The following is a 141,409-nucleotide window of genomic DNA, read 5'->3' on the forward strand; positions in this document are numbered from 1 at the left end:
AGAGAGCCCCCGGAGAGGCTACTGGTAAGAGTACAGCCCAGTTGCAGTAGAAAACATCAACATTTGGAGATGCTAGTACCATGGGACAACTGACCACCAAGAACAGCAACAGCAGTGGAAAAGAGTCTGCCCAAGCTTAGAAGACAAGCTGTGTGTGCTGCAGAGAGCAGAGCCAGAAAAGTGAGCCAAGCCCTTTGGAGGAGCCCAGATTGTGAGTGGCTCTCAGACACTGGATACTGAGTTATTTATAGCTGGAACTTGGTTTTGCTTTGATTGTGACTGTGCCCTGGTTCTTCCCTCCTAAGGTAAGGAAGCATTTAACTTAATTTTAATTTTGCAGAAGCTACAGCTGAAAGACTTTTAAAAGAAATTTTGGATTTATAAAGAGATTGAATTTTCATGTAAAGACTGTGGGACTCTTAAAGTTAAATTGTGGTTTTAATATTAACATGCATGCCATCTTGGAGATAAATAAGAAAGCAAAGGTTCAAATTGAAAACTGAAGTGTGGCCTCAAGCCCGCTCAGTGGAGTGTGAGCTAAGTAGAAATGTAGCCAGGGTCTCTGTGGCATTTCCCTAGGTCGTGCAGAGTTCTGGGTATGGCAGCCTCAGGGCAGGACCTGGTGTTGGAGCTCTAGAGCTTCGCTAACGGGTCCTCAGCGCTTTACGAGAAAATTGGCGCAAACCCCGCGGAGAATCATCTAGAAAGAATTTATTTATTGTATATGAGCACACCACTGCTTTCTTCAGACACACCAGAAGAGGACATCGGATTCCATTACAGATGGTTTTGAGCTACAATGTGGTTGCTGGGAATTGAACACGGGACCTCCCAGTCGGTGCTCTTAACCGCTGAGCCATCTCTCCAGCCCTGAAGAGTTTGAGTATTATCTACGGGCCAGGTTCAAAGCCAGATCTAGCCAGCTGGTAACCATGAGCAAATGGATGAAGAAAAGCCCCTTAGAATGGGAAGATTACGTTTATAAAGAAGTGATGGTGATAGCCTGTGAGAAGGAGTATAAAGGATGGCTTCTAACCACAGACCCAGTCTCTGCCAACATTGTCCTCGTAAACTTCCTTGAAGATGGCAGATTGTCTGTGACTGGAATCATGGGCCACTCTGTGCAGACTGTGGAAACCATAAGTGAAGGGAACCACAGAGTACACGAGACGCTGATGCATGTATTTGCATCTGGAGACTGTAAAGGATACAGCCCTGAGGATCTGGAAGAGAAGAGGACCAGCGTCAAGAAATGGCTGGAGAAGAACCACATCCCTGTCACCAAGCAGGGGGATGCACAAAGGACTCTCTGTGTGGCTGGGGTTCTGACTATAGACCCACCATATGCTCCAGAAAACTGCAGCAGCTCCAATGAGATCATTCTGTCCCGAATTCAGGATCTTATTCAAGGACATCTTTCAGCTTCCCAGTGAGAGGCCAAGCACTGTGAACATGCTGGCTTCACTGTTTGGTTTTGTATTCAATTCTTCCAATGTAAGTTGATTATATTACAAGACATCAGAAGCACATGAGGGTTATAGGTGTGTGTGTGTGTATTTTAAGGTTTTGTTCAGGTCAGATCAGATGAGTAGATCATGAGTGCTGGGTTCCTTAGGAATTGAAGGTACAAGAGCAGTGCCCCTGTGAAAATAACACAGGGAAGTCAGATTTGAAAGGAGCTTTTCTTGTGTGTGATTTAAGATAAAATGCCCTTTTTTGTGAGACAAGAATACATTTTGAATAGGTATAACAATGAAATAAATTTATAAATTTCGATATAAGATATTAAAGTAAAAATCCATTTCAGGTTAAAAAAAAAAGAAAGAAAAGAAAAGTGAAGTGAAGTGTATGTATGTCAAGGTGACAAGGGGTCAGTTGTGCTGGATAGTTTTTTGTCAACTTGACACAAGCTAAAGTCATCTGAGAGGAGAAAACTCCAACTAAGAAAATGCCTTCTAAGACTGGGCTGGAGGCAGGCCTGCAGGGCATTTTCATTATTAGTGATTAATGGGGAAAGGCCCAGTCCACTGTGGGTGTTAGCATCAGATGCATCTGTATACAGCCAAAAGCTCTTTATAGCCAGCTCCTGGACCCAGCTATGAGGCATGTCATCTCTAGGTGACAGCAGGGCTCCTATGTCCATTGCCATGGCACCCACCCCACATCCCTTTGCACATGTATCACGGCCAGGATAAAAGATGAGTACCCTGACCCACAGCCCCCTTCTTTTCTTCTTTGTCCCTCTCACCCACCTCAGAGGTCCCACGTGAGACCTGTCGCTGGAGTGCGTCACGTATTCCAACAGTGGACCATGCCATCTCTGACCTTGGAGTCCTAGTTTTATAAGAAAGCTGACTGAGCAGGGCAGTGGTGGTGCACGCCTTTAATCCCAGATGAGGCAGGCAGATCTCTGAGTTCAAGGCCAAGCTGATTGACAAAGTGAGTTCCAGGACAGCCAAGGTTACACAGAAAAACCCTGTCTCAGGAAGAAAAAGAAAAGGAAAGAAAGAAAAAAGAAAACAAGGAAAGAAGCAAGCAAGCAGAATGAGCAAGCCATGAGAAGCAATCCAGTAAGCAGCATGCTCTGCATCAGCTCCTGCCTCCAGGCCCGTTCCATTCGAGTTCCAGTCCTGACTTCCTTCAGGGATGGGCCCTTTCCTCCCCAACTTGTTTTCAATCATGGTGTTTCGTCATTACAATAGTAACCCTAACTAGGACCATTCTAATGGTCCAGTCATCTCTTAAGTGTCCTCTCTCCCGGCACCATGACAATGGCAATTACCTGTCAGGTGAGTCTTAAAAGAATCCTGTATTTCAAACAGCAAAGGACCTGAGGGGAAAACCCTCTGGTGCCCGTGCCCCTCAGCAGCCTTCCACTAATCCCCATGGAAGCCAGGGACTTGAACAGCAGTGAGTCCTACCATGTCCCCAAAGGCATGAGGACACAGCAGCACAGAACGATGGGGACTTGGGGGAGTCCCAGGCCAAGTCTCACCACCAGTGCCTCTCGTTCCCAAGCTCCTAAGCGGGACTCCAGCCAGAGCCTCTCCAAGGTTCAGTTTTCAGCAATTAAAACATTTGTCAAAGATGATTTAACCCAGCATTGCGAAGGGCTCTGTCAAACAGATTTGGCTCAGTGCTTTTTAAAGTTCTGCAAATTGGCTACTCCCAAAAGTAATTCAATTATGTTACCATGGCTTTAAACAAAAACAGTAACTAAAAAGATGTTGATGGACCAGGAAAAATCATTTTGAACCACAGTCATTACTTTTAAAAGAAAAAAAAAAATTTATGTCTAACCTGAAGGATAGATCTCTAACATGGAGAGCCCAAAAACCCAAAAGTCAAGGGGACAAAAGCAAAAAAAAATTAAAGGCATGGTGGCGCACGCCTTTAATCCCAGCACTCGGGAAGCAGAGGCAGGCGGATTTCTGAGTTCGAGGCCAGCCTCGAAAGCCTCACAGAGTGAGTTCCAGGACAGCCAGGGTTACACAGAGAAACCATGTCTCGAAAAACCAAAAAAAAAAAAAAAAAAAAGAAGCAACACCAAACTGAGGAAGGCACCCAGGGTTTTGAGCCAACCCCCATAATCAGCATCTGCAGTCCAGCTCAGCACACCTTGCCCCTGGAATCAGGGTCTGAAAGTGCTTATGTAAATCCAAACAGGATAAGTCCTGTGTAAGCCGGATGCTCTCGCTGCTCTGCAGCTGACTGACCTTGGCTGAAAGCTGCTGAACAGCAAAAACAACTGCACACATATTGTACATACGTGTGAAAGTGCACACATATTGCACATATGTGTGAAAGTGCCGTAATGAAACCCTTATGTATGTATATATGCAGATGTCATTGTTGTTTATGGTGGCCTGAGGAAAAGGGGAGGCAGAGGGGGACAGGAGGCTGAGAAGGTCTGGGGTTGGCATGCACCCTGAGGATGTGAGGGTAGCCAGGAGGAGTACAGAGCAGGGAAGCCTGTCAGGGTTGGGAGGGAGGGAGGGAGGGAGGGAGGGAGGGAGGGAGGGAGGGAGGGAGGGAGGGAGGGAGGGAGGGAGGGATGCAGAGAGGACAGAGAGGCCAAAGGTGAAGAACTAGCAGGAGTCCAGAAAGCATAGTCCAGTCCAGCACAGCACAGCAGGTAGAGAGCTTGGCAGAGTAACCAGGACCAGGACAGGTCGGGGAAGGAGCAGGAGGAAGGCAGAGAGGACACTGAGATGCAGAGAGGTGAGTAAGTTCGCTAAGGGTGGTGAACCATGAGACCCAGCCTAAACTGGGACCCACTGGAGGCAGATGCGGCAGCTGTGGAAACTGACAGGTAAGGAGGAGTTTGCAGTGGAATGACAGGCTCAGCCCAGACTGGGCCCACAGAGACCAAGACTGAGACTGTTAGAGAACCTGGCATCTCTGATGAACTGGTAACTGAAGACCACAGCTTGGGACCTCACAAGGCAGCCCTCCCTTGAAGGCCCTGTCTCCTAGACATTACCTCATGCCTCTCACCAGCACCCAAAATGGATCCTTCCACCTTAAGTTTCCCTGAGGCCACTCTGCTCTCCTGTCCCTGGGGAGGCATCAATATTACCTCAGCCTCTGGGCTGAGGCCCTGGGCTCTCTCATTGCTGACTGACTAATAAAGAATTAACTTAAACACTCTTTTAAAGGATATTTTAGTGAAGCTTAGTTGTGCCTTTTGTTCTTTATCCTAAGTTGTCTCAGGAAGATCTTTCCATTTGGAAGAAGGAATTAAGAATTCTCAGTAGAAGCTGGGCAGTGGTGGCGCACGCCTTTAATCACTCGGAGGCAGCACTCGGGAGGCAGAGGCAAGCAGATCTCTGAGTTTGAGACCAGCCTGGTCTACAAAGTGAGTTCCAGGACAGCCAGGGCTACACAGAGAAACCCTGTCTTGAAAAAACAAACAAACAAACAAAAAGAATTCTCAGTAGCTTGCCGGGGGTGGGGAGGAGGAGAAGTTAAGAACACTTGCAGCTCGTCCAGAGTACCAGAGTTCAACTCTCAGCACCTACATCTGGCAGCACAGAACTGCCTGGAACTCTACCTCTAAAAGATCTGATGGACTCTTCTGGCCCTGGTGGACACCCACATGCATGTGAACACACTCCAATATAGAGACAAAGACATATACATAAATTACAAGAAAAAAACCTTCTTTAAAGAATCTTCGGCCTGAGCATCTGTGGGAGACATCTTGGATCCCAGACTCCACCGAGACTACTCTGCATAGGTCAAATCTAAGTGGATTAAGGAACTCCACATAAAACCAGAGACACTGAAACTTATAGAGGAGAAAGTAGGAAAAAGCCTCAAAGATATGGGTACAGGGGAAAAATTCCTGAATAGAACAGCAATGGCTTGTGCTGTAAGATCAAGAATCGACAAATGGGACCTCATAAAATTGCAAAGCATCTGCAAGGCAAAAAACACCGTCAATAAGACAAAAAGGCCACCAACAGATTGGGAAAGGATCTTTACCCTAAATCAGATAGGGGACTAATATCCAATATATATAAAGAACTAAAGAAGGTGGACTCCAGAAAATCAAATAACCCCATTAAAAATGGGGCTCAGAGCTAAACAAAGAATTCTCACCTGAGGAATACCGAATGGCTGAGAAGCACCTGAAAAAATGTTCAACATCCTTAATCATCAGGGAAATGCAAATCAAAACAACCCTGAGATTCCACCTCACACCAGTTAGAATGGCTAAGATCAAAAATTCAGGTGACAGCAGATGCTGGCGAGGATGTGGAGAAAGAGGAACACTCCTCCATTGTTGGTGGGATTGCAAGCTTGTACAACCACTCTGGAAATCAGTCTGGCGGTTCCTCAGAAAATTGGACATAGTACTACCAGAGGATCCAGCAATACCTCTCCTGGGCATATATCCAGAAGATGTTCCAATCGGTAAGAAGGACACATGCTCCACTATGTTCATAGCAACCTTATTTATAATAGCCAGAAGCTGGAAAGAACTCAGATGCCCCTCAACAGAGGAATGGATACAGAAAATGTGGTACATTTACATAATGGAGTACTACTCAGCTATTAAAAAAAATGAATTTATGAAATTCCTAGGCAAATGGATGGACCTGGAGGGCATCATCCTGAATGAGGTAACCCAATCACAAAAGAACTCACACAATATGAACTCACTGATAAGTGGATATTAGCCCAGAAACTTAGAATACCCAAGATATAAGATACAATTTGCTAAACACATGAAACTCAAGAAGAACGAAGACCAAAGTGTGGACACTTTGCCCCTTCTTAGAATTGGGAACAAAACACCCATGGAAGGAGTTACAGAGACACAGTTTGGAGCTGAGACGAAAGGATGGACCATCTAGAGACTGCCATATCCGGGGATCCATCCCATAATCAGCTTCCAAACGCTGACACCATTGCATCCACTAGCAAGATTTTGCTGAAAGGACCCAGATAGAGCTGTCTCTTGTGAGGGAGGCTATGCTGGGGCCTAGCAAACACAGAAGTGGATGCTCACAGTCAGCTATTGGATGGATCACAGGGCCCCCAATGGAGGAGCTAGAGAAAGTACCCAAGGAGCTAAAGGATTCTGCAACCCTATAGGTGGAACAACAATATAAACTACCCAGTACTCCCCAGAGCTCGTGTCTCTAGCTGCATATGTATCAGAAGATGGCCTAGTTGGCCATCATTGGGAAGAGAGGCCCATTAGTCTTGCAAACTTTATCTGCCTCAGTACAGGGGAACGCCAGGGCCAAGAAGTGGGAGTGAGTGGGTGGGGAGTGGATGGGGGAGCGTGTGAGGGACTTTTTTGGATAGCATTGGAAATTTAAATGAAATAAATACCTAATAAATATATATATATGTGTGTATATATATATATATATATATATATATATATATATATATATATATATATATAAGAATCTTCAGTAGACTGCAAGTGGTATGTGCACATGGTGTAAAATTCCTGAATAGGACAAAAACACACAAAGATACTGTGATGATTTGAATGAGAATGGCCTCTTATAAGTTGCCTTGTTCATGGTGTTTATCACAACAATAGAAAAGAATCCAAGACAGAGTGTGACTGAAGAGACCAGGAAAGGAACACCCATGCCACCCTCACTGCTGTCTCAGGCTCCCACAGAATCAATGGCCAACACACAAGTCCCACAAGAACTAGAGTGAAGAAAAGAACTAGTGCCCTGAGATGTCCTCACATGTGTAGCAATAAATAGTACAAAATACTCTTTTTTTGAAGTAACAGTCCTCAGTTCAGACTATTTCAGAATCAGACAAATCATGGGTGCAATCACGGAGGAACGGTCATTCTACATTCTCCCCACAACACTCAATTCTGCTCGGTCTAGAGACCATACAGGGAGCCTCTGAGGTGTACAGGCCTGAGACCAAACTGAGGCTGCCTGCATGCTGTCTGGTCATCTGTGCCTACCTTCTTCAACACGGCAAATACCCATTCTGACCATGGAACATTCCAATTAATTACAATTAAGAGATACACGTGGTCAAGAGAGTGCCCAGCAGGCAGGAGAATTGCCATACATAGCTGTTACTATTGCTACTAAGGTATGGTCTTAGATTTAAATAGGATTGAGGGTTGGAGAGATGGCTCAGCAGTCAAGAGCACTTATAGCTCTTGCATAGAACCCCACCATTTGATTCTCAACACCCACATGGAAAGCTCATATCTATAACTCTAGCTGCAAGAATCTGACCCTCTCTTCTGACCTCTGTAGGCACTGTACACACAAGGTGCACATACATATATGTGGGCAAGGCACCATGCACATAAAATAAACAAGTTCATCTAAAGAAATTGTTTAAATTAAAAACAGGATTGGAAAGGAAAGGAAAGAATATATTCAAGTGGTAAACACATGATTAGCATATACAAGATCCAGAGGTCTAGCACCAACGTGAGAGAGAGAGAGAGAGAGAGAGAGAGAGAGAGAGAGTGTGTGTGTGTGCAAAAGGAAGCAATTAAAAGAGAGAGACAGATATGTATATTCCAGGATGTAAGTGAGAGAGCTTCCATGAAAACTGAAGTAGAAAAAATACTCTGTTTTGTTTTGGTTTTGAGGTAGGGTTCTGTTAAGTATCCTGAAACTTCTGACCCTACTATCTTGACCACTCCAGTAGCAGGGATTACAGGTGTGCCACACCAGGCCCAAATAGAAAAAATATTAACTTAGAAAATTACAGAGGGATGGTGAGATGGCTCAGTGGGTAAGAGCACTGACTGCACTTCCGAAGGTCCTAAGTTCAAATCCCAGAAACCACATAGTGGCTCACAACCACCTGTAATGAGATCTGATACCCTCTTCTGGTGCATCTGAACTCAGCTACAGTGTACTTACGTATAATAATAAATAGATCTTTGGGCCGGAGCAAGCAGGGACTGAGCGAGCAGAGTTGACTGGAGGGAGCGGGACCAACCGAGAGAACAGAGTTCCTAAAATTCAATTCCCAACAACCACCTGAAGGCTCACATCCATCTGTACAGCTACCGTGTACTCACATACATAAAAATAAATCTTTTAAAAAAAAAGAGGAAAGAAAGAAAATTACAGAAACTGTGTCTCACTATACACTACTCAGGATCTTTCACAGTACACAGAAAGGGAAGTCCAGACCAACCCGGCCTAAAATCAAGAGGAATACGTAGCTAGGATTTCAAGAGTCAAGAGAAATTTAGATGTGGCTGACCCAGGAGCTTCCCTATATCATGAAGTTAGAAATTTCCTCCTCCGTGCCCCAACAGTAGCTCCAGCTCTTCCACTAAAATCCAGTTGTCTGGGAGAACCAGACTCTGGTTTCTGTACCCTTGCCTCCAAGGAGACCCCACTTTTCCGATATTTTGCACCCCTGCCTATGAATCACAGTCAGGGAGGGGCTGCATGCACTCTGGTAAACCGAGGAGCTCCCACTAAAAGAACTGAGATGGTCCTCGGTTCCATCCCGAACAGTAACCAGCAGAGGAGTGGAGAGATTCAAGAGAACACGTTGGCAAGAATAGCCGCTGAAGGGCTGGCCACTGTGGTCGCTGACTCCCAGAGTGTGGCGTTATGAACAGCCACAGCCATGTTAAGTGTGTTGACCACGGCATACTTGCCATGTGCGTGACGGTGCTCAGTGCAAAGTGTGTGCTGATCTAATTAAACGTCTGTTGACTAGCTGGCTTCTCGTGAGATCACTTTTGAGCCAAATGCTTGGATGCCAAGTGTGAAGGAGAACCGGGCTGATTGCTCCAGGGGACTCAAGATGAAGATGGGACTCAAAAGGCCACGTCCTCTCTGAGACTAAGCGGGGGGGGGGGGGGGGGGGGGGTTGTCAGGAGGCCACACGCTAGGCTCCCTGAGCACGACTTCCTCATCTCAGCCATCCACATCCCGATTTCACAAGCTACCCAGATGACTAAATTCTTCCAAAGTTCTGACAAAACATTTTTTTTAAATCCAAGTCTGGTTTATTTCCAGAGGTGAAAAAGCCAAAATTATAAAATATTGCAGTGTCTCAATGAAAGTAAACATGGGAGAATTAGGTGAAGTATCATGAATGTTTGCAAAAACTCCTTCATGGAATGAAGGATTCCCAGGAGCACTTTGTCTGGTTTAAATTAATAACTTATGCTATGATTAAAACCCCGTTGTGTGATTCCTCTAGTTCCTCTGTATTGTGAGAGAGACTGGAGTGTGGCTGTGTGTGCTGACAGCTTGGTCAGCTGCTACCCTTTCCCATTTGGAAGGAGAGCTTCCTGCCCTCACCTGAGGCTCTGAGCCATCAGTGCAGGCCTCTTGGAATCTTGAGAAACCACAACTCTGCCCTAGACTGAAAGTCAATATGGATTTGTGCTTGTGTCCCTGTGCACAAAGTGGGAGGAAGCATTGAAAGGTAAGGGTGGAAAGATGGGGGTGTTAAACAGGGTGTAGCTCAGAGGACAGCTGGTGAGGGTCAGCTCTTTCTTTTAACTATGAGGGCTCAGGGGACCTAACTCAGGTCATGAGGCTACGCATGGAGCACTGAGTAAACTCACTGGCTACAGCACGTGTTCTTATGTTTTGTTTTCCTTTTCGATGGGACTGGAGAATAAACCTCAGGTCTTGGACATGCTAGGCGAATACTCTACCACTGAGCTATACACCCAGCCCATTCCTAGCCCTCTGCTTTTATCTTTAAAATACCCAAGTCAAAGGAGCCAATGATTCATAACTGACTTGGGCAGAATCTCTCGGAATTCGCCTTCTGGGTCATTGAAGGGCTATTGTCACAGTGTTTAGTGGGGTTGGTGGCTTTGTCAAGCACCTCCTTCTGTGACGGCTCTAAAGGAAGGGTTTTGTAATGTCTCAATTTTCCTTTTTTATTTATTCTTTGATAATGTCCTTTCCTTCCATGTCCTCATCCTCATCCTCCCTTCTTCTCTTCTACTTTTCCAATTAGTGCTGCCAGCTAGAATGTTCAGCCAACATTGTTCTTATGCACCTAACCACAGCTACAGTGAGTTCCCAAGTGTATCAGCGGTGTCATGTCCAGAAGACAGCATTCCACAAAGCTCCCCCAGAAGACAGCATTTCACATCACTCTTCATCATCACAACAGTCCTCCCCATCCAGTGCTCCTCCCCACCACAGTGCTCTTCCCATCACAGCGCTCCTCCCCATCACAAGAGTCCTCCATCACAGCGCTCCTCCCCATCACAATCCTCCACCCCATCACAACAGTCCTCCCCATCACCCTGCTCTCTCATTCTTCCCACTCTTTCTTCCTAAATGTTCACTGAGTCTTGGGTGGGATGTGTTGATATAGTTGTCCCATTCAGGTCTGAACACTCAATATTTACTTCCTTTCTGTGCTTTGATCACTAACTGCTACCCACTGCAGGGAGAAGCTCTCCTACCTTGAAAGCAGCACTAGGGGCTGGCAAGATGGCTCAGCAGGTAAGAGCACTGACTGCTCTTCTGCAGGTCCTGAGTTCAAATCCCAGCAACCACATGGTGGCTCACAATCACCTGTAATGAGATCTGATACCCTCTTCTGGTGCATCTGAAGACAGCTACAGTGTACTTATGTAGAATAATAAATAAATCTAAGAAAGAAAGAAAGAAAGAAAGGAAGGAAGGAAGGAAGGAAGGAAGGAAGGAAGGAAGGAAGAAAGAAAGAAAGAAAGAAAGAAAGAAAGAAAGAAAGAAAGAAAGAAAGAAAGAGAGAGAGAGAAAGCAAGCACTAATCTGTGTGTATAAGCATCAATATTTAGAAGGTAGTTTGACAACATGTCCATTTAGCAAGACAACAGAACCTGTGACCTCAGCCATGGTCAGGCCTGTGGGACAGGCCTAAAACCTGGTTGGTCAACCCCGCTCACCTTCACACCTCTCACTGCACCAGCCTCTCCACATTCTCTCACCTTCGTTCAGAAGATTGCTTCTTTCCACTTCAGGCCACACTAACAGCTCTCTTTGCTTCGCTGTAGTCACATCGCTCAGTTTTCTATCAAGCAGTAGCTCTTCAAAGAGCTGCTTATTTGATTTGCTCGGTATTCACTGAGCTCCTCGGATCTTTGTTTTTTTAATCCAATTAACCTGTATAATTTTCTTTTCACGGTGCTCTTTTTTCTGACATGAACCGGGGATGTCTACATCAATAGGAAATATGCAGACTCTTTTCTTTCTCTTTGAGGGGGTTTCTGTTTGGATTTGTTTGTTTCGGGTTTGATTTTTTTGTTTGTTTGTTCTGATGTTTCTGGAACAGTTTAAATGACAGAAATTAACAATTATCCTTAAAGGCAACAGCTTTTTAGTAGCCATGTTAGTGTCCTACGATTATGACAAGCCACCCTAAATGATCAGCTTAAAGGCACAAAAGCTAATTTGGACGCACAAATTCTTTGGTTTCTGCCCATAGACATTTGGCCCATTACCTCTGGGGCTGGACAGCACAGTATCTCGTGAAGGGTGCATGCCACAGAGGAAGCTGTTCACTTTGTGACAGGCAGAAAGAGAGAGGGGTGAAGCGGGGCCAGGGTCCCAATGTCCTCTTTGGGCATGCTCCCCAAAGGCCTGTCTTTTTTTTTTTTTTTCCTAGAAGAATCCACTTCCTAGTAGTATAGTACTACAATGGTCTGGGGAACCAAACCTTTGACACTTGGCCTTTGAGGATATTTGAGACCCCAACCAACTACAGCAGAGTCTTTTGGGAGAACTTTGGGACTCTGTTAACTGCAGGAGTGACTCTCCTATGAGAACATATGAAAGAGCCCACACGAGGTTCCTCTAACACTGACGAGGGATCATCCACGTAGAGGCCCTGCTGTTTGTTGAGTGTTGCCCCACTTGAGACTCTGATCTCAGCTGTGTGCAAGGCTCACACTAGTTTAGTAGCATTGGCCAGCCCTTCCTGATCATCACCACTTCAACTGAGTGGGAGAAGATACAAAACGTAGAACCCTTGAACACCAAGGATAAGGCAGTTTCCCAAGATGCACCTGACCCTGCAACTCCGGAACCGCAGAACACAGTGGTCTCACGGTGCGGAAAGCCGCGCTCATACCGGGACCAAGACTGGAACAAAGGATAAATGAAGGGAAGAAACAGCCTCAGGGATGCTGGTGCCAGGGCATCGTGGGCTTCTTGGAGTTGATCCGGAAGGAAATGGGAAGCCTACTGAAGATGAAGCCGTGGGGGGAGGGGCAAATTAACAGCAGGCTGGCAGGAAGGACAGCATGATCGAATTTAATTGAAAGCGACTGACAGGCCTGCTAGCTTTCTGAAGCTTGTGCCAAATGGGATGATTTAGCAAGACAGGAGACTACTATACACTGCCAGGAAGGGTCTCCGCTGTGTTGGCGGCTGTGTCCTTCCTCTGGACAAACTTGACAATAGACTCATCTCGAACATCCTCACCATCTTGAAAATCCGCTGATCCCGCCATAATGTCACTTCACAGTTGACTCTGTTTCATCTTCCCATGTGTTTCTAAGGAGACGCTAATAGGCACTGCGGCTCCCACGCACATATCTACCATGGATATCTGTTACTTGCAAGGGGGAGGATATTTACTAGCCACGTGTAAGCCATAGACTTTAGACATGATTTGAGTGTGTACTATTAAAGCAAGCATTCAAATTCACAGTGAATTCTTCTATTCCAACCATCCAAGCTATGTGTGCATATACTCGGTCACATAGAAAATAATATTACTTCCATTTGGTGTGCCAAATTAAATGAAATAGGCCAAAATATTATACTTGTCATGGTTGTCATGCTGAAGTTGGCTGGTTTTAATGAAATAAACCAATGCAGAGTACTGCAGTCTTTAACCCAGTTCTTGAAGCCATCCACATCACCTTGCCAACAGTTACCCAGGCTTGAAGATCAGAGTCTTCACCATGATTTCATTACAGCTACACTCAAGACAGGTGGCACTCACAGAGTTCCCAGGTTCGTTTCATAAGTGACTTTCAAACACAACCCTGCCAAGTGGTTCTTAGCTTGCTATACTGAGAAAAAAGCAAAACAAAAACCAAAACATATTAAATGAGCCCACTTAAATATCCCAACTTAAGGATGCTGGCCAGGAATTAAAATAAAACCCAGCCTGAAAAAATGTTATTTTATGTTTACTTAAAATATATACATATAAGCTGGGCGTGGTGGCGGACGCCTTTAATCCCAGCACTCGGGAGGCAGAGGCAGGTGGATTTCTGAGTTCGAGGCCAGCCTGGTCTACAGAGTGAATTCCAGGACAGCCAGGGCTATACAGAGAAACCCTGTCTCGGGAAAAAAAAAAAAAATATATATATATATATACACACACACATATATAAATATATATATGTATATATATATACACACATATATATAATGTGTATGTGAACACACACAGACATATAGTATGTGTATTGTTTGAATGAAGTTATTCCACTTGGGGTGATAATGGTGCCCCCAAGAGCCATAGACTATCTAGCCCAAGTCCCAGTGCCAGGCATGGGAAACCTCCCTTCAAGTTGTTGGCCAGTGGAGTCAAAGAGACGCTCAAAATAGCACAGGTTTTTGCCATTGCTCTTAATTTGACATTCAGACGCTATTTCAGAGAACGCCTCAAACTTCCAACTCAGGACTTAGAGGACTCAAGCTGGAACTAATCTGCAAGCCTCCTCCATAAGGACTAGATCTTATAGTACCAGAAGGTTATACAGAAGCTGCCAAAGGAGAAAAGCAATGGCTAGTCCTACCCAACTGCAAAATCTACAAACTACAGCAGTGACCAGCATAGCAAGAGGTCCCCAAGAAGCCAGGCGTGGTGGCGCACGCCTTTAATCCCAGCACTTGGGAGGCAGAGGCAGACAGATCTCTGAGTTCGAGGCCAGCCTGGTCTACAGAGTGAGTTCCAGAACAGCCAGGGCTAAACGAGAAACCCTGTCTTGAAAAAAAAAAAAACAACAACAACAAAAAGAGGTCCCCAAAGGTAGGACTTACATTCTGGGGACAACCAACAACCACCTAATTGGACATAAGACCCACTCAATAGGAGGGAATTCGTGCATGGTACTGTAAGCTCAGCCAGCTACATGTTTGTGGCTGGTGAGTTCGTGGATCTTAGAGGAGAATCTGTACTGATGCTCTCCTAAACCAATATAATTCCTAACTGCACCCAAAATCCTTCTCCTTATACCCACATATAAGCATAGCCCTGACCCCTCCCCCCCCCCATCACAGAAGCTTCTTGTTGGAGCACACAGACATCATTCCAGAAAGCCACAGTGGTCAAAACACAGAGCACAGCTGACTGGAGTGCACAGCCCATACACCTAAGGCTCAGGGAACATCAGGAAAGACGGGGAATGGGTGTTATAACAGCCAGAGGGCTGGAACATCGGCTGTAAGATAGTGTCTTCCATACATGATTGGGAATCTGTACCTGCGAAATCTCCAAACTATGATCACCTAAACAGACCTACACGAGACAACACAAGCTGACATGTCGATAGGGACTGGGAAATTTCACAAAGCCCTTTAGATGAATTAATGGCTGAGGAGGCAGGGAGAATCAGTCTTTTCTACGAATGAGCTCCTGATAGATTGTCCAGTCCCAAGTGGTCAGCCCTAAACACAGACACATACCGGTGACACTATGCACTTGGAAGACTGTATTTTGGAGGGGGAAGTGAGAGGAGGGTGAATAAGATGTCCTGAATTTGAAGAAAGTGGGGGAAACTCAGGAAGAGTTGGAGAAGTAGAAGGAAAATAAATAATGTAAATACAACACCCATTTATAAAATCCTCAAAAAATGCATTTAAAAATTAAGCATAAGTAAATGAAAATACATTTTAATTTAAAAAGAAAACCTATGGCCAGCCTTTTGGAGATAACTTGCTAATTTGTGTCTTGCCTCTTAAGAAGTCACTTGATCATTCACTCAATAAATATGTTCTAAGCACCTGGTTCATGAAAGACATTGCTCTAAGCCCCTTGGGATAGATGATTTGTGAACTGAACAGCCCTGACAGTGGGGATAAATGTCACAGTACAAGAAACAGAGCAGCCCAGGGCAGCGGTGGGGAGAGTAAAGGACAAATTGTAATTTTATTGTGGTGGAGATTGGCCCCTAGACGAAAACTACACCTGAGCGAAGGAATGAAGGAGAAAAACTGAAGAGTGGCGTCCCCGACCGGCAGCCATCAGTGTGGTGTTCTCAGTGGCGCGCCTGGCGCTCCAGCAGGCCACTGGGATCATACAGGAATAAGGCGGGTATACATCAGAGGTCAGAGAGAGGTGAATGGAGTGTGGATAACTGAAAGGTCTCCAGCCTCTGCTTTCAGCGGGTCTAAGACCTTGCAGGATCCCAAGCATAGGAGAAGCATACGCTCATGGGCACGGGCAGCTTAGAAGCGCTTCAGTAACCCTCAGGAGCAAAGTGGTGGGGCCTTAAATAGACAACGGCAGAAGGGGGGAAGGAGGTTGGGTTCTGGACATCTTTTCTAAAGAAGGGCTCTCAAAGTTCCTAATAAATGAAAATGTTATCAGTTGTTATGGCTGTACCACAGAACATAGTTCAGGTAATGAACCATTCTCCTATGGAAACACCTTCCACTGACTTGGTCTGTGAGGGATGCTTCTATGGGGAACTCAGGAGCACTGCCCAGGGGTTGCAAGCACAGGTTTTCAGAATACAGTGAACCCTTGTGATGTGTTTATAAAAAGATAAAGAGGTATGAGATATGTTCTATGGGGGTGTGGAGGTATAGGGGAAGGGGGTGTCTCAGTGGGCCCATGCCAAGGCATCCCTTCCCCCTGAGGGACCAGACACACACTGGTATAGTATAGAATAGAGTTTATTCGGAGCATGGGGAGGGGAGTTAAGAGGGTAGTAGAGGCAGAGAAAGGCAGAGAGAGGGAGAGAGTAGAGAAGTAGAGGCTGGCCATGACCATTTGGAGAGAGGGGGGTGAAGGAGCTGGGGAGAGAGGGGGAGCAAGAGGGAGAGGCAAGAGAGGGAGGAGGAGGCAAGCAGCCCCTTTTATAGTGGGCCAGGCAGACCTGGCTGTTGCCAGGTAACTGTAGGGTGGAGTTTAGACCGAATGCTAACACCTTGTCTAAGTTTATTACCTGTTATTCAGAATACCATAAAGTATTTCCCTTACAAAAATTTTAAATCATCTGGGATTTTTTTTAAATCAACATATAAAAAAATTGCATGTTTGTGAAATACCATGTGACATTTCTATACGCAAATATGTTATGTAATGTTCACATGGATGTCAGCTCAGCAGGAATTCTAGACAGAGCTAAGACATTAAGAGATACTCAACTTGTCGCTAGAGGAGTTTGAAAGGTCAAAAGCATTCTTTTAATTCCAGGGTCAAAGTTAGTGCGTGAACCAAGACTCTTGGGGTACTTGAGCAAGAACAGCACATCCTTGGAAACACCCACAAGTCCTGGAGCCAGACCCGGGCCTGACAGGACCTAGCATCCCCAAGGATGCTCTCTGAATAGAACTGGAAGAGGAGAATCCATCACTGCCACCCCTGGGGTTCTCAGGGACCCACAGCACACCAGCAACCCATAGTACTCTCCAAAACTATCCTAACAGTTGGGAGTCCACTGAACTCCTTGGCAATTGATGCAGCGATCTGCAACATATTTCTGTAAAGAGGAGGAGAGAAAATGCTTTTCACTCATACATCTGCTGCGATTTCTCAACTTTGCCGTTGTAGGTTAGACACAGGAAAGGTAACTGGAAAATAAGTGAGCTCCAATGTGTTGAAGTAAAACTTTCTTTATACACACGGAAACTTGATTTTTGTCTCGTTTTCAGCTATTTTCAATCACACGAAAGTATAGAGAGTAAGTCATTAACAGCAGTTACTGCTTTTGCAGGAGGCTCCAGTGGCTCCCAGCACCCACGTCAATCTGTTTGAAACTGTCTGTAACTCTAGTTCCAGGGGATCGAATGCCCTCTTTTGACCTCTGAGAGAACACATATGCATAAATTAAAAATAAATAGATGGTTTTCTAAATTAATTTTTATCTAAAAATCATTTCTGGTCTGGCTACCAAACATAAACTGAATCTGGTTTTCCAGCAGTAGTTTGAGGACCCCTGGGTTGGAAAGGAGAATCCTGCACCCTGCTTCCTTGCTCTTTGGGGTCAGACTAGAAGGCACAAAGAAATGTGAGGCTGAGTGTACCCTGGTAATGACTGTTGTAAATCATTTGTGCTAAGGGCAGGCCACCCATGACTCCGCGGTTCAGCCCAGTAAGCACAGGCAACTCTGTTTCGTGGCTCTTTGCTGCCATCTGCTGGAACATCATTATAATATTATTCAGCTCAGCACCCACCAAAGTTGAAGCCCATCATTTGGAGTTAGTTTTGAGATGCTTCGATTGTTCAATTTAAACTCTGACCCTGGGTCCAGAAAACACAGAAGGAAAATAAGTCAATTCACATGAGTCACAAAATTCACTGAATCAATGGCAGAAACGCCTTCATTCCATGGCTTACAGCAGTCCTCAACCTGTGATCACAACCCTTTTGGCAAACCTCTACCTCCAAAAAAAAAAAATTGTTTTCATTACAATGCATATGGTTGGGGTCATCACAGCATGAGAAACTGTGTTAAATGGTGGCAGTGTTAGGGAGGTTGAGAATGCTGTGCTAGTTTTGGGGTGAGGGGGTCCAAAAGGGCAGGGGAAGAAGGAAGGGAGCAAGGAGTCAATCTGTCCTCAGAGTTATGTGAGCTGTGCTGGAACCAGAGGTGTTCTGCACACGGGTAGTGTTCCCTGCTGCTGAGAAACCCACAATCGTGCTTTAAGCAGATGCTAGCAAGGCAGGGTGATAGGCGCAGCAGCATGTGGAGTAGAGAGGGCAAGTTCGTGGTCACGGTGGTGTCCGAGTCTGCTAACTCTGCAAACATGGCTAGAAAAGTCAAAAGCAAACACTGCGACTCAACTGCACTCACACCTAAATGTAAGCCAGCGCCTGACATCCTCCAGCTTCGGCTCCTCCCGCCCTTAGTGGGAAGTGTGTAGCCAGACGCTGCTGCCTTGTAGGGGCTACATCATAACAGTAGCATAATTCAGATCAGCAGTCCTGTAGCAAGAATGCTGGAGATAAAACAGGAGGTGAAGGGCTGTCAGAGGGAGTTACATGTAACAAGAGCTCCCCAGAGGGTCAGTAGGATCAGACTTCCTGGACCCCACATCAAATGGCCACTGTCAGGAAGAAAGGTCGGGGCTGAGACCAAACAGTATTTACAATGCTATAAAAAGCTGTAGGGCTACTGTCCTTTAAAACCTAACCACTCACTAGGAAATCTGGGAATATGGAAATAGAGGTGCCCTGCCTCCTCTCTGGACATTTCTAGCACTCACAGGCATGAAAGGAGCAGGTCAAGGTCCCACAGCAATGTAGGTGTGACCCCCAGAAGGTCAGAAAGCCTTGGGACTCAGACTCAGACAACCCTGTGTCGGGCCTGGGGTCTGGATAGGGAAGGACAACAAGTGCAAATATCTGACAGCTCTAACACAAAGCTGTCCCAAAGAGGAGCAAGCAGATCCAAGTGCCATGTCACAAGACAGGAGTTGTGGCGCTCAGTAAAGTGACATCATTCATAGCCTCTCATTTCCAAACCATGCTCTCTAGGTGTGAGGCCAGAGACTTGAAAGATAATGACAGAAAGATCAAAAGATTGGTCTGTTCATTATCCCGTGCATAGATGTGACATGAGAAGCCAAGGGTGTCTTTATCTTTCTAACTTTGTATGTATGTCTATGTTTGTGTCTCATAGAAATGTCTGTCTATGTATCTGTGCAAGCCTCCATCTGTAAATAAATGCCTGTGTGCCATGTGTCCCTATGTCTCTGTGTGTCTCTGCACATCTCTATTTCTGTGTGCATCTCTGTCTCTTAAAGGTCACCTGCACGTACCGCCATCTCTTTATGGGCATCTGCGTACACCTCTCTGTGTGCCCATCTGCAGTGGTTTGAATAGGTTTGGTCCCCATAGGTTCGTGTGTTGAATGTGCTTGGCCATAGGGAGTGGCACTATTAGGAAGTGTGGCCTTATTGCGGGAGGTGTGGCCTTGTTGGAGGGAGTATGTCTCCATCTATGTGTTTGTATCTTGTGTATGCCCATGTGCTTCTGTCTGTGTGCATCTATGTTTCTCTGCTTGTATGAGTACAGCTCAGCCCGTTTGTATGCATCACCAATTTCACATCTGTCTCTCTGTGTATCTTTGTCTCTGGAAGTGTCTCCATTTCTGAGTTTCTGTGGGCGAGAGTGTCTCTGCGTCTCCATCTCTAATGTCTCTGTGGGAGCCCCTGTAGATGAGGAAGGAAGGAAGGACTGACAGGGAAGCCTGAGATAGGGGTCACACTATGGCCCAGCCTCTTCCCACAATTCCTTTGGACAGAGTATGGCAGGTCTGCTGCACACTCCCCAGCCCCATCATAAAGGTATAAAGACTGTCTAGGAGTGAGACACGGCAGACAGTTCCCAGAGGGATGTGCCATCAGTATCGCGGCAGATGTGCCATCACATGTCTCAGGATGGGGGTAGGGGGAAGCAGAGAAACCAGAGGACCCCTAGAGCAGTCCTCCCGCCATCAGCAAAGCATGCGGGCACAGCCCTAAGTTCAGCGTGACTGGGAAGCTGGGCACCCCAGAGGGTCTAGACAGTGCTGGAACTGGGGTGCATGCTATTCATCATGGGAGCCCTCAAGACCATCTTCCATGGAGGGTTAGAGGTGCCCATGCTGTCCTTGCCACAGAACATCTCTGCCCACGTCACCCCAGGGAGTCCCAGGGCCATTGACACCATTCTAGAACCTTTCCCAGCCCTCTGTGAAAGCCCAGAGGCTGCAAAACATGAGAAAAATAGGCAGAGCAACAGAAGCCTGAAAACACCAAGGCCCAGGAAGGAAGCAATCATCCCCGGGCACCAGGCAGGCGCTCTGTGGAACCTGGAAGTCCCCTGGCAGAATCCACCCAAAGAAGGGAATGGAAGACGTAGCCCTATGTCGGTTGACTACCACTCTCAGGCACTAAGAAAATGCTAATCTAGCTTTATAGTCTTTGCTCCAGGATGGAGTTAAAATCCAAACTCGAGGGCCTGGGATCCCACTCTTTTGCCTCATGAACACTGCAGGGGTAGGGCTGGTCTTGGGCGTGCCCGCAGCGCCCCCTGCTGCTGTAAGGGAGAAAGGCTTCTGGACTTGGGGAAAGATTTCAGCCTCCTGAACAGTTGCTAGGGAAGCCCCTAAGTGAAGCAAGAAAATCTCTAAGACACCTGGAAATTACACGCAGACTCGGACCTGAGCGCACAGAGAAGCCCAAGTACAGATCAGCCAGGTCAACTGTGGACACCAAGAGCGACCTGCGTCTCAGTCAGGAGATTACCTACACACAGTGTCAGAAGTTGGCTTTCTTGGGAGTTCCGGGAAGAGGCAAGCTTGTGAAGGGAGACCCAAAATGTTCTACTTGGGGTAGAACTACCTCTGAAGAGCGGAAGCAGGAGCAGCGGCTGAACCACACAACAGGAGACAAAGGGCATAATCGCCACCCAGCCTCAGTCTCGCCCAGCTACTTCAAAAAGCCACACCCTTTGTTAAATTTCAAATTATATATTTATTAACCATAAAATCAGCTGTGTGATAATTATGGTTATGGTCTTCACATCCCAAGAAATGCATTAGCTATTCCAAAACACAGATGAGGCTGCTATAAAACCTTTGGAATGACAGTCTAGGTTTTTTGCCTATTTCAGAAATAAAAACCATTGCTTGTTCTTACTTCAGTAAAAACAAATGAAGATAAAGCTAATTTAAGTCTTATTTAGGGATAAGGGAAGGGATAAGGGGTAAGGGGAAAAAATAAGGACAAAGAGAAGAGAAAGCAAGAGGGTCATTAGTATGCCCTTATAGAGTGACCGTATATTCCAGCATTATTACTACCATCACCATCAAATGTCAAATGCAAATTGGAAGAAATTTAGGGGACACAAGAACTGTATGAAATGTGAGACTCTAAGTTGAATCTCGGAACATAAAATCAACCACATTTTTAAAAAAAATAAAAACTAGTTAAACTTAAATAGCCAGAAACTTATGCTTAAATATTAGTCTGGTATGTTGTAACAATATCCTTTTTTTTTTTTTTTTTTTTTTTTTTTTAGGTTTTTCGAGACAGGGTTTCTTTGTATAGCCCTGGCTGTCCTAGAACTCACTCTGTAGACCAGGCTGGCCTCGAACTCAGAAATCCGTCTGCCTCTGCCTCCCAAGTGCTGGGATTAAAGGCATGTGCCACCACACCCAGCAACAATATCTTTTATGTTACAGTTCTTTAAGTGTTTACTATTAGAAGTTAAAGGCAGTGGGTATGGGGGACTTTTGGTATAGCATTGGAAATGTAAATGAGCTAAATACCTAATAAAAAATGGAAAAAAAAAGAAGAAGTTAAAGGCATAAATTCTGTATTGCTTTGCAAGCCTTTGGTAAGTCTAGAATTTTTGTGTTTTATAAAAAAGGAAAGGGGCTGGAAAGATGGCTTAGCAGTTAAGAGCACTGACTGCTCTTCCAGAGGTCTTGAGTTCAATTCGCTGCAACCACCTGGTGACTCACGACCATCTGTAATGGGATCTGACGCTCTCTTCTGGTGTGTCTGACAGCTACAATGTACTCATATAAATAAAATAAATTAAAAATTTTTTTTAAAAAAAGGAAATTAAAAAAAAAAAAAAAAAAGCCGGGCATGGTGGTGCACGCCTTTAATCCCAGCACTCGGGAGGCAGAGGCAGGCGGATTTCTGGGTTCGAGGCCAGCCTGGTCTACAAAGTGAGTTCCAGGACAGCCAGGGCTATACAGAGAAACCTTGTCTCGAAAAACCAAAAAAAAGAAAAAAGAAAGGAAAAGAAAAGAAAGGAAAGGAAAGGAAAGGAAAGGAAAGGAAAGGAAAGGAAAGGAAAGGAAAGGAAAGGAAAGGAAAGGAAAGAAGGAAAGGAAAGGAAAGAAAGCCAGGATGTTTGGTAGAGGTGTGGAATGGTGAGGTGGAAGGGGGTGCCACTGCAGGCCCATGCTGAGGAATCCCTTCCCCCTGGGGTACCAGCCACATGACAAATATAGTATAAAATAGAGTTAATTTAGAACATGGGAAGGGGAGTGGGGAAGAAAGTAGAGACTAAGAGAAGTGGGGAAGAAGAAGAGGAGAAGGAGAGGAGAGGAGGCTGACCATGAACACGTAGAGGAGGGGAATGTAGAGAGAAGGGGCAGAGAGGGAAGGGGGTAAGAGCAGAGAGCAAGAGAGCAAGGAGGGGGCAAACAGCCCCTTTTATACTGAGGCAGGCATACCTGGCTGTTGCCAGGTAACTGTGGGGTGGAGCCTAGAAGAAATGCTAACAAGAATCATTTCAAAAAAAATTTTTTAAGTAAAACAACTATGTTATAAATAATCTATCCTTACCACAGGATTCTCTGAGAAAGCTGTGGTCTCTCTTATTCCCTGTTGTTAGAATAAGAACAAGTGACCTGTAAAGTACAGAGATGGATTTGCCCTGTGTTTTCTGGAGGCAGGAAAGTTAAAAGGCACAGAACTAACACCTGGTGATTAGCTTCTTAAACGGCACCATAACATGGCAGAGGACATCACATGGTTCAAGCTGACTGGGATCTCTCTTCCTCTTATGAATATCCCACCCTCTTGACCTCATTTAATCTCATTTACCTCATCTGCCAGCCAGTTTTTATGGCAACTTAACATGGTGGGAGAGTTATTTTGGAAAACAGACATTTAGTTGAGAACATGTCCCCACCAAACTGGCCTGTGGACAAGCCTGTGGTGCATTTTCTCAATGATGATTGGTGTGGGTGGGCCTATCCCACTGGGGGTGGTGCCACCCCTGAGTGGAGGGTCCTGGATGGTATTAGAAAACAGGCTAAGCAAGCCAGTAACCAGCATTCCTCCATGGGCTCTGTATCCAGAGTTCCTCCCGCCCACCAGGTTCCTGCCTTAAGTTCCTGCCAATTTGTCAGATGATGAACTACAACTAATAAGAGAAAATAAACCCTTACTTTCCTAAGATGCTTTTGGTCGGAGTGGGTTTTTGGTTGGTTGGTGGGTTGGTTGGCTGGCTGGCTGGCTGGCTGGTTGATTGGTTGATTGATTGATTGATTGATTGATTGATTGATTGATTTTTTGAGACAGGGTTTCTCTGTGAAGTTCTGGCTGTCCTGAGACTTGCTTTATAAACCAAGCCGGCCTAAAACTCAGAGATCAGCCTGCTTCTGCCTCTGAGTGTCAAGATTAAAGTCATGTACCACCACAGCCTGGCTGGTCCTGGTATTTTATCATAAAAATAAAAAAGTAACTAAGCTACCTCCCAAAGGCCTCAATTTCAAATACCACTAAATTTGACTTTGGAGGATAACTTTCCAATATATGAACTTTGGGGAACATATTCAAATAGTAGCAACTGTGCTAATCATTTTGAGGCTCAGCCAGATCTTTGTATAACAAAAAGTATACAGACACCTAGTCAAAGGTCCTCCAACCCTGCTTCTACAATCCATGAATCCATAGACCCACACAGAGCTATCGTGTGATCCTCGGAGAAAATCCTGGATGCCCTTGCACCTGAACTGAGGTGTCAGGTATGGGAGAAACTGGCAATTTACAGAATATGAATTATACAGAAGAGCTACATTGGCTACATCCAAATTTCAGTCACACTATGTCTTTACTTCTGACCATTCATAAGAGGCCTTCCTACAAAACGGGTGACAGAAGTACAGAGCTCTGGGTTCCACCCTGACCAGTCCCCATAAGGTTCATTTTTAAGAGCAGGATCCTAACAAAGGGCACTTCCCAGCATAAGCCAAGCAACACCCAAGTACATCCTGAAAGGGTCCTAACTGCAGCCCAGCTTAGTGAAACCAAGCTGGATAGTCAGGCCTGGATGACAACGCCTTAGCAAGAAATGGCAGTCTGTCCCATAGCCCTGGGAAGATATACAAATATGGACAACAGCCAATCACTACCACTACCTACATTTCCACTACCACATATACAGCTCCAGCAGGAGGCTGGAGAAGAGTGTGGCTAGTTAAAAGGCAGAAACACATAGCAAGAATGAAGATAGGGGGCTGGTGAGATGGCTCAGTGGGTAAGAGCACCTGACTGCTCTTCCAAAGGTCTGGAGTTCAAATCCCAGCACCCACATGATGGCTCACAACCATCTCTACCAAGATCTGACTCCCTCTTCTGGTGTGTCTGAAGACAGCTACAGTGTACTTACATATAACAAATAAATAAGTCTTAAAAAAAAAATGAAGATAAAGATAGGCCTAGAGCCTACACAATAGCTTTTGATTCAAATAGTCTGGAGGGTTCTAGAGGGACGATCAGTGATGGACACCTAAGGCCCAGGAAGGAAAACTATCCTGAGTTACCAAAGCAGGTACGAGTGAACTCAAACACAATACGCTTGTGTGTGAAGGAACAGAGCAGTGACTTCAGAGGACCAGACTGTTTTATGACAGGATTGCTAGCCCCAAGAAATAGGTAATAGGTCAAACGACACTGGCATGATCTGGGCAGTGGTGGCACATGCTTTAATGCCAGCACAAGACCCTGGCACAGCCCTAGCCCAGGGTTCCTGACCCTTTCCAGAGACTTTAAGCAAAATAAAGGTTCTCCTTTCCAGGAGAGCCCAGCGTAGGTGGTCGCTGAGCATGGACGGTCTGAGAAACCAACTCTCTCCTGAGCCCTGGCCTCTGTGATGCAAGGAAGTTTGGAAAGCTGGAAGTTGATCTATGGAATGTGCAGTCATTGTTGGGGGGGGGGGGGTATCACCCAGGCTATGAGCCTGCACTTCTGACAGTGATGAAATAAACGCAACCCTGAGGCAGGATGGAAGCTGTTCTTATAAAAGCTTCCAGGAGAAGAAAGGTGGCGAGAAGCAGAGGCTCCTCTTTCCCTAAGCGGCCACGCCGCAGAAGCTTCTAGAGCAGGCACTCCATTCACAGGGACTGAGAGTCCTCTCCCAGCCAACGGCTCGCTTCACAACAACTGTCCTTTCAGTAGCATACTTTTGTCTAAGTTTCCTCCCTGAAGAAAAGAAAAGAATTCTGAATAAGATAGATATAGATACAGATATATATATGTATATATATATATACATATATACATATATACATACATATATACTGAAATAATTCTGAGTGTGTATATATATATACATATGTACATATATACATATATACATATATGTGTGTGTGTGTGTGTATATATATCATGCATTTTGAGGGCCTTTGACACATATTTCAGAACATCAAATCAGAATTGTAGAGACCAAGGCCAAAAATAAAGGCAATTTCCCAATACTTTAATGTAGATGGCTATGTGAGCCTGGTCTTTAGTGACTCATGATATATGACACAGACATCTGATGCTGGAACAAATGGCCAGACCATATTTTAGTCTCTACCCAGATGTAGACGTTCATGGCTCACAAGGTAAGACCCAACCACTGTCCTTCCAACTACTTCAATAGGACCCACCCTCTCTCAGCTAAGCAGCCTCTCTGAAGACTGGCCCGGCCCCCTACTGTGTATTTCAGTACATTTTCTTTGTTTTTCATGCTCTGGGTAAATTATTTTAACTTTCTGCATCCCTATGGTACTTTAAACAGCATGTAATGGCCCATATGGGAAATAAAAGGAGACATCCTCAAGGAAAAAGACAAGCGACCATATCCTACAGCTCAGATATGCTTCATCTCTTATTTTTGCTTGTATTTTATCTGTTATTTCTGCCTCTCTTTTCTGGTAACTGAATCCAAAAATGCCATCCCCCAAAGTTGTTAAAAGCTCCCATTGGCTTAAATTTCAGTGTCTACCCTTTAGTTAATGTTCCTTTAGGAGGGAGTTGACATCCAGACTTTTATCTCTCTGCCCTGCCTCCCCCCTATAATTAATTCCCTTGTTTTCTGCTCATCTCCTTGAGAGAAGAAAAGGGTCTCCATTCCCCCCTCTCTAGTGTCCTCTCCCAAGCTCCGGCTCACAGGTGGATAAGTGGGAGGCATGAAATGCACACCAAAGACCACTCTCCCTTGGGTCCTTGTATTGTGTGCCTCTGTGGTCGATGGTCATCATGGTGCCAATGGAAAGAAACAGTTTAGCTCCCTCTGCCTCCCTGGTGCCAGGACTCCCTCTCCTTCCCTTCACTACCATTCCATCAGAGCCAAAGAAAGACCCTTCCTCAAACCGAGAGGAGACTGAGACACAGAGGTAAAGTCAGGTGCAAATGACTTTCAATCATAGGAAGGCTCACGCTGGAATCCAACAACTGAAATAGGACCTCCCCTTGATTTGTATAAGCCTCCTCCAACCAAAATAGATAACAAATAACTAAATAACCACAATTGAAAAGTAAAACCCAGGGCTGGAGAGATGGCTCAGCACGTAAGAGCGCACTGACTGCTCTTCCAAAGGTCCTGAGTTCAGTTCCCAGCAACCACATAATATACAGCTTCAGTGTACTCATATACACAAGATAATAAATCTTAAAAAAAAAAAAAAAAAAAGTAAAACCCAGTACAGAGTACCCTAGCATATTGAAAAAGATACATGGAAAAAAAAAAAAAAAAAGACTATCCCAAGGTAACCTCTGGGAGATTACAAACCACTAGGCGTATACAGACTACATCTCATTCATATAATAGACGATGCCCATGCATGACCTGGAGAGATCCATCACCGACGTCATCACCTACTCGAGAAAGGTCTGTAAATTCAGAGGATCCCTTCCTGCTTTTCTGTGAAATGTGCCCGGACTGGGAAACAGGGGACTCTTGAGCTGCAGGCTTGCTCTGCCCACTCCCTGCCTTTACTTTCACTGTTAACAAAACTACACTTTTGCTACAGCGTTTCTGCGTTCCTCTCAATGCTTTGACCCAAAGGATCTGGATATCACATCATACAAGGTCCCTAAGACCACATCCAATAAAAGAGACCAGACTGTTGAACAACGATAGGCGTGGAGGTGGCCTGGGTGTAGTGTGACCAGACCCTCGCTCACACCCTGCCACTGCCTCTGTGGGATTCCTCTAAGGTCCCTAAACAAAATGGGAGAGCTTGGGCCATGTGACCTGACTGTTCTGAAGGATGGGCCCAAGGTCATAACAGTCCCAGCCTTGAGCTTTTCTAGTTCGGGCCGAGGCGATGCAAGATGGCTAAGGCTTTTAAAACAGGGTTTTCTGGTCTGGGCAAGTTATTTTCTGAGGGACCTGACTGGCCCTTTCATCACAAATAAGGGTACCATTTGCTGTCTGTTCTCAATATGTGACCTCCTTGCATGAGATGGTGGGGCAACGTTCCCGTGTCTCTGTGAGACATCTTCACCTTCCCTTCCTCTTCATTCTCACCTGTAAGACACACAGGAGACCCTCCTCACCTCTCCCACTTCACCGGTGCACCACCCCATCGGAGCTTAACTGCTAAAAGCCAACCAGGATGCTGGTAATGGCCTCCCTTTTGCCCCTGAACCCCTCCCAGGGTTAAAATCCACTGAACCTGAATGTAGTGAGTAGGTGGAGCAAAAAAAGGGGTTCTCTCCCAAACCCTGTTGCAGAAAGGGAAAAAACTCACACCACATGCCGGCAGGGTCACACCACACAGTCACTGCCAGTAGCGGCTGCCCACAGGAAAGGCAATGGTGGCCAATGATGGTTACCAGCAATCCTTTGTCTGCTACACCTTGCAATCCAGGGCCCTTAACATCTCCTCTTCCTTGTCTCCCCACTCAGGACCCTCAGTAAGCGGCATGTGGGACCTCTCTCCTAGTCTCCCTTGGCTTCTATTCCCTGGACTGCTTTCTTCCTCTCTCCTCTGTCTTCATTTCTCTCTCCAGCCCTTGTGGCAACTTCTGAGTGAAGTATCCTAATATGGCCTGTGTTTGTGTGGCCCCCTGTGCTGGCTGGTTTTGTGTATCCATTTGGAACAAGCTGGAGTTATCACAGAGAAAGGAGTCTCCCTTGAGGAAATGCCTCCATGAGATCCAGCTGTAAGGCATTTTCTCAGTTAGTGATAAACTGGGGGGGGGGGGGGGGGGGGGGAGGCCCAGACCATTGTGGGTGGTGCCATCCCTGGGCTGGTAGTCCTGGGTTATATAAGAAAGCAAACTGAGTAAGCCGGGAGAAGCAATCCCTTAAGCAGCATCCCTCCATGGCCTCTGCATCAGTTTTTGCCCCTCAAGCTCCTGGCCTGTGTGAGTTCCTGTCCTGACTTCCTTTGGTGATGAACAGCAATGCGGAAGTGTAAGCTGGATAAGCCCTTCCCTCCCCAACTTGCTTCTTGGTCACGATGTTTTTAAGGATCTGTTTTTGAGATTACATCCCAGGAGCAAGTTGGAATAGAGGGTGAGTCTACAAAAAGGTGTGACCCCCAAAAGAAGGCTCCTGCTATTAGTGATATATCCCTGTCCACTTGAAAGGAGCCTGAGGCATTACCATAAGTGAGGTGCCGGAAGTCTCTTGGATCACATTTGCCTGGGAGAGAAGTGATATGGAGGGTGTCACTACCACTGCTTAAATAAAAACTTTTTTTAAGAAAATAAGGGCCAGCTGGGTGTGGTGGCGCACGCCTTTAATCCCAGCACTTGGGAGGCAGAAGCAGGCAGATTTCTGAGTTCGAGGCCAGCCTGGTCTACAAAGTGAACTCCAGGACAGCCAGGGCTACACAGAGAAACCCTGTCTCAAAAAAAAAACAAAAAAAAACAAAAAAACAAAAAGAAAGAAAGAGGGAAAGAAAGAAAGAGGGAGGGAGGGAGGAAGGGAGGGAAGGGGAGAGAGAGAGAGAGAGAGAGAGAGAGAGAGAGAGAGAGAAAGAGAGGAAGAGAGAGAAAGAGAGGAAGAGAGAGAAAGAGAGAGAGAGAAAGAAAGAAAGAAAGAAAGAAAGAAAGAAAGAAAGAAAGAAAGAAAGAAAGAAAAGAAGGACTTGTTAGCTGACAATTTCAGGGAACAGTGCATCACAGCAGGGAAATTATGGCAAAAGGAGCTTGAGGTAGCTAGTCACAGTGCATCCAGAGTCAGGAAGCAGATCTGATAAATGATATGCTCAATATGCTCAACAACACTTTTTTTTTTTTTTTTTTTTTTTTTTTTTTTGGTTTCCAGTCCACCAGTATCCAAGCCAAAGAAGAATGGTGTCACCCACTTCTTTCAGGGTCTGTCCTCCTGCCTCAGCAAACCTAATAAAGATGCTTCCCTCCTCACAGGCATGCTGAGGCTCACCCAATCTAAAAGCTCCCTCAAACGGTATGTCTGCAGAGTTTTCTCCTAGGTCATCACACAGAAAATCTTAAGTTTGTTTCATTATGTCATAAACATAATTTGGATTCAATTGTATTAAAATGTTTATAAACGTTTACTCTGTTAATTCTGCCACTTATTAAAGAAAAAAAATGTGGAAAGGTTGTTAAAATTCCAAAGATGAAAAACCAATACACTGCAATAAAACTAAAATCCAGTCCTCTATTTAAAATAACGTGCTTCCCTTAAGCTTTGATCTACATTGAGCAACATTGCAAAGTGGGACTTAATGGACAGAAAGTTTATCAAGTTTATCAAGATGTGTACTTGTAGTTTTGCTGTTTATCGGGGTTTTAATTACTTGTAATAAGCCTTAACAACATTGGGACTTATTTTTATTATTTTCTTACTCTTAGTCTTCTGACTATGTAAGCACCAAGCATAGATGCAGTGCACAGATAGGCAGGCAGAACACACATACACATACGTCTTTTGTTTTTTGTTTTTTTGTATTTTGGGGTTTTTTTTTTTAATAAAAACGAAGGAGCCAGGGGACTCCTGAAAAGTCCCTAAGACTAAGAGAAAACCTCCTAAAGAACATCAGTTTATCTTGACAGAAAAAAAAAAAAAGAAAAGAAAATAGGGGCTGGAGAGCTGGCTCCGTGTTTAAGAGCATTGGCTACTCTTCCAGAGGTCCTGAGTTCAAATCCCAGGAACCACATGGTGGCTCATGAGCATCTATACTGAGATCACATACATATATATACATACATCTTTTATAAAAAGAAAAACTTACTGTGAGACTACCACCTATATGGTTGTAAACACACCCAGCATGAACACATAACTGAAAATAAAAGAACTGAGAGAAATATTTTAAGACCAAAAACCCCTCCCCCAACTTATCAAGGACCCCCTCTCAGCTGTGTCCTCTCCCTAGAAACATGTCACAGTCTCCTTGCACTGTATCTCTACAGATTCATTTTTGTGACTGGGAAAATCCCCTTCAACACCCATGTCACCAATCCTCTCTAGGGCATGTCACACCAAGAGTGATTGTCTCAATTTACACATGGATAAAAAGGTAAGTCTCCTTTTACAGACACTATTTAGTAATTGGGAGAATTTTTTTCTGTGTTTCAGTCAGCTCTTTCTTTAATACATAGTTGTCTTATTTGTTTACTTTTGGTGTGTGCTGCTGCTGTTAGCCATATTTCTTTTTTTTTTAAAGATTTATTATTATATGTAAATACACTGTATCTGTCTTCAGACACCCCACAAGAGGGCGTCAGATCTCATTATAGATGGTTGGTTGTGAGCCACCATGTGGTTTCTGGGATTTGAACTCAGGACCTTCGGAAGAGCAGTCAGTGCTCTTAACCACTGAGCCATCTCTCCAGACCCTGTTGGCCATATTTCTATCAGAATATTGTTTCTTTGCCTTGTTGACTTACATGATGTCTGTCACTAGGGTTTCCCCCTTAACTCTGTCATGTGTTGTCTTCCTTTAGTGGTATTGGCCACAGTGTTAAATTTTAACCTTTTTCTTTTTTGGTTTTTTTTGGTTTTTTTTTGGGGGGGAGAGGGTGGTTTGTTTGTTTGGTTGGTTGGTTGGTTGGTTTTTGGTTTTTCGAGACAGGGTTTCTCTGTATAGCCCTGGCTGTCCTGGAACTCACTTTGTAGACCAGGCCGGCCTCGAACTCAGAAATCTGCCTGCCTCTGCCTCCCAAGTGCTGGGAATAAAGGCGTGCGCCACCACACCCGGCTAACCTTTTTCTTATTTTTGTCCATTTTATCGTGGTTGCAAACGTCCTTTCCTACACTGAGATCATGATCACATTAATTCAGTTTTTCTTCTGGGTCTTTTGTGGATCTGTGCTTTATCACACATTTGATCCACGTAGAGGGTCTCCGCATAGGAGGTCATTTGAGCAGTTTCTTTATCCAAGTAGTGAGACTGTCATAACTAATGTCACTGTCTGAATTATCATTCCTTCCCCTAGTGATGTAAGGTACCAGGGATGGAGATGTCTGTAACAAGCATTTAAATACGCACTGGCAGAACTCACCCCTAGCCCTCACTCGGCACCCTCCCCCCTTCCTGATGCAAGTGTTAAGATGCAGGTGGTGGCTGAGGACTATGCCCCATTTAAGATCTTGGCAAGAACCATGTGTCTAGGGACTCTGATCTTTCAACCCCAATCGTAACCACTCTATCAAATGGATCTGGGCCAGTAAGATGGTGTGTAGGTAATAGTGCCTGCTGCCAAGTCTGATGACCTGAGTTCGATTCCCTGTAGGAAAGGGTGAGCCCACTCATACTAATGATTCTCTGACCTCCACAGGCACAGCAAGACACCCCTCACATCCACACACTAAACAAAATGGGATCTTTTTTTCCCAAAAAATACGTGTACCCAAGTCCTCAAGGCTGTTAAGAGAATCTTTGCAGATTTATGAAGGAAACATGAGTTCTTGTCTCCCCTGATGGCCCCCTTTTCCTACCGATGCTTTGTCAACTAAAACTTGTCCTAATCCCACATCTGGTCTCACAGAACAGAGATGTCCTGTGAAGTCAAATATTTCATCCAGTCTGACACATGTAATTCTGGGAAAGGAACAAGGGCACTGCAAGAGGAACATTTCTTATGGTCTCTTTCATTCAATAGGATAGCTAAATCTACCAAGGGAAGACTCTGGGGGAGGCTCACTACGAAAGAAGTCAAGTCAGGGCTCCAGGGTGAGACTAATGTCCTTTAGAAAAGCTATTAGAGGCAGGCAGTGGTGGTGCACGCCTTTAATCCCAGCACTTGGGAGGCAGAGGCAGGCGGATTTCTGAGTTCGAGGCCAGCCTGGTCTACAGAGTGAGTTCCAGGATGGCCAGGGCTATATAGAGAAACCCTGTCTCGAAAAACCAAAAAAAAAAAAAAAAAAAAAAAAAGGCTATTAGAAATGCATATAAATAAATGCAGTCGATGGACGTTTAAGGCATCTTAAAAGAGATTTTATTGAATGGATGCTCAATTTCATCCACGCCCCTCTCAGGACCAAAAGGGCTACTCTCCCATCTCTAATAACTAATTTTAGAGTGTTCAAATCTCAACCCTTGTGTCATTAACTTCTTCAGTTAGGAAGACAATGTTAGTGTCCACTCAGGGAATACTGTTCCCTCGAGTTCCCTTGGCTCAGAAAGTCTCCCGGGCCCCGCGTAGGTGCCCTATGGGGTCCTGGAGCCGTCGGACCTGGGCTCCCCACAAGTGAGCGCCCTGGGTCGTACAACTAGTCGGGGTAGTACCTAAACTCCGAAGTCCTGCAGTGCCTCGTCCATCTTTTGGGTGAAAAAAAACTTATTACACGGACCAGAGAGTATTCCTGATTCTTTGTCCGAAATACTTGGTCCCGGCTCCTATAGGGAACCCTGAGTCTTCTGCAGTTTTAACGTCATAAGCATTCCCAAGCTTCAACCACCGCTCCTCCACAGGACGGCGCTCCCCAACAACCAGAAGCAGCCACCGCGTTTCTGCCGCAGCTCGGTCGCGGCGCTTCCCACAGTGCCTCGGGGCGCGCGCGGGCTCCTGGGAGTTGTGGTCCGGCGACGCGCAGCGTTGCAGCGGCTGCTACGGGCTCGGCGCCGGCTTTGTCTGTCTGCGGGCGCGCGCCGCTGCGGTGAGTGTTGCTGAGGCCGGGGCTGTGCGCCCGAGAGAGGGGGCTGTGTCTTGAGCCTGCTGCTCCGGCCAGGGCGCGTGAGCAGGCCAGGCTGGCCGTCCGGGCCAAAATCGCCAACCGCAGACAAGGGTGCGCTGGTCGGAGAGCGGGTGGGCCGCGGTGTGCTGCGGAAGGGTCCTGCTGCAATGTCGGGGTCCCTGGGAGGCTGGGGCCCCGCGAGCGTGGGAGGGGCCACAGGAAGGTCCAGCTAGGCCAGGAGAGCAGAGTTCACGCCTAGGGAGAGAGCCTAGCAGGGAGTGGCGTCCAGCGTGGGGGGAATTCATCCTCACCCAAAGCTCCTAATCGCACGTTAAATTGCCTCATTAGATTTTTCCCAAACCCTACAGATCACCCTGTCTGTCCTCCAGCCCTCTCTCCTGAAAAAGCACCATTTTAGGTCTTGGATTTGTAGGGCGTGTCTCAAATGTAAGAGATCCCTCACTTTCTGGTCCTCAGTTCTTCCGAGAGCTAGCTAATTGAGATAGTGTTAACTTGTTTACTAAGAGAAGAAACTGGAGTCGGGGCTGTTAGGTTGTTCTGCTACAGGGCATACACCGAGGGAAACAAGGCAAAAAATTCAAGTCTCTCGGGGCCTAATTCTGAGCTGTGGTAACATTTCTGATAGGAAAAGCAGCGTTTTGTGTTACGAAATCACTCTCTTTCAATATCTTCAAGAATTTGATTGCTCTGACTTGAACAGGTTCTTCCTTGACAATTTCCTGTTGTCAGTTGTCCTGCTATTAATCAGGGAGTCTGGAGACACAGCTGAGGCATGTTGGCTACTTCTTAGCAGGTAGAGGAGTTCAGGTATCTACCGTGTTCACTCATTTTGACTTAACCATGTTCTCTAGACACTCCAGAGACAAAAAAGTCCAGCCCCAGGGAGTAGCTACCATGTGCTTTTCTTTGTGAATCACAGGGGAGTTTTGTTGGCTTTATTTTTAATCAATAATATCTCTAAGTGAATGCATTTGCAGCATGACAGGGGACCCCTTTATAGCTTGTGTTCCAAGTTGGAAGTGAATCCTTCAAAGATTTCTTGACATCAGGCTATATAACTGAATGGATAGAAGGGTTAGCTATTTGGTTAATAAAATAGAAAATCGTACCATCAGATTGCTAATTCATTAAGCTAGGAATCCAGCATTTTGACCAGACATACTGAAACAAAGATTATACTGTACCACTATGTAAACAAAGTGTACAGATTCAGGAATTTGATCCTTAAATAAGCATTCCATGGGGGGTGGGGGGAGGGAGTGGTGGTTTGGGTTAAGAGCCTACTAAGAATTACCAGAAGGTAACAAGACCTTCTTTGTTAGGTCCTTGTAACTTGAGGGGAGCTGAAAAGGAAAGCTGGAGCTATTTCTTCCTAACACCAGTCAGGAAGGCTGGTGTGCTGACTTCTTGCCTGGAAAGTAGAGAACCCCAATTTTTTATCAAGACCAAATGCAAGCAGAGCGGCCCTTACCTGGGGACTAACAGTACAGTAGGCACTCCTACTTCTCTGCTATCTGTTTCCCTCTGCCTCCTTGCTCCTAGATTCATTTCTGTTTGGTCAGTCCTGCTATCTTCCCCACCCCCACCCCAGCCCACCCTGCCCAAACATTTATTTATGATTATATGTAAGTACACTGTAGCTGTCTTCAGATACACCAGAAGAGGGCATCAGATCCCATTACAGATGGTTGTGAGCCACCATGTGGTTGCTGGGAATGGAACTCAGGACATCTGGAAGAGCAGCCAGTGCTCTTAACCATTGAGCCATCTCTCCAGCCCTCCAGTCCTGCTATCTTTAGCCCACTTTGCAGTGACATTACCTCAGAAAGTCTGGATTTCCTGTGTTTACACTCCAAACTGATCTCAACTCTCAGGTCTGCCCTTTATTGTTTGTTTTTTTTTTTTTTTTTTTTGGTTTGGTTTATTTATTTTTTCTGTCCCTCAGGTTCTCCAGACCAGCCCATGGAAGAATCATATGAAGAGGCGGTGATCAAAGTCAGCGAGCAGGAGTGGACATGTTTGGGTTCCCAACAGCTACCCTGCTGGACTGTCATGGAAGATACGCCCAGAATGTAGCCTTTTTCAGTGAGTGAGTCAGCTGGTTGCTGGGATGACGTCAGAGCCCCTATAAGAAGATGCATTCATTTGGTGAAGCTCACTGCTCTACAGGTTGCAGGGAAAGCCTGCAAGCTGGGATTGGAAATGATAATCAAAACAAAGCAAGAAAACAGTTTGAAGCCGGACAGTGGTGGTGCATGTCTTTAATCCCCGCACTTAGGAGGACGAGGCAGGCGGATCTGTGAGTTAGAGGCTAGCCTGGTCTGTAGAATGAGTTCTAGCACAGCCAAGGCTATATAGAGAAACCCTGTCTTAAGGGAGAAAGAAAGAAAAAAGGAAAAGCAATTTGATATAGAGGTGATGTTGGGGTTGTCTCAGGCTGAATGAACCTTGAACTCTGAGCTCTAACCCCGAGTATGAGACACATAGGGAAACAGGGAAGAGCTAGAGTGCACGGCCTTGTCCATTTCCAATGTAGCTTAATAGGCCAGAATAACGTGGACTTTAAAAGAAAGAATTCCAATCCTGTTTGCAGTATTAAAGAAGTTCCTTAAGCTTCAGGCTTTTCATCTGTACACTGGAACAGACAGTAAGCTGCATCTTGTAAGAATTCGAGGCCTAGACAGAAAATATCTGAAATTATACCCTCATTTTCTGAGATCATGAACGACTGTTAGAGAACAGACTGAGATAGGGCCACTGTGATGAAGCCATTGCAGTGTTAGCCTAAGGGCTTCCCACTGGGAGTGTTCTCGCCTTTGCTTGGCTTTGCTTGTTTTAAAGGGGTGCTTTTAAGGTTTTAAAGCTTTGCTCCCTCCGTATCCTGACTCCACACCTGTTTGGGAGTCACTTAAAACTTAGATAAAAGGCTCTGTGTGATTCTCTATAATTTCCTTAATTTTATGAGCCCTTTGTTTTATTTTGTCTTTTTGGACCAGGCTTTCTCTGAACCCCTGGCTATTCTGGAACTCACTTTGTAGACCAGGCTGACCTTGAACTCACAGAGATCCTCCTGCCTCTGACTCCTGAGCACTGAAATCAAAGGTGTACACCACCACTGCCTGGCCTTATGCACCCTTTTTTGGCTTATAGCTTGGGGGGTAGCACTGGCTGTTCTTCCAGAGGTCCCAGGTTCAATCCCAAGCACCCCCTCCAAAAAAAAAAAACAAAAAACTAATAATAATAATACTGTCTACTCCCCAAGAATGTGAGAGGCTCCATTAATTTTAAAGGTGAGCTATGGAGCATGCTCATAAATGAACCCCAGAGTAACGGTTATGTGATCGCCCCATGCTCCCAGTTCCTTATCTATAGCAGTCTCGGGGTGGGTTTCAGGACTCAGTTATGTACACGGAGCCCAGTTCCTTATCTATAGCAGTCTCGGGGTGGGTTTCAGGACTCAGTTATGTACACGGAGCCTAGTTCCTTATCTATAGCAGTCTTGGGGTGGTTTTCAGGACTCAGTTATGTACACAGAGCCTAGTTCCTTATCTATAGCAGTCTCGGGGTGGTTTTCAGGACTCAGTTATGTACACAGAGTTCGTAGGATCATGCCCGGCACATCAGAAGCCCTCTAAGGATTATGTTTCTCTTCTCCCTGTTCTTCTCCCTGTTCAGCATATTGGTGCATCTTACATGACTTCCCTCTCGTTTTACCAGATGTGATGACAGAAGCCCACAAGTATGATCCTTCAGAGGCCACAGGATCCTCAAGCTGGGATTTCCAGAGCTCTTTCAGAAGAGAGAAGCTGGAACAAAAGTCCCCGGAGTCTAAGGCCCTCCAGGAAGACTCACCTGGAGTGAGGCAGAAGGTCTATGATTGCCAGGAATGTGGGAAGTCTTTCCGGCAGAAAGGGAGCCTAACGCTGCACGAGAGAATCCACACTGGTCAGAAGCCCTTTGAGTGCACCCAGTGTGGGAAAAGCTTCAGGGCCAAGGGCAACCTGGTTACACATCAGCGGATCCACACAGGAGAGAAGCCCTATCAGTGCAAAGAGTGTGGGAAAAGCTTCAGTCAGCGAGGCAGCCTGGCTGTCCACGAGAGACTCCACACTGGACAGAAACCCTACGAGTGTGCCATTTGCCAGAGGAGCTTCCGAAATCAAAGTAACCTCGCCGTGCACCGAAGAGTTCACAGCGGTGAGAAGCCCTATAGATGCGACCAGTGTGGAAAAGCTTTCAGCCAGAAAGGAAGCTTAATTGTGCACATCCGCGTCCACACGGGTCTGAAGCCCTACGCGTGTTCCCACTGCAGGAAGAGCTTCCATACCAGGGGCAACTGTCTCCTGCATGGAAAAGTCCACACGGGAGAGACACCCTATCTCTGTGGCCAGTGTGGGAAAAGTTTCACTCAGAGAGGGAGCCTGGCTGTGCACCAGCGAAGCTGCTCACAACGGCTCACTCTGTAAACACCCCTCAAAGGAAGTTCTTCTTACCCATTGAGAGTACAAAGCCCTCAGTAATCAAGAGTTTTACCCAGTGTCATAGGGTAAGTGGAAGTTCTTTCAGAAGGACCAGCCTTTGGTAGGGCAAACTGACTTTTTCCCTCTCCCCCAAATGAATATGAGAAATAAATGTCCTGTTTATCATTATCAGGTATTTTTCATAATTTCTTTATTTGGATATAATCTCCCGAGGCATACTCACTTCCCTCTCCTGTCACCACTGACCTCTTTCTTAGTATAGCAGATACAGATTTTAGATTTATATGCAATACCATAAGCCTTTAAAAAAATTGTCTCCTGGGCTAGAGAGATGGCTCAAGCTCTAAAGAACAAGCTCACAATGAGAAAAAGAAACTAGTTCTTGAATCTCAAAGTCCTTTCCTTCTATACATATTCAACTTAATCTGCATTCAAGACCACTGGGTGGAATCCAAGGGATAAACCTGTTTTGGTAATCTTTTTATTGACCCTGAATAATGACTATGCCAGTAATGTAGCAAAACCCCAGTATCCATAGCATAGGCCCCAGCCTTACAAAGCACGTTTCCCTTGCAAGCTTGCAAAGGTTTGGCGTATACACATAGAGATTTGCTCAGTCCTAGACTTCACCATCTGGTTTTCTAAGAATCCTGTACTTGTGTGTTACTTTCCCTTAAGGAAAGTCCAAACTCCCTGAGAAACACAGTGGCCTTCTCATAAAGTAACTCCTTTGGAGACAGTAGCAAAGGCTTGAGATTGGGAAACCTGGAAAGAAAGGACTAGATTGTCATTGTAACTGAGCCTCTACTAACTTAGAATCAGTAAAGAAGTTCCCTGGGGCTGGAGTGATGGCTCAGCAGTTAAGAGCACTGACTGCTCTTCCAGAGGTCCTAAGTTCAAATCCCAGCAACCACATGGTGGCTCACAACCATCTGTAATGGGATTGGATGCCCTCTTCTGGTGTGTCTGAAGACAGCTACAGTGTACTCACATATAATAAATCTTTAAAAAGAAGTTCCCCTACCAGCAGTGCTGTGCTCCTCCTACGCACTGACAATTTGGAAACCTAACTCGATCTGAATTCTATTTTAACCTCCGGGGAATGAGATTTGGAGAAAATGTAGAGAGGAGAGGTTGGTTTTGTAGAGAGATTTTTGTTTTTTTAATCTGAAGCCACTATAATTCTTCCTGCGAGCATTTTGTAACTAACTGATGAGGTAGAAAAGTTTTCACATTAATGCACTGTCTTAGGGTTACTATGGCTACCATGAATCACCATGACCAAAAGCAAGTTGGGGAGGAGAGGGTTTATTACCAAAGGAAGTCTGGGCTCAAGCAGGATAAGAACCTGGAGGCAGGAGCTGATGGGGAAGCAATGGAGGGGTGCTGCTTACTGGCATATTCATGGCTTGCTCATTCTGCTTTCTTATAGACCCCCAGGACCACCAGCCCAGGGATGGCCTCACCGCAATGGGCTGGGCTCTCCCCATCAATTACTAATGGCAATGCTCTACGGGCTTGCCTACAACCCAGCCTTCTGGAGGCATTTATTTCTTGATTGAGGTTCCCTCTTCTCAGATGCCTTTAGCCTGTATTAAGCTGAGATACCATCATCCAGCACGGGTACCACTCTGTTCTTTGTAGAAGATCTTATAAACTGTAGCCTCCTTAATCTCAAAAAACTCAGGATAGCAAGTTATCATCTACAGGGGGAAATTATGTCAAAGGTCTTTGACAATCACTCAATGGATTTGTTTAGTGATAAAGAGTACTCCCAGGAATACTTAGATAACATTTGAAGATATATACAAGACTAACATTCCCATTCTTTTTTTTTTTAATTTTATTTATATGTTATATGTACAGCATTCTGCCTGCATGTGTGCCTGAAGGCCAGAAGAGGGCAGATATCATTACAAATGGTTATGAGTTACCATGTGGTTGCTGAGAATTGAACTCAGGACCTCTGGAAGAACAGACAGTGCTCTAAACCTCTGAACCATCTCTCCAGCCCAACATTCCCATTCTTAATGACACACACTAGAAATAAATTAGAAATTTTAAAACTGGAATACAGGGCTAAAGAGATAGCTCAGAGGTTAAGAGTATTGTCTGCTCTCTTTAGAGGTCCTGAGTTCAATACCCAGCAACCCCATGGTGGCTCATAACCATCTTTAATGAGATCTGGTGCCCTCTTCTGGTCTTCAGGCATACATGCAGGAGCCTGCTATATAAATAATAAATATTAAAAAAAAAAAAAAGTACACCACAGTAACAATCAGACAGTTTTAACATTGCACACAAGTTCTTGTCATTCAGCCAGGTGTGGTGGCGCACACCTTTAATCCCAGCACTTGGGAGGCAGAGGCAGGCGGATTTCTGAGTTCGAGGCCAGCTTGGTCGTGAGTTCCAGGCTAGCCAGGGCTACACAGAGAAACCCTGTCTCAAAAAAAAAAAAAAACCAAAAAAAAAGTTCTTGTCATTCATTCTTGAAAAGGTAGTGTCTGTGTCCCCTCTACACAGGCTGATAAGTTAATAGAAAACAGAAATGATGCCACATTACTTCCAGTGATAGGCATGAAAAGCCCTTAGAAGGTCTGCAAAGTGTACCTGATCCTTGGGACTACTTGCTCTATGGGAAATCAATTACCACATAAAAAAGAAGCCACTGTCATGTACAAGCTCCGTGTATTCTCCAGCCGATAGGCTCAACTCCACAGACAGCATCATCGCTCTTAATTTTGTTTCTCTTGCTATGATAGAATACCCTGAAGAAAGCAAGCTAGGGAAGAAAGCATATGTTGGTCTACAGTTGCATACTGAGGAAGATACAGCCATGGCCCATGAAACCAACTCAGCTCACTGCATCAGCTGTCCAGAAGGAAAGACAGGGCTGAGCTAAAAAACCTCAAAGCCTGCCCCAGGGGATATATGTCCTCCAGCAATGTTCCACCTCGTAATGGTTTCCTAACCTTCCCAGACATACCACCTGCAGGAGCCCAAGCGTTCAAACACATGAGCCTGTGACCATTTCACAGTCAAACTGACCTCCAGCCACAGTCATGAGTCGCTGCTTATGTCCAGCCCAGGGAAATACCCAGTGCCTACAGTCTCAGCTGACATCCGACAATTAGGCAGAAGATCCCGTAGTGCCAGCCAAGCCCTGTTCTTATCTGGATCCCCTCCTAAGTGCACTCAGGTCCTGACAGAATGTGCTTCCTTAGAGCTGAGAGCTCCAGCCTCCTACTGGCTGTTGGATTAAGTCTAAGGAGCCAGCAGAAGTTTTCTGACATCAGGTAGCCATTTTCTTGAACAAAGAAGCCATCTTTGCAGTTGTTAAATGAATATCCTATAACTCAGCTGCATTACCCCAGTGACAACCCATCACATTTGCCATAGTCTATCAGCTGGAAACAGGCTTCATGCTCTACCCACACTCAAGGGCAGGGGGATGACTGCCTTGCAGCAACCTTACAGTACTCATTTTCTTTGTTTCAAGACTCACTACCTAGCCCTGGCTGTCTTGGAACATACTATGTAGACCTGGCTGGCCTCAAACTCACAGAGATCTGCCTCCTTGCTCCTGTGTATTGGGATTAAAGGTGTGTGCCACTATGTCCAATTAGAATATTCAGTTTCTGATTTGGGGTGGGAGGGGAGAGTGTTGTCTTTGTTTTGGGGGGAGTTTTGCCCCCTTTTTTTCAATTTCTCAAGACAGGGTTTCTCCGTGTAGCCCTGGCTGTCGTGGAACTCACTCTGTAGACCAGGCTGGCCTCGAACTCAGAGATTCTCCTGCCTCTGTCTGCCATGTACTGAGATTAAAGGCAGGTACCACCACCTTATAGCAAATATTCATTTTTCTATCTGCTGAAACAATACTACAAACCAAGTGACTTGAGACAACAGTAGTGTGTTAACTGAGAGTTCAACAATACTACAAACCAAGTGACTTGAGACAACAGTAGTGTGTTAACTGAGAGTTCCGGAGGCTAGAAATCTGAAGATAAAGTATCTGCAGGGTGACAGTCCCACTGAAGCACACAGAGTATAGAAATCTTCAACTCCTGTGCATTACTAGTAATCTTTGGTGTTCCTTAACCAGCCACAGGATTTCATTTCTACTTGTATAGTCTCATGGCCTGTTGTCCCTCTGTCTCTTTGTCTCTTTTTACATAGCATCAGTTATGTTGGCTTAAGGGCCCACCTCTCTTACGCCAGTCAAGTCTCATCTTAGCTGATTACATCAACAAAGACCATTAGTAAGCAGCTCACTGCGCCCATTACACTTACGGCATGTCTGCCATAGTGTCAGAGACATCCTTTGGACAAAAGTATATACATCTAACATGGTGGATTTGCAAATATAGTTCACGGACATCAGCAGCATCAGGAAATTTTCAGCCCCTGCTGATACTTACTAAAAATGCTTGGTCAGGAAAGAGGAAGGGAAGGGACAGCAATCTGTTTAAATATGCCTACTTTACCAGCTGTGTATTGGACTCCCAATCCTACAGGCCTCTCTATGCAAATATAAACCTCCTTTTAGGGGGTGAGGGGGGACAAGCAGCAGGCAGCTTAGAATTCCCTGCCTATTACACAGGGTATCAGGAGAAGGCAATCTTTTTCCATGATAGGTTCCTGATTATTGGACTTTCTCTTCAAGGTGCAATGCCACAGTTCAACATTAGTAGTAAAAGTGTGATTTCTGACCTAATATTTTATGATTTGAGTTTTGGTTTTGGTTTTTGATTAGCTTGTTGGTTGGGATTTTTTTTTTGGTTTGGTTTGTTTTGTTTGTTTGTTTGTTTGTTTTTTGAGACAGGGTTTCTCTGTGTAGCCCTGGCTGTCCTGGAACTCACTCTGTAGACCAGGCTGGTGGCAAACTCAGAAATCCGCCTGCCTCTGCCTACCAAGTGCTGGGATTAAAGGCGTGCGTCAGCTTAGTGCTCCCAGCTTAAGATTCGGAGATTTTTTAATTTTCTTTGGAGTGCATGTCTAGCACTCTCAAAGGGTGTTTTAAAAAGTGCTTGTTCTTCCCTTGGCTTGTTAGTCCTGGCTAAGTGCTGTTGTTGAAGTGGAGACAGTTGGTGCTGGTTTGTGGTCAGCGGAAGCTGGGGTACTCAGCTACTATCTTATGGTCTCTGACTCCACAGACGTGATCAGAGGGCCAAAGGCTCAACGGGAGCCTGTCTATTTTTCTAGTTGTTGGAAAATGTCATTGGAATTTCTTATGATGATTGTATTGTATTTCTAGATAGTGATGGTAATGTAGCTCTTTTTACAGTATTAATTCTGCCAATGCATGGCAGCATGCTAGATCTCATGTTTTCTTCAGGATCTTAAAGTTCTTATTGTTGGGATCTCTTCTCCTCAGCTAGGTTTTTCTCCTGGGTATTCTTTGAAGCTGTTATGAATTTGGCTTTTCCCTTCTCTGTTCCCCAGCACATTGTTGGTATATAGAAAAGCTACTGGTATTCTATGGTGATTCTGCATCCTATTACTGGATGAAAGTGTTTTATCGATCCCAGGAATTTTCTGATGGGATATTTAGGGTCCTGTCATTTCCAAGCAGTGACTTCAACTTCTTCCTCATGTGTACCTTCTTTATCCTTCTGCCATGTTGCTTTATCTAAACTTTGAGCACTCTATGGAAAGCGGGGACTGGGCACCCCTGTGTCCTCCCTGGTTTTAGCAGGCATGCTTTCCCTTCTGGTGAGTGATCCCGACAGGAATGCTGTAGTCAATTTTTGACTGGATTGTTTGCTTTCTTGGTATTTAGTTTCCTCGTTCTCTGTGTAGTCTACATATTCGTCCTCTGTAATATGTATAGCTGGCAAAGGTTTTCTCCCCCACCATAGGGTGCATTGTTATTCAGTTCACTGTTAGTTGTATAAAACCTTTTTTAAAAAGACTTATTTACTTATTATTTTATGTATATGAGTACACTATATCTGTCTTCAGACACACCAGAAGAGGGCATCAGATCCCATTACAGATGGTTGTGAGCCACCATATGGTTGGTGGGAATTGAATACAGGATCTCTGGAAGAGCAGTCAGTGTTATTAACCGCAGAGCCATCTCTCCAGCCCCAATTGTATTTTAAGTATGTTAGTGCTCTATCAGCATGTACACCTTCATGCCAGAAGAGGGCATCAGATTCCAATATAGACAGATGAGAGCCACCATGTGGTTGCTAGAATTGAACTCACGACCTTTGGGAGAGCAGGCAGTGCTCTTAACCACTAAGTCATGTCTCCAGCTGTATAAAACCTTTTTTAATACCATATTATCTGTTGACTGTTAGGCTTATCTTCTGAGTGAATGGAGTTCTATTCAAAAAGCCCTTACCTATACCTGTACCTGTACCAATACCTTACCTACACCTAAATCTTGAAGTATTTGTCCTCTAGCAGTTTTAGCATGTCATTTTTTTGGGGGGGGGGTGGTTTCGAGACAGAGTTTCTCTGTATAGACCTGGCTGTCCTGGAACTCACTTTGTAGACCAGGCTGGCCTCGAACTCAGAAATCCACCTGCCTCTGCCTCCCAAGTGCTGGGATTAAAGGCGTGCGCCACCACCGCCCGACTGTATCAATTTTTTTTAAGATTTATTTATTATTATATCTAAGTACACTGTAGCTCTCTTCAGATGCACCAGAAGAGGGCATCAGATCTCATTACAGATGGTTGTGAGCCACCATGTGGTTGCTGGGACTTGAACTCTGGACCTTCTTCGGAGGAGCAGTTGGTGCTCTTAACCACTGAGCCATCTCTCCAGCCCTAGCGTGTCAATTTTTACATTAACTTTGTATTAACTAACTTTTGTGTAAGTGGAATCTAAGCACCAAACTTTCACTCTCTTACCTGTAGATACCCAGTTTTCAGTGCAGTATTTCTTAAGGGGCTGTCCTTTCTCCGGTGTGTTTTTTGGCATCTTTGTCAAAACCGGGAGGCTATAGCTGCATGGATCTATAACAGGCTGTCTGGTCTGTTCATTACATCTCCATTTTAGTCAGGTTGATGTGATCTCTATGACTGAGTAATAGCGCTTTTAAAAATGTGTGTGGTAATGCTTCCTTGCCTTATTGTTGTTTGCCTAAGGATTGCTTTGTCTGCCCAAGGTCTTCTGTGCCCCTGTACTTTTAAGGTTGCTTTTCTATTTCTGTGAAGATTGTGCTGGGATTTTGATGAATGTTTAGACTGGTTTTGCTAAAATATCTATTTTTACAAAGTAAATCATAAGCATGGAACTCTTCCCATCTTCTAGTATCTTCATTTCTGCTAGGGTTTCAAAGTTTTCATTATAGCTCTCTCTCTCCCTCTCTCTCTCCCTCTCTCTCTCCCTCTCTCTCTCCCTCTCTCTCTTTCAGTTATTGCGTGTGTGTGTGTGTGTGTGTGTGTGTGTGTGTGTGTGTGTGTGTGCATGCGTGCAGGAGGAGGGGTCTCAAAGGGTATAGATCACATGGAGTTACAGGCAGTTGTGAGCTGTCTGATGTGGGTGCTGCAAATCTAACTCAGGCTCTTTGCAGGAGGAGCACATGCTCTTAACCACTGAGCCATGCCTGCAGCTCACAAAGGATTACTCTCAATCAACACTTCCACTCAGGGAGTTCCCCCGGGTTGGGAAGGATAGGATTTGTGAACACTTCCCTGATCAGTTCAGAAATCCAAAATTTAAAAGAGAGTTAAGGGCTGTTGAGATGGCTCAGCAGATAAGAGCACTGAAAGGTCCTCGATTCAAATCCCAGAAATCACATGGTGGCTCACAACCACCTGTAAGGAGATCTGATGCCCTGGTCTGTTGCGTCTGAAGTTAGCTACAGTGAACGTACGTATAATAATAAATAAATCTTTGGGCCTGAGCAAGCAGAGTTGAGCCGACCGGAGCAAGTGGGGCCCACTGGAGTGAGCAGAGGTCCTAAAATTCAATTCCCAACAACCACATGAAGGTTCACAACTGTACAGCTACAGTGTACTCACATACATAAAATAAATAACTCTTTAAAAGAGAGTTGAAGTGGGCTGGAGAGATGGCTCAACGGTTAAGAGCACTGACTAGTCGTTCTTCCTAAGGTTCTGAGTTCCAATCTCAGCAACCACATGGTGGCTTATAACCATCCATAATGAGATCTGATGCCCTTTTCTGGTGTGTCTGAAGACAGCTACAGTGTCTTACATATAACAATAAATAAATCTTAAAAAAAAAAAGAGAGAGAGAGAGAGAGTTGAAGTATCACAAAGAACTCTACCTGACCTTCTCTGTTGAAGATGGTGGGCAGAGTAAGAAGGACTGCTGTGGCTGCTTGGGAAAGAGACCATGCACCTTCATGGGGTGTAATGACAGCAGATGAAAATTCCCCAACTAACAACCTGCATAGGATAGGATAACAATGAGGTCTACCAAGGCCATAGGCAGGGTCTTTGAAGCTTGATCACAAAGATTAGATTATCAGGGATAAATCAGTGCCTGTTCCAGGAGAGAATGGGGATCAGAAGACAAAGGACCTGGGGGTCGGAGCAGTGGTTCTTTCTCTCTCTCTCTCTCTCTCTCCCTCTCTCTCTCTCCTGGTTTTTCAAGACAGGGTTTCTCTGTATAGCCCTGGCTATCCTGGAACTAACTTTGTAGACCAGGCTGGCCTCGAACTCAGAAATCCGCCTGCCTCTGCCTCCTGAGTGCTGGGATTAAAGGCGTGAGCCACCACTGCCCCGCTGAAGTGGTGGTTCTCAACCCTCCTGTGACCCTTTAATACAGTTCCTCATGTGGTGATCCCCAACCATGAAATTCTTTCATTGCTACTTCATAACTATAATGTTGCTATTGCTATGAACTGTGATGCAAATATCTTATATGCAGAGTATCTGTTATGCAGAGTATCTGATATGCAGTGTATCTGATATGCAGAGTATCTGATAAGCAGAGTATCTGATATGCAACCTCCAAAGGGGTTACAACCCATAGGTTGAGAACCTCTAGGTTAGACATAAAGAGTCCTTGGGACCAAGGATGCAAAAGGTACTCTGTAACTTACAGACAGTAAATCATAATGAGCATAATGAGAAAGTGCAGAAGATCTGAAGATGAATCTGGAAGAAAAAAGAAATTACTTTCCTAACAGACCTTAGGGCTGCATGCTCTTCTCCACCCTAGCCTGAATAAGGAAAATAAATGTCCCCTGTCCTCTTACACTGCAATTACATGTTAAACATGAAAACATCTTTGGTTCTGTGGGTATTTTCTTCCTGCCTTTTTTTGCATACAAAGAGTAGTGTCCTACTCAGGTTCAATGGCAATATGCCAAAATTCTGACTAAAGTGTAAACCTTAAGTCCAAATGGACAGATTTTTCTGGAGACGTGCAATAGGAGAAAGCTTGGACATTACAAATATGTATACAGGCAATCATTTTTGCTATGATGTGCCAGGAATATAATTTGGCTTAAACTCTCGCCTGGGAAGATGAAATAAGTGGTAACTAGGAGAGGGAGAGAGAGAGAAAATAGAAAAAGAGAGAGAGTTGTTGAGAAGGATTAGTATGAAGTCTTCTTTATGGTTTTATTATAGAAAGGCAGAGAGAAAGAGAGAAGGTAAAAGAAAGAGAGGGAAGTATGACGTCTTTTTATTTTTGGTAGAAAGGATTAAAAAGAGAATGTTTTAGATAATGGTGGGATTTTTATCCTAGGAATTTAAAACAGAAGATGAAGACAAAGGCATGAAAGTCCTTCACAGAAGGTCTGAGCAAGTTGCACCACCAGGCTTATTTCGGAAATGGGACTGTTGCTGTCTTCAGACACACCAGAAGAGGGCATCAGATCCCATTACTGATGGTTGTGAGCCACCATGTGGTTGCTGGGAAGCCACTGAGCCAACTCTCCAGCCCTGAAAATGAGGTTAAGGGTGATATATGTTAGATGATTAAAGTTTATTAAAAATCCCTAAGGTGCTGGCCTGTGGTGGCACACGCCTTTGATCCCAGCACTCAAGGAGCAGAAGTAGGTGGATCTCTCAATTGGGAGCCAGCCTTGTCTACAGAGTGAGTTCCAGGACAGCCAAGGCCACACAAGGAACCTCAGTCTCAGGAAAACCAAAAGGGAAAAAAAATCCCTAAGGTTAGACAGGTGTGGTGGCCACACCTTTAATCACAGCACTCTAGGCAGAAGCCAGCAGATCTCTGCGATTTTGAGGATACCCTGGTCTACAAAGTGAGTTCTGGGACTATGTAGAGAGAACTTGTCTCAAAACATTTAAAGAAAGAAAATCTCCAAGATTATAGTGCTCTACAGACACAAGAACTAGTTTATAGGCTGGCGAAATGGTTCAGTGGATAAGGGCGCTGACTGCTCTTCTGAAGGTCCTGAGTTCAAATCCCAGCAACCACATGGTGGCTCACAACCACCCGCAATGAGATTTGATGCACTCTTCTGGTGCGGCTGAAGACAGCTACAGTGTACTTATGTATAATAGTAAATAAATCTTTTTTAAAAAAAGAACTAGTTTATATGTGTTAAAATGTAACATACAATACATACATACTGTGTGTTACTATGGTAACACAAGAACTGGTTAAAAAGAAGGAGGGTCTAAGTACAAGGTCATTACTTGTGGTTTTGCTGGCCTCCTTAGGGTTTAACCACCTGGGGAAACTGAGTCATAACAAAGCCAAGGTTCTTTTTAAATTGGGTTGTTTTGACCAAGCCTTTTTAAAATGTTAAAAAAAAAAAAAAGCAGTTTAAAATTACAAACTGATAAAGCTTTCCCTCTGGGGATAAGCTTTAAGCCTACACCAGTGAGGAAAATCAAAAGTTTCCTAGCCTTTGTCCTCAAGGTCAGTCAGGACCCAGAGAATGATAGGAGCTAAATGATCAAGCCTCTTGACCAGAGAGGTCCCAGAAATCTCCAGCAGGGTTGAATCTTATAAAAAGGGGGAGGGAGTGTGCTGGGGATCTCAGAGTGTGAATGCTACAACACAAAGTTACAGTTGTATGGGGGTCCACACTATCTCTAAACGGCGAAGGGCGTGAAACTTGCCAAAGGACAACATTTTACAAGGATTTGTTTTAATGAGAAACAAACTCCATAAGAGAGACCCCCCTAAACTGAAACCCTTTCAAAGTACCAAGAGGACTTCACAGAATGACCTGAGGTGGAAAGTCATTGACTGTGTCTATGGCAACCCCCTCATGTGGATAGAGGCCTTCCTCCTCCCAGCTTCGATGGCTGACACAGTTAGAATTGTCTTAGGGTACATTACGACACAGCTCCTGCCCGGCGGTGGTGGCACACACCTTTAATCCCAGCACTTGGGAGGCAGAGGCAGGCGGATTTCTGAGTTCGAGGCTAGCCAGGTATACAAAGTGAGTTCCAGAACAGCCAGGGCTACACAAGAAAACTGTCTCAACACCTAATGCACTCAGGAAGCAGATGCAGGTGGATCTCTGTGAGGTCAAAGCCAGCCTGATGCACAGCCCAATACATGCACCAAATCCTGGGCACCCAGTTTCATAAGAAGCTACTACTGGGATAACTCCAACTCAGCAATAGTACCAACTCCATTTTATCCAATAGAAAGGTCATATGGACAAAAAAAAAAAGAAAGAAAGAAAGAAAGAAAGAAAGAAAGAAAGAAAGAAAGAAAGAAAGAAAGAAAGAAATGTCATTGCATTAAATGGCATGATATAGCAAATGGAAGAAAGAGATATATACAGACTATTCTACACAATGTTGCTTTTGAAATAAGTTCTGGGTTTCTTTTGTTTGTTTGTTTGTTTTTTCGAGACAGGGTTTCTCTGTATAACCCTGGCTGTCCTGGAACTCACTCTGTAGACCAGGCTGGCCTCGAACTCAGAAATCCGCCTGCCTCTGCCTCCCAAGTGCTGGGATTAAAGGCGTGCGCCACCATGTCCGGCTTTGAAATAAGTTCTATGGTAGCCCTGGTGGCCCTGGAACTCTATGTAGACTAAGCTAGCTTGGAACTCACAGAGATCCCCTTGTGTCTGCTTTCTGAGTTGTGCAATTAAAGGAATGTGCCACCATGCTCACCTAGTTAGGTGGTGGTGGTGGTGGTGGTGGTGGTGGTGGTGGTGGTGGTGGTGGTGGTGGTGGTGAAATTGACACAAGCCCTGGCCATCTGAGAAGGACCTTCCCTTGAAAACATTCCTCCCACAGGCAAATCCGTGGAGCATCTCTTGATTTAACAATTATTGTAGGAGGGTCAGCCCATTGAGGATAATCCTACCTAATTGTGATACCTATAAACCACACTGTTCAGCATAGCAAGAATATCCCCCCCAAAAAAAAATGCAGCTGGGGAGACAGATCAGGGGTTAAGAGCATTTGTTGTTCTTGCAGAGAGTCCAGGTTCAGCTTCCAGCACCTATGTGGTTAACTACTTTCTATAGACCACAAGGTGGTGCACAACTCTAATCCCTGTAAAAGGCAAAAAGTCCTTGTACACACAGATAGGTTCTGGAGAATCCAGGAACTATTTTACATAGGCATTCTTCAAAGGAAGGAGATGCTTAACCTATCTTCTTCCTGGAATTCTAGGAATGGATATAGTTTACAACCTGGCAATTCTCTGCTGTCTTATGAGCTAGGCGCTGCCATATCTCTCAGAATTTATATTTTACTTATCCTAGATCCTTTCCTCCTAAAACCTTGAGCATTATTTCTAGGTCATAAAAATCATTCTTGTGATGAAATTTGGACTTTACAACAACCTAGGTGGCTGCTGTGTTATCTTAGGGATGGGGCTGGCAATCAGGACTGCTGTGGGCCTTAATGTTTACCTAAGGCATTCTCTCTGGACCATTATCTTGAGCATTGTTTCTAAGTCAACAAGAACCCACCTTATATGAATACTTTGTAAAGAGTTCAATGAAACATGTCTTTTTTTTTTTTTTTTTTGGTCTTCTTTTTTTCTTTTTTGGTTTTTCGAGACAGGTTTGCTCTGTATAGCCCTGGCTGTCCTGGAACTCACTCTGTAGACCAGGCTGACCTCGAACTCAGAAATCCACCTGCCTCTGCCTCCCAAGTGCTGGGATTTAAGGTGTGCTCCACCACCGCCCGGCCAAAGCATGTCTTAAGCTTTGTTGTACTCACAGGACTGAGTTATTTGTTATCTGAAAACTTTTTTCTAAAACTGCTGTGCTTAAATATGGCTAAAATAAATGAACTGGTGTCAGATTCTCAAAGTCCTGGCATAGGATTGGTGCCTAAACCAGCCTGAACCAAATTTCACTCCTGTCTCTTCACAGATGGTTTCCATGTCCGCTGTAAAACTTTCAGGGACCCTTTACAAATCCCAGCACTCTGGATGCAGAGGCAGCCATATCCAAGTACAAGGCCATCCTTCAGAGTACAATTCAGGACATCCAGGGATACATAGAGAAACCTTGGCTTGAAAAACCAAGCAAAGCAGGGCGATGGTGGCGCACACCTTTAATCCCAGCACTTGGGAGGCAGAGGCAGGTGGATTTCTGAATTCCAGGCCAGCCTGGTCTACAAAGTGAGTTCCAGAACAGCCAGGGCTACACAGAGAAACCCTGTCTCAAAAACAAACAAACAAACAAAACAAAACAAACAAGCAAAAACAAGCAAGCAAACAATCTAGAATTCCAGTTCCAGGGATCTAACTCCCACTTCTGACTTCCATGGGCACCAGGCAGAACACACAGTACACATACATACATGCAGGTGAAGCACTTATATATATAAAGTAAGAGAATAATAAATTATTTTTAATAGATATTCCCAAAGATGCAGCAGTGGCACTTATAATTTAGGGATAGCCAACAACCATCTGAATGGATTTACAAACCAAAGAATAGATTACATATCTGATACTATAAGCCTATCTGTGACCAGTAAGTCCATGGATCATAGATAACTTAGTATTGTCATGTTCCCTAAAACAGTATAATTTGTAACAGCGTTCTTGTTTTTAAGATTTATTAATTTTTTATGTATATGAGTCTATTGTAGCTGTCTTCAGAAACACCAGAAGAGGGCATCAGATCCCATTACAGATGGTTGTGAGCTACCCTGTGGCTGCTGGTAGTTGAACACAGGACCTCAGGAAGAGCAGTCAGTGCCCTTAACTGCTCTCTCCAACCCCCTCTAACAACATTCTTACTACTTATCCTTAAACACATAAATAAGTGTGCTCTCATCCTTCATCCTGGGAGTTTCTTTTGCAGCAGAGACAATTACAGAAAGCCACAACTGATCAAAATGCAGAGAACTGCTTACCACAGTGTGCCAAAATGCCAATTGATATATCCCCACCATAACACAAGCCCCTGCATCTAAGGCTCAGAGAACATCACACAGAAACCAAGAGAGAGACCCATAAGATCTCTCAACCATATGGTAGCCTAAATAACACCCTAACAATGACCACACCAGTGCATAGGGGACATCTCAGAAGGACCCACCCTTACATGAAGAGCTACAGGCAAGTAATGACTGCTGAGAAAGGGAGAATCAGCCTTCTCTAGGAATGGGTCACCTAATTGGTAATCCAACACAAGTAGTCAACCCTAAAAACACATAAGCAATGCTAAGTGTATTTATATTTGAATACATACATACATACATACATACATACATACATACATACATAGATATATACACACATGCCACAGACCACCCCAGCTGGGCATGGGGGTCCCTGGAATGAGAGTCTTTGAAGCAGGTGGGTAAGGATTCAGCTGTGACAAACAGAGACAAACACAGAGCCAGTTTGAATCTGAGTGTATTCTGCAGCTCTCAAGCAGGGGGTTTTATACATTAAAAAAACCAAACATTACATCTCTTAGAAACTATATCCAGCCGGGCGTGGTGACACGGCTTTAATCCCAGCACTTGGGAGGCAGAGGCAGGCGGATTTCTGAGTTCGAGGCCAGCCTGGTCTACAAAGTGAGTTCCAGGACAGCCAGGGCTATACAGAGAAACCCTGTCTGGAAAAACCAAAAAAAAAAAAAAAAATCACTTGGCACAGTAAAGCACAAAAATCATCCAAGCATTACAACTCTGAAACTATGTATTCAGTGAATCACAAATAGAACAGTTCTTTTTTTTTTTTTTTTTTTTTTTTTGTATTCAGTGGATGTATTCAGTGGGGGGCGGGTTTCCAGGAGCAGGTTAATAAATCTTTAAAGGTCAGTGCTCTTAACCACTGAACTAACTTTCCAGCCTCATGGTCAATTATTATTTAACATTTAGTGCCTGATTTTTTATAATCTTCAATGTATAAATTTAAACTATTTTAACTCTTTCTAATTAAGGTTTTCTTTACCACATAACAAAATCCACCTCTGATGACACACGTGTAGCCATATGAAGTTTTATTGTTGGGAAAGTTTTTATCATAATTGTTTTTTAAATGATTTAGCAAGTAAAGCATTGGTTTCCCTGGGGATAAGGTCATGTTAGTGGCCCCATCTCTAGGGATGATTTCTTACCCATTATTCTTGCCTAAGCTACCAGGAACATGTAAATAAGAAAAGGAATAAGAAGCCAGGCATGGTGGCACACACCTTTAATCCCAGCACTTGGGAGGCAGAAGCAGGTGGATTTCTGAGTTCCAGGCCAGCCTGGTCTACAGAGTGAGTTCCAGGACAGCCAGGGCTACACAGAGAGACCCTGTCTCAAAAAACCAAAATTAATAAATAAATAATAGAAAACATGCACCTTGGATTCCTAGAAAGTGGAAAGTGATACCATACATATTGGGTTTAAATGTTATAATCTATTTTTATCTGAATGCACAACACCTAATTTAAGCATTCCAAATAGCCTTGACTTTAAAACGATCGGCCTTTCCTAGCCCCATTCTGTTACTAGTTTCTGCTATGAAATACCTAAGACCCTCTGGGCAGAACAAAGTTCAGTACTCTGGTAACTGTTAACAGTGTGTCCAGGGACCTGGAGAGATGGCTTAGTAGTTAAGAGCACTGACTGCTCTTCCAAAGGTTTAATTCCCAGCAACCACATGGTGACTCACAACCATCCATAATGAGATCTGAATCCCTCTTCTAGAGTGTCTGAAGATAGCTACAGTGTAATCCTATAATAAATAATTAAATCTTTATAAAACAAAACAAAACAGTGTGTCCAACCTTCTGTGACACACCACTGTCCTTTACAAAGGCCACATTCAGAAGAACAATCGGGCTGTTCTGGTTAGGGTGCCTGTCAGCCAATCCTGCCAGACTGCGATCAATCCCCAGGATCCACGGAGAAGAAGGAAGGAGGTGACTCCTGCAAGTTGTCCTCGGATGGCCACACCCACGGGGGAAGGGCTTACACACACAGAGGGAAATATATGAACAAAAGATATTTGTAAAAAGAAGTCTCAAGTCTGAGGTTTAAGAGTTTTGTGATGGGCTTTCACAACGTTCCTGGGGACCATGTGGGCTACAGATTGGATGTTAATGTCACAGGTTTACCTAGAGATCCTTTTGGGAGACGACTGCACACTCAGAAAACACTCTGAAATCCTGTTGGTAAGTGAAACTTAGCGACATTTAATACTATTGATTCCTTAGAATTTCGTTGACATTTTCTTTCAGATTTAATGGCATCAATTTCTGGAGGGGTGGCTATTTTATGATTAAAATTATTTTTTGGGTTTGGAAGTTCACTGATCTATTAAGTCAACCTTATGATCCAGTTTTTAGTTCTTTATATCCAAATACATTATTGTTGATTCTTAAAAATATTCTGTTTTTAAGTTTGTGTGTGTGTAGGTTTGTACACATGAACACATTGTACATGAACACAGGCGCCTGAGTCCAGAAGAGGGTGTAGGGATCACTGGAGTTAGAATTACAGGCGTTGGTGACCTGCGCAATAAATATCTGGAGACTGTACTCCAAAGATAAGAGCATGGAGTAACCAGTGATCGATTCTTTTCTTTCTTTTTTAAATTTCGACACGGGCTTCTCGAACTCACAAACCTCCTTCCTCGGCCCTAGTGATGAGATTACATGCTGTGAATACATATACCACACTATTCACTTAAAGTGGTTATTAACAGCTTCAGAATATTTTTAAGGCTGAAGACAATTTTATAATGATTTTTTACCCTCTAGCATCATCATAACAAGTAAAAGACACCTTGGGGGAGTATTTTAAAACTGTATGTGTCTGCAACGAAAAGAGTGCACAACAACTTGAACTATTCAGGGCCAACCACAACCTCAAACTGGGGGCTCACAAGAGTGAGCCCATCGTCGCCGGAAGTGAGCTCGGAAGTAGCGCTTTCCTGCCCGCAGCCTTCTGGGACTTGTAGTTCGAATCCTCGATGATGCTCGGGAGTCCTGCGTTACCAGGTGTGGGTTCTACCTACAAGAGGTGAGCAGAGCTGGGCTGCCCCAGGGGTGGGCAGCGGTGTCCTGGTCCAAACTAGGGGGCATTACCACTCGGAGCCAGGCTCCGAGGCTGGGAAGGCTCCTTGCGGCTGCGATCCCACGTGCTAGCAGCCACGGTAACCCCCAAACCCCCAGTAACACCCCGTGCACCAGGCCACCCTCACGGAGGGCCAGGCCCCTGCAGCAGAGCAAACCGCAGCTCCGTAGACACCCTCCTCTTGCTTGACCAAGTTCTGACCTGGGTGGGTCCAATGATGATGTTGCTGGACATCAGGAGACCATGAGAGAGGCTCCTAGAAGAGACCCCTAAGAGTACTAAGGTTTCCGCTGCACAGCCCTCCCCTCTGCGACCTAGAAACCAGTCAGATTTCTGAGAGGACGGTCTGGCAAGGGATACTGGGTAGCTGTAATGCACGCAGTGAGAAGATGCACAGAACCTGAGAACACCCACTCCAGAACTTCAGTATTGAAATAGGTTGGTCTGAGGAGATGGGCATGTCAGAACTACCCTAGGCAGAATCTGCCCCTCCCTGAAAATATGACCATGCTTCAGGTGACTTGCAGTTTCTTTCACCAAAAATGCCTCATCTCTGAGCTAGATACAGCTTTTCTTTCTTAGAACAAACTAGGAAATCAGCATTGAGTATTTGCCTAGAGTGAGGTCCTTGTGGTCTTTCTCTTTATTGCCAAGCTTCATTGTGAGATTGGTATTTTATACAAGGGAACGAGAGCATTTGGGACCTTACAATATGTATCTAGCAAACGGTATCAACTGGTTCAGCATTGGGTCTGCTGACCCGGAAGTTCTATGTTAATTCTCACTACACTGCCTTGCCACCTTGTGAAGTACTCAAAACATCCAACCAAGCTCTTCTGAAAGGCTCTATGGAGCATTTTCTCCCTGTAGTCTGGAAGTCGGCTCTCCTATCGTACATTTCACTCGGTGTATGTTCCACGAGTTACTCTTCGTTGTTAAGACCAAAATATCTTGGGTAATGAGTTTGTAAAGAGCAAAGATTTGTCTGCTCAAAGTTCCATCGTTTTAGTCTGTCATTACTTGACTCAGTTTTGGACCTATGAAACAGAGTTTGGTTCACCTCATGTGGGAAAGACCTGGATCCCAATATCACTTTAAGGGTGCATCCCCAGTGACCTACATTCTTCCTACTAGGTCCTACCTCCTAAGGATTTGACCTCCTTACGTGAGATCAAAACTGTAGCTTGTTGGAGATCATTCCAAGTTAGTATATGCCCAGTCTAATGCTAAGTAGGAAAAAAAAAGAATATAAACTGAAGCTTTTCATCAAAGAACTCATGTTCTTGGTGAGCAGATTATATGTAGCCATCATACATATGATGATTAATCTTGACTGATAATTGAACTGAGAGATTCCTAGGAATTAGTGAAGCACACTTCTTCCTGAGTCTCTAAAGGTGTTTCCAGAGAGTATTGGATCACTAGGGCTCTAGCCTCTGGGATGTTTCATTGTGGATTAAAACCTTGAGACTAGGGCTGGTGAGATGGCTCAGTGGGTAGGAGCACCCTACTGCTCTTCCGAAGGTCCAGAGTTCAAATCCCAGCAACCACATGGTGGCTCACAACCATCCGTAACGAGATCTGACTCCCTCTACTGGAGTGTCTGAAGACAGCTACAATGTACTTACATATAATAAATAAATAAATCTTAAAAAAAAAAAAAAAAAAAACCTTGAGACTAGCCGGGTGTGGTGGCACACGCCTTTAATCCCAGCACTTGGGAGGCAGAGGCAGGCGAATTTCTGAGTTCGAGGCCAGTATCCTAATTAACAAAGTCAGAAATGAAAAGGGAGACATAACAACAGATCCTGAAGAAATCCAAAACACCATCAGATCCTTCTGCAAAAGGCTATATTCAACAAAACTGGAAAACCTGGATGAAATGGACACATTTCTAGACAGGTACCAGGTACCAAAGTTAAACCAGGATCAAGTTAATGATCTAAACATATCCCCTAAAGAAATAGAAGCTGTCATTAATAGTCTCCCAACCAAAAAAAAAAAAAAAAAAAGCCCAGGACCAGATGGGTTTAGTGCAGAGTTCTATCAGACCTTCAAAGAAGATCTAATTCCAGTTCTGCACAAACTATTCCACAAAAGAGAAGTAGAAGGTACTCTACCTAATTCATTACTCTGATACCTAAACCCACATAAAGATCCAACAAAGATAGAGGATTTCAGACAAATTTCCCTTATGAATATCAATGCAAAAATACTCAATAAAATACTCTGTCCTGGTCTACAGAGTGAGTTCCAGGACAGCCGGGGCTATACAGAGAAACCCTGTCTCGAAAAAACAACAACAACAACAACAAAACCCTTGAGACTATTGGAAGGTGGTAGAATTGTGTGGAAGGTGGAGCCTGGGTGGAGGAAGCAGGTCACTGGCTTGAAGCACAGCCTTGAGAGTCTTACCTTGACCTGGCTCTCTCCTACTCTTCCACCCTACTTTATGCCTGCCATCAGCTGAACAGCATGTTTCTCACAATGCCCTACCACGATGGGGGTCTAGAATTGTGACTCAAATCTCTCCTTAAATTGTTCATTTGGGTATTTGGTTGCAGCTACGCGAAAGCAAGTGTCATGTGTGTTAACAGTGATCATTGTTCGCTGTGAAAGTGAAGGACATGAGGAATTTAGTTAAACAGCTGCTCAGTGGCCACAAAGTCATGCCTGAAAAGGTGCATCAAAACCAGGTGGTGGTTTTTAAAACTCCTGATCCCTAGCCCTGCTGGAAAGAACACACAACTCCTCTCTCATTCTCCCGATCTCCATGCACCCAGTGTTATTGTGAAATATCTCCACATATGCTTACTGCCGGTGATTCTAATGGGAGGTAAGATGAGTTGCCTAATTAGATCTTTTATGCTCTGATTGTCCTGTCCTCTTTCATCAACATGTCTGCATATGTAGTTATAATAAAATTTTAAATTGCCAAACAGTTGCCAGGCGGTGGTGGCACACTGCTTTAATCCCAGCCCTTGGGAGGCTTAGGCAGGCAGATCTCTGAGTTCAGGCCAGCCTGTTCTAGAGAGTGAGTTCCATGCTAGACAGGACTACATAGTGATACCCTAGCTTGAGAGACATGCAGGCAGGCAGGCAGACAGACAGACAGACAGACAGACAGACAGACAGACAGTGATAGTCTTTTCGACTTCAGGCCTTCCCCAGCTTTCCATTTTCTCCATAAAACCACAGGTAGAAAGTCCCTCAAGGTTGACGTCCGGGTGGTGGATGGATCGTTCCTGCTCTGATGCTGGCATTTCATGCCACTGCAGAACTGTGATGACTAAGGAAGAACTGTGACTAAGCTGCAGAGAAGGGCTGCAGCGGCAGAAGTGAACCTTGTATTTTCTAGATCCAGGCCGTTCTTCATAAGTAAGTAGTGCATCCAGGAGTGGTGGCAAATGTCTATCCTCCCAGCACTCAGATGTCGGCGTAATCACAAGTTCAAGGCCAGCCTGAGCTCTATAATTAATAAGACCCTATCATGAAAGAGAGGGAAGGAGGTCATTATCCCGGATTTAAGCTGGATTTCTTCTCTTCTCCCTCTTCTTAATGAGATGATATCTTGGGACCCTCAAACTCATGGATTAAAGTTAACTTCCTGCCTCCACCTCCCAGGTAGCTGGAAATACAGGTCCACACCACCACACCTCGTTTGGGCTGGATTTAAAGAAGAAGGGGTGTTTCTTAACATCTCCAGCAGCAACGCTCTGGTCTTTTTTATTTGGCAAATCCAGTCCTCCCACAGAGAAAGAAACTCTTCACCCAAAGGATGGTGAGCTCCCTCAAGGCACTGAGGGATTGGAAAATAATAAGGACTTCACGAAGACGAACAACGTGTGTAAGGCCCTGGTTCAGCACATTCCCTTCCCTTCCCATCTGTCAGTTTCCTGGTGGTTATTTATTCAACATTGACACAGTTTTTGGTTGCAGGCATAGTAGATTCTTGGGTCCTGAAAGCAAGCTCAGAGAGTACAAGGCACTTGCCATGAAGTTTGATGACCTGAATTCAGTCTCTGGGACCTACTCCCCCAAGTTCTCCTCTGACCTTCACACAGACTCCGTAGCAAGCATGTGCTCACCAACACACAATGTGCGCACACTCAATACATTTCTTTTAATGTAAGGGCACTATTTTTTTTTCTTGGTTTCTTTTTTGTTTGATTTTCGAGACAGGGTTTCTCTGTATAACCCTGGTTGTCCTGCAACTCACTTTGTAGACCAGGCTGCCCTTGAACTCAGAAATCTGCCTGCCTCTGCCTCCCAAGTGCTGGGATTAAAGGCGTGCGCCACCACCACCTGGCTACCAGTACTCTTCTATGTACCAGAGTTTGTCCTTGATTTCTGCTTCATTGTCCTAACCTTGGTTTCCTCACCTGTAGAATGAGGCATTAGCTGTTGGGAATTTTAGGTTCTCTCTTAGTTGTATCATCTCATTGTTTAAACTGAGTCTTTGTCAACTAGATTCCAAGTCAGTTGTGCTAGGTGCTGGAGCACTTAAAGCTCAGATGAGCATGTCCCTGTCATTTAGTGCTGAACAGTCTGTCATAATAAAGGTGTGGCAGAGGAAGGAGAATGTCCCTGATGCATCCTGATGCTTGAGAAAGAGACTCGTGAGCTGGAGAGATGGCTCAGCGGTTAAGAGCACCGACTACCCTTCCAAAGGGCTTGAGTTCAAATCCCAGCAACCACATGGTGGCTCACAACTACCTGTAATGAGATCTGATGCCCTCTTCTGGTGTGTTGGAAGACAGCTTTCGTGTACTTACATATAATAAATAAATAAATCTAGAAAAGGAAAGGAAAGGAAAGGAAAGGAAAGGAAAGGAAAGGAAAGGAAAGGAAAGGAAAGGAAAGGAAAGGAAAGGAAAGGAAAGGAAAGGAAAGAAAAGAGACTCGTGAGTTGTTCTGAGGCTGGAAGTTCTAGGATGGATAGAAATGAATGAATGGGCCGAAGCAGTGTGGAAGGAAATCTGCCATCTGCCATAGTAGACTATGCCATGTTTAGATGACTCCAGGTATGGCGTCATCAACGTCTGCGTTACTGTGTCCCACAGTAAGTGAGCCACATGTCCTGCAGGCTGTTCTGTTTCCCCAGTCTCCTCTGCCTCGGGTGAAGGCTGCCTTTGCTAATCCAGGCTATAAGACAGTGCTACCATCTGAAGAGATGGCTACTGAGCACTTCCTTGTTGTATAACTGAACTTTGGACTCTATTTGGCTCCTTTCGTTCTTAACGTGTTCCATCACGCCGACTTTGCAAATTGGGATTTCTTTGCTAGTGTCAGCCCATGAGCCCAAAAGGCCTAAGCAATAGACACTGAGAGCAAGCTCTTACCCTCTTATGCTCTTGCCTGTCTCTTGCCTCTTGCCCCCTTACTCCCACTTCCTTCCCCCCACTCCCACCCATGTGGCCATGGACGGCCTCCATTACTCTACTCTCTCCTTTTCTTTGCCTTTCTCTGCCTCTGTTACCCTCTTAACTCCCCTACCCATCCCCTGAATAAACTCTATTCTGTACTAAAAAAAAAAGAAATTGAGAGCAAATGTTTATTAAACAACATAACCACAGGTAGTTTGAGAAATACTGCTACATCAGACAAAATTCTAGAGAGGAGACTTGTGAAGTTAAATGAATAAATAACTGGACACCTTTCGTGTGCCACACCCTGCTCGAGGCCTTGAGAAATAATGTCGGCCTCTGTATGAAGAAAATAAAACCAGCTGCATGGTAGTGAGCGTGAGATGATCAGGGAACATTTCTCCTGGTTGGAAGGGCAGCTTGGCTGAGACCTGATGCTAAGGAGCCAGGAGTGAGAGGTGGGATGGGCAGCAGCTAAGTCTGCAGAATAAGTTTGATGTGACTCAAGGACCACAGTCTCCAAGGCCAACTGTCACAGAGGAGTGACTGAGGTTGGGGCTCACACACCTTCAAGGTGAACTACTTTCACTTTTCCTAAATGGGTCAGTTTCTTTCTTTATTGTACCTTTCTTCTCTATTTTTTTTTTTTTTTCAGAACTCTGAAGGCATGACGGTTTGAGCTCTCGTGCCCGCAGTCTGCTTCCACAGCCGGTTGGTTGGTGTACAGTATTTTGTGTTATGTGTGTTCATAGACTTTGATGCGGTGGTACCGTTGTTGGTGTACTAATCTTTCATCCCATGCTTGTCAGGCAAAAAGATTTCCATTTTGTATCTTACAGCACTAGCAGTTGTTAAAGTCACACACCGACTAAAGGGACATTGAGCAAAAATAAAGTGAAATGCAATGTGTCGAGGTCCAAGACCCATGGTCTTTACAATAGTACAATTTTACATATATGTATATATATTTTTCAGCTCTGCTTAAAAGCAGAGAAGAAATGTCTGTCTTGTGAACACATGTTTCTCTTTTCTGACAATAACCCAAAAGATATAAATACAAGCACAAACTAAGGGCTGAGGCTATAGTACAATGCTAGAATATTTGAGTAGATCCTTGGTTCAATCCATAGCACCACAAGAAAAGGAAAAGAAAGGGCTGGAGAGATGGCTCAGTGGTTAAGAGTATTGACTGCTGGGCTGGTGAGATGGCTCAGTGGGTAAGAGCACCCGACTGCTCTTCCGAAGGTCCAGAGTTCAAATCCCAGCAACCACATGGTGGCTCACAACCATCCGTAACAAGATCTGACTCCCTCTTCTGGTGTATCTGAAGACAGCTACAGTGTACTTACATATAATAATAAATAAATCTTTAAAAAAAAAAAAAAAAAAAAAAAAAAAAAAGAGTATTGACTGCTCTTCCAGAGGTCCTGAGTTCAATTCCCAGCAACCACATGGTGGCTCACAACCACCTGTAATGGGATCTGGTGCCTTCTTCTGATCTATCCGAAGACAGCAACAGTGTAGTCATATACATAAAATAACTAAATAAAAAAGAAAGAAAAGGAAAAAGAAAGAAAGGAGGGAAGAAGAAGAGAAGAAAAGAAAGCTAAGTTCTGAGTTACCAAGTGTTCAGGCCTTAGGTACTCCTAGTATAGAATCCTTTGTTCTTATCATTAAATTCTCTGTTTCCTAGGAGAGTCAAACACAAATTCTGTGGAGAATCTTCAAGAGAAAGACCTTCAAGAGTCTGGAGAGATGACTCAGAAACCAAGAGCACCCCTAGCTCCTGTAAGTTCAGTCCCCAGCACCCACATGGTGGCTCACCATCCATCACTCCAGTTCTAGGAGAGCCAAGGACCTCTTTCACCTCCATCAGGACCATACTGGCATGTGCTGCACAGGCATCCTTGCAGGCAAAACACTTAACACGTGAAATAAAAATCTTTAAAGTGAGAGAAAGAGAAAAGACTTCAGGATTTTTCCTAGTGGCTGATTTTGAAAGAAATGGCCAGTCAGTAGCTGGAAGTTGAGTTTATATTGTGAATCTTCAAGAGGTACACACCAATACTGAAGTAGATTGCTGTCAAAAGTGGGGAGAAGTGTCTTGCCATATTTCCCAAAACCACAGATTTCGGTGACTCTTTAAAGTTATTTCACCAACATTGAAAGTGGAAAAAAAATTTTTTATCTTTGAAATCCTAAGCCAAATAACCAGACAGGTCTCCTCTGAAATGTGTGTGTGTGTGTGGGGGGGGGGAGTCTCTCTGCAACTGAAGAAAGAGGGAGAGAAAAGGAATAAGGGAGAGTTTCATCCCACACACCACTGTTGAGAGACTGGTCAAGTCAAGCTTCCAGGTGATGTGACAGAACTGGCACCTCCAACATTCTCTGCTGAGACAATGCGCCAAAAATGTCTCCTTTGACTGTAACAGTAAGGACATTTTTATAGGGACGTCACCATTAGTCACTTGGAGTCTTCAAAGAGAGACGACACAGAGGAATCCGGTGACTGGTGATTCCTAGGAGATGCTTATCACCAACCCAGATGGTCACCTCTTCAAGAAAATCCCCACTTCAGAACAACTGTGCACGCGTGATCGGTGTAGTGAGGATTTCATTCAGAGCTCAGAACTGATGAGTCATCAGAGAGACCACCTGAAAGAAAAAGCCTGCGGGCGGGAGCATTGTGGCAGGGCCTTCACTGGCCAATCAAGTCCCGTTTCCGCATCAGGCAGTCCACATGGCTGAGAAACCTTACAAATGCGACAAGTGCGGGAAGGGTTTCACCAGGAGCTCGAGTCTGCTTGTCCATCATTCCGTCCATACCGGTGAGAAACCTTTCAAGTGTGACAGGTGTGGGAAGGGCTTCAGCCAGAGCTCAAAGCTCCACATCCACAAGAGAGTCCACACCGGTGAGAAGCCGTATGCGTGCGAGGAGTGCGGTATGAGCTTCAGTCAGCGATCCAACCTGCACATCCACCAACGTGTCCACACCGGAGAGAGGCCCTACAAGTGTGGGGAGTGCGGAAAAGGCTTCAGCCAGAGCTCGAACCTCCACATCCACCGGTGCACCCACACGGGAGAGAAGCCGTACCAGTGTTACGAATGTGGGAAAGGCTTCAGCCAGAGTTCAGACCTTCGGATCCACCTCCGAGTACACACCGGGGAAAAGCCCTACCACTGCGGCAAGTGTGGGCAGGGCTTCAGCCAGAGCTCCAAACTCCTCATCCATCAGAGAGTCCACACGGGTGAGAAGCCGTATGAGTGCAGCAAGTGTGGCAAGGGCTTCAGCCAGAGCTCGAACCTCCACATCCACCAGCGGGTTCACCGCAAGGAGCTTCACTAAGTAACATGAGCCCACTCAGAAGACTTTTATTGTAAAGATAAATATTTTTCACGACCGAGTGTGCATATCAGAGGTAGCATGCTTGCCTAGCATGTATCAGTCCCTGAGTTTGAGCCCTGATACGCCCCCACCCACACACACACACACACGGTTTCCAGCTTATTAATACTTTGTGCATGTTAGGAATGTGTGTTCATGCAGAGAGGGGTATGTGTGTTGTGCTGGTGTGTGCATGTATGTGTGCACGCACGTGTGTGGACGTCTGAGGATATCTCAGATACTACATTCTGTATGTGAGACTAGGCATCTGTCTGTCACACATGGTGTGTAATGTCACCAAGTAAGCCAGGCCAGAGTCCCATGGATCTAACTGTCTCCACTTCCCAGCTCACCGTGGCTAGGGTTGCGGATGTGTGCCACCACATCCAACCTTTTTATGTGGATTCTGTCTCAAGCTTTCTAGACAAGAGCTTTGCTGCCTAAGCTATGTCCCAGGGCTCCAGTTTAATACTTTAAACTCTTACGTTTGAATTCCTCAAAGGAAAGAAATAGTTAAGGGTTATTCCGATATAGCCCCTCACAGAAGAAATCAATCCGAGTACTCAGCACATTTTATGTTATACAGTGAATGGGTTACTCTGGTTTCTCATATGGGTAGAGTGTATAATGCAATTCTGCCAGTGTTGTTAGAATTATATTCTACATTTTTTAACTGCAAGAACTCTGTATTTTTCCAAGCACAGCATGGTTCCCTTCATTCATATTCTCTGAGAAATTGGAATTCATGTTTCCTCTGAAATTATGTGCCTTGTTTTTCATATTCCATTTAAGTCCTAAATAGCTCTCTTTAAACTGTGACCGTCCAATGTGTTCATTTGAGGGTGGGGTGGGGGAGCTGGAGGTATAACGGGCATGGTGACCTGTTGTGTTTAGTACAAAAATGTGCATCAGTTTGCACTCACACTACAGGAAGTGCTCCCCACATACTACTATGGTGGAAAGTCCACTCAGTCCCTCCTCTCTGGCAGCTGTTCAGGAATGTAAATAATTAGTTTTTAACGAGTGAAGGTAGTTTCTTGGGGATGCTTCCATGATAAAAACAATGGAGAAATCCTGAAGCAACAGAGCCAAAATAGGAGAGTAAACCTAGCATTGGGTGCTACGGAGAATAGATGATCCAGTGGAAGAGGAGAAACAGTACGTGGGGAACATGAGGCAGCCAATTAGAGGCTTCAGAAATGTGAAGAATATGTGGCAGCCAATCAGAGGTGTCAAAAACATGGGAACCATGTGGCTGTCAATCAGAGGCTCTGAAACCATACTAAGACTGATAAAGTGGCCATGTGGATCAATGAAACAAAAAATAAAACTCACTTCAACATGTCAGCCCACACGACTACAGGCTACAGCTACCAGGCTTTTTTTTTTTTCCTTTAATATTTATTTATTAAACCGGGCGTGCTGGAGCACGCCTTTAATCCCAGCACTCGGGAGGCAGAGGCAGGCGGATTTCTGAGTTGGAGGCCAGCTTAGTCTACAAAGTGAGTTCCAGGACAGCTAGGGCTATACAGAGAAACCCTGTCTCGAAAAAAAAAACAAAAACAAAAACAAAAACAAAAAAAACCAACAAAAAACAAAAAGATTTATTTATTATATGTAAGTACACTGTAGCTATCTTCAGACATTCCAGAAGAGGGAGTCAGCTCTCTTTTTTTTTTTTTTTTTTTTTTTTTTTTTGGATTTTTCGACACCACGCCCGGCTGGGAGTCAGATCTCTTTAAGGATTTTAAGGAAGGTTGTAAGCCATCATGTGGTTGCTGGGACCCGAACTCAGGACCTTCGGAAGAGCAGACTGTGCTCTTAACCGCTGAGACATCTCCCTAGTCCCTCTACCAGGCTTTTTTCAAAGATCCCCCAAAATAATCATTGGTAAAAAGACATCTCTTCAACAAGTAGCACAGGGGAACTAGAGTCCAATGTCTCACTCTGCCCCAAAGTCAACTCTAAGAAGTCGTGGGCTTTTTCTTTTTTCTTTTAGGCACGGTTTCACTGTGTTCTGATTGCACAGGCACTCACTATGTGGGTCAGGCTTACTTCATTGATTAACACATTGTCTAAAAGTGTTAATCAGTGTCTAAAAGAAAAAAGAAAGAAACCACAAAATGGCTGATATCAGTTCTCTTCTGAAAAGTCAGAGCAATGTGAAGAGCAGGAAAGGCCTTACACCTATTTCAGTCCTCCTGCCTCAGCCTTCCAAGCAGCTGGGATTATAGACACCCATTGTCTTCTGCTATACTCAGCAAGGAGCAAATAGTATTTGTAACCAGAGAAGTCCACAGAGCCCCTAAAAATCCCAGCACTTGGGAGGCAGAGGCAGGTGGATCTCTGAGTTCAAGGCCAGCCTGGTCTACAGAGTGAGCTCCAGGACAGCCAGGGCTACACAGAGAAACCCTGTCTGGAAAAAAAAAAAAAAAAAAAAAAAAAAAAAAAAACCTAAAACAAAAACAAATCAGAAACAAAAACAAACAAACAAACAAAAAAACAGAAGGCTTTCAGAATCATGCAGAAATGCCTGGCCTCTGTCACCATGACAGTGAGAGCAAAGATGAGGTGAAGCCAGCTGCAGGTGACAATCTGAATTCAAGTTCAATCTCCCAATCCCACATGGTGGAAGGAGAGATGCTAAACAAGAGAAAGGGGCAGGCTTGGGCAACAGACAAGGTTTGATCACATAGTTTAGGTCTTCTGAACATTTAAGAGGATATGCAGACAGAATGGATGGAGCATAACTAGAGAGATTACCAAGAAAGATCGGCCCCCAGGGAGGACTGATGAGAACACTGCTCAGAGAGGAGGCTGAGACAGAGAGTGAACACAAGACAGGAAGTGCTAACAGACCATACAACCCAACCATTCAGACATGGGAAGAAAGGGTTAGACCTGTGTATGACGAGGAAGGACCTTAAAGAGCATGTGGCACCCTGGAAGTCAAGGAAAAGAATCAAAAGAAAAAGCAATCAATGGGCTAGAAGACCATGTGCAAAATGACAGACTTAGTCCTGGGAAGTCACCTCTGATATCTAGTGAAATATTAAGAGACAGGACAAAGCTAAGGCTTTTAGTCCCTCCCATGCGGCTGACCTCTGGTTCATCTTCACACAGAGACAGGAAGCAAGACTAACTATAAAAAGCCTTTAGTGTGACTGAGGTCATGTGAACCCTGTACAAGTCACACTCTATTGCTGAACAAGCACCACCTTTCACCTATCTAGGGATGACAAATGGTGTGCCTAGGAGGAAACAGCCATACCTATGTTCTAAAGGACAAACTCAAACACAGTAATTAAGTCTGGAACTTTTTTTTAAAAATCTACATAAAGAAGGCTAAGAATGTAGCTATGGCCTAGTGAGGCATTCTTTTTTGTTTGTTTGTTTGTTTGTTTTCTTTTTTGTTTTTTGGTTTTTTGAGACAGGGTTTCTCTGTATAACCCTGGCTGTCCTGGGACTCACTTTGTAGGCCAGGCTGGACTCAAACTCAGAAATCTGCCTGCCTCTGCCTTCTGAGTGTTGGGATCAAAGGCGTGCGGCTTTAGTGTGGCATTCTTATACCCAATCAACCAGAGAGAAAGAGGCAGGGAGGATCAGAAGTTCAGTTATCTACAAAACGTGGAGGGATACATAAATTACAAAAAAGAGGGCTGGCAAGATGGCTCAGCAGGTAAGAGCACTGACTGCTCTTCTGGAAGTCCTGCGTTCAAATCCCAGCAACCACATGGTGACTCACAACCACCCATAATAAGATCTGACGCCCTCTTCTGGTATGTCTAAAAACAGCTACAGTGTATGTATAATAATAAATCTTTGGGTCGGAGCAAGCAGGGACTGAGCGAGCACAGTTGACAGGAGCAAGTGGGGCTGACCGGAATAGCAGAGGTCCTAACAAAATTCAACTCCCAACAACCACACGAGGGCTCACAACCATCTGTACAGCTACAGTGTACTCACATACATATAGTAAATAAATCTTTAAATAAAATAAAATAAATTACAAAAAAGAAACTGTAGACCCCAGATACATTTCCTGGAGAACTTGATAAGAAATTAAGGAATAATTAGTGGAGAACAATAAGGAGTGGAGAGATGGCACAGCAGATAATGCTTGTCACCAATCCTGGTGACCTGAGTTTGACCTCCAGAACCTGAATGTGAATGTGGAAGAAACCCTAGACACACACACACAAAAGTAAATTTAATTTAAGCCAGGTGTGATGGCACAAGTCTTAAATCCTAGCACTCAGGAGGCAGAGGCAGGCAGATAACTGAGTTCAAGGCCATCCTGGTCTATAGCATTCCGGGACAGCCTTGGCTACACAGAGAATCCCTGTCTTGAAAAACAAAAGCAAACAAAACAAAAACCCCAGCATCCCTTAGGAACTTGTGAAAGGTTTTTGGTCTCCAAAAGAAGACTCTCCCCCAGCTATTCGGCTATAGCATTATGGTGTAATCTGCATAATTTGTCCACCCTAATCTCTCTCTCCACAATCCTCCATCCTCCACTATTCTCACTATTCTCTCCCGTCTTCCCATTCCCTAGCCCTGGCTATGTCCTGTCTGCTTTCTTTTTTCTCAGCTCTGGACTCTTCCAGGTGCCTCTGGATATTTTCTCTATGTTGCCCACAATAAAAACCTTACCCCTTCTTTACTGAACCTTCTCAAATACATGTAGCAACATCCTATCTCAAAAACTAAAATTCTGCCTGGCGTGGTGGCACACGCCTTTAATCCCAGCACTCGGGAGGCAGAGGCAGGCGGATTTCTGAGTTGGAGGCCAGCCTGGTCTACAAAGTGAGTTCCAGGATAGCCAGGGCTACACAGAGAAACCCTGTCTTGAAAAAACAAAACAAACAAACAAAACTAAAAGTCTATGGGCTGGTAAGATGACTGAGTTATTAAGAACACTGGTTGTTCTGGCAGAGAACACAGATTTGGTTCTCAGCACCTACATGATTGCTCACTACCATCTGTAACTCCTGTTCCAGGAGACTAAAAAACATTCATACACATAAAACAAGTAAACCTTTTAAAAAACAAAAATCTAAAATAATGTGTACGTAAAATAATCTGTACATAAAATAACCAACAAATAAGGTCACCAGATACAAGTTCAATATGCAACTACCTAGATTTCCACATACTAATAATACTCAAATGCAAATAATTTTTGTATGCCAAAACAGGAAAAATCCCCATAGATGACCAACATTGCTGAGAAAAATTAAATTATACTTAAGTGCAATGCATGCCTTTGACTCCAGCATTTGGGAGGCAGAGGAAAGAGGTTCTCTGTGAGTCCAAGGCAGCCCAGTCTACATAGTGAGCTCCACCATAGCCAGGGTTATGTAGAGAGACCCTGTCTCAAAACAAAAACAACAACAAAAGACAAAATGTTCATGAATTGTTAATATCAATGTGACTGTTCTAAGTCAATCTATGGATTTAAAGCAATACAAAATTTCATCAGTTTGAGGGTAGAGATAAGGAAAGAATTGACAATTATAAAGTTTACACCAGCCAGGCATGGTGGCACCTGCCTTTAATCCCAGCACTCAGAGGCAGAGGCAGGCAGATTTCTGAGTTCGAGGCCAGCCTGGTTTACAAAGTGAGTTGCAGGACAGCCAGGGCTTACAGAGAAACCCTGCCTCAAAAAATAAATAAATAAAGTTTACACCAAAATAAAAAGGATTAACTGGTCAAGGCAGAAAACTAATGCCTACCGAAATACATATTTGTTGTCTATTTGCTTGAGACAGGGTTTCTCTGTGAAGTTCCAGCTGTCTTGAAACTCATTCTATAAACCAGGCTGACCTCAAATTAAAAAAAAAAAAAAGACCCTCGCCGGGCGTGGTGGCGAACGCCTTTAATCCCAGCACTTGGGAGGCAGAGGCAGGCGGATTTCTGAGTTCGAGGCCAGCCTGGTCTACAAAGTGAGGTCCAGGACAGCCACGGCTACACAGAGAAGCCCTGTCTCGAAAACCCCCCCAAAAAAAAAAAAAAAAAGAAAAAAAAAAAAAAAGAAAAAAGACCCTCTTGCATCTGCTTCTGGAATCTTTAATCTTTAATCTGGATTAAACGTGTGTGCAGCCTAGCTGATATGCAAGTCTTTTTTTTTTTTTTTCAGTTTTTGGAAACAGGATTTCTCTGTGTAGCCCTGGCTGTCCTGGAACTCACTCGGTAGACCAGGCTGGCCTCGAACTCAGAAATCTGCCTGCCTCTGCCTCCCAAGTGCTGGGATTAAAGGCGTGCGCCACCACTGCCCAGCGATATGCACAATTTTTTTAAAGACTTATTTATTTATTTATTATATGTAAGTACATTGTAGCTGCCTTCAGACACTCCAGAAGAGGGAGTCAGATCTCGTTACAGATGGTTGTGAGCCACCATGTGGTTGCTGGGATTTGAACTCTGGACCTTCGGAAGAGCAGTCGGGTGCTCTAACCCACTGAGCCATCTCACCAGCCCGATATGCACATTTTTAATGGTTGAGTATGTGGAGCCTGGTAGTGGTGGCGAAAGCTTTTAATCCTAGCACTTGGGAGGCAGAGGCATCTAAATTTGATGCCAGCCTAGTCTACAGAGTGAGTTCCAGAACAGCCAGGACTACACAGAGAAACCCTGTCTCCAAAAACCAAACAAACAAACAAACAAAAACCAAAGAGTATGTTGGGTAGGCACAGAGCTAGCTAGAGAGACATCTGCAATACAACTGAGAATACAGGAGACAGATACACACACACACATAGGTCACCTGATATCTTTGAATAACCCTCCTGCAATTCTGGTGGGAAAGTGTTAATTCCAAAGATAGAAGGAGAAAAATCACTGACTCAATCATCTTAATTAATCAAAGCAACCAATTAAAGCAATTTTTAATTCATGTACACAGCAGCCTCTAAGTAGGGTTCGGGGTCAGCATTGAATGCGAGGAACACAAGGATTTGAAACGTGTCTTTCTTGATTTATAACTTTGTTCTGTTATATAAAACTTTATCAAGTCGTTACTACATTAAAAATGGAGTTTGAAATGACTTGAATCTGTCATCCCGGACCAGTCACTCATATGGAGCTCGAGTAAACTCCCTCTCTGCAGCAACACCTTAAAAAAGGAACGCGAGCCAAGTGTGAAGGGGCCCGGGTTCTCCACGCAACCCTTGTAGTTTCACGTTTATACAGCCATATACCTCCTCTTGCCGCCCTGGGAACTAGGATAAGGTTTATGCGATTAGTTCTTTGACTGGATCACTTCCGGGAGCCTGCCCGAGGAACTTCCGGTATCCGGTTCTACGCCGCAAGTTTAGAAGCTTGCCCTAGGTCTGGCGCCCTCCATTATGAAGTATGACGCAAAAGCCCAGAGACACCACAAGCCCCAAAATACAAGCACCTCAAGGTAGAGGAGACCCCACAGCGGAGGCAAGCGGCACGATGGGTACCGTTCGGTCCCTACACAGCCTCCCGAAACCCTGCCCGCCGGCCTTTGTGCGCATCGCCCTGGGCCGCCGGGTGCGCCGCGCGCCCTCTCCGAGGCGCCAAACTGCGCTCCCGCCGAACGTGCACTGCGCGTGCGCAAGGGTGGCGTTGAGCCTCGTTTTGTGTCCCGGGCGTCGCTCGCTAGGGGGCGCTGTGCCCTCCCGCCAGTGGGGTTTAAAGCGCTGTGCGTGCGCAGAAAGAGCCACGCCCAGGTTCCAAGGGACGCGAACGGCTCCCGGGACGAAAAGGAGAGTGACAGCCGAGTTCTCACAGGAGTGAAGCCACGTGGCGCCGGAGAGCGCGGCGGAAGTAGTAGTGATGACAATGACAGGCTGGCGTAGCAGAACTGCGCCACAGAAATGAGAAAGTGGCTAGAGTACACGCCTAACACTCGCGAGGCCCTTGGGGTCCCTTCCCAGCGCCCCAAGGTAAAAGCATGGAGGAAGTGACTCAGCCTCTTCTCCCTAGGTGACTTTTACAAAAACAAGAGGAACGGAACTCCACAAACTTCGGAAAGCGCATGCGTGTCCCAGCCCGCTCCTTTTCCCTGGTTGGACGCGGGAAGGCAGGGTTGTCGCTCTCTCTGCGTCGATCCGTCCCGATCAGATCCGGAAATGGAGGCAGGACAGAGTACGCAGTTTCTTTCCCTATCGATGGGCGAGTGCGAGGTCTTTGTATAAAAACAAAGAAATAAATAACCTTCAGATCGCAAAGAAAAAAAGAAAGGTATGACTGTTCTCAGAAAACAATACTAACATTTCTTAGCCTGGGCTTGGAGCAGAGCACAGTAGGGAGAGTGCTTGCCAAGAATGTGCAAGACCCTGAGTCCGATTCCATAAACGCTAAAAAAATAAAATAAAAATTAATAAATGCTAGAGTTTGAAAAAGATAATTGCGTATTAAAATAGAAGCACAAGTTAGCAAATTATTCACGAAAATCTCAAAGCACCCATTAAAAAGTGTTCCTTGTGCTAAACAGGCACTATATAGTAATAACAATTTGGTATTCATTAGTTTTGAATATGAGGTCAGCCTGGCGTACACAGAGAGGCCATTTTGAATATAAAAAGCAAAGCCAAAAACATTAAGAAATTGAATATTTGGAATTTAGGGGAGAAACATATAACTTTTAAATATTCACATGGTTTTTGAACTTGCACAATTTAGACTCCCATACAGGACTTCTCTTGACATGCAAGGAGTTCTGGCTATCTTGGTTAAGTTATCCCCAGTGGATCAGCATGACCCAGATTTCTGGTTACTGGAGTACATTAATTGTGAGTAAGCACAGAAGCACATGCCGTTAGCTCTACAGTCACACCATTTCTTTCAAAGTGTTGGTTGTCATGGTAAATGTATTACCAAATTCACAGAGAGACAGAAAAACGTGGGTTTGTGAACTTGCCCCAGTGATAAACTGCTGTAGTTACGGACAACTACCAAACTCTTGACACCAAACACCTGCCTGAACCAGTGCACTAAAACTATAGCATAGCTTCTAGCACCATAAATGTAGCCAAAAGATTGCTGTGGGCCCCCTTTAAAAATAGCAGCCATAAGCCTCAGTTGTGATTTACACCTGAACCCAGCACTCACGAGGTGGAAGATGAAATAGAATGAAGTTGTGTTTGTGCCATTTATATTTTTGCCTAAGAGAATTAAAAATTGCAAGCTTAGGACTCAGGAGACAATTTGGTTCTTAGAAGTATTTGCTGTGCAAGTCTGAAGGCCGGGTTAGAATCCTCAGCACCCACATATAAGGATGACAAAGTAATGCACTCCTGTCATCTCAGCATGGGGACAGCAGAGGCAGAGGCAGGGGGGTCCCTGGAGGCCTGCTGGACAGCTAATTAAGCCCAATCCACTGGCCTATACAGACACCGGGGGAGTGAATGCAGGCCTGAGTTTAGAAAGCTCTACTTGCATGGGGAGCCCTTGGCTGGCCTAGTATGTGGGTGGGCTGGTGCCCTAACTGAGATAAAACTTACCCTAAATAATAAAGGTGATCCGCCATGCATACATTGTGCAAGCAACAAGCTTTCGCTTTCGGCTGAATAGCCAGCTGCTGGTTTCTTCCTTTTGTTATGATAAAATAATGCAACAAAGGCAACTTGGGGGGGGGGGGACGTTTTCAGCTCACAGTTCTGGGTTATTCATAGTGCATTATACAGATCCAAACCGATTTATTATACCGAGAAAGCTTAAGCTGAAAGGGGTCTCCTGCTCCTCAAAAGCTGCAGCCTGGGAATGTGATCTCCCCAGGGTCAGCACACAAAATGTGCTGCTGCAGTCGCCAGACTGGCCCCACACACTGCTCATCCCAGCCCTCCCAGAGCTGAAGCAGGCAGATCTATGAGTTCGAGGCCAGCCTGGTCTACAGAGTGAGTTCCAGGACAGCCAGGGCTATACAGAGAAACCCTGCCTAAAAAAAAAAAAAGTTGATAGCACACCCATCCATTAATCTTGGCTCATTTACTGTAGCTCTGCCCTGATTACCTGCCCCCCTGTGACTCCCCACCAAGAGCTTGAACTGTGAGCTAAAAAGAAGCCCTTTCTCCCTTAAGTTGCTCCTCACAGCCACAAGAGAGCTGCTTTTCCTTCTGGCCCCTGTCAGTTACACTGATACTCTATGCATACCAGACTAACTCCAAGGAGAAAACGTTGGCTCACTAGTTTCCGGTGAGCCTCTCCAGAAGGCAACACTTAACACACGTTTCCAGTGTATTGCCGGAAGTGAGGGACCCGATGTGACGCCCCTGGGATGGGGGTGGGCAGCTCTGGGAAGCTTGTTTGGTTTTCTTCTCTACCTCTATCTTTTTTTGGTTGTGGTTTTTTGTTTTTTGTTTTTTTTTCTTCCTCTCCCTGCCCCCCACCCGTCTCAAACTGCCTCCAGCTTCTGATCCTCCTGCCTCCACTTCAGGAAGTGCCTGGCTCAAGTCAGGTTTTACCACCACAGAGTTTTGCAACTGTGTTTCCTCAGACTTGTACCTCAGACATAGTTTTCCCTTTTACGGATTCTGGTTTGCACCCTTATAGTACACTCAGTCAAAGCCCTGAGCAAGACTAGGCCTGGTTTAATTTAAAAAGAGAGAGAGAGAGAGACAGAGACACACCAGGCAGTGACGATGTACATCTTTGATCCCAGCACTGGAGAGGCAGGGGCAGAGGCCAAGTTCGAGGCCAACTCGGTCTATCAAGTGAATTCTCGGACAGCTAATGCTACATAGGAAGATTCTGTCTAGAAAACTGCACATACACACACACACAAATACATCCTCAAAAGGAAAAAAGTGAGAGTGTCTTTTTCTTTCTTCATTTTCCTCCTCCTCCTCTTCTTCTTCCTCCTCCTCTCCCCCCCCCCACCCCCCACCCCCCTGTAGATTTTTGAGACAGAGTTTCTCTGTGTAAATGTCCTGGCTACCTGGAACTTTATAGTCCAGGCTGGCCTGGAATTCATAGAGATCCACCTGCCTCTGCTTCCTGAATGCTAGGATTAAAGGTATATGCTACCCTGCCTGACTAGAAATGTCTTAAAATAAATTCAGGCTAACTCCAAACTCGTGTTTCTCCTGCGACCACCTCCCAAAGCTGGGATTATAGATCTGTACCACCACATTTAGCTAATAATTCTATAACATAAGGTTTGTTTGTTTGGTTGGTTGGTTGGGTTTTTTGTTTTTTTGTGGGGTTTTTTTTGTTTGTTTGTTTTGTTTTGTTTTTTGTTTTTTGAGACAGGGTTTCTCCGTGTAGCCTTGGCTGTCCTGGAACTCACTTTGTAGACCAGGCTGGCCTGGAACTCAGAAATCCGCCTGCCTCTGCCTCCCGAGTGCTGGGATTAAAGGGGGGCGCCACCACACCCAGCTATAACATAAGTTTTAAAGCCAGGAAGCAGTGGTGCATGCACAAGCCTTTAATCCTAGCACTCCAGAGGCAGAGGCAGGGGGATCTCTATGAGTTTGAGGCCAGCCTGGTCTACAGAGCTAGTTCCAGGACAGCCAGAGCTACATAGAAAACAGAAAAACAAAAATAGCTTAAAAGCAAAACAAAACAAAAACCTATGATTAAATATAAACACAGGTTGGACAGTGGTGGCACACTCCTTTAATCCCAGCACTTGGGAGGCAGAAACAGGTGGATTTCTGAGTTCGGGGCCAGCCTGGTCTAGAGTGAGTTCCAGGACAGCCAGGGCTATATAGAGAAACCCTGTCCGAAAAATTAATAAATACAGGAGAGCTTTAACTCTGAATCCTATATATTATAATACCCACCAGCCAGGCAAGATGTGCCCAACTAGCACAACAATGGCATGACAGTTAAGGGGTTAGCCAACTGCTTCCTAATTAGATTTGAGGCCTGTCCTAAAAGAGAGAGTTCAAATCTGGAACAATAAAGGTGGCCAAGAGCCCTTCCTGGCAGCGGGGGTGAGGTGTGGGGAGTGGAGTGTACGGGATGCTTGGTGAGAATGTTATTGCTGTTGTTTTAGTTACTTGCCCTAATGTGCCATCAAATTCCCTTCTAAATGTTTATGTTTATGCCCCCCACCCGTAGGTTAGTGCTGCCTTTCGGATTCATCAGAGAAAAGGCCTGTTGCTGAGGGTGACAGTGGTGACTATAGAGACTCAATGTCGGTGTACTGAGAGCAAGTGAGTGTGGGTGCTCAGGCCTGAGTGGGACATCCACATCAACACCTGCCAAGGCCCAGGGAGCTTCACGGAAGAGGACTCGGAGAGAAGATGAGAACAAGGCGATGAGGGGAAGTGCTGCGGAACACCGTTTCCCAGGCAGAACATGGCCACTGCACTCCTAATCGCTCAGCAACTGAGATGACTTGAGTGAGACCTGCAGAAGACTGGGCCCGTCAGCATCCCATCATGGATGGGTAAGGGATCATAAGGACCCGCTTCCCTGAAGCTTACAGTTGGTACTTGCTGGGATTGGGGTGGGCTTTGAGGATTTAAAAGGCCACACCATTCCCAGTGTGCATGTGTTCTGCTCTCTGTCTCTGTGTCTCTCTCTTTCTCTGTCTCCTAATTATAGATAAGACTGTAAGCTCTCAAGTCTTGTTCCAGTGTCATCTGCCTGCCTGCTGTTACGCTCCCATGATAATGTTCATGGACTTAATGCCTGAAAATGTAAGTGCCCAATAAACTGTTTCTTCTTTAAGTTGCCTTTACATTTTCTTCACAGCAATGGAAAAGTGACAAGACACATATGTGCATACAGACAGACATAAACTATCATGCAATTATTAGTGAAAAGTAGAAATCATCAATTTTTTTAATTAGGTATTTTCCTCGTTTACATTTCCAATGCTATCCCAAAAGTCCCCCATACCCACCCCCCACCAATCCCCTACCCACCCACTCCCCCTTTTTGGCCCTGGCGTTCCCCTGTACTGGGGCATATAAAGTTTGCAAGTCCAAAGGGCCTCTCTTTCCAGTGATGGCTGACTAGGCCATCTTTTGATACATATGCAGCTAGAGTCAAGAGCTCTTGGGTACTGGTTAGTTCATAATGTTGTTCCACCTATAGGGTTGCAGTTCCCTTTAGCTCCTTGGGTACTTTCTCTAGGTCCTCCATTGGGAGAAATCATCAATTTTTAAAAAGATTATGGATCTAATAACTTTAATTTTTCAAAAGCACATACTTTCCAAATGTCCTCACTAGAACACAGTATAAAATACTTCTCATAATGTAGGTTAGCTACATGTAGAACTGCAAAGGAATATATCTAAACTATAAATGATGATGTCAAAAGACCTCTTAAGACATCCGAAATGCCTTAAGAAAAAGAATGGGGGATAAAGGACTTGGCAAGTGCCTGGTGAGCCCCACTTGTGTGAAGCAGCTAACTGCAGTTGCTTGTCTCTCCTATACAAAGTTAAGGGGGATTCTATTTTTTTGTTTGTTTGTTTTTTGTTTTTGTTTTTCGGAGACACGGTTTCTCTGTAGCCCTGGCTGTCCTGGAACTCACTTTCTAGACCAGGCTGTCCTCGAACTCAGAAATCTGCCTGCCTCTGCCTCCCGAGTGCTGGGATTAAAGGCGTGTACAGCGTAAGAGGGATTCTTACAAAGTTGGCTTTACAGTGTGACCTATTTTGACTAATGCTTCTTACGTGTGTTGCTCGCTCCCTTTAAGCCAACCCACTTTAGCTCTGTTTGACTTACATTCCAAAAAAGCTTTCTTTCTTCTTTCCTTTTCTTTAATTTTCTGAGACAGCAAGTCTCTATGTAGTTAATACTAGCTATCCTGAAGTTTACTCGGTAGTCCAGGTTGGCCTTGAACTCATATCGACCCACCTTTGCCTCCTTAGTGCTGGGGACAAAAGCACGTGCCACCAGGCTCCTCTGTCGTTTTTTCAGACCATTTCATAAACTTCTTACACAGAATTGAGATAAAAATGAAATGAAGGCTTGAGGTTTCCAGTTTCCACTTCTGCAGAAATGGACTGAGAATCTGCAGCCTGATTAACCCTACGATCTGAAATGACTTTTTAAAGTGGGAAAAATATAAGAAGATTTTGTTTCAAAGATCCTAGATACCAGGCAACAAACAGTATTCCTTGGAGGCAGGAAGCAGATGAACTCACCCATGCCCCAAGTCAAGGCCTTGAAGAGCAAAAACACTGAGTGAGGCTTCTGGAGCTGCAGCCTGGACAACTCCCAACACAGATCTTAGACTTTAGAGCCCACATACTTGGATGGGAGACTTCCACAGCTCTGCAGTGCAGAAGCATCCCACAACTTGTGTTGGTAGTGGGTGCAGTAGCTCAAGCCTGTAGTCTCCGTCCTTGGAAGATACATAGAGATAGGGAATTCAGGAGCTCAGGGTCATCTATCATCAGCCTCAAAAGGGGGTCAAGGCCAACCACGGACATGAGAGCATTTTTTTTAAATTAATAGTAAAAAATTAAAACATCTCAGGGCATGGTGGTATACCCTTTTAATCCCAGCACTCAGGAGGCAGAGGCAGGTGGATTTCTGAATATGAGACCAGCCTGGTCTAGAGAATGAGTTCCAGTACAGCCAGGGATACAGAGAAAGATCCTGTCTTGAAAAACAACTGCTGGGCGGTGGTGGCACACGCCTTTAATCCCAGCACTTGGGAGGCAGAGGCAAGCAGATTTCTGAGTTCAAGGACAGCCTGGTCTACAAAGTGAGTTCCAGGACAGCCAGGGCTACACAGAGAAACCCTGTCTCGAAGAAAAAGGAAAGAAAGGAAGAAAGGAAGGACAGACAGACAACAGCTGCAACAAAAACCACAAACAAACAAAAAGCACCCCCCCCCCAAAAAAAAAATACCTCTACTATTGTGATAGTTTGTATATTCTTGGACCAGGGAGTGGCACCATTTGGAGTTGTGGCCTTGTTGGAATAGGTGTGACCTGGTTAGAGTAGGTGTGTCACTGGGTATGGGCATAAGATCCTCAACCTAGTTGCCTGGAAGTCAGTCTTCCACTATCAGCCTTTGGATGAAGAAGTAGAACTCTCAGCTCTGCCTGTGCCATGCCTGCCTGGATGCTGCCATGCTCCCACCTTGATGAACCTCTGATATACCCTCACTCAGGTCACAGCAGAGAATGTACTGAGCAGTACATAAGTTTATTAAAACCATGGCCCATTGGTGCAATAATTAGCCCAAGATGAAGCAATGTCATGAACCTGTCCAACAAATCCTATAAAGGTGATGAAGACCAAATAGATCATGCCATTTTCAAGGAACTTAATTATATCCCCCAAATAAAGCTGAAGATGTATAGGAATTTTTTTAATCCAGCATCCAATAAAAGATTATCAAAAAAAAGGAAAGAAACAAACAAACAAACAAAAAAAGAAATAACGAAAACGAAGAAAAAAAAAAAGGAAAATAAAAACAAAAAAAAAGATTATCAAACCAAGTGTGGTAGGGCTGGGGGCACAGTAATCCCAGCAGCAAGAGGCAGGGATAATGCCTTCAGGGACCACCTGGGCACAAACAAAACTTCATCTCAAACAAAGCTTACTAGTGGTTGGAGAGAGATGGCTTGATGGTTATGACCAGAGTTCAGATCCCAGGACCCATGTAACAAACTGGGTGTCCTAATCGTGCCTGTGGTACCAGCTCCCAATGGAGCAAAGACAGGAGGTCATTTGAGTTTACAAAAAAAGGGAGGGGGGAGTCACAGGTTCTGGTAAAGACCCTGATGCAAAGAACAAGTGGAGGGTGATAGAGAACACCCTCTTCTGGTCTCCACACAGACTAGAAGATCAAATGGTACACTCACACAGACAGACAGACAGACACATATAAACAGAGAGAGAATTTGTGTGAACATGAAGTGGTGTCTACACAGAAGGATGCATTTGTTGTTGTTGTTTTAAGACTGAGTTTCTTTGTGTAACCCTGGCTGTTCTGGCACTCACTCTGTAGATCCGGCTAGCCTTGAACTCATGAGATCTGCCTGCCTCTGCCTCTAGAGTGCTGGGATTGAAGGCATGGGCCACTAACTTCTGGCAACTGCAACTACAGCTGGAAATTTTGCCTTCCTTTTACTTTGGTGAGTGTGGAGGCAAGCTCTCATTACGTAGCCTAGCCAGCTCTCAAATTCACAATCCTCCTGCCTCAGCCTTCTCAATGCTGGGATTACATGTGTGTGGTTTCCCTTCACCTGAGTAGAAGTGGGAGGGAGGGAGGGAGCAGGTAGGGAGTTCTGTAAATGCGAGCCTGCCACAGTTGTCCTTCCCCTCTGCTGCAGACAGGAACAAGCAGGCAGGCAGCAGCAACTGCTGTTACTGTTAGGACAGTGTTACTTACCATCTCCATGCACTTTCCTTACCAGGACCCTTGACCCTTGGCAGATTAGGTCTTATCACTTCTCTGCTTTCTTGCCTTCTGTTTCCTTTAATTTTTTTTTTTAAAACTTCCTGCCTTGGTTTCTCTTAAATTGTTTAGTATTTCTTTAGTGGACAGACACCCTGTGCTGGCTCTGTCCACAAAACTCAGTGGTGATACCTCTCTGCTGGGACTGCAATCTGGAGCCAGGATGTGAGCCTCCGAGCCCAGTATCACTCAGGACCTAGAGGGCTTGGAGAAGGGCGGTGGGGTTCAGCATCACCTACCCACCATGGACACTGCTACGAGAGGCTCCCAGCTTCTTCAGCAATTCAATGGCAGTTGCCATGTCTCTCTGAGCTTGGAAACTTGGCACTGGTGACAAGCTGGGCTACCTGAGAGCCTAGCAGCAGACAGAGAGCAGACATCTGGGGAGAAGCACTGGGTCCTCTTTAGTCAGAAGCACTGGCTGCCCGTGATCCACTCTGGGAGCTGAGGAGGAGGCCCCGCTGAGCTTTGTAGAAACCCCAAACAGGTGGGAGAGCAGGCATGGGCTGTTGGGACAGCCTTTGAGGCCATCAGGATCTCTTCAGCTGTGAAGCAGGAACTTGGGCTCTCATTAGCTAGCTAATTGCCACCCCCAGCTCTCCTAAGCCTTCAGGCCACCACAGCTCCACTGCCTCCACTGTCCTTGCATATCAGCTCTTTTTTTGCCTCTTTCTTAGTGAGTGTTATCAGTTTAGCACAGGCTTCTGAAAAAGAGCAGAGAAAGACACCCCCCCAGGGGGGGGCTTTATCAGGCTTGCTGTTGTGACATCAGGGAGACACACAAAAGAATTTCTCTCAGGCAACTCACTGTATGCCACCCTGCATGCACACAATAGAAAAGATGAGGAGGCCAAAGAAATTAATGAGCCCAAATTACTGTATACAACAAACTTAGCAGGCCATGCATCCTGCCGCATGCCTGCAGTCCTGTCACTCAGGAGACAGAGGATAAGTACATTGCCTTCTAGGCAAGTCAGGGAAGCATTGGAAGATCCTGTCTCAAAAAGAAAGTATTCAATAAAGCATAACCAAGGGATTTTTGTTCTGGCCTAGAACTTGAGTTACAGGCACCTGACATGTTGCTGGGAATTGAGCTCAGGTCCTCTAAAGGAGCAGCGCAAGCTCTTAACTGCTGAGCCACCTCTCTGGGGCCCCCAGTGGACATTAAAGACAGAAAAGAACCTAGGAGGTGATGAGAAGTACAGAAAACGAGTTGCTCGTGTCCAAGGAAAGTGAGCTCTTGTCCGAAGAAGGTGAGTAATACATTAGGAGATGTCTCCTGAGGCTCAAATGCAGGTGGTCAGTCCATCTTGGCCACAAGTGCCTTTACCCGATGAGGCATCTTCCCACCTGCCCTGGAATTTTAAGATTTTTTTTTGGGGGGGGGGGGGCGCGGAGGGGCCTGGAGTAATGGCTCAGCGGTTAAGAGCACCAACTGCTCTTCCAAAGGTCCTGAGTTCAAATCCCAGCAACCACATGGTGGCTCACAACCATCCGTATTGAAATCTGATGCCCTCTTCTGGAGACAGCTACAGTGTAGTTACATATAATAAATAAATCTTTTTTTTAATAAATAAAGATTTTTTTTATGTGTCTCTGTGTGTATGTGCCTCAGGAGGCCAGAAAGGGCTACGAGATCCCCCTGGAGCTAGAGTTAGGGGTGTCTCATCAGTCCATGGTGGGTGCTAGAGATCTGTGCTCAGAGAGGTCAAGACCTCCTAATCATGGAGCTCTCTCTCCAGCGCCAGGGTTTGGTCTGTGAGGACAAGAGTCTCACTATGTAGCTTAGGTTGGCCTCAAGCTCTTTATGTAGCCCAGGATGGACAGGAACTCCAGATCCTCCCACAGGAGCCTCTGGAGTGCTCTAAGTCCTGGTGTGCACCATTATACCTCGCTTAGAAATAAAACATAGCAAAAGAAAGTTCAAAGATTTGAAAGCATCCCCTCAGGAGGAAGAAAGGAAAAGCTGGAGGAGGTTCAGGATCCCCACTTTCCGTTCCCTGAACCCACGAGGTGGCTCACAACCATCCATCCATAACTCCAGTTCCAGAGGATCTGACAACCCCTTCTAACCTCGTCAGGCACTAGCCACCACGTGTGCCTATATGTAACATGCAGGCAAAAACATTCACACAATAAAGAAATCTCTGGGGCAGAGGGAGGATGACAAGGTGGGTGTGTCAGTTGGTTTTTTTGGTTTTTTTGTTGAAACGGGGTTTCCCCATGTGCTCCTGGCTGTCTTTGACTTCACTATGTACATTAGTCTGGCCTCCAACTCAAAAACACGGGTGTGTCTCTGCCTCCCCAGTGCTGGAACTAAGGGCATGGGCCTCCATGCCTGGCCAAGAGGACAAGTTTGGTTTTTTTTTTTTTGTTTTGTTTTGTTTTTTTGTTTGTTTGCTTGTTTTTGGTTTTTGTTTGTTTGTTTGTTTGTTTTTTTTTTTGAGACAGGGTTTCTCTGTATAGCCCTGGCTGCCCTGGAACTCACTCTGTAGCCCAGGCTGGCTTCAAACTCAGAAATCCACCTGCCTCTGCCTCCCAAGTGCTGGGATTAAAGGCGTGTACCACCACCGCCCGGCGGAGGACACGTTTTTTAACAGCCTTATGCAAAATTGTATTGCCTAAAACAGAATATGGCCAATAACAACAACAAAAACCTATAGGGATGGCTCACTAGGAACACCACTTTGCTGTGCAAACCAGAGGACCTGTGTTCCACTCCCAGGTACCCCTTTAGAAGCTGTGCATGGTTCTACAGCTTTGGGAACAGTGCGGAGCTGATCCCTGGAGCACATTGGCCAGCCAGCCGCGATAAACTGCAAGATTCAAGTTCTTTGAGACCTGGTCTCAAGGGAGTAAGGTAGAACTAGAGCACCCAACATTCTCCCGGGGCCACCCTCCTAGGAGCAGCTGTGCACACCACCGCGAACCTATAAAGACCTTGCTCCCACTACTGTTTAATACCCCTGAAGGTATCCTGGGGGATAAGTGCAGCCGCCTCGCCCTCCAAGCCCTTACACGGCCGCAGGTCTCTGGCCATAGCACATCTACTAGACTTCCACGGGATAGGTTTCTCCTAGCTTCCCTCCTCTCCTCTCTCCAGGGCAAACACACCATTGTCTCTCTGGGGCCAATTACCTCTCCCTCTGCCAGGACTCGGCGGGACTACAAATCCCACGTCTGCGGTCCAGCACCCCATGTGCAGAGTTCTCAGCCCACGCGGTTGGTGGCCCTCATCTCGGGCTCTTTGTCTCCATGTTCCTAGTCACACCCGGAACCTCGCTAGCTCAGAGCACCTAGAGGAGGAACTTGGCAGTTATAGCCAGGGAGATTGAGACTTGTTTACTGTCACCGTGGAAACCCCCAGGAGCCGGCTCCTGTGGGGCCTGGTCCACAATTCCTATGTGTGCAGAGCCTGGGGAAGCTCTGTGACGCCCAGCTCTCTTCCTCTGCTCAGCCCACCCCCTGGCAGGAGGATCAGAACTTGTAGGTTGGCCATCGTAGCCAATAAGTCTCTGTCTCTTAGAGAAGTAAATAAAATCAGGAGACTCACAGGTGGAGAAGGCACTTAGTATTTGAGTTTAATCAGCACCCAAACGATAATACTTAGAAAGACATAAAAACAAGGCCTCAGGATTGCAAAATCTGGCCTCTGTTGAACTTGGATTGCAGCTGAGGCTGGCCTTTTTGTGTCTGAGGCTGGCCTTGAGTTTGAAGTTGGTTTGAACTTGAAGTGTTTCTGAAAATACAGCCAGATGTAGTGCACTCCTCTAATCCCAGCCCTTTGACTTCAGAGGTGGGAAGACCAGGAGTACAAAGCCACCCTCTGCTACTTAATGAGTTTAAGGCCCAGATTACAGACTATCTGAAACCTAAGACCCTGTTTCAAACAACGAAAGTAAAAATAAAGAAAGAAGAAAATATAATATCGGGCTCATCTCTCAACTTGGCAGGAAGTCTCGAAACCCAATGACAGAACAACCTAATCTCTTTGTGTTCTTTGCCATTTAGTTTTCAAAGTGTTTGCTGGGAGTCGAATTTATTTTTCTCTAGGGACTTTTTTTTTTTTTTTTTTTTAAAGACTGGCCTGAACAGCTCATTTTCCCATATAATCCAGGAACACCTGCCCTGGGCACCACCCACAGTGGGCTGGGCCCTCCCACATCCATCAATAGTCAAGAAAATGCCTGCTCTCCGAAATGCTGGCAGGCCAATCTGATGAAGGCAGTTCCTCAGTGGAGATCCCCTCTTCCCAAGGGACTCTAGCTTGCTTGAAGTAAACAACAATGAACCAGGGCAGATGGGTTTTGAATCAAGGTCTGGCTCCGTGGCCCCTGCTAGCCTAGAGCTCACTGTATAGTGTAGGCTGGCTTTAGCCTTGAATTTTACTCTACTCGGCCTCCTGAGTATGAGATAAGTGAAACCAGCTTAGCTGACACATTTGTTTTCTGTTGTGATTGCTTGGTTTGGTTTGTCTTTGTGTGTTCCTGAGAGAGAGTCTCTGTTATGTAGCTTGGTTGTCCTGGAACCTTCCTATGTAGACCAGGCTGGCCTCCGACTCAGAGAGATCCTCGTGCCTCTCTGCCTGTGGACTTCTGCATATGCCATCACACCCAATCTTATTTTCTGGAGATTTTCTTTTTTTGTGTTGTGATAGACCCCAGGGCCCTGCACATGCTCAGGTGAGTGCTCTAGTGTTGAGCTAAATCTTTAAAAGTAAATGAGGAGGGGCTGCAGAGACCTCGCAGCAGCTAAGAGCACTGGCTGTTCTTCCAGAGGACTGGGGCTCAATTCCTAACACCCACATGTTGGCTCACATGTAACCTGTAACTTCAGTTCCAGGGGATCTAATGTGCTCTTCTGGTCTCCCAAGGCACCAGGCATACACGTGGTATGCAAACATACATGTAGGCAAAATGCTTATACTTATTAAATAAAAATAAATCTTTTCAAAGGAAAAAAAATGACTGTATAGGAAAAAAACATTCCCTTAGCCATTAGGGAAATGTAAACCAAACAGAGCAAGTCAGTATGTCTGTCACTGTGCTGGTGAGTCTTATGTCACTCTGACACAAGCTGGAGTCATCTGAAAGGAGGGAATCTCAACTGAGAAAAAGGCCTCCATAAGATCCAGCTGTAAGGCATTTTCTTAATTAATTATTGATTAGAGGTGGTGCCATCCCTTGGCTGGTGATCCTGGGTTCTTTAAGAAAGCACACTGAACAAGCCATGAGGAGCAAGCCAGTAAGCAGCATTCCTCTACGGCACCTGCATCAGCTCTGCCTCCAGGTTCCTGCCCTTCTTGTTCTTCTCCTATTGTCCTTTGATGATGAACAGTGCTGTGAAAGCAGAAGTCAAACAAACCCTTTCCTCTCCATCAGGTTTTGGTCATAGTGTTTCATCACAGCAATAGTAACCCTAAGACAGTTATCAAGAAAAACAACAAATGTAGCCGTGTTGGTGGGAATGTAAGTTAGTTCATTTACTATGGAAATCAGTATAGGGGTCCCTGAAAAACTAACTTTATGCCCCAGCTACATAATTGCTGAGAATAATTGCTGAAACCCTCATGGCTTGGGTCCTGGATCCCTCACTAGGGATGGCCAGGTAATGACCTTCAGCTCAAGGGGAGGAGTTAGGGAGTCTCCGTGCCAGGTCTCTGTAGGCTGGCTTCCTGCAAGTTTGTGGACATGTTGGTCAGTCCCTGGAGCTTGGACCCAGGAAGAATTCAGCCATGGAAACAGGGCTTCTGCCAAATATACCCAGGACCAAGGAAAGCCAATGTCCCAGTAGAAATGGTGAGTTGACACTTCATATTTTGTTTTTCATTGCTTCGTCCCTCTGAGCTGCATCCAAGAAGGCATTTCCACTTTCCCATGGGTTTCAGGCATTGGTCTACATTGTGGCTGTGCCCGTGTCTATGGTGCATACACTCAGGACTCAGGACTTCAGTCACTGAGGACTTCCTATGTTCCCTACACATAGTAAACCCAAAAAGCACGAAAGTTGGCATACAACACAGATTCCTGCACATCTATGTTATTGTGAGTTAATTCTCAGTAGCCGAATCATCTTAGATGCCCATCAGTTGGGGACTAGATAAGGAAGCAGTAACAGTTACACACACACACACACACCATTATTTTATTAGAAATAAAGAAGGACTGGGCCTGGGGAGATGGCTAGGTCAGTGAAGTGCCTGCCAAGCACTCAGGAGGACACAGAAGTAAACCAACAGTCAGCACCACACAAAAGCCAGGCATGGCAGAGCACATCTGTAACCCCAGAACTGTGCGGGGCAGAGACAACAGAGCCTGAGGCTTGGCCAGCCAGACTGCTCAGAGAGAATCTGTCTTTTAAACAAGGTGGAAGACAGCAGAAGACACCCAACACTGATCTCTGGCCTCCACACACACCCTCACATACTCCCAACACACACACACACACACACACACACACACACACACACACACACACGAATAGGAAAATAACAAAGACAAAACAGGAGAATCACTGAATGTCTTCAGTGTCAGAGTTTTAAAAGTCTAGAGGCACATGTAAAAAAGATGTTTTCCCAGTGTGCATCTCGGCAGAAAAAAAAAAATGCCATGATCACAAGAACTTAGCCATAGCTGGGCTATGGTGTGCATGTTTTTAATCCCAACACTCAGGTGGATTTCTGAGTTCAAGGCAAGCCTGGTTAACAGAGGGAGTTCCAAGCCGGGTGTGGTGGTGCATGCTTTTAATCCCAGCACTCGGGAGGCAGAGGCAGGTGAATTTCTGAGTTCGAGGCCAGCCTGGTCTACAGAGTTAGTTCCAGGACAGCCAGGGTTATACAGAGAAACTCTCTCTTGAAATTAAAGCAAAACAAAACATGGCTGGAGAGCCAGGCAGTGGTGGCACATGCCTTCAATCCCAGCACTTGGGAGGCAGAGGCAGGCAGATCTCTTAGTTTGAGGCCAGCCTGGTCTACAGAGTGAGTGCCAGGACAGCCAGGGCTACATAGTGGAACCCTGTCTCAAAAAACAAAACAAGGGCTAGAGAGATGGCTCAGTGGTTAAGAGCAGTGACTGCTCTTCCAGAGGTCCTGAGTTCAATTCCCAGCAACCACATGGTGGCTCACAACCATCTGTAATAAGATCTTCTGCACTCCTCTGCTGTGTCTGAAGACAGCTATAATGTACTCACATAAGTAAATAAATCTTAAAAAAAAAACAAAAAACAGGCTGGAGAAATGCCTCAGTGGTTATGTGCACTGACTGCTCTTCTAGAAGTCCTGAGTTTAATTCCCAGCAACCACATGGTGGCTCACAACCATCTGTAACTAGATATGATGTCCTCTTCTGGTGTGTCTGAAGACAGCGACAGTGTACTCAAATAGATAAAATAAATAAATCTTAAGACAAAACCAAAGCAAAACAAAACAACCCACAAGAATTTAGCCATGGAAACAGGGCTTCTGCCAAGTATGGCCAGGACCAAGGAAAGCCAACGACCCAGTGGAAATGGTGAGTTTCCACTTCCCATTCGTTTTTCATTGCTTTTACAGGTTTGACGGTGTTGTGTGGCTATTTTGTCCAAACTGAAACGTTCCCTAAGAGGAGGTTTTTAGGCTCTTGTACAAAATTTACTAGGCTCAAGAAAAAGAGGAGACAGAAAGTTAAAGATTCATAAGACCCTTCTGCCAAATGTCTATTAGCAAACAAATGCTAGGGAAGAGGCTTGCAGATGCTGCTGCCTGCAGCTCTAGAGAGGTTTTTGGTACCATGACTGCCATGGGTCACCCATGCTCTTGTGAGTGACTCCAGTATCCTTGCTGACTCATGGTGGGCTTGGGTGTAGTTGTGTCTTTAGCTTGTTGTCTGTGTTATATTTGGAGTGTACAGAAGTTCACATGGCTCCCAGAAAAGTCACCCAACACAGCACCTAAACAGAGGCTTGAGAGAACCAAACATGAATTAGAGTAGTTGCATGACCCCTACCAAGAATGACAAGGCACACTGCTAAGGCGGATCCCTCTGAGAACAGAGCATCTGGAGGGACAATCTTGTTATGGTTATCCCCCCTATAAGTTATAGGATGGCAAATATGTGGCCTTGCTCTGGGTGATAAAACAGTAAAACCAGGGCTTAGCTGAAGGCAGAAGTCCCAGGAAAGGCATGCAGGTGGCTGTTTTCCTTCACATAATATGTAGTGGAATGTCTCCTGGATGAATGGAGTCCTCCACATAAATGCAGGGATGCCCCCAATATTGCTGACTGAGTAAAGACTATATTATGGTCCCCAAAGTAGCACATATGGAACAAGATCCTAAGGAGAAAATGGCATTGGCTTTGTGGCCCTTGCTTCTGACAATAAAACAGGTAAAGCTGAGCTGATCAGAAACATCCCACCCACGTAAGAGGGAAACTACAGTGAGAAAAGCAACACTCAGATGTTGACTAACACACTGGCCTCTGATTGACAGAAAAAAAAAAAAAGGAAAAAGTAGATTGTGAAACAAAAGTTTCTGCTTGCCATTTTTTTCTTTCTGTTTTATTTATTTATTGGTTGGTTGGTTGAAATAGGATCCCTTTATGTAGCCCAGGCTGTCCTGGAACTTACTACATAAACAAGGCTAGCCTCAAACATACAGAGATCCACCTACCTCTGCCACCCACATCATCAGGAAGGGGAGGGGAAGATGGAATGAGAAGAGAGAGGAAAGGAGAGACATGCTTGGTCTCCTTTTAATCTTATTTTCAAGTCAAGTTGACTCCTGGTTGTATATGTGTGTGCCCTTGCTTTGAAGATCAGTAACAGACTGAAAATGGACACGAGTGGAAACTGTGTAAAGTGACCTTTCTGTAGTTGTTGTGTTTGTTTTTCGAGACAGGAGACAGGGTTTCTCTGTGTAGCCCTGGCTGTCCTGGAACTCACTCTGTAGACCAGGCTGGCCTCGAACTCAGAGATCTGCCTTGCCTGCCTCTGCTTCCCTGGTGCTGGGAAGATTTGCTTGTGTCTCCATGCCCAGCAAATCTAAATTTTCCATTGGCAATGTATTTACTATTTCTTTTTCTTTTTTAAAAATTTATTTATTTATTTATTATATGTAAGTACACTGTAGCTGTCTTCAGACACTCCAGAAGAGGGCATCAGCTTTCGTTACGGATGGTTGTGAGCCACCATGTGGTTGCTGGGATTTGAACTCTGCACCTTAGGAAGAGCACAGCCCCGTATTTACTATTTCTGTCGCTGGGATAAAACAACAGGACCAAAGGCAGCTTGGGAAGGAAGGGGTTTATTTGGCTCACACACCCTGGTTGCAGCGCTCACTGAGGGAAGTCAGGCAGGAACTGAGGCCAAAGCCTCTATGGAATGCTGCTCCCTAGCTTGCTCCCCTTGATGTGCTCAACTAACTTTCTTTCTTCCTTCCTTCCTTCCTCCCTCCGTCTCTCTCCCTCTCTCTCTTTCTTTCGTTTTTTGTTTGTTTGTTTTGTTTTTGAGACAGGGTTTCTATGTATAGCCCTGGCTGTCCTGGAACTCACTTTGTAGACTAGGCTGGCTTTGAACTCAGAAATCTGCCTGCTTCTGCCTCCTGAGTGCTGGGATTAAAGGTGTGAGCCACCATGCCCGGCTTGATTTTTTTTTTTTTTTTCCAACTTGCTTTCTTATACAACTACCAGCCCAGCTGTGGCAATTCCTGCAGAGTGCTAAGCCCTCCCATATCAATCATTAATCAAGAATATGTGCTACAGGCCAATCTGGTGAGGACATGTTCTCAGGTGAGGTTCCCTCTTCCCAAACGACTCTAGTTTATGTAGAGTTGGTTTAAAAAAAAGGGCAGGGGGGACCCAAATACTTTTCGATTCTTATGGGCATAATTAAACAGCGGAGTGGTTCTCAGCCTTTCTAACGGTGTGACCCTCTAAATCAGTTCCTCATGTTATGGTGAACCCCCTAACCATACAATTATTTCCCTTATTACTTTCAAAATTTTGTTACTGTTATGAATCGTAACGTAAATATTTATAGAAATTGAGGCTTGCCAAAGAGATCATGATCCACAGGTTGAGAACTGCTGGAATTAAGAGACACAAAATAATTCATGTAAACACGTCTATTCATGTTCTTCTTGCCTAAAACCTCTTAACACTATGTGATAGTATGCTCGCCTACCCCTACCCCGCAGACTGGAGAAAGGACTGTCTAACTACCTCAGAAGACCTTTCCCTTGATTGTAGGGAGGGGAAGGACAGGGATGCCTTCATGATTAAAACTTATGAGAAAACTTCATTTAGTTTGCAATAACATCTAGGACATTAGGTAGTTCATTCCCATGGGTCATAATAAATATATTCTGGGAACAAATAACATATTTTAAATTATATTTATTGTTGTTCATTATTCAGGGTGGTGCAGCTGCTGTGCTGGAGATGGGAAGGGCTTGCAAGGCGAGGGTTCTGCCACTGAGTTACACCTATACCACCTTGGGCTTGTCTTTTATTGTTCTATGAGTTAAGCTTTGTTTCTTCCTGTTTTTTTTGTCTGGTTTTCTTTTTTTCCCCCTTGAGATCTTTGTTTGTTTGTTTGTTTGTTTGTTTGCCAGGCTGTCCTCAAACTTGTGGTCCTGCTGTGTGGCCTCCTAACTAGCTAAAGTGATTTAGTTTTCTTCTCTTTTTGGTGCTTCAAGACAGGGTTTCTATATGTAGCCCTGGCTGTCCTGGAACTTGCTTTGTAGACTAGGCTGGAGCTGAACTCAGAGATCCACTTGCTTCTGCCTCCCAAGTGCTAGGATTAAAGGCAAGGACCACTACACCCAGCTTGATTTTAGTTTTGTATACTCTTATTGTTTTCTAAGAGTGCTTTTTGTATATGGAAGCATAGGTACACTGATGAGTCGCATGCATAAAGATAGCAACAGTCCATAGCTCATGGTCTTTGGTGATATTTCCCCAGGTTGGCAGAAGAGAGTGAGAACTTCTCAGAAGAATACCCTGCTCCCCAGACTCTGCTGGTAGCTAGGGGCGCTGTGTGTTTGCAAGGGCCACTGGAGACCTTTAAGAGTCAAGAGAGGCAATTTATCCCCGCAGGGTAAACAAATGACCCGCAAATGAGTTGGCTATAAGGAGGCCCCTGAGTTTAGACAACAAGTGAAGGAGAAAGATTTGTTCTGAAGATGTCTGAAGACTCCAGAGAAAGAGCAAAGGCAAACCCATCAACGTGTTTCGCTGCAGCCTTCTAGAGCTTAGAAAGGGGATTATTGATTTTATTTCATGCATGTGGGTGTTTTGCCTGCATACATACTTGTGCACCTGTGTGTATGGTTGTAAGCCACTGCATGGGTGCTGGGAACTGAACTGAGGTCAGCTGCAGGTTCTCTCACTCCTAGTCCACCTCTGTACTCTGTAGCTATAACCCACCTCTAGACTACAGGTACACAACTCAGTCATAGTCATAAGACCATGACGCAACACTCTAGAAAAAGATACAATTGAATACTCTTTTTAAAGTTAACTGAGTGTAAGCCCAGCCCCTTATGGTGGTGCACCCCTTTGATCCTAGCAGTGGGAGGCAGAGGCAGGTAGGCCTCTGAGTTTGAGGCCAGCCTGGTCTACAGAGTGAGTAAGCCAGGGCTATGCAAAGAAACTCTGCTTTGAAAAGCTAAAAAAGCCAGGCAGTGGTGGCGCATGCCTTTAATCCCCACACTTGGGAGGCAGAGGCAGGCAGATTTCTGAGTTTGAGGCCAGCCTGGTCTACAGAGTGAGTTCCAGGACAGCCAGGGCTGCACAGAGAAAACCTGTCTCAAAAAACAAAACAAAAAAATTGTCATGGTCATCCACATCTACATAGAAAGTTAGGTCCAGCCTGGGCTACACGAAAACGGTCTCAAAGACAACACCTTATCGGCTCAGAAGGCTTCTGCATTTCAAGACAGGCGACTCAACACTTGTCAGATAACCACATTCACCTCTCAGCAGCACGGCTGGGAGAACTCTGTGAAGTTGGGGCTGCACACCGGAAGTCCCTGTGCTTCTGCTGAGGAAGTGGAGGCAGGTGGAGCATTGAGTCTGAGACCAACTTGAGCTACATCCGCTAGAGCCTGAAGAAAAACAAAACAAAAAAAAACAACGGAGGGAGGAAATCAACTGGGGACCGGAGGAGGAGGAGGCTCCCTAGCTTGTGAGTGAGCCCCAGTTGCTGAAGCATGGCGTATGTCATCTAGTTAGACCAGGTAACGACCTTTCCTTTACCTGTTAGGGATTAAAGGGAGAAACAGCCACAGGAAATGTATGCATGGGCTGCTATAGTGATTTGTCCTTACACAACAGAGGGAACACAGAGAAGCAGGCTTGGAAACTGTTCTCTGAGTTTAGTAGTGGGGTGTGTAGAAGGCGGGCCTCCTACACCAAGTGACTCAGTCCCCTGCCCTGCGTTTCCAAGGCGTGGGTGGGTGGGGGGTGGGGGGCACCAGGAGCCAAAACTATAGTTAGAGAATGGCAACTGCTGCAGGCCACAGACACCAAGGTGCCGCTCCTCCAAATGTTTCCCAATCTCTGCAACCCTATCGCCAGCAGGGCATTCTGGGTATTGTGGTTCAGGAAATGCTCTGTAGGACACAGCCATAGTGACTTTGCAACATCTAGGGATGCTCTGTGAGCAGCTGGCTGGTGGGAAGGCTAATGGCACCTGAGGGCAGGCATTCTAGCTTCTGAGGAAAGTTGGCTTTGTCCACTGGAAGCTGGAGTCCTATTTGATTTGGTTGTGTTCCCCCATCCCCCAACGTGTGTGTGTGTGTGTGTGTGTGTGTGTGTGTATACAGGTCACTGATCAATGGCACTTGAGTTCCTCAGTCTCTCGCTTATTTCCTGAGGTGGTCTCTCACTGAACTTGGAGCTCATGGGTTCAGCTAGACTGTCTGGCCAGAAAGCCCATTTCTTCCTGCCTCCTCCTGTCTCCAAAGCCCAGTATCTGGGATATGGAAATTCACTGGCCACCCTTTTTAAGTGCCTGTTGGGGATCCAAGCTGAGGTCCTCATGCTTGAGCAACAAACACTATGTACTGAGCCATCTCCCTAGGTTTCTCTGGCTTGCTTATCTTTTTGGTGGTGGTGGTGTCATGGCCTAGTTGAATCTTTTACCATCCCAATCTTCTTTTTTCCTTCCTAAAAAAAAAAAAAAAAAAATGAGCCAGAATCTCAAGATATAATATAGCTCTGGCATACCTGGTATTTAGTAGGTAGACCAGGCTGGCCTCAAACTAACAGATATCTACCTATATCTACCTGCTTTTGCCTCCAGAGTTCTGGCATTAAAGGGATATGGTGCCAAACTTAGCTAATTTGATTCTTTGAAATAGAGTCTATGTAGTCCTGGCTGGTCTGGAATTAACTGTATAGACCAGGGCTGGTGAGATGGCTTAAATAAATCTTAAAAAAAAAAAAAATCGCGGGGTGTGGTGGCGCACGCCTTTGATCCCAGCACTTGGGAGGCAGAGGCAGAGGCAGAGGCAGGTGGATTTCTGAGTTCGAGGCCAGCCTGGTCTACAAAGTGAGTTCCAGGTCAGCTAGGGCTATACAGAGAAACTCTGTCACGGAAAAAAAAAAAAAATCCTGTCTTTCAGGTTTGGTAGTGTACTAAAAGCAGAGGCAGGTGGATCTCTGTGAATTTCAGCCAGCCTGGTCTGCAAATCGAGTTCCAGGACACCCAGAGCTACACAGGGAAATCCTGTCTCAAAATCAAAAACAAACAAACAAATGAAAACAAAAGAGAGAAAAAGATCCTGTCTAAAAATAATGTATGGCAATATAAGTTATACAACTGTAGTCCCTCTCAAATATTTCTATCTTGCTGCTGTTATCAAATAGCTTTAAGAAGCGACTTAGGGAGGGTTGGTTTTGGCTCAGTTTCAGGCTACAGTCTATCGTTCTGGGCCTGAGCACATGTTGAGAATGGCTGTGAGCTCTGGGGGCAGGAACAGAAGGCAGGGTGCACTAAGTGGATGCATTAAGTCTGTAACCCAGAGTCAGAGAGAGAGAGATGGTTGCTGGCACTCACTTGCTTTCTCTTCTGTGCCTTTTAAAAGTTAAAAAGGATTTCTTTTATGTGTATGACTGTTCTGCCTGCATGTCTGTGTAACCCCTCCCCACCCCACCCCCACCCCGCCGCTATTTATTAAACCTTGTCCCGTTGCCATTCATAGTGGGTCTTCCTCGTCTGCTAAACTGAGGAGCAGATCATGCCTCGGGTGGTTATGTACAGTGGGCATAGGCATAACCAAGTCAGGAACCAAGCCCTCAGACCCACTGGAAACTAGCAAAGCCTTTCTCATGTTGGGCAGGCTGGGAATTGGGAACACCTTCCCTTAGTCTGAGTGGGAATGTTGGCAGTGTATGCAAAAACTAGCCATGGTAGTTCTCTCCTCCTGGGTCGGGTGCCTATTACCTGGAACTGCGCCTACTGAGACCTTCTCCTGAGACTAGCTAGCCCCAACCCCTGGGCTTAGATAACCTCCAGGATGTTGCGGGGCAGTGGGGAGAGGCTGCAGTAGTAGGTGTGGCTCCATAAATAAGCACAACTCCCCTGTCCCCAGCTTTTCTGTGTGTACATGAGTCTGTCCTTCTATGGTGTCTACCCTTTTTGTTCCATTGATCACCCCGTCAGGTATAGGTGCCAAGACTCTCAGGACATGGTAAGGAAAGATTCTTAAACATGCTTGGCAGTTGAAAATGAAAATTAGCCCTGTGTGTGCATGCACATCATATACACATATACTGTCTTTACTTTTTTATTATTTGTGTATGTGTGGTGGTAGTGGAGGCCAGAGCAGGGAGTTGGAGTTGGATCACCTAACCAACCTTCTACCCTATCAGCTGGCATCGCAGGCAGTTGTGAGCCAACAGACCTGGGTGCTAGAAGTCAAACTCTGGTACTCTTGAAGAACAGCAGGTATTTGGGGTGGGGGGGGTTGGTTCGAGACAGGGTTTCTCTGTGTAGCCCTGGCTGTCCTGGAACTCACTCTGTAGACCAGGCTGGCCTTGAACTCAGACATTCCCCTGCCTCTGCCTCCCAAGTGCTGGGATTAAAGGCGTGCACCACCACACCTGGCCTTTTTATTTATTTTTTATTTTTTATTTTTTGAACAGCAGGTATTCTTAGCCGCAGAGAAATCTCTCCAGTCCTTTGTTTTTGTTTTTGTTTTTTTGTTTTTGTTTTTTTGACTGGGTTTCTCTTTGTAACCCAGGTTGGCCTGACACTCCCTATATAGACCAACACTAACTAGCCTTGAACTTGCAGCAATCCTTTTTGTCCCGAGTATTGGGGATTACAAGTGTGAATCACCACATCTAGCTTAACATATCTGACTGTACTGTACTAATAGGAAGTTAGAATGTACAGCATTCTAATATGCTGAACAAAGGGATGGTTGAGGGCCAGAGTGGGAAGGAGGATGACTTGAGATGTCACTGCTACTCAGAAAAAGGCACAAGACAAAACGAGTTATCTCTAGAATTTCCCATTTCGGGACCAGGGCTTGTTGGACCAGAGTAACTGCGACGACATATAACACAATCAGGTATTCAGGGAAGGAGACTAATGTCCTTGGTTATATGGTGTGAGCACAGCACCCTGGTGCAGGGCTACTTGGATAATTCACGAGGTCCAGGGGAAGCCAGGCATGGTAGCACACATGTACAATCCCAGCACTCAGAAGGCAGGAAGATGTCTAGGCCAAGGCCTGCCTGGGTACACAGTCAAGATGCTATTTCAAAAAAAAGAGGCTGAAGGAGCAAGGGGAGCGCTGGGCACACATTTCCACTGCTGTTCCAGGGGTGGGGTGAGGGGATGGGGGTTAAGCAGGGTATAGCTTGAAGATTAGCCATCTGAGTAAATCCTGGAGGCTTTGTGGCTCTCTAGTTGTCTGGTCCTCAGCTCTCATCCAAGTCGGGATAGTATAGGAGCCCTGATCAGGGAGCTGGCTGGGGCTTCATGGAATTCATCAGTGGCAACAAGAGGAGCAGACTGGCATCTAGCTAGGGCATAAAAACTGGGTCAAGGCGACATGCAGCCATGCTCAAACTATGAAATCTATAACAGGGAGCAGTATTCTGGAGAAATTTATGTAAACAGAGAACAATTTTGTTAGCTTTCTGATCCTGAAATTTTATTACCTATTGTGATGTGTCTATCGTGTGTGTGTGTGTGTGTGTGTGTGTGTGTGTGTGTGTGTACAGGAAGCTAACTTTGGGGGGTTGGTTTTCTCCTTCCACCTTTTGGAGGCAGGGTCCCTCGTTTTTGGCATGATGCATGGTCCAGGCCACTGACCTTCCAGGCCAATCTTCTTCACTTCCCATCTTGACTCAGCATATAAATGTGAATTACCACGTCTGGCTTTTTTAAAATGTGGATTCTGGGGATGAAACGCCACCAGTCACCAGAGTTGTGTGGTGAATGCCTTTACCCCCTGAACTATATGAATAACCTGGACCTAAAACTGTGACCTCCCTTGCCCTCATTTACCCTGCTATGTTCAAACTTTGCTTTTTATTTTACATTCATTTATTTGTTATGCTTTTTTTATTTTTATTTTTTAGTTTTTCGAGACAGGGTTTCTCTGTAGCCCCGGCTGTCCTGGAACTCACTCTGTAGACCAGGCTGGCCTCGAACTCAGAAATCTGCCTGCCTCTGCCTCTCCAGTGCTAGGATGAAAGGTCACTTCAGTTCTTTATTTTTGAGACTGTAAAAGAGCTTTGTAGCACTGTCTGGCCTGGAACGATCACTGTAGACTAGACTGGCCTAGAATTTACAAAGATCTGCCTGCTTCTGCCTCAGGAGTGCTGCGATTAAAGTATTGTGCCACTCTATCTGCTGAATCTGAAAACTTTAAATTTAAAGTGTCAATTTAAATGTAAGGGAACAGGACAGATTGTAACTCTTTTCCTTGACAATTCCTCTCTGCATTTTATTTTTCTAAAATAATAATAATAATAGTAATAATAATAATACCAGTTGTGGCTGGGCACACCTTTAATCTCTCACTTTATGCCTCAGGAGGCAGGGGCCGGTGGATCTCTGAATTGGAGCCATAGTGAGTTCCAGGACAGCCAGCTTTACAACAGAGATACCATGTCTTAGGGTGGGGGTGTGGGGAACCAAAAGAAACAATACAAAACAAAACAAGAGTTGGAAGCCAGCCTGGGTTGCAGTCAGACAGAGGGAGCTCAAAAGTGAAACCTCTGGCTGTAAAAATCTGGGAACTTCAATTTGACCCCTGGAACTCACCTAAGGGAAATGAAAATACTTGTGAAAAGTTGCTCTCTGGCTTCTTCAAGGTTAGAAGTCACTTGCACCTTTCTCTGGCAATAGTAAGGAACTTTAAAAATAAATAAAACCACCCAAGGAGCAGGGTGAGAGGTCTCAGCAGAACTTGCTGCACAGGCCTTTCAACCTTGAGTTTGATCAGGACCCCACATGGTGGAAGGAGAGAACACTCAGGATTGTCCTCTGACTTCAGTTGAAAGTGTGGTGATAACTCGCACGAACTTAACAATTTTAATGCCCCACTCCCTGGGCAAACAAACAAACAAACATCAGAGGTGGGGGATGTAATTTGCCAACTACAAGGCTCTGGGTTTAGTGCTCACGAATACTTATCTAACTTTTGTAGCATCTGTTTTCTATCATTTGACTTCTATTTTTCTTCTTGGACAGGTTTTCCTCTCAAAGTTTTCTTTCCTTTTTCTGGAGTTAGTCTGGTGTGTTGTTTTATAAACGTTTCCTTCATCACTGTAGTTCACTTATAACCAGAGATTATTCTGAACGGCCTTGTAATTTCTCCAGTGTTTATATAGACAGCAGCTCGCGACCATGCATTGTAGCCTCGGCCGCCTCCATGCAGAAATGGAGTTCGTAGGAACCAGCTCGTGTTCCTACGCCCGCCTAGGCGGCTCTGGAAGCTTCAAAAATAATCTTCACTTTAGCTTGTATCTCGACATCTCGCAGAGAATCCTCCCAAATTATTACACATCAAGAAAATCTGTCCCAGCGTTCACATAGTGCTGAGAGTTAGAAACTTCAGACAAATCCCTCCGGACTGCCTGAGATGCCCTTAGGCGGTCTTTCTTTTACATAAGACACCATTCTAGTTTTCCGCACGCATGCGGTCATTGATTCCTTTGGGATCACTTTTCGGGATGCGGAGACACGCGTGCAGAATTCAGCGTCCACCGACTCACCAGCCCACAGGTCTCTTTATGGACAACCCCCTCCACCTTGCTGTCTCCCCCCCCCCCCTCGTTTGCCCGCCCCCTCCCCCTGCTACCCCCCCCCCGCAATGTTTGCGCCTGCGCCGTCACTGTCCTCTCCGGGACTCAGAGGCGGGTCCACAGCTCTCTAGTCCCGCCCCTCTCCCTCCCCCGGCCAATCCTAGGCTCCGTTCTGGGCTCGTCAGAATGGCGCCGCGGCTGCCCTGTGCCCGGATGTCCGCTGCCTGAGGCTCCGCCCCATCACCGTCTTGCATCCTTCCGGCTCCGTCGTGGAAGGAGGACTGCGCCTCGTCTTCCTGAAGGTGGGGTTCGGGGAAGGCCAGCCCGCGGTCACGCCGGCTGTGGGAAGGGAAAGTGGGCTCCCCGGGCTACTGTTTCCGGGTGCTCGGGGCGTGGGCCGAGCGGGGAGCGGACCGGGGATCAGGAGGGCTTCCGGAGGCGCCGCTGGCGCTCGGCAGGCGGGAGTTGAGGAGCAGGCCGGCCGCGCGGTTGACTCGCCCCGCTGAGGCCGTCCCGCGAGCGCGCCTGTGGGGGTTTCCATGGTGACAGTAAACAAGCCTCAACTGCCTCAGCTACAACTGCCAAGTCCCCGGGGTTCCACCCTCCTCTAGGTGCTCTGAGGGCCGGCGAGGTCCGGATGTGAGTGGGAGCGTGGAGCCGAGAAGCCGGAGGTGAGGGCCGCCGGCGGGGTGTGCTGGCGCCTGGGCCCGGCGGGCGTTGGATGGCGGGCGTGGGATCCGGACTCGGAAGGAACGGGGCCGAGGTGGCCGCCGCACAGCCATAGCCGTGCGGAGGCTGCCCACGGAGCTGGGGACCGCGTGGCCGGGGTTTGGGGTCGGGAGCCGAAGTTCAGCGCATTTTCGACGGGGATTGGGCCGCGTGGCCGAGGTGTGCGGTCGGGGGAGCGGGGACTGAGGGCTGGAGTCCGGTCGGTAGGGCCGGGCCTCTGGGCTGAGGTGTGCGGAGGGCCTGGGAGACCGCAGCCGCGGCCCACGCCCGCCCGGAGAAAGCGCGGCTTTCCTCAGAGCCGCCCCCCCACCCCGCCCGCAGGCGCGGCTTCCTCGGCGGGATATTGGGGGGGGGGGTGAGGGTGGAGCGCTTCTCACCCACCGCGGCTTACGCTCTGTCAGCGGCCCCCCGGCAGGCCCGGGCGGTGGTTGTAGTTTGGAGAAAGACGAGCGGGCGCTCACGTGGCCCGAGGCGCCCGGAGTTTCACAAGACTGGGCGGGACGGCTCCGCCCACCGCCCACGCCCGGCCCGAGCGAAGCCGAGCGCCTCGCTTCCTCCTCGTGGCGGCCCGGGAGCTAGGAGCACCGGTCTGCGCCGGTCCCGTCCCCCAGAGGTATCGTGTTAGCGTGTGGGGTGCGGAGTCTTTGCCTAGGTGGGTTAGTCGGCCTTAGCCGCAGTTACGAGCACTTTTGTGCTGTGTTTGTGGAGCCTCACGTGTCTGGGAAAAGTTGAGGTGGGCCCGCTCGGCCTTCCCTCGGCGCGTGCTCTCCGGAGCCTTCCCGACCCGGCGGGATCGGAGAGGCAGCCCCATGTGCCCTAAGACTCCCACCCAGCGACCTTTTCTGCCCCTGCCAGTCCGGGAACAAACAAATGGGCCTCTTTCCTACCTGCAAGTCGGGCTGCGGAGTAAGCGGGCGAGCGAGCGCGGGTGGCCGCCATGTGGCTGTGCGGGATCGGTCTCCTGAACCTGGGCAGTTTTGTTTACGGAACTTTTGGGCTTATTTTAGTCGGTTTCCTTTAATGTTTATTTGTGCGTGGAGGTGAGGGGATAAGGTGAAGAAATGGATTTTTCCAGCACTGGGTCCTTGGGATTGAATTGAGGGTCCCTGTCACAATGATCTATCGCTCTGTCCAGGGGGTGGTTTAAATATTTAATTCTTCTAGTTGAACAAGACAGACGATATCTGGAAATAGTTAATACTTAAGTCTTTCTTCCCTTCGTGCTGCGGAGTGGAGGTCAAAACGTGGTTCAGTTCTTCCATCTGTGTATTCAGACTGAGCGCAGGTAGCTAAGGTCTGGCAAAAAGTGCGTTAGCCCATTGAACAATGTCGAAGTACTTTTGAGTACGCCGGGTGGCTATGCATGCTTTTGCGCTCAGCGCTCGGAGGTAGATCTCAGTTGAGAACAGTCTTACAGACCAAATCCTGACTTAAATTTTGAACTTTCTGCTTTTCTTATCTCCCTCGTGTTGCCATTAGTCTTACCAGCCTTTTTTTTTTTTTTTAAGTTACAAATCATTATGTAGCCACAGAGGATGACCTTGAATTCCAGATCACTCAGCTCCACCTCTAGATTGGAGTACTAACTCGACCACACCCCATTAGTAGTTACTGGGCATGGCAGGCTTTAGGCACGCTTTGTCAGCCCCATTCTGTCTGTATTATGCCCGTTTTTGTAGTAATTTTTAAAAAAGATTCATGGTTTGATTTGAAGGAAGGCCTGGGCACACTGGATCTAAAAGTAAATGCAAAAGTGATTACTTGTTTCTTGAGGTAGGGTCTAACTATTATATTACGCCTTGGCGCAAAATTACTGTATATTTAGATAAGGCTGGCTTCAAACTCAAGCAACACACCTACTTTTGCTTCCATAGTGCTGTGAATTGCTGGCATTAAAGGCATGTATCACGAAGCACAGCTAATACAAGGGGGTGTGTGTGTGTGTAACAGCTTTCTTTTGTTTTTCGAGACACGGTTTCTCTGTATAGCCCTGGCTGTGGCTGTCCTGGAACTCACTTTCTAGATCAGGCTGGCCTGGAAGTCAGAAATCCGCCCACCTCTGCCTCCCAATTGCTGGGATTAAAGGTGTACACTACCACGCCTGGCTGTATTTTGTACTTTTGAGATGTTTGGTTTTGTTTGGGGGGGGGGTTATTTTGTTCTTTTTGGATTTTCAAGACAGGGTTCTCTTTGTAGCCCTGGCTGTCCTGGAACTCTGAAATGTTTGTTTTATATGTGATTATATTTAAGACTTTAGTAAATGCCGAAATAAAACTACTGACCATTTGCTTACCAAAAAAATTTCAGTTCTCTGTGTAACCCACAAGTGAATGGTTGTGGGCAGATGATACCAGTAACATGGAGAGGTCAGAGAACAGCTTTTGGCCCACTTTGCTACTGTGTCTTCTGGGATAAAACTGGGGTCACCAGGATTTCAGCAGGTGCCTATCATCCCTTTCTCTTAAAAATTTTATTTATTTTGCTTTTGAGACAGGGTCTCTATGTTGTAGCTCTGGCTGACCTGTGGCTAGTTCTTTAGATCCGGCTGGCTTTAAACTCAGAACCTTCTGCTATTTCTTGAGTGCTGGGACTAAAGGGTGTATACCACTACTCCTAGGGTCTAAATTTTTTCCCCTCTGATGTTCTGAAACGGGGTTTGTCTGTGTAGCCTTGGCTGTCTTAGAACTCACTCTGTAGACCAGGTTGTCCCTGAATTTAGAGATTGGGCTGCCCCTGACTCCCAAGTGATGGGATTAAAGGTGAATACAACAATTTAGCTCCTTCTCAATTTCAAAAAGTGGAGTATGCTTGCTTTAGTCTTCCTTCCACTGCTAAGATTGAGTGCAGGAGTGCCACATGTAAAGTCACTGTGTCCATGTACCCAGAGAGATGCCTGTGTAGCCCAGGTTTGAACTCCTGCTGGTCAGGTGCTGGGATTCCAATGTAAGATTACCATTACAGTCTGGGTGTTCTGATTATCAGATTATTTCTATTTGAGTTAGTGGAGGCCTATAGACTTAATGTCTAGTTTGTTTGTTTGTTTGTTTGTTTGTTTTAAATTCTGTTTTTGGAGACAGGGTTTCTCTGTAGCTCTGGCTGTCCTGGAACTCACTCTGTAGACCAGGCTGGCCTCGAACTCAGAAATCCGCCTGCCTCTGCCTCCCACGTGCTGGGATTAAAGGCATGCGCCACCATTGCCCGACTAGTTCTTAATATGCCATCAACTTCACATTTCATTTGTTAGCATATTGTTTGCAAGGTCCTATCTTGAGTGAGGGGCCAACATAGCGTTTCTTACAAAACATTTAGATCTTGCTTTGTTTCCATTAATATATATGTAATGGTTAATTTTTTTTCTTTTCTTTTTCTTTTCTTTTCTTTTCTTTTCTTTTCTTTTCTTTTCTTTTCTTTCCTTTCCTTTCCTTTCCTTTCCTTTCCTTTCCTTTTTCTTTCCTTTCCTTTTCTTTTCTTTTCTTTTCTTTTTTTTTAAGACGTGGCTTTACCATGTAGCCCTGGCTTGCTAGAACATCAGATTCTCATCTGTGGTTGCCTCCTGAGTTGGTAGGTTTAGAGTAATGGTTAAAATTTTGAGATATTATTGCTCCCACTTAGTCAAGGTGTTAACTGCTTTGTATGTTGATGATTTGAAGCAGAAGCAAAAGGATAGGTGCAAGTTCTGGGCTAGCCATCCTCTGCAGTAAGACCTTGTTTTTTATTGCCAGGAATGGTGGTGGTACAGAGGCAGGACCTTTAATTTCCCACTAGGAAGGCTGAGGCAGTCAAATAGATCCCTGAATTTGTTGAAGCCTCCCTGTCCTGCAAAACCAAGTTCCAGGACAGCCAGGGCTACACAGAGAAACCAATCCTATCTTGAAAAACAAGACCCCTACCCATCACCCCCTTTTAAAAGTATATTTCCAGAAATCTCATTTTCAAGTTTTTTCTAGGAAGACCATTGTTCTTGGTATTTACTCAAATTTAAGTCAAAATTGAGTGGCGATAGAGGAGTAGCTTGCATGTAACCTCAACATACAGGACACCATAGTAAATCCAGAATCCAGAGTACTTTGATAGAATAAAAAAATTCAGGTACTGGAAATGGAAAGATAGCATAGCCCCTGAAGAACATTTGTTTCTCTTATCCAGAACCTGGGTTTGATTTTTTTTTTTCTTCTTTTTCCAATGTCCAAATGATATTTTCTAACTCCTCTTTTGAAGGAGATTGGCTGAGCTCTGCAGGCATTAAGTAGCATTTGCAGTGCATATACATATCTACAGGTAAAATATTCAGACTTTATGAAATAATAGGGGGCTGGAGAGATGGCATAGGTTAAGAATAACCTGGTTCAATTCCTAGCACCCATATGGTGACTAACAACCATATGTAGGAATGTATTGGTAGGAGTCACGCATGTGTACTTGAATACAAAGTATGGGTGCATACAAGATACATGTGAAATTATAAAATCTTAAAAATAAAAAGGAAATGTTTAAATATTAAGAAGTTTTGATTCCATAGTACGGCATCTTTAAGTGCTGTTTTGTAATTTCTCCTTAAAATATTAATGGTGGTGTTAGGCATTTGTTCCCTGAAACTGCCTACATTCAAAGTATGGTAATTGTCCCTGCTAGAGCCACTCTTACACTCAAGTTTCTTAGCTCCATTCTCCTCTTACATCTGTAATTCTCCATCCTAGAAGCAGTGTATTGTGGCTTTTAGAGTTTACAGTAGCCCCCCCCCCCTTTTTTTTTTAAATAAAGCTCCTGTAGAAAGTTACAGGAGACCTGGTAAAGTGTTCTGTGGTCTCCTGAGGAATCACCCATCCTTTTCTGATATGGTATGGAGGTCTGTTCAGAGACCCCTGAACCTATTTAGTTCTAGCCCGTGACTGACTATTATGGAAAAGAGTTAGAGGGCAACGGGGCTCATGATCTGTGTTTGTCCTACCGTTTTAGTTGTAGTTTCTTTATAGCAGTTTACACAACACATGCATTTCTCCGCTGCTATGGGGGGGAGAGGTACCAGCCAATCTAAATAGAATTTTCAAGTCAATTGACAGAAGGTCTACTGACAATACTTTAATCATAAACATAAGTGAGCTTCATAGTTTGACTACATTTGTCTTATTTTCCATTGTTACTATAGATTTCTTAGTTCTTAAGACATATATGAAGGTAGCAAGCAATAGACCAGTTGGTGGTGTGTGTGTATTTGGGATGGAGGCTGGAGGATAAGGACTTCTTACAAGGTATTAGCTACATAACCAATTTGAGGGATAGCTTATGAGACATGATCTCAGAAGAAATTCAGTTTGTAGTTTCAGTGTAATGAATGTGTTCTACTTTTTCGTAATTTGTCCATTTGGTTACATTCATTCATTCATTTCTTTATTTATTTTATTTCGAGACATGGTTTCTCTGTATAGCCCTGGCTGTTCTGGAACTCACTCTGTAGACCAGGCTGGCCTCGAACTCAGAGATCTGTCTGCCTCTGCCTCCCAAGTGCTGTGATTAAAGGCGTGCGCCACCACGCCCGGCATTTGGTTACTTTTAATGTAAGCCTAAAAGATATGGATCTATGTCAGTATTAAGAATTTTTTTTTATAGTAGCGTAGGCTTTGTGAAATGAACATAAAGGGAAATAGATATAGTAAGTTAATTTAAAAAGTCTTCGTAGTTAGAAGATGGAAAACAGTGTCTTCGTTTTTTTTTGTAGCCCGTGACTTACCTTTGGTAAATACAAACAGTGCTGGAGTAACACTTAATTGTTTGTTAGCTTCTTGGCCTTTATTTACTATATTTTAGAGTAGTGTGTTGGACTTGAAATGTAGTACCCATTGGGTCAGACTTCTTAGTTTAGACCCATTTCTGAGAAACTAAGTGCAGTATGTATATATTGGTACATGTCTTAATTTCTAGGTGAGATCATGACAGGAAGAAATGATTGACTTCCTGAATTGAACTAAGTATAGCTAGTATAGGACTGAGTTTTCTCAGTGATTTGAGTGCTTGCCTAACATGCACAAGACCTTGGCTATGATCCCACTCCATTCCCAAGCACCAGAAAATACAGCTAAAAAGATGGATCTGCTATGGTTGCATACCTGTAGTCCCTCCCATCATTTGGGAGGCGGAGACAGCCAGGACACAACTTACAGGCAAGCCTAGACTCTTCAAGGTCTAGTCTCAACAAAAAGGTACCTGTAAAGTTTGAGGTGAACCTGGCTACATATTATCCCTTTTTCCTAACCCCTTTTAAAATCTGTCTGCCTTCCTAGTGCTGGGATTAAAAAACAGCATGCCTCCATACCATCTTTTCAAAAAAGATTTAACCCGGTTTCAGCCCAGGCTGACTTGACTGTGTCCCTCACCTTTGTGGTGGTGGATGACCTGGATCTCCTGATCCCAGTACTTTGGAAGTGTTAGATTTACAGGTGTGAGCTAGTGCCTGCATTTTGTAAGTATGCAGTATTTTTAGTGAGACACATATATGTGTACAATTTATGCAAATAACTGTGATGTGTGTGTGTGTGTGTGCACGCGCGCACACACATCCCCCCCCCCCAAATCTTGTAGCTCAGGCTGGTTTTGAACCTATTGTATGTAGTCTAGGCTGGCCTTGACATCTCCTGAGTTAGCCTTGTGAAATGATATGATCTGTACCACTAGGGAGGTAGTGGTAGAGAATCAAGAGTTTTAAGGCTAGCCTGTGCTACAAAACCAAACAAAACATTGATTTTAGAATACAAAGTACCATATTAAGACTTCATAGGTGCGCTCACCTCTGAAGCTGACTTAAACTCACTTTTCTGTCAGTGTATATCTTTTTTCTCTCTTACGGTAAGAAACTGAACACTAGTGATACATGCTAAGTCACAAACCAGTTAATTGAAGAAGGTATTACATTCAACTACCTAAGTGCCACACATATTTAGGTAAGTAATACAATACACCAAGATTTTTTTCCTAAGACCTAAGTAGTAGTACTCTTGGTAGAAACAACCTAGATTTCTCTTTCTCAGCCATGGGGTCCTCACAGAGGGCCTTAAACATGTAAAAATTATGTCTGTGCTGTCCTACAAGGCTCAAATTTTCATTTAGTACTGTTTCACTTCATAATATGAATTATTTATCTACTTTTGATGACGGGATTTAGAATCTTAAGATTAGGTGATTTTTTATTAGGTGTGGTCTCCTGTAACCCCTGTCTGGCCTGGAATTCAGTATTCCAGGGGATGATCTTAAACTGCTTATTGAGAACAGATAGCATCTTGCTTTGTAGCTTTGGCTATGTTGACCAGGCTGGGCACTGCCTCTTGATTGTTGGCCACCCCTCAACCCTTATTCATTTTTTCCCTCTATGTGAGGATAGCTTTGTAAAAGTCAGTTCTCTTCACCATGTTTGCTTCAAGAAGTGGTCAGGCTTTGCCACAGTCACCTTTACCACTAGGTGTGAGTTTCTGAGCTTTCTGTCTTCAAGTGCTTTGGCACATACAAACACTTGAACTCCTCAGTCACCATACTAGGTTTATTTGGTGGTAGGGATAGAACCTAGGGTTTGAGTTAGGCCTACTTGAACTAACATACTCAAATTTGAGTTTTTATAAGCAAGACTTTGGGGATTGGTAGCATTTTTATAATGGACTATTTCAAACAAAGGAAAAAAATGAAATGAACTGCCATTTAGCTCCAACAGATTTTCAGTGATGGACATTTTCCTATACACTGCAGATAGATAATTTCTAGATAAATCTTAAGTCTTACTACCTCACAACTGTTTCTAGGATTTGTCTGTTGAAAACCAACTTCTTTTTTTTTTTTTTAAGATTAATTTATTTATTATATGTAAGTACACTGTAGCTGTCTTCAGACAATCCAGAAGAGGGAGTCAGATCTTTTTATGGATGGTTGTGAACCACCATGTGGTTGCTGGGATTTGAACTCCAAACCTTCGGAAGAGCAGTCGGGTGCTCTTACCCACTGAGCCATTTCACCAGCCCCACCAACTTCTTATTAATACCTTCCTGTAACAATATATGAAATGAACCCACAGAAGCCAGAATTAGCTGCCTGACCTGTGTACAGGAGCCAAATTCTACCTAGCTTTCTGGAAAAACAGGAAGGTGTGCATATGGTTTTCTTTGAATCCCTCTTTCATTCTTTTAAAATTCTTTTTTCCTCAGCTCCCCAAATGTTGAGATAATAGGTATCTGCAGTGCTACCATTCAGCTCCAATTCCTTTATTTTGGAACATCCACAGATTGTACAAATAGAAATTTGTGGTCAGTGTTCATTTGTGTCAAGAGCATAGGAGGAAGTAGCTGAGCTGGTCTGGAGTCTATGTACAGCATTCCATTCAAGAGGCTGGAGCAGGAAGATTGCAAAAGCTTTTTGGAAAAAGCAAAATTGGGAGTTCAATTTTAGCTTAAAAGTTCCATATTGAGTTGGAGCTCAGTATATGGAGCTCAATCACCTCTACATAGTCTCAAAAAATAATCAAACATGGGCCATACATTTCAGGTTTTGCTTCATTTTGTTTTCTTTTTCAAGTCTCTTGATGGTTAAGTCCTACCTTGACTTTACTGGAAAGATTAGGTCATTTCTCATTTTATCTTGTCTCTTTAGTTCTAAACATTTCTACACAACTTTACCATGAAAGGTTATTTAAGATTATTTTTTTTAAGCCTAAGCATTTGCAGCTATCACCAGCTTTAGTTTCAGGTTTCTCTCCTCCAGTTTTTGCAGAAAATAAACTTTAGTAACATTTTAAAGTAGTTATGTATAAGAGTGCTTGCAGTGTTTTCACTACAAGTGTGCTTAGGTCAGAGGACAACTTTAGCCCCTTCTCCTGTGGGTCTTTTGGGGGTTGGTACCCTCAGGTGTCAAGCTGGGTGCCTACCCAGCTAATGCCTTTCTTTCTGCATCTTTCTGGGTCCTTAAAACATAGGCCTTTGAAATAATCTAATCAGTTCTCAATCTAATTGCTTTGAATTAAAATACATTTTGTGATTGCCTCTTGGGTACAGACTTTATAAGGTTCATTTTTATACATGTGGGCCAATTACATTCAAAAGTCAAGCCCCCCTTCCACTATGTGGTCACTGGGGAACCAAACTTAGGTTGTCAGCTTCTAGAAGTCAAGGGCTTTGGGGGAACTCAAGAGGAAGCCTAGGCAGGCCTCTGCCCCCGGAATGCTGGAATTAAAGGTGTGCACCACCACACCCGATATTAATATATGTAAAAAAATGAGACAAGGCCGGAATTAACTCGTACACACTATATACACTGGTATCGGCTTTAGATCCTCCTGCGTTAAGCCCCCTGAGCGATTAAGTGCGGCCACCACGTCTGGCGGAAGTTTTTAGTTTTTTAAAGTTTATGTTTCAACATGGAAAATATCCTCGAGCCCATGGTCAAAAGAAAAAAAGCAAGTATTGGGTGTCGGCAGGTCTTTATCCTGTAGCATCCCAGTGCTAGGTGATTCGGTTTTACTTTGCTGCGTCTTCAACGCCTCATTGCGCTCCCCTTTCCAACTGTAGCTGTAGTCTGGACTTTGCTCAGGTGGCTGGCTCCTTTACCCAGAACTCGGCGAGAAGTCTTCCCCTTTCCTTCCCCCACTTCCGGCGCCGGCCAAACCCACTGTTCGCGGGCCACACCTGCAGGCACGCTTTTCTCATTGGTGACATATTGGCGGGCCCGGCAGGGCACTTCCTTCTCTGCACCCCGTGACCCCAGTCCGACTGCCGCTGTAGATCACGCGGCTGCAGCTTCCCGGACTCCGGACCCGAACGCCCTTTTCGGCGTGGTGAGCCCCGCTTCCCGCCCGAGCCTCAGGCTCCAGGCAGCGTACTTTACCTGGTCACCTAGAAGTTTCCCTCTTGGAGCCTTTCCACCCTTCGGCCTGCGCGAGTTCTTGCTCAGCCCTCTTCCCCGCCCTGAGTCTTCCCCTCCACCACCCTCCGAGGCGCAGGAGCCTCCCATCCCCCGCCCCCGCCCGGAAGCTCCCGCCCGAGCCCGCGCAGGCCCCGGGGCGGACCTTCCTGCCCGGCAGGCGCTCGCTGCGCGGCGCGGTCGACTACCGGGCGAAGGCCGCGGAGCAGCGTCACCTTGCCCTCCGCCCTGCTTCCCGCCAAAACGCTCGTCTCCAGGGGCTCCGCTTCCACAGAAAGCGTTTGCCCATGGTCATTGGAACTTCCATTTCAGGTTGAGAACAAAAAGATGCACCTGGACTTTCCCCGGAGCCCTCTGCGTTTTTAAGGCGTCGGGTGGAGTTTGAGTTCGTAAGCCGCGTTCCTTACTGAATATAGAAGTCACTTCTACCTTCCTCCCCTGGTAAGTTTTAGAGCAGAAAAAGGCAGTAGTTTTGAAGCCGCGGCTCTCGTGGTCTTAAGAGTGTAACTTTCTGAGTAAGAGAATCTGCCTGGACGCGCTCCCGGCGTTCCGGAGGTTAAAACTCATTTACAAAATGGAGGGAGGACGAGGGCGGGCTCCCAGTGAAAACTCCGGCGACTTCCTGGAACACAAAGATGCACGGAGGAGGAGGGTGCAGCAAGGCTCCCACCAAGCGGGCCCGAACAAAAGAACTAGGTGGGTGGTGCTTGAGCCGCCCTGTTTGTTCGGCCGATAAACTTAACTAGTCCAGGATTCAAAGGGCGCACCTCGTCTATCTTACCTGGATCTACCTGAAGGCAGCGAAAATCCAGTTTAACCAGTATCACTGACTGGGTAGCTTCCTAGAAAAGCAGTCTCTGCCTGATTTTTTTTTTTTTTTAAATAGTGCATTTTCTTTAGTGCTCAAGTTGTGGAAATTAAGAGGGCATGTAGGCCTTGGCTGGCTACAGTATTAGGAGCCAGTCACCCAGAATGATGCAAATGGATCCGGTAGCGTGTCTTGCAATTAAAACCAAATCTCTGGGTGCTCAAACAGTACTTCTAATGAGACCATTCCATCTGCTCTTTTTGCTGGGCATGTCTCCACAGTTCACATATTCACAGGTCTTGTGCCAGTACGTTAATGTAGGTCTAGCTGCCAGCTGCGTGCCCTGTGGTCTCTCCAAGGGAGGCTACAGGTATTACCTACCACACTGGGTAGAAGATCGGAGTTGGAAGAAGGGGATCCAGTCATTACAATTTTATGGGCAGGAATATGGTTGAAACTCTGAAGTGAAACCCTGTTACAGAGTCTTTGAAACTTTTATTTTAAAATAGGCTTAGCACCCTCCCATACCTTAGTAATAATCACAGAAAGTATGAGACAATGCAAATGCAATTACCTCTACTTTAAGACACTAGGCAAAAATTACCACATTTCCAAAATGAAGAATGCAGCATAAGTTTTCATAGGATTCAGCTCATGTCCTTATCATTTAAGGATAGCCTTTTCGCATGGGTTATGATTAGTGAAAAGCATTGTCATCTGGAGGTGTCCCCTGACCCCCACCACACCCCCAGCAGGGGGGACAAAATAAAACAGGATTTTAAGTGAACTCTACATTGCCTCTAGAGGAATTTCAGGAAGTGCCCCCAGATCCCAGCTCTCTCCCTTTGCCTTCCTTCATTTAAATTTTAAATTTCTCTTACATTTAAATTAAGCTCTGATTAGTTCTCTGCTAAGTAAATGAGTTGTTTGCTGATGTCCTCTACCCAGGAAAAGATGAAACAAATAATGGAAACCTAAATATGTTGGTCCTAGGGCTATAATAAATATATTTCTGGACATGAGCATCTTAGCTTGCTCTGAGCCCAGCTCCCAGAAGGTCCCTTCTGTACAATAATGCATGGAATCTGAGGCCATGAGACCAATCTTGGGTTTTGTGTTTTGTTTTTTTAAAGGAAAACTTGTTACCTTCCATTAAGTGTTTCCTACAGAAGGCATCTGTGGTGGTTCTTTAAGGTAAGCTATTAAAGAGAAGTAATTGTAAATTAATTTGTTAGTTTGCTTTGGAGAAACAGTCATTAGTGAGTTTACTAGGAAGTCTTAATAAAGAGCTGTGCAGAACTTTTTTCATTTTTTTTATTTTTCAGTAAAAGCAAGCTGTAGGTGTTGACATGTTACAGAAAAGAATGCTTTCTTGCCCTGTTGCCAAAGCTGCTTATCAAGTAAAGTAGTTGTTCCTCTATGTTTCTTGCGTGTTTTTAGCTTTGACTAAGCTGCTATACTCTGAAGAAAGGTGTTGACCCCAAGTGGCCAGTAAATCCTTTGCTAATCCTTGGCCTGCTGTGGTCTGTCCCCTCTGCTAAGAATGAGGAAATAGTGGACAACAAAACTGTCCTAAGTTGGATCCCAGTATAGTTTTGGAGACACCTTTTAAAACTACAGAAAAGGGTGTTATGAAAGTGGAATCTCAGACATGTTGAGCATAAGATGTTTTGGAAAGGTGATGGAGCTTAGACCTGGAGGATTATCATCAAGATTTAGCTGGACAAGGTTGGGCAGAGGATATTTGGATGGAGAATTACTGTGCATGTCAAATCCTTCAGGGAACAGAGAGTGGGGAAATTACAGGAATGAAGGGGAAAAGGAAATGATGGGATATAGGTAAGAATGTCTGTAGGATCCAAGGATTTCATTAATTTAGTCTCTGTTATAACCAGCAGGAAATAGGGCTTAGAAGTGGGGCATTGAAATAATTGGGTTACAGTTGTAGTTAGAGAAATCTTAAGATTGTGATAGAGTAGCAGGGAGTAAGTTCTTTTTTATTAGAGTTAAGAGATATTAGGAATATGAGAATACAGAAAGAATTTTGAACAAGGCCATCTAATACAGGGCTGAAATTCCAGCTACCAGGAGGTGGTGAGGCAAAAGGTCTAAGTTATGGTCAGCCTGGGCAACTTAAACACAGTTGAGTGGTTTCAAAGTGGCTGTGTGTGTGTGTGTGTGTGTGTGTGTGTGTGTGTGTGTGTATGTATGTATGTATGTAGCTCAGGAGTGGAGTATTTTATTTGCCTATCATGTGCAAGGCACTATAGCTAAGGGAACTTTTTTGATCACATTTCAGGTGGGCTAGTCTAGATTTAATTTTGATGAGGTCCTGCACATCAAGTGCATATTTTGATTTAAAAAGATTAGTTTTTTTGTAGAGCTTGTAGACTCAGGTAAAATAAAAGGTATAGGAGTATAGAATGCCATGTTCATTTGTGATACCAAGGGTTGTGTGTTAAGGCCTTCAAAGATTGAGTCCAGCTACATGTGTGGGAGCTGATTAGAATACCTAAGAGGATTCTAGGAAGGAATGGTTAAATTCTGTGGAGACAGCAGATGAAGATATTATTAGTAAGAACTTATTTTATTGATAGTAAGTAGAAGATGCAATAGAGGGGCCCATTGAGATTCTACATTTAAGGGGGGGGGGGAAGATCAGTAAGTTGAGGCAAAGCTGGCCAAAGAAGACCTTATTAAACAATGACTGGTTAGTAGTACTATTGACATTCAGTGCAAGGAAGACAGTGGTCAGTAACTATAAAGGGTTTTCTCTAAGTTGGGTCTCTTTGTACACTGTAGCTGTCTTCAGACACTCCAGAAGAGGGCATCAGACTTTTGTTACGGATGGTTGTTAGCCACCATGTGGTTGCTGGGCTTTGGAAGAGCAGTTAGTGCTCTTAACCGCTGAGCCATCTCACCAGTCCCTAAGTTGGGTCTCTTAAGTAGAGCTGTAAATATCTTACAAGAGACAGGTTCTTGTTTATAAGTTGATAAAACTTAAAGAATTTGTGGCTTTCCTTCAGGGAGTTCTGGGTCCTTTTGGAAGTAAAGAACAGCTTTTAAAGCTGCCCAGGAATCTGAAGGGGGAGCCCAAGAGTGGATTTGTAGATGGGATTGTCCATATGTACTTTTCCTTTGTTTTTATTTTGAGATAGCTAGGGTCGTGTAGCTTGACAGAAGTTAGCCTTGGAGCTACTCATGCTGATTCTTCCCAGATGCTGGGACTGCAGGCCTTGAACTCCTAGACACAGACACAGACACACACACACACACACACACACCCTTTATTTATTTTTAAAGAAGCAGAGTTTCACTAAGTTGTGTCATCTCAAATTGAACTTAACTGAATTTGAATTTGGGTCTTTCTGTCCTGGTCTCCAGAGTATCTGGTTAAATAGGCACTGCCACCAGTTCAAATTATGTAGGTAGTATTTGAGGCCTACCTGAGGGCAGTTCAACTTCATTAGAGACTGGTTGGTAGATTATGGAAGGTGGGTAAGGAGTGCTCCTGCCCTCTAGTGGCTAGAGTTTAGGGTTGCAGTCAAACAGGGTACAGGTCAGCCTTCAAAAACAAATGGACTGGTTCAAAATGTCTGAAGTCTTGTGGATGAAAAACTCTAAAGGCATCTCTTCAGGTACAGCTGTACAGTAAAAAACTGCATATGGAGTGTTTATTGGAAGGGGTTATAAAATGATAGAAGGGAGTCTGAGCTGGGTTATGTGGAGTGAAGAGGAGGCTGAAGGGTCAAGACTATTGGAAAAACAGGATATAATTTGGGTTTCCACAGTGAGATTTTTACCTAGATATTTGTAAGTTATTGGTAGCAGTGTCTAGAGAGTTATTGAGAGCGTAGTTCAATAGCAAATCGCAGATGTCTAGATCTCCAGCAGGGTGATGGATCTAAATCTGGGACCAGAACCCATCCATCCATAAAAGTATGACCAAGCATGGCAGATGACAGGACAGGCTTTTGAAAAGGAAGCTACACAAACCCCTCCCTGACTGGGATTAACAATCACAAACCCATTAATCCAGCAGGCACACGTATGCTCTGATTCTCAGTGAGCAAGGAAAGTTACTAGAACTTTTAATTATAGTGACACCACACTGAGATTAGTTATATGTTGAAGCAGTGGACCTATGGTAAAAAAAGAAAAGCTTAGGGTTGGGCAACTACTAGGTGTCTGAAACTTAGTTCGATGTACATGTTTGTTTACATATGTGCATAAGACTAGGCTACTTCCCACTCAGCTCTCTTAGAGCTTGCCCTATATTTTTTATCTTCAGGCCATAGGCAAGATAACTTTTTTAACTGCAATATTTTTAAAAGCGAGTTGGTATCTAGTTTAGTGCCGGTTAGAACTATTACAATATTGTTAGGACAGGATGGCACTCTTGTCATCTCTAATCTCACATAGACAGGGGTAAGTAGTTTTGTCAGTATTTTAAAGTTAATGATAGTGGGTCAAAATGATACCATGTTTCCTTCTCAAATGATTAAATATGTGGGAGTAAAGTTTTTCTTTAGTTTTAAAAATAAAGTTTGAGAGATTCTTGTTGTATAGGTTGGTTTAACTAGGTAGCCAGAGCAGACCATGAACTCTACATCTTCATATGTTGGTTTCAGGTGTGTACTGCTTTGCCTGGCTCTCATTGTCTTTTTTTTTTTTTTTTTTTTTTTTATGTTTTAAGACAGGGTATGACTATATAGCTCTGCCTGGCCTGGGGCTTGCTATATAGAGCTACTTGCCTCTTGTTTCACAAGTGCTGGGACTAAATGTGTGTTCTAGCCTCTGAGTCTAGCTAGCTCTTCTGTATTTATTTTTTTTAATAAGTGTGTAGTTGAGTGTGCATGTGGAGGGCAGGGGAAAGAATTTAAAAAAGTTCTCCATTATGGTGGGTCTTAGGGGTGGAAGAAAACTGGGTGATCAGATAGCGGAGATGACCTGGAACTACTTACCTAGTGCTTTTGATCTCTACCTGCCAAATACCCATGCTTTAAAGGTCTTGATTATTTGGCATTTTCTGGTAATGGGTCTTTGTTTTGATGCCAATTAAACCTGCTATATTAGTTAGATGAGGGCTTTCCCGTGGAACTATGATCCACCCTGGTCTTTTTGCTTTAGCACAACAATATTTTTGGTAACATTTCTTTTCTTTTTTTTTTTTTTTAAAGATTTATTTATTATTATATGTAAGTACACTGTAGCTGTCTTCAGACACTCCAGAAGAGGGCGCCAGATCTTGTTACGGATGGTTATGAGCCACCATGTGGTTGCTGGGATTTGAACTCTGGACCTTCAGAAGAGCAGTCGGGTGCTCTTACCCACTGAGCCATCTCACCAGCCCCAACATTTCTTTAAAAGGCCACTAGTTGGGGGCTTTTGTTTGGGGTTTGGTTGTTTATTGTTGTGGTTTTAGGCCTGGCGTGATCAGTCCACCTTGGAGTTTTACTTTTTAAAGATGGGGAGTTCGGTCCAATCTGGTCTAGAACTTGGTCCACTTAAAAGTTGCTAACTTTCATCTTTATATTGTGGGATCTCACTTTGTAAACTAGACTGGCTTGGAACTCACAGAAAACTACCTAACTTGGAAAAGTATGGCTATCAACTAGCTATTTGTAATGTTTTGTTATTATTTACTGACCGTGAAATGGGGAGAAGAGAATTTAATGAATTTGTTTACTATTCATATTAAATGAATATTGTATAAAGTAGTTTTTTTTTTCTTTCTTTCAGCTACAAAAAATTGCCCAAGCTTGTGTGACATCAGCCCTGTCAAGTGTCCATGATGCTGGGCCCTGAGGGAGGTGAAGGCTATGTGGTCAAACTCCGTGGCCTACCCTGGTCCTGCTCAATTGAGGACGTACAAAACTTCCTCTCCGACTGCACAATTCATGATGGGGTCGCAGGTGTTCATTTCATTTATACTAGAGAAGGCAGGCAGAGTGGTGAGGCTTTTGTTGAACTTGAGTCAGAAGATGATGTAAAATTGGCTCTGAAAAAAGACAGGGAAAGCATGGGACACCGGTATATTGAGGTGTTCAAGTCACACAGAACCGAGATGGATTGGGTGTTGAAGCACAGTGGTCCAAACAGCGCCGACAGTGCCAATGATGGCTTTGTGAGGCTTCGGGGACTCCCATTTGGATGCACAAAGGAAGAAATCGTTCAGTTCTTCTCAGGGTTGGAAATTGTGCCAAACGGGATCACACTACCTGTGGACCCGGAAGGCAAGATTACAGGGGAGGCCTTCGTTCAGTTTGCCTCACAAGAGTTAGCTGAGAAAGCTTTAGGGAAGCACAAGGAGAGAATAGGGCACAGGTATATTGAAGTGTTTAAGAGCAGTCAGGAGGAAGTTAGATCATACTCAGATCCACCTCTGAAGTTTATGTCTGTGCAAAGGCCTGGGCCTTATGACAGGCCTGGCACAGCCCGGAGGTACATTGGCATTGTGAAACAGGCAGGTCTGGATAGGATGAGGTCTGGTGCCTATAGTGCAGGCTATGGGGGCTATGAAGAATACAGTGGCCTCAGTGATGGCTATGGCTTCACCACTGACCTGTTTGGGAGAGACCTCAGCTATTGTCTCTCAGGAATGTATGACCACAGATATGGAGACAGCGAGTTCACAGTGCAGAGCACCACCGGCCACTGCGTCCACATGAGAGGGCTGCCCTACAAAGCAACGGAGAACGACATTTACAACTTCTTCTCTCCACTCAACCCTGTGAGAGTTCATATTGAGATTGGTCCTGATGGAAGAGTGACGGGAGAAGCTGATGTTGAGTTTGCTACTCATGAAGAAGCAGTGGCAGCTATGTCCAAGGACAGGGCCAACATGCAGCACAGATACATAGAACTCTTCCTGAATTCAACAACAGGGGCTAGCAATGGGGCTTATAGCAGCCAGGTGATGCAGGGCATGGGCGTGTCAGCTGCCCAGGCAACTTACAGTGGCCTGGAGAGCCAGTCAGTGAGTGGCTGTTACGGGGCCGGCTACAGCGGTCAGAACAGCATGGGCGGATATGATTAGTATTGTAGGAACATTTGAGTTATTTCAATCAGAAAATTTCACAGGCAGCCAATAAGCAGTCAAGAGCAGTTTATAACTCTAGAGGAAGCTGGGGGACCCACTTTGCACCATGAGTTTGTGAAATCTGGATTAAAAAATTACCTCTTCAGTGTTTCTCATGCAAACTTTTCTTCTAGCATGTAATATTGAGTAAACTAAAACTATTTTCTTCCGCTTTTCTCAATTAACATTTTTGGTAGTATACTTAAGAGTGATGTTATCTGAGTTAAGTAGTTTAAGTATGTTGAGTGGATCTTTAAGCACACCACAGTGAACACACTGGGGATATGTACTTTTCTGGAGAACCCAAAGGTGCTAGATCCCTGATGCAAAAGAGAAGCATTTCTCATGTTCATTCTAGTTATATTTTCATTTAAAATCTTTAGGTTAAGTTTAAGCTTTTTAAAAGTTAGTTTTGAGAATTGAGACACAATACTAATACTGTAGGAATTGGTGAGGCCTTGACTTAAAGCTTTCTTTGTACTGTGATTTCCTTTTGGGTGTATTTTGCTAAGTGAAACTTGTTAAATTTTTTGTTAACTAAATTTTTTTCTTAAAATAAAGACTTTTTCACAATGACTGGCACAGCTTATGTACTCAGCAAAAGGCAGCAAACTGGGTGGTTGAGAAAGACTTGTAAAAACTACTATCTTCGAGAGGGGACTTGGAAATAGTGGTAGCTGGGTGGTATGTCTCAGGCCTCTGATCCTAGCATTTGGGAAGCTGAAGATGACAGGGACTCAAGGTGGTCATCTTGGTGTACATAGTTCTAGGTCAGCCAGTTTGGCTTTTAAAATTAGTGGTGTGTGCCTTGTAGAGCAGGGACTGCAAATTGCCCAGTATATATGAGGAAGCACATAGTCCTATTATTACATTCACTATATACTCTTGAAGACATACTTTTTTTTTTTGCTTGCGTGTATACAAATACACTACATTCCTGGCTGGTGTTTTGAAGTGGTGACCAGAAAAGGGCATTGAATTCCCCAGTAACTGGAGTGCCATGTATTGAGTACACTGTAGCTTTCTTCAGACACACCAGAAGAGATCTCATTGCAGCCACTTTGTGGTTGCTGGGAATTGAACTCTGGAAGAGCAGTCAGTGCTCTTAACCACCGAGCCATCTCTCCACTACTTGAGTCTTATAAAGGACTCTTAAAGGGGGTCTCATACTTTATTTTAAAGTGCCTAACTTTTAATGATGGGTGTATAATTTATTGTGTAGTGGGTGTTGATAACCAGTAAGTGACAAAAGCCAGTTTTCAGAGGCAACAAGTTTGTTGAGTGTTGCTGACAAACCAGCATAGAGGAATAGACTTAAAAACCTTTGGCAGGCTTTTGAGCAAATACTCTGCCACTGAACCAGGTATCCTGGCCACACTTTGGAGGTCATATAGTCTGGTTTTGTGTTGTCCCCCCACCCCCCCAAAATCCCTCCAACTTAGATGCCATAAATTGTGAAGGAAACGTGGAAGTCTTTTATGTAAGTACACTAGTCTTTTTTTTTTTTTTTTTTTAAAGCCTGCAATGCATGCTTGGAATAAATTCGGGGAATTTTTTTGTTTAAGATTTATTTATTATTATATATGAGTACACTGTAGCTATCTTCAATCACACCAGAAGAGGGCATCAGATCTCATCGCAGATGGTTGTGAGACACCATGTGGTTGCTGGGATTTGAACTCCGGACCTTTGGAAAAGCAGTCAGTGCTCTTAACCGTTGAGCCATCTCTCCAGCCCTACACTGTAGTCTTAATCCAGAAGAGGAAGTAAGATTTCATTAACAATGGTGGTGAGCCACCATGTGGTTGCTGGGAATTGAACTCGGGACCTTCAGAAGAGCAGTTAGTGCCCTTAAACGTTGAGCCATCTCTCCAGCCCCAAACTGAAAGTCTTAATAGTATATTTGCTTAGTGCCTGGTAACAGAAGACAAAATAGGCACTGTTGAGGCATCTGTAATAACCTGGCTGCCTTTGTACCATACTAGAATCTAAACAGGGCAGAGTAAGCTGGGTTGAGTTCAGGAGTGGTTATAAAGGGTTCATAAAGTCTAACCATATGTTTGTCAGTGGGTCTCTAGGCTTTCAACCCAGTTATAACTGCAGTGATTAAGCAAACTCACTACCTTAGTATCCTACTCTTTCACCCCCACCCCCACCCCCTGGACAAATCAGGAAGCACTCACTTATGAAAAATCTGTGGTTAGTGTTCTGTGTGTAGTGCTATAGGAAAGAATGGTTGTAGCAAAACAGTAGATAGGTGCCCTATAGATACTGGGCAGGCAGCTAGTATGCAGTTCATGCTGATTTGTTTGTGTGGTTTTTTTTTTTTTTTTTTTGAGACAGTGTTTCTCTGTAGCCCTGGCCGTCCTGGAACTCACTCTGTAGACCAGGCTGGCCTCGAACTCAGAAATCTGCCTGCCTCTGCCTCCCGAGTGCTGGGATTAAAGGTGCCTGTCACTCATGCTGATTTCTTGAGGAAGCTATGTACCCTGTAGACACACTCTTTTGAATTAGCTCCAAGTAACAGTTTTTGTTTTTATGATTTTTACTGTTTGGTCCACATGTATATCCCACCTTGCTTGTGTGGTACCTGAGGAGGTGGTGAGCCTGTGTGGATGCTGGGAATCAGACTTATTCTTGGCAAGAAGTGCTCTTTAACATGGAGCCAAATGTAGCTCTTATATATTTCTACCTAACCAGCTTATGCGTGCCAGCTATTGGGTGGTGTAGAAGTTTGTTCTGGATGTGTTTGAGGGACTGAACTTCGCTCGACAACAAGTGCCCGTGCCTCCTGAACAGTCTTGCCATTGCAGAAAGCATCCAAAGTGGATCCCAAATACATTCCCCGAGGCTTCAGTACTGCTTACAAAGACTTGGTCCATGTTTTCAGAATTTTCACTGATCGCTTCACCCATAGCTAGGAAGTATTAGTAGCTAGTGGTAGAAAGATGCTGGCACACACACAGTAAGCCGAATGAAAATATAATTTCTCCAGTATGCCAACACAGCGAGGTCTCACTTGCTGAAGGTTTTAGCACTTTAAAATGGGTGCCACCAACTCCCAAACATTCGAGATCTCTTGATAGATTCGGGTCATTTACATATTGCTCACGGTGCACTAGATTGTTGTACCGATTGCATTTAGAGAGGAATCAAGGATTGTATACCCATGACCTGCCTGTGGTAGAGGCTGGACAAACTCGGGTCTCAAGCTGAGAAAGCCCATTCAGTAGCTCAGAGGAGTTGGTTAGTTTAAAGCTAATCTGGCTTCCATTGTGTAAACCTGTTCAAATAGCCACAGTCATTCATTGGCCATACTTACTGTTTTGTTTTTTTTTAAAGGTTATTTTCAGTTTTTAGACAACTGTATCCCTGGCTGTCTGCAGACCAGGCTGGCCTTGAACTGTCACCTGCCTCTGCTTCTCAAGTGCATGGAATTTGTACCACCTTTAATTGAATCACACAGCACTTAAGTAACAAAATCTAAAGTATTCAGTCTTGGTTAAATGGGTCAGTCTGTGGTCAGCACAACAGACATTTTACAAGATATAGGTAAGAATATTGCATGTTGTTCTGGGCATGTAACCCTGCTAGAGGCCCATCTAGTGTAAGGCTGTTCATTGCTAGCACTGAGGTAAAGAAAGATAGGCGATCTTACAGCTTTTAAATTTTTGCTAGCGTGGTTTGAGTTTTGGGAGAAAGCTGGTTTTACACTTGGAAACATGACTGCCTTTTAGTTACTTGAAGCCCTACAAGGGTTTTCTGAGTGTTAGCTACCAGCCCATGCTAAATTCAAACTCTGGCGTGGTCGTGAACTCCTGATCCTTCTACCTCCCAAGTGTTGAGGTTACAGATATGTGCCACAATGCCTAATTGACACTATTAAAATAGTGTTGTGTTTGCATGTGAGTGCAGGCACCCGAGTGCCGTGGTATGTAGTGGAGATAAAAGGACAACTCAGAATTGCTCTGGCTTTCTGCCTTGTTGAGGCAGATCTTATTTTGCTCTGGCTGGGTGGCCCTTGAGCGTTCAGCCATTACATTGCCACTTTTCATCTCTGTAGATTGGTTCCTAAGATCAAACTCTGGTTTTCAGGTTTGTTGGGCCAGGGCTTTTACCCACTGAGCCATTTCTCTGGCTCTGTTTAACATATTTTATGTTTTATTTGTGGTTGATAGGTTTTGTCTTATTTTCTTCAGTTTTTAGTCACTGTCTCACTGTGTATCCCTGGCTCTCTTGGAACTTTGTCTGCAGACCAGGCTGGCCTTGAACTCTCAACCTGCAGCTGCTTCTCAAGTGCATGGGGTTTGTACCGCCATGCATGACCTAGTGAGCTTTTTTTGTTTTATTTTTGTTTTCATTTGAAAATCTTCATAGAAAATTTCTTTGGCTCTTAACATCTTTGCGTTTTTGCCTTTTGTTTGTTTAACACAAGGTTCAACTATAGCCCAGGCAAGCTTGGAAGGCAGACTAGTTCTTCCTCATCCTTAAACCTGACTGAGATTGTAGGCATGGTTACCTACCATTCCTGCCACTTTGCTTTTTTAAAACTCTCCATTAATTGGACAAATGGTATTTCATAGTTTTAATTTATTTTTTATTTATATGAGTATACTGTAGCTGTCTTCAGACATACCAGAAGAGGACATCAGATCCCATTACAGATGGTTGTGAGCCACCATGTGGTTGCTGGGAATTGAACTCAGGACCTCTGGAAGAGCAGTCAGTGCTCTTAACCTGTGAGCCATCTCTCCAGCCTGAGATGAATTATTTTTATTACCTGTTTTCCTTGGATTCAAAGCTGGCATAGGCTACACGAGACCCTGACTCAAGAAAACAAAAATAGAGGTCTGAAAACCTTCAACTCTCTCTTAGGTTTTACTGCTGTGAACAGATACTATGACCAAGACAACTCATATAAAGGATAACACATTCAATTGGGGCCGGATTATAAGGTTCAGAGGTTCCATCTATTGTTAAGGTGGGAGCATGGCAGCATCCAGGTAGGCATGGTGCAGGTGGAGCTGAGAGATCTATATCTTCATCTGAAAGCTGCTAGTGGAAGACTGACCCACTCCAGCAGGGTCACACCTAACGGTACCACTCACTCCCTGGGCTGAGCATATACAAACCATCTCAACATCACACTATACAAAATTTGAACATTTCAGAGACATCTCAGGCACTATGTAAATTTCTGACTCATTTACAAATGAAGCTTAAAGCTGACCTTTCCTTTGTGTCTGAGAGTAGGCTTGTCAACTTGGGACCAGAACTCAGGCTGAGGCTGAGTGGCTGCTAAGAACTTTGCCAGACCTGGTCAGAAAACATGTTAAGATTTAGTTCTGCCTCTACTAGGTTGTGTGAAAGATTTCACAATATCTACTCACCCCAGACAGGGATCCCGCCACAGACCAAAGTTAAGATAGTGCCAAAGTTCAAGTTGGTGGGTCAGATGTTTTCTTACAGGTACAGGTAAGGGGTTACTTATAGGAATAGGGATGATTCAATGCAGCCCACCCTATTTCTCCTCAGAGAAATACAGATGCATACATATTCACACATGTCAGAAGTTAGTGTCTTTTGATCACTCTTCACTTAGTTTTTTGGGACAGTATCCGACTATCTGAAGCTCATCAGTTCAGCTAGGCTGACCAGGGAGTTCTTACAGGTCCATTTCCTCAATTCCACCTTTTTTTTTTTTTTTTTTATAAAGATTTATTTATTTATTATATGTAAGTACACTGTAGCTGTCTTCAGACACACCAGAAGAGGGAGTCAGATCTCGTTACGGATGGTTGTGAGCCACCATGTGGTTGCTGGGATTTGAACTCTGGACCTTCGGAAGAGCAGTCAGGTGCTCTTACCCACTGAGCCATCTCACCAGCCCCTCAATTCCACCTTTATTCTTAGGGTTATAGTTATACATTACTGTGCCCGGCTTTTAAATAAGAGCTGGTGATCAGTACTCAGGTCTTTACCAAAAGAGCCATTTTCCCCAGCCTCTTGATTTTTTGAGAATCTTACTATGTAGCTTTGGCTGGTCTGAAATTCACTAGGCCAGGCTGGGCTTAAACTTGGTGTGATCCTCTTGCAGATGCTTCTGAGATGCAGAAATCGTAGGTGCTTGCCCCTCACACTTACGTTCATTTGTTGTGTGCTAAGTACAACAGTTTTAAGTACTGGGCTGGAGAGAACACCATAGCATGCTCAACGGCTTCCGGTATATCTCAGTATCCCTCTAGCGTGTACAAGGCCCTGGGTTTCATACCCAGAACAGTAAAATCAGATGTAGTGGCACTTGACTGTGACTACAGTACTCAGAGCATCTGGGCTGGAAGGTCAAGACAGGAGACCCTGCCTCAAAACAAAAAAATAGATGATAATCTGCAACATTATAAACAAGTAGACAGGACGTAATTACAAAATAGGCATAGTCGCTGGAACAGTCCTAAATCTCAGGAGCAACATGGTACTTTAGAAATGTGGGTTAACGCCTTTAATCCCAGCACTCGGGAGGCAGAGGCAGGCGGATTTCTGAGTTCGAGTCCAGCCTGGTCTACAAAGTGAGTGCCAGGGCTATACAGAGAAACCCTGTCTCGAAAAACAACAAAAACACAAAAAGTGTGAGTTAGTGCAGGACTTGCTGGGTTTGAGGCCCTGTACTTGTTAGCATGTGTAAGTGGTTCTCAACCTTCCTGATGCTGACCCTTGAGTGAAGTTCATGTAATGACTCCTAACCATAAGATCATATTTTTGTTGCTTCACAACTGTAATTATGCAAATACCTTTGTGATAGTCTTAGGCAACCCCTGTGATAGTTTCGATGGTTTGGGGGTCGAAAATCAGGTTTAAGAACTAATGGGATGGTGGAACCCCTATTTCCTAGGCTGTTAAGAAACTGAGTTGATAGGAAAAGGATGGAGAGGGGGAGGAGCAGTGAAGTTGCCTCTTGCCAGGGGACAATAGTGTAGTGAGACCTTACACAAAGCCTGGGGAGAGGCAGTTCTCAACCTGAACAGCTTATCAGAGAGGAAAAGAAAGGGTTTTTGTTTGTTTTTATAGAGATCTTGCCATCCAAGGCCAGTAGAACTTCTACATCTCTCTGGAGCTAACACCAGCTCTCTTACGTCTTGCCCCTTACTCCCACCCCTCAGCCCCATTACAAATGCCGGGTTCCACATGTTCTTTTATATACTGCCACCTGTGCTACAGCACAGGCTTGTGATTTTGGTACCATTTAGTACTGTGATGAGAGCCATATACAGGATGCTGTGGCCTTGCACTTCAGAATGGTTGATAATGGGAGTAGGTGACTGGATCTAAATTTCAAGAAACATTTTAAGGTTGGGTATATTGGTAGAACACAGCATTCGTGAGGCCCTGGGCTTTTGCTTCAGCACCACGTAAACCAATGTGATGGCCCTTGGGGAGGTGAAGGCAAGAGGAATGGAGCTTCGAAGTCAAGGCCAGCCTGGGCCATGTGCAATGTTTAGTAGCCTAAAAACAACACAGTTACCTGAGTTTTCTGTTCTCACAAAGCAAACACAGGGAAAGCACTTCAGGTGTGGGATCTCTGTCTGGCAGCCTCTCCAACCAAGCTGGATGTGGCTGGGAAGCCTGCGTCTCCAGTCAGAGGGGCAAGAGCCTGTTACACCGAAATAGAATTGTGCACAGCACAGACACAGATAAATCCTGAAGGCTTATCACCTGCCAGCTGAGACTTAAACCTGAGCAGGCTTCCACCAGGGCGGAAGAGCACCACGAAGCGCCTCAAGGGGGTGCTGCTGTGAAGCTGCTGTAGTGCTGGGATCTTCTCACATGCATGACAAGTCACAACTCTTAACAGTGGCACAGCCCAGGTCACTTTTGCGCCCTTGACATTTGCATGCCCCGTTCCCTCATCCAGGGCAAGTCTGTACCACAGCTTTCATACTTTTCTGAACCTGAGAGGTGGAATTCAGATGCCTCTGGGTCCGATTCTGGGCCACTGCCTCTAGCTGCCTGACTTCTCCACCCAGCTGAAGGGTTCTGAGTTCTGGCTTTTGCTGCTCTACCCTTACTACTGTTTTGAGACTGCAGGATGCGCTCACATCCCAGGACATTGGAGGAGGTTTCCTGTGTTTCTAGCTGAGGGCTGTACAAGAATTTACTGTGGTGGATGGGTCAATGAAGTCTCACTGAGTGAGATGGGATTCCAGAGTTACCAAGCCATCCTAGGTTATGTCGTGTGGAGAGATCCGTGTCATCAGAACTGCTAGGGCCTCTGGGTACAAATTCTAGTCTTTGGATAAAACATTGTATCTTTTATGGCAAGATCATTCCTGTTGCTAGACTTTGATCCATGGGAGAGCATTGGAGGCATACAATGAATTAGGAAGAGGTTCTCAAAGTAGAATCCCCCTGAGACTGAGCTCCCATATAAAAAGCCATAGGGACAGACAACTCATTAGGCATTCCCCACATCCTTGCTCTCCCCACACATCACAAAGGGGTCACAAGACCACAAAACTGAGCAGCAAGACCAGTTTAATATAAAATCAGCTTTGCCACACCCTTTCCTGTCAATGAAGACTTAACAGTATGTTCTAGGGAAGCCATCCTGGAGAGGAAGGTCTCCAGAGGAGAAGTACGGCAGAAAGTTGTCAAAAACCTGCCTCCAAACTTGGTCCTGTGTTCAGTTCAGCAGGTATTGGCAGAGCCTGTGGAGAATTTAGTCAGTTCTTCAGTGACCTGTTCCCTTTGCTACCCTACCTATCACTCCCCCTTCCTGCATTCCACCAGAGGCCCAGCTTACCTGGAATGATGAGTGGAGTGGCTTTTCCAGGTAAGGAACTAGAGAAAGGAAACACAAAGATAAGCATCAAGATCTTTTATTTCCTCAGGATTTCCCATGTCCCTTTGCTACAAGGGCATGCTTTATTTACACTTATGTATTTGAGCTTTTGAGACATGGTCAGGCTAGTCTTGAGTTTGGTATGTAGCCCAAGATGGCCTGATGATCTCCCTATCTACCAAATGCCTGGATTGCAGGTGTGTACTGCCGTGGGTGCACAGACCCGAATACTCTGCTTCCATAGTGACTCTTAATATCATAGGACAGGCTTTTCCCTGATTTGAGGCCTTTGAGAGTTTATTTAATCTTCAAATAAATCCCACTTTTTGCCCAATGAATAGTCAGGGTGTAGTGGTTCTGTTGGTCCTAGAACTTTATCCCCGTAAAGATGTTGCTCAGCCAAAGATCCGTACCACTTGGCTACTGTCTTACCTGGGCTTATGGGTACGCCTACATTTGCACTTGCCACCTAGGAGAAGAGGGACATCGATCCAGCCTGAGTCTGAGCCTTCCTCTCCCCACTCTGCCCATCCCTCTACTCACTCAGGGCCATGGCAATTCCAGCGATGCACAGGAGCCCTCCAAAAATCAATCCTCCCAGCTGCAGGCTCTCCCAGTCTGGGGGTGGGGGCAAAGAGGAGACATTGCCTCACAGTACCCTCACACATTCATTCAGAAGGTATTTATGGGGCTGGGAGTGTGGCTTTGTGGGACGTCTTTACAAGCACCCACTTGCCCTATAAATACGTGCTTGCCCACATGGCACTTAAATCCCAGGTAATGAAAAAGAGACCAAGTGGGTTAATAGGTACGTCATGTAATAGCATCTCATGGGGACAAGTGCCATGAGAGACAAAGTAGACGAACCTAGAGAAAGGAGGACAAGGTTCATTGGACCAACCCCAGCTCCATGCCCCAAGGCCCCCTTTTTCCTTCTTCTACTTTTTTTTTTTTTTTTTTTTTTTTGTCTTTAGCTCTTAATGAAGATCAGGCTTGGTGTCCCGTCCCACCTTGACTATTAGATTATGTACCATCCTCATCAGTTGGCTTGGTGAAGAGGTCTAAGGCAGACAAGAATTGAATGTGATGGAGTGGGGAAGGGATGGGGATTGGTGTCAGCTCTTACCATAGTAGAAGGGACTGTCTTTATCTGCAGTAAATGAAAAATAAGTAAATAAATACCAGAACTAGGAGACAGGATATGGGGTCTTAGGAGAGAAATGCAGGCAGGTGGCAGGTGTCACTTGTGAGTATACAATGGTTGGTACTCACCAACTGGGTCACTGGCTTCCAAGGCCGGCAGACCTGGGTGAGACAAGCAGAGGTGGGTGTTTATCCCACTTGATGTCTAAAAACCCAGCTGTCTAGAGAGGTCTGTGAAGTGACCCTGATCCTAGGCCTACCAGATCCCAAGCAGGCCTTGGCTTTTTCAACGCATCCTGAGTTCTGAGTCCCATTCACAGCCCTTCATATATCGTGTCTGCTCTTCTCCTGCTCTGAACAGGATAGTTGATTCATTTTTAACCTTGTCTGAGAAGTGTTGGACAGAGCCAGGCTTTTTGCCTCTTAAAGAAAAAGCCTAAGCTGGGCAGTGGTGGCGCATGCCTTTAATCCCAGCACTTGGGAGGCAGAGGCAGGCGAATTTCTGAGTTCAAGGCCAGCCTGGTCTACAGAGTGAGTTCCAGGACAGCCAGGGCTACACAGAGAAACCCTGTCTCGAAAAACCAAAAATAAAAAAAACAATAAAAAAAAAAAAAAAACAAGCCTACTTTGATAGGCACGGTCCATTTTTCACAGTCAACTGACTCAGTAGCCATTAAGCAATTTTTCAGTGTTCTCATTCATCCTGTACTAGTGTTGCGTGCAACTGACAGTTTAAAGATAAACACACTTATTGGGCCGCAGTCCTACTCTGGGGAGAGGCTGTCTGGTCTCCACTACCTTGGTGGGCGGAGTGTATGGAGAACTCACCTGCTAGCAGCAGGAGAAAGGCACAGGTGATTTCCTCCATATCAGGACCCAGGGTGAGACTGCAGGCTGCTGGGTGAGATGCAGAGTAGAAGTGGTGGCTTGGGTCTGTGATCTGTGACCTGCCACAGCTCACCCCATTAGTAAGAGGCAGAACTGGTGTGAAAATTAGACATATGAATCCCACATAGGCAAGCGCTGACCTTAAGGAAACGATCGCTTTCCACTTCCCCATACAGATGGTACTAGTGATTACCCGGGTATGTGGATTGCTTAATTCTAGTTACGTGTTCAGAAACAGAACACCCTGGAGTGACCACGTAGGCTTTGCGATCATCTCTTTCACAGAAGGTAGGAATCCACGAAGATAAAACCAAATGCTCCAAGTGAGGTAGGTGTCTGTTCTACGAAGGAGCTAGGCTTTCCCAACCAGGTGTCCAGGCCCTGCCTCTTCCACTTGAAAAGATCTGGGCCTGGAGTAATCCGGTTGAGTCGTAGATTATCTCAGAATTCAACAACAGGGCTGGAGGGTGCAGTTCCAGCCTCCTCTTCTAGAGCCAGGAACTCTGCTCCAAGCAGCCCCAGATCTACTCAGAGCATAGGTACCTGCTAGAAAGGTCTGCTGGTGTGAGAGACATAGCCCCTTTCTCCTGTGAGTAGGTCCTACCCAGGGCCTCATTTACATTGCTTGTGACACCCCTTGTGCAGCTGAGTTTTAGAGAGAAAAAGCCCCAGCCTTTCTTTCTGTATAATGGTAGCTATAGGCTAGTGCCAAGGGTTCAGTTTTGAAGCCTCGGTTACTGTCTACTATACTTAGCTCTGATCTGCTAATGAGATCACAGATCCAGCACCTACTGGCTGGGCTCAGTCTTCTCACATCCACTTACCAGGTGTGTGACTTAGCAGGTAATATCTCTGTGTTTCAGTGTCCTGAAAATTATAACAACCTTGTAAATTATGCAGATGAAATTAAGGGAGCTATGTATGATATGTAAATCCTAAAATATAGACCTAGCCCTGAAAACCTGCTACAGTATATATAAACCACATGGGCTTTTTGCCTTAAGATGGAAAAATGGATTAAAAATCTCCTGGACATGGGAGTTTATAATCTACCAGTCTCTGAAGCTGGTTTTCTTTTGTCCTTCATCAGTTTCTCCTACCCCTTCACACAAAGCCACAGCTCCTGGATTGTCTCATTTTCATTTTACTTCTGCTTCTGTTAAAGGTTGGCCCTTACTTCCCCTAGTCCTGAACTCGCTGCTACACAGTCTTAAAATCAGAACTCTCAAGGCCGGGAGAGGCCATCTCTGTTCTCACAATCCCCAAATAGTTGTTCACTTCTCAGAGTCTTGGAGGCATCCCCTCCCCCTTCCTCAGATGGTCTTTCTGCCACCCCTTCTAAGGAGCACACTTAAGTCCCAGCAAACATCTACTCACCCGGGAGATGACTCGAGCCAGGGGAGTGGTGCAGAGAGGAAGTCTGAGGAGAGCCTAGGTGGGTTCTGCTCTTTAAACCCAGGGGCTCCGCCCTGGGCCACACACCAGCAGTCTGGAGGGAACTGGTCCTACCTCTTATGCTCCCGTAGGCAGCCCTCCCCACCTGCTCTTAAGGCCATAGCTCACTTACCACACCCAGGGTAGAGCCAGTGCTGGGTCCTGGCTCCTTCAAGCTAAGGAATGAGGGAGAGACGGGAAAACTGAGACTACTGGATTTCAGTCCATGCTCCAGAGGAAAAGGGGGCCTCCTCAGTCTACCTAGGTCTTACGAGAAAGCTCCAGGTTTGGAAGGATGGCTTGGAAGGTAAAAGTACTTGTTACCACAACTGACAAGCTGAATCTGAGCCCAGAAACCACAGGGTAGAACGAAAGCTGACTCAGAAGTTATCTCTGATCTCTCTCTCTCTCTCTCTCACACACACATACACACACACACACACACACACACACACACACACACACACTAAAGGCCGCAGGGGTTCAGCCTCCTGGCTTGTGCTGTGTGGAATACCTTGGAGACAGTGAAGTAGATAATAGAGACTGGCAGTCGCACTGTTTTTATTTGAACTCGGTGTTCAGAGAGACGGGGCTGGGTCTGACAGGGAACCATTGGTTCACTTTACCACCTTCTTGCTAAACCTAGACACCCTGTGACTTGAGGAACCTACTTCAGGTGGAATAGGACACTGTCCCAGTCCAGGTAGACTTTTGCCTGCCTCCCACAGAGGGAGGGACATTGCCAGGGACAGGATAGCCTGCTTTGTCCGATGCTGGCCCAAACCATCCTACCATGGACCTTTGGATGATCCTCGAATCTCTTCTCTTTCCCAAGTGAGGGAGACTTGTCCCTGTCTAGAGGTCACTGAAGAAGAGTTGAGGTTGTCTGTCTTAGATAGGTGGGAAAGGGCTGTGAAAGGATTCAACAGTTACTTTCTTTTTAATTTTGTAATTGTGATGTTCTGCCTGCCTTTGCCTCCTGAGTGCTGGGATTAAAGATGTGTAATCGTACCCAGCCCTCAACCAGTTTTCTTACACTACCCGGGACCACCTGGCCAGGGGTGATGTCACCCCGGGTGAGCTAGACCCTACCGAATTGACTATTAATCAAGAAAATGCCTTGCAGATTTGTCTAGAAGTCAATTTTTTTTTTAAGATAGGGTTTCTCTGTATAGCCCTGGCTGTCCTGGAACTCACTCTATAGATCAGGCTGGCCTTGAACTCAGAAATCTGCCTGCCTCTGCCTCCCAAGTGCTGGGATTAAAGAAGTGCGCCACCACTACCCGGCTTAGAAGTCAATTTTATGGTGGCATTTTCTCCATTTCTCCTCAGATATGGAGTCATTTTCTCAATTAAGATTCCCTTTTCCCAGATTTGTCTAGGTTTATGTCAATTTGACAAAAATCAATCGGCACACTTCTCTTAATTACTATATTTTTCAGTCACATCCATTTCCCCTCAAATTTCACTTTTTCTTAAAGCTGAGTAAAATTCCATTGTGTATGTGTCTCCCGTCTCCACTGTCCACTGATCAGCTGCTGGCCTTCCTGGTGGGTTCTATTTCCTAGCTATTGTGAATACAGCGGCAACCGGGCAACAAACATGTCTGTGCAGGTTTCTCTGTAAATATGGGCTGCTTTGGCAGTATTCTGAGGAACGATAGAACAGAACATATGGTAGGTTTATTTTCAGCTTTTGGAGAAAGCGCCACGGTGACTTTCATAATGGCTGCACTGAATTGCATTCCCCCACCCAGAATGAGTAACGTTTCCCTGTTTCCCACATCCTTGCCAATATTTGCTGTCATTTGTTTTGAAGATCTATTTTTGTGTACAAGTTTGATTGGTCTCCATGTACGTACGTGTGCACATGGGTGCTCATAGCAGTCAGAAGAGAGCATGAGGTCCCTTGGAACTGGAGCTACGGATGGTGTGAGCCACCACGTGGGGGCTGGGAACTGAACCCGGATCTTCTGCAAGAGCAGCACACTCCCTCCGACTGGGTAAGATGGAATCACTAAGTAGTCTTAATTTGCATTTCCCTGATGGCCAACCATGGTCCACTTTCTTCCTTCCTCTCTTCCTTCCTTTCTCCCTCCCTCTCCCTCCCCCCCTTTTTTGCTTGTTTTGAGGCAGGATCTCACTGTGTAGCTGAGGCTGTCCAGGAACTCAACTGTATAGACCAGGCTAGCCTGAAAATCACAGAGCTCCGCCTGCCTCTACTTGGATTAAATTCATGCACAAATAAACCTGGTGTTGGACACTTTTGAAAATCCTTATTAGCCATTTGTAGTTCTTCTTTTGAGAACTTTGTTCAGTTCCGTTGCTCATTTTTTTATTGGGTGTTAGTTTTCTTGATGTTTAGTTATTTTATTTTATTTTTTATATAGTCTAGATTTCCTGTGAGATTTATAGGTGCCTAAAATTTTCTCCTATTTAGTAGGCAGTTTCTTCATTTGACAAAATGTTTCCTTTGTTGCACAAAGGCTTTTTTATATTATGAGATTCCATTTGTTTACTATTGGCCTTCTTTCTGAGGAATCATGAGACTTCTATTCAGAAAGTCCTTACCTCTACCTACATCTTGAAGTGTACTCTCTACTCCTCTACTCCCCCCCCCCCCACACACACATACACACACACTGATTCAGAGCTTCAGGAATTGATTATTTTCAGATGTGGAGTACTTGAGTGTGTAATTCAGATAATTTCTGGGTCAGCGAGCTCAGGCTGTAAAGCAGTATTCCGTGAGTAAGATATTAGCTGTATATTATCACTACAGCTGTGATATTGTCTCTGCAAATTCTGGGCTAGCCAGTTAGCGCAGTGGTCGCTTTGCCATCCGCAACTGCGGAAAGAGAAATAACCAAGGGCAGCACAGAGTAGCGTTTACCTCAGGAGATTGGGAGTAGAGTAGAGGTCGTGGTTAGGGTTTCCGTTGCTGTGATGGAGGCCATGACCAGAGCAGCTTGCTGAGGAAAAGTTTATTTCAGCTCACACTTGTTCCACATCACAGTCCATCACTGAAGGAACTCTAGCAGGACAGGGACCTGGAGGCAGGAACTGATGCAGACGCCACGGAGGATCTGCTTTCCTGGCTCCCTCAGTCTGCTCGAGTATACACGTCAGGACCACCTCCCTAGGGTGGCATTGCCCACATCAATCACTATTTGAGAAAATGCCCCCAAAGACTTGTTTACAGGCCAATCTGATGGAGGCATTTTCCCACCTGAAGCTCCGTCTTTCCAGATGACCCTGACTTCTGCCAAGTTGACAAGAATACCAAACTGGGACACGAGGGTTAAGAATTGGATTGAGCCAGCTGGTGATGGCACGTGCTTTTAATCCGGCACTCAGATCAGCAAAGTCAGGTGGATCTCTGAGTTTGAGGCCAGCCTGGTCTACACAGTGATTTTCAGGACAGCCAGGGAAACCCTGCCTTGAAAAGCAAACAAACAAAAAAATTGGATTGACTTTGAAAAGAAAAAAAAGTAAATAAAGTAGAGGGGAAGTAGTTGGGGTCAAGATTAGATTTAGAGGTTGTTAAGCTGTGGAAAGTTCTAGCTAATTAGCAATAACAGGAGGGGACATGAATGTGGAAAGGAAGAAATGACATAGGAGGAAGACAGGCAGCTCCTGAGAGGCACCTGGCAACCACAGTATGGAGTCCCTATAGCAAACAGACACACTCGCAAGGTGGAGATTATTATTAATAGGAAATAAGAAATAAGTATTCATTGAGCTAACTGCTGGACCATGTGTGCCCAGATAAAGGTGAAATTCTCAGGTCTCTGTGGCTCTAGGAGGCTGCATGCGGTGTTGTGTGTTCTTGAGGTTCCAGCGCGTTGTAGAGAAGCGGTTGTAAGGTGGTCCCCATGAACTGCTTTGCCTGTTTGCCTTCGCATCTTCAATCCTGCAGTTCTGCATATACATCTCTATGTATGTGCCTGATGTGTGTGTGTGTGTGTGTGTGTGTGTGTGTGAGAGAGAGAGAGAGAGAGAGAGAGAGAGAGCACACTATGGAGGTCAGAGGACAATTTTGCAGAACTCTCCATCCCATTACAAGGGTTTGTCAGGCTTGTGCAGCAAGTGCCTGGATCCACTTTATCAGTTACTTTCCAGTTGCTGTGATAAAACCCTTTTGGGCTTACGGTTTCATGGGGATGAGAGTCCATCACCATCCCAGCAGGGAAACATGGCATCAGGTAGGCAGGATAGTAGGAACAGCTGAGCATTCCCATCATCAACACCAAGAGCCAAACTGGAATGGCACAAGTCTCAAACTCTCAAAGCCCATCCTCCAGTGACATCCTTCATCAAGGCCAAACATCCTAAGCTTCCCTAAGCAGTGCCGCCAACCAGGGCCAAATATTCAAATATCAGACTCTGGGAGACATCTGTCATTCAAACCGCTATACCCACTGAGCCATCTCACCAGAGATCTTATTATTATGTGTATGTATGTGTGCCTGTATGAGTTTATGTGCACCACCTATGTGAAGGCGTCCAAGGTCAGAGGACACTAGATTTCCTAGAAGTGAAATTGTAGGTGGTTGTCAGCTTCCCATTTTAAGTGCTGGACCTGGGTCCCCTGGAAGAGCACTAACCACACTCTTAGCTACTGAGCTATCTCTCCAGTCCCACTCCCAATACTTCTTCATTGTTTTTTAAAAACAGAGTTTTTCTGTGTGGCCCTGGCTGTCCTGGAACTCACTTTGTGGTCTTTGTAGAGACCCCCCTCCCTCTGCTTCCCACACCTGGCTAGCACTAGGCATAACATCTAAGAAAGATAGGTACATCAGCATAGGAGCTGGCCATACCATAGAACACAAGGCCTGAGTGTCAGCTCCTGAGTCTACGGTCAGTCATGGGCGGCCCTGAGAGGCGTCGCACAGTCACGTACCACAGATGAGGCGGTTTCTCACCGCTGTGCTTGGCAGAGTTACACACAGGGAACCAGGCTCCTAATCCCTGCCTCTGTCCAGCGCCCACCGATCCTCTGCCTTCAGTGGGGACAGGTTTTCTTTGTATTTATTAAGGATATTGGCAGTAGAAATGAGATTGGGTCTTTGCAGAGGGCAGAAATTATGCAAAAGCGCTAGGTCCTTCCGTTGGCATAGATTCGTAGATCCGAGGTGCCTTCCTGGATACCTTCTAAAGAAAGTCTTCCTGCCTGCAGGGAACTGCTGTGTTGTGGTTATTACCCTCCATAGCCTAGGGGATAGAACTCATCTGAGGAGAAGGAATTTGGGCTGAGGCCCTACTTGGCTGCTGAAGAACAAGGTAACCTCTAAAGGACTTTTTAGTGATTTTTTTTTTTAAGCTGGGAGCAGTGGCAGAGTCTAGGGCAGGAGGTGGGGAGTTTGAGGTCATCTTCTACACAGCAAACTCAAGACAAGTGTGGGCTACAAGAAAACAGAAAGAAAGAAAAAAAAAAGAGACTGGGTGGGGGTGGGGTGGACCAAGGGTGGGGGCGGATCTTTCTTCCGTGAACAGTTTTCCTTGGAGGTTCCTCTCTCAGCCACTCTCCCAGGCTGCGGATCTGCCATGTGTGTATTAGAGCCAACTACAACAGCTCTGCGCGTGGAGCCCTTGGAGCTGCCTGTCCTCTGCACGGTGGCGTACTAGCAGCATGATCCCCTGCTGTCCCCAAATGCTGCCTTGGTGAACATTCAGATTAGTTTTTGCCATGGCTCCTGTCTCCTGGATGCACAGACAGACAGCAAGAAGATCTGTTGGTTGATGCAGTGTGCACAGCGACTATCTCAGCCTGCGTTTGCGTCCAGAGTTTGTGATGTTGGGGGTTGGTGCTCCTGAATCCAGAGGTAGAGGAACTCTCCTTTTCCTGTCCTGGCTTCGAAGGCGTCTGTTCTGTAATTATCTACTGAGTGATGATCATGGATGGCCTGCGCATGGTCAGTTGACAGCAGAAAGCAGGGAGCATGTATTTCAGAGATCTCACAGAGGAAAGAAAATTACTCTCTCCCAAGTGACCAGAGGAAGGTCAGAGGGATGTCCACCCTCTGAAGGCTCTTCAGGTTGTCCCAAGGGGATGAAGCTCTCCTGGTGTCCTCTATTTCAGTTCTGTATGGCCGTCCAGGCGCAAATGTGGAGTTCTCTCCCTCCTGAGATGCCTGAGAGCAAGGCAGCTGACTGTGCCCTGCTGCCTGCCTGCCTGCCTGCCTGCCTGCCTGCCTGTCCCCCTGCCTGCTGCCTACCTGCCTGCCTGTGTGAATGGACTTGGTGAGAGCCTTATGGTGCTATAGAGGTCCACCTCTGTGGGATCAGGGAGAACTTCTTTCAAGGAGAGACATTGGTTTGCAGTCTGTGTGTGTGTGCGCGCGCATCTTTGTGTGTGTACACACTTTAGCTGTTGGTCTTCAGATGCCATCCATCTTATTTTGCAGATTGTCTCATTGACCTGGAACTGGCTGAGTAGGCTAGGCTGGCTGTGTGCCTCAGAGATCTTTCTATGGCTCTACCTTTCCCTCTCCCTTTACCAGCTGAGCCCTCCCACAGCCCCCGGTTTGTATTTGATGAGGGTCTTTGGGCACTGCTAAGAAGGAAGGCATCTGGGAGAAGAGAGACCCTGATAGGATCCCCAGAACCACTGCAAACAGTCAAATGCAGACCCGAGACTCCCTCCTCTTCACAAACATGTCCTCCCTACACCAGATCACCTGTCTGGCAGTGTCTGTACTGTGCATGTTCATCACATGACATCTCAGCTGGGGCACTGCTTTCATTTCCTGCCAGCACCTTACAGGCCACAACTGCTAAGACAAACACTTCTCAAAATAAATACTTGGTTTTTCCCTTAAACCCTCCTGCCTACTCTCTGTCACCTACACAGTGGTAAAATGGGAAACCTGACCGTCATCCTAGATCTTTACTGTCCCTGAATTTATACACTAAATGTTTTCCTTTCTCTCTTTCTTTCTTCCTTCCTTCCTTCCTTCCTTTCTTTCTTTCTTTCTTTCTTTCTTTCTTTCTTTCTTTCTTTCTTTCTTTCTTCCTTCCTTCCTTCCTTCCTTCCTTCCTTATCCTTCCTTCCTTCCTTCCTTCCTTCCTTCCTTCCTTCTTTCTTTCTTTTCTCCCTTCCTTTAGACCAGGACTCATGTAAGGGTCTGAAAATTGCTGAAAGACAACCCCAGACTCAAATACTATGCAAAGACAAAATAGCGCTTATTCTGCAGAAACAGCCAGCATGCAGGGGTCAACCATTCTTCAAAATGGCAACCCTTATTAAAGGGAATTAGGAGAACTTTCTAGAGGGATTAGGTAATCTAAAATTTCATTGGTGGGTGCTAGGGGGTCACAGGGTTCGGCTTCTGATTGGCTTGTCCCAGGTGGCCACTGGTCTGCATTCCTATGTCATGAACTTTTAACCACAGGATGAGATAGGGCTGCTGTGATGGTTTGTATATCCTTGGACCAGGGAGTGGCACCATCTGAAGGTGTGGCCTTGTTGGAATAGGTGTGACCTGGTTGGAATGGGTGTGTCACTGTGGGTGTGGGTATAAGATCCTCACCCTAGTTGCCTGGAAGTCAGTCTTGCACTGGCAGCCTTTGGATGAAGACATAGAACTCTCAGCTCCTCCTGTGCCATGCCTGCCTAGATACTGCCATGCTCCTACCTTGATGATAATGGACTGAACCTCTGAACCTGTAAGCCAGCCCCAATTAAATGTTTTTTTTTTTTTTTTTGGTAAGACTTGCCTTGGTCATGGTGTCTGTTCACAGCAGTAAAACCCTAACTAAGACAGAAGTTGGTACTGGGAATGGGGTATTGCTGTGATAGGCCTGACCATGCTTTTATTTGAAAGAATGTGGATTTTTGGACTTTGGATTTGGAACTCAGTGGAATGCTTTAAATGGGACTTAATGGGTCATCCTAGTAGGAATATAAAAGACTTTGTTGCTGGGAGTAATTTGAACTGTGTTGACCTAGCCCAAGAGATATCAAAGGAGAAGAATTTCAGTATGTGGCATAAAGACTGTTTTTGTGGTATTTTGGTGAAGAATGTGGCTACTTTTAACCCTTGTCTGAAAAGTCTGCCTGAGGCTAAGGGGAAGAGACTTGGATTAATTGCATCAATTGCATTGACAAAGGAAGTTTCAAAAAAGCCCAGCAGAGACTTTGTTCTCTGGTTAAGTCTCACAAAGAGAAGTTTGAACAAGCATAGCAAGCTTAGAAAGGCAAAATATGAAATATATGATTCCAGTATTAAAGGCACACCAGGAAGTGAAATGGAGCAAAATTCTGTGTTCTAGGAAATAACAGATTAAGGGAGTGGGATCTTGGGGCAAGACCCTACCCAGCTGAATTTAGAACCAGGCATGGTGGTACACACCTTTAATCCCATGAGACAGGCATGCTGATCTCTGCATTCAAGGTCAATCTACAGAGCAAGAACCAGGATAGCCAAGCTTAGGCAGTGAAGGATTTAGAAAACATAAAGCTAGTGATAATGTAATAGTACAAGGGGATCATGTTCTAGTTCCTGTAAGCAGCAGAACTTGGCAGCTTCAGCCATGTGGCTCTGGCTCTAGAGTTAAGAACGGAAGGAACTACTGGGAAAATTGATGCTGGTTAGCTGGAGCTAAGGAATTAGCAATGATTAAGAAGAGACCAGCATCACTGAGGTGAAATCTTCTGGAAATTATTTTCTGGGAGCACAAAGAAGCTGTGTTTCAGAGATACCAAAGGTTGTACCTCATGCTGCGGCTGGACTTGGTAATGTGGAAGAGTCACTCAGGTGTTACTGCTTGTGAAGGAATGAAGAGATCATGGAGAGAAGCTGAGACTTAGCACTGTGAGAGGCCAGGGAAGGACATTGGAGAAGATGAAGCCTCAGCTGTAGTTGATGGCCCAGGAATGAAGGGATCATGCAAAGGATTTGAGGCTTGGCACCCTGAAGAGAGCCTATGAGAGGCTATTGGTGAAGCCTAGTTGGAGTGGAACACCCCAGTGTATTGGAGATGTCAGTACCATGGGATGATCACCAAGAACAGCAGCCGTAGTGGAGTGGATCAACCTGAGCATAGAGTGCTAGAGGACAGAGATGGAAAAGTGATTCCAGCCCTTAGGAGGAGTCCAAAAGATCAAGTGGAATCCCAGACACTGAAACAAGAAGCTGTAACATTGAAATTGCCTTGGAGACTCAAAGACGTTAAAGATGCCAGAGCCATGGGATACATGCTGAGGAAAGCTGCTAACAGGGAGTGGAACCAGCCCAGGAGAAAGCAGTTTGTTGCAGTCAACAAAGATGAAAAAGGAGTGGAGCTCTGAAGACCGCTTTGACATCAGCCATGGAGATGCAGAGTTTGGAGTTTGCCCAGCTGGTTTCCTGCCTTGCTTTGGGGATTACAGTTAATTAAGTTGAATGAATCTCAGAAGAGACCTTGAACTTTGGACTTTTAACATTGTTGCAACTTCTATAGACTATGAGGACTTTGAAAGTTGGACTAAATGCATTTTGAATTATGCTATGTTTAAGTATGGCCCCCATAGACTCATGTTTTTGAACAAGTCTATGGGGACCAGGGAGTGGAATGTGATGGTTTGTATATCCTTGGACCAGGGAGTGGCACCATCTGAAGGTGTGGCCTTGTTGGAATAGGTGTGACCTGGTTGGAATGGGTGTGTCACTGTGGGTGTGGGTATAAGATCCTCACCCTAGTTGCCTGGAAGTCAGTCTTGCACTGGCAGCCTTTGGATGAAGACATAGAACTCTCAGCTCCTCCTGTGCCATGCCTGCCTAGATACTGCCATGCTCCTACCTTGATGATAATGGACTGAACCTCTGAACCTGTAAGCCAGCCCCAATTAAATGTTTTTTTTTTTTTTTTGGTAAGACTTGCCTTGGTCATGGTGTCTGTTCACAGCAGTAAAACCCTAACTAAGACAGCTGCCCAGCACAGATGACCCATCCTGAGATAAGACATTTCCCATTTTTGTGGTTATCCGAGGGCTGTTCTTTGGGAGGGGGCTTTATGACCTTGTTTCTGGATTTTATGGTCTGTTCCTGGAGCTGGTGCCTTATGGCCTCGTTCCTGGAGCCTTATGGCTTTCTTTTTGAAATCAGGCCTGGTCCTTAAATGAAGACAAATGGGGTTATGTCATCCTTTTAACTATGTCGCCCTGACTGGCCTGAAGCTCACTGATTAGACCAGGCTGGCCTTGAACTCACAAAGGCCTGTCTGCTGCCTCACAAATGGCGATGTTAAAGGCGTGTGCCACCACGTTCTCTTCATTCAACAGCAAGAGGGTCCCCCAGGCCGCCTGTATCTCTAACCATCCCCTTGTTGCTCTGCTAGCCACACAGATACACAGTTTGGCTCTTTTTTGTTTTTTGTTTTGTTTTGTTTTGTTTTTTTGAGACAGGGTTTCTCTGTGTATCCCTGGCTGTCCTGGAACTCACTCTGTAGACCAGGCTGGCCTCGAACTCAGAAATCTGCCTGCCTCTGCCTCCCAAGTGCTGGGATTAAAGGCATGCGCCACCACTGCCTGGCTAGTCTTTCTATTTTATGCATGTGGGTGTTTTGCCTGCATGTCTGTGTGCTACATGTCTGCAGTGCCTGTGGAGGCCAGAAGAGGGTGGGGGTCAGGTCCCTTGGGACTGTAGTGCTAGACAATTGTGGTTTGCTGAGTACATGCTCAGACTGGAACCCAGGGCTTCCAGAAGAGCAGACGCTGCTCCTAACTGATGAGCCATCTCCCCACGTGGGGCTAGTCTTGAGTGTCAATGATCCTCTTGCTTCAGCTGCCTGAGTGTTGAAGTTACAGGTGCATGTTACGTAACCCAGCCTTGAGACCTTTCTTTACATGGTGTGTGTGTGTGTGTGTGTGTGTGTGTGTGTGTGTTTGTGTGTGTGCGCGCGTGCTCTGGCTTATTTCCTTGACATAGGGTCTCTTTGCATATAGAGCACAAAAGTTTTGGCTAGGCTGTCTGGCTTGCATGCCCCAGCAGTCCTCTTCCCCCGCCCCTCATTTTAGTTGGCAAGCCTAGGGGACAGCACATGCCTCTCTTAATAATACACATTGACAATCCAAGGCTTGTACTTGCACGTATTATGAACACACAGTCCTTTCTAAACAATGCACCTCCCAACCTGCCAGCGACCTAGGACCTCCCACTGCACCAAGGTCCATGCACACCTCGTCCTAATAGTGGGATAAGTTTCTCCTCTCCATGGCAACCATCAAACTTAGATTCTACTCAGTCATATTCCAGTTACGACCAGATACAAAGGTAGGACCAATGATTTGGTTTGAACTCGTTTGGGGTGTATGTTCAATAAGTCAACCTGTTTCCTCAAGTAGACTTTTACAGGGAAAATCCTGTATTTACCATCTCATGTCTCTACATAATTGGGCGTGCATATGATTAAAATCAGATGCATTATGGGAAGGGACATGTACAATAGAGAATGGTTAGATAACCTAATCTGTCAATCAAAACAGAGAACCACCCAAACTCCACAGGTTAACCAAACTCCTCTTTTTTCTTGAGCCCTGTGAAAAGAAGCCTCAAACGATTACCAGGCACCCTGATTTGTGTGGTTGTCTGTCACTCTCAACAGTACATCTGGCTGTTCGATTGCTTTGCTCTGAATAAAGGATGCTTGCTGCATTGGAATCTCTGTGAGCTCTTATTTTAATCCTTTGACTCAGATGCCAAGAACTTGGAAATATGCAGACCCAGATCCCAACTATAGGTTACACCAGCACCAGGAATTACAGGCATCCACCATGCCCAGATATTTTACCTGGAGATTCGAATTCAGGTCCTCACGTTTGTATAGAGGATGCTCTTACCCACTGAGCCATCCTTCCATGCACCTGCC

General features: G+C 45.2%; 5 protein-coding genes, 2 long non-coding RNA genes and 1 pseudogene across 42 annotated transcripts; 5 read left to right on the forward strand and 3 right to left on the reverse strand.

Annotated features, from left to right (window-relative positions):
• The first annotated feature begins 884 nt into the window (after window positions 1–884).
• Gemin6-ps lies at window positions 885–1,529 on the forward strand (annotated as a pseudogene).
• Window positions 1,530–32,800: 31,271 nt separating this feature from the next.
• Window positions 32,801–38,170, forward strand: Zfp637 (zinc finger protein 637). 13 transcript variants are annotated; one of them, NM_001346649.1, is made up of 4 exons: window positions 33,394–33,481; window positions 34,221–34,327; window positions 35,466–35,605; window positions 37,238–38,170. In NM_001346649.1, exons 3-4 carry the CDS (start codon window positions 35,536–35,538, stop codon window positions 37,984–37,986), a joined length of 819 nt encoding a protein of 272 aa, NP_001333578.1. In that variant the 5' UTR covers window positions 33,394–33,481; window positions 34,221–34,327; window positions 35,466–35,535; the 3' UTR covers window positions 37,987–38,170. The 13 variants fall into 13 exon arrangements, with proteins under 13 accessions (XP_030111212.1, XP_017177029.1, NP_001333578.1 ...); XM_030255352.1 differs by lacking the exon at window positions 34,221–34,327 and having other exon boundaries at window positions 32,801–33,610; window positions 35,466–35,819; window positions 37,196–38,169; XM_017321540.2 differs by lacking the exon at window positions 34,221–34,327 and having other exon boundaries at window positions 32,801–33,481; window positions 35,466–35,609; window positions 37,196–38,169.
• Window positions 38,171–54,236: 16,066 nt separating this feature from the next.
• Window positions 54,237–64,979, forward strand: Zfp239 (zinc finger protein 239). 8 transcript variants are annotated; one of them, NM_001360938.1, is made up of 5 exons: window positions 54,237–54,505; window positions 55,094–55,355; window positions 58,608–58,787; window positions 61,431–61,490; window positions 62,469–64,979. In NM_001360938.1, the coding sequence occupies exon 5, from the start codon at window positions 63,516–63,518 to the stop codon at window positions 64,119–64,121; it is 606 nt and encodes a 201-aa protein (NP_001347867.1). In that variant the 5' UTR covers window positions 54,237–54,505; window positions 55,094–55,355; window positions 58,608–58,787; window positions 61,431–61,490; window positions 62,469–63,515; the 3' UTR covers window positions 64,122–64,979. The 8 variants fall into 8 exon arrangements, with proteins under 8 accessions (NP_001347867.1, NP_032642.2, XP_030111182.1 ...); XM_030255322.1 differs by having other exon boundaries at window positions 54,303–54,505; window positions 58,608–59,537; window positions 61,431–61,486; XM_030255323.1 differs by having other exon boundaries at window positions 54,303–54,505; window positions 58,608–59,256; window positions 61,431–61,486.
• Window positions 64,980–71,014: 6,035 nt separating this feature from the next.
• On the reverse strand, window positions 71,015–73,229 carry Gm38883. The gene is made up of 2 exons (XR_869397.3): window positions 72,402–73,229; window positions 71,015–72,315 (listed from the first exon to the last, which is right to left on the reverse strand). It is a non-coding gene; the product is annotated as a predicted gene, 38883 (long non-coding RNA).
• On the forward strand, window positions 71,846–76,808 carry Gm38882 (predicted gene, 38882). Of its 2 annotated transcripts, NR_168030.1 has the most exons (3): window positions 71,846–72,371; window positions 76,194–76,524; window positions 76,683–76,808. It is a non-coding gene; the product is annotated as a predicted gene, 38882 (long non-coding RNA). The 2 variants fall into 2 exon arrangements; NR_168029.1 differs by having other exon boundaries at window positions 76,194–76,808.
• A 15,744-nt stretch (window positions 76,809–92,552) lies between these two features.
• Hnrnpf (heterogeneous nuclear ribonucleoprotein F) lies at window positions 92,553–117,835 on the forward strand. 8 transcript variants are annotated; one of them, NM_001166432.1, is made up of 4 exons: window positions 92,553–92,719; window positions 109,683–109,811; window positions 111,312–111,372; window positions 115,921–117,835. In NM_001166432.1, exon 4 carries the CDS (start codon window positions 115,970–115,972, stop codon window positions 117,215–117,217), a length of 1,248 nt encoding a protein of 415 aa, NP_001159904.1. In that variant the 5' UTR covers window positions 92,553–92,719; window positions 109,683–109,811; window positions 111,312–111,372; window positions 115,921–115,969; the 3' UTR covers window positions 117,218–117,835. The 8 variants fall into 8 exon arrangements, with proteins under 8 accessions (NP_001159904.1, NP_001159902.1, NP_598595.1 ...); NM_001166430.1 differs by lacking the exon at window positions 92,553–92,719 and adding an exon at window positions 98,995–99,421; NM_133834.2 differs by lacking the exon at window positions 92,553–92,719 and adding an exon at window positions 98,995–99,052.
• On the reverse strand, window positions 98,019–100,418 carry 4933440N22Rik (RIKEN cDNA 4933440N22 gene). The gene is made up of 2 exons (XM_017321877.1): window positions 100,317–100,418; window positions 98,019–100,054 (listed from the first exon to the last, which is right to left on the reverse strand). Exons 1-2 carry the CDS (start codon window positions 100,416–100,418, stop codon window positions 99,323–99,325), a joined length of 834 nt encoding a protein of 277 aa, XP_017177366.1. The 3' UTR covers window positions 98,019–99,322.
• A 7,935-nt stretch (window positions 117,836–125,770) lies between the features above and the next one.
• Window positions 125,771–129,927, reverse strand: Fxyd4 (FXYD domain-containing ion transport regulator 4). 9 transcript variants are annotated; one of them, XM_006505295.4, is made up of 10 exons: window positions 129,833–129,917; window positions 129,504–129,736; window positions 128,951–128,993; window positions 128,067–128,135; window positions 127,368–127,400; window positions 127,222–127,245; window positions 126,639–126,713; window positions 126,528–126,564; window positions 126,057–126,094; window positions 125,771–125,961 (listed from the first exon to the last, which is right to left on the reverse strand). In XM_006505295.4, the coding sequence occupies exons 4-10, from the start codon at window positions 128,104–128,106 to the stop codon at window positions 125,942–125,944; spliced, it is 267 nt and encodes an 88-aa protein (XP_006505358.1). In that variant the 5' UTR covers window positions 128,107–128,135; window positions 128,951–128,993; window positions 129,504–129,736; window positions 129,833–129,917; the 3' UTR covers window positions 125,771–125,941. The 9 variants fall into 9 exon arrangements, with proteins under 9 accessions (XP_006505358.1, XP_011239416.1, XP_006505357.1 ...); XM_011241114.3 differs by having other exon boundaries at window positions 126,528–126,597; window positions 128,067–128,132; window positions 129,504–129,927; XM_006505294.4 differs by having other exon boundaries at window positions 126,528–126,597; window positions 129,504–129,926.
• Between the last annotated feature and the right edge of the window lie 11,482 nt (window positions 129,928–141,409).

Source organism: Mus musculus, chromosome 6 (assembly GCF_000001635.26).
Source record: "Mus musculus strain C57BL/6J chromosome 6, GRCm38.p6 C57BL/6J".
NCBI lineage: Eukaryota > Metazoa > Chordata > Mammalia > Rodentia > Muridae > Mus > Mus musculus.

Bases quoted from the DNA above. Each gene is read 5' to 3' on its own strand.
- Hnrnpf (NM_001166432.1), top strand. From the start codon at position 115,970: ATGATGCTGGGCCCTGAGGGAGGTGAAGGCTATGTGGTCAAACTCCGT.
- Zfp239 (NM_001360938.1), top strand. From the start codon at position 63,516: ATGGCTGAGAAACCTTACAAATGCGACAAGTGCGGGAAGGGTTTCACC.
- Zfp637 (NM_001346648.1), top strand. From the start codon at position 35,536: ATGTTTGGGTTCCCAACAGCTACCCTGCTGGACTGTCATGGAAGATAC. The intron at 35,606-37,195 runs GTGAGTGAGTCA...CTCCCTGTTCAG, and splicing joins CCAGAATGTAGCCTTTTTCA to CATATTGGTGCATCTTACAT.
- 4933440N22Rik (XM_017321877.1), bottom strand. From the start codon at position 100,418: ATGGCGGCCACCCGCGCTCGCTCGCCCGCTTACTCCGCAGCCCGACTT. The intron at 100,055-100,316 runs GTCGCTGGGTGG...CGGTGCTCCTAG, and splicing joins GACTGGCAGGGGCAGAAAAG to CTCCCGGGCCGCCACGAGGA.
- Fxyd4 (XM_011241112.3), bottom strand. From the start codon at position 128,298: ATGGGGAAGTGGAAAGCGATCGTTTCCTTAAGGTCAGCGCTTGCCTAT. The intron at 126,598-126,638 runs GTGAGTAGAGGG...AGGAAGGCTCAG, and splicing joins TGGAATTGCCATGGCCCTGA to ACTCAGGCTGGATCGATGTC. The intron at 125,962-126,056 runs GTAAGCTGGGCC...AATTCTCCACAG, and splicing joins CACTCCACTCATCATTCCAG to GCTCTGCCAATACCTGCTGA.